The sequence below is a fragment of the Sus scrofa genome, chromosome 6 (genome assembly GCF_054392235.1).
Source record: "Sus scrofa isolate SSC_HxYL_T2T_F1_AM1 chromosome 6, Sscrofa_HxYL_maternal_Yorkshire_Landrace_v2.0, whole genome shotgun sequence".
Taxonomy (NCBI): Eukaryota; Metazoa; Chordata; class Mammalia; order Artiodactyla; family Suidae; genus Sus; species Sus scrofa.
Genome location: NC_139388.1, coordinates 70,213,627 through 70,357,502, shown reverse-complemented (window position 1 = coordinate 70,357,502; position 143,876 = coordinate 70,213,627).

The window sequence follows — 143,876 nt, the reverse complement described above, 5'->3', positions numbered from 1 at the left end:
TACTATGTGTCAAGTGCTTGATAAATTTGGGCCATTTACCCCCAACAGCAGCCCTTAACATGAGACTATTAGTAGCCCAGGCAGCTGCCCCAGGAGGATGCTCAGGGGCAGGTCTGCTGAGCAAGGGCTAGAGCCTGGTCCAGGCTTTTGCTGGCAGGAGCCCTGAATAAGAGGCAGCGCCCTCCTGCCTTAGGGGCTAACACAGCTCCCCCTATGGGGTGGGGTGAAGTGGGCGGGTACACTGCTGCCATGTCCTTAGCAGGATGTGGAATTCTCTGTCATCACTGGGGGAGGGGGTGGCATAAGCCCCACCCTCATGCTCCCAGATGGAACTTCCAGTGCTGGGATTTAGTTCTCAGGACAGAGTTATAAAAATCACAACCCGATGGCTCTTGGTTCCCATCTGCCTGCTCCCTGGCTGGCTAGCCTCATGGTTGTAGGGAGTTGTTATTTGTGTCCCCCCAAAATTCAGGTGTTAAAGCCCTAACCCCCAGTCAGGTGGTATTCTGGGAGATGAGCCTGAGGGTGGGGATGCAGAGGTGGGCTTAGTGCCCTGATGAGAAGCTGCTGGGAAGGAACAGAGTTCTCTTTCTCTTTGCCACGTGAGGATGGAGAGAAGGCAGCTGCCTGCTGCCCCAGAAGGGAGCCCTCACCAGGGACAGAACTGTAGGTTTCCAGCCCCCAGAACTGTGGGGGAGAAATGCCTGTTCTTTAAGCTGCCTGATGTCTAGTGTTTGCCATGGCAGCCCGAACTGACCAAGGCAGCATCACGTGGGGTCTCCCCACCAGCTCCGGGCAGGTGCAAACTGCTCCTCTCCCGGTCTTTCTTTGGCTCAGAACCCCAGTGGATGGTCAGGGGGATCCAGGAGCCCCAAGACAAAAACCTCTGTTTCTGCTAAAAAATGAGTAGGGGTTGGCCAAATTGAAGAGGGTGGGCATGAGAATAGTATTTCAGGTTGAGAGGGAGGTGACAGGAAGTCCCCAGTGGAGGAGGATCACAACCGCGCATGGGATTAGGGGGTGTATCTCAGGGTGGAGCATGAGGCCGAGGGCGGTGATACTCCAACCAAGGGGGCCAAGCCCAGGTGTGGGCGGTAACACAGCTGGATGCCTTGCAGTGCTGATGCATCAAGCATTCATTCATCATGCATTCATCCATTCATCCATTCATCCTGTGATAAGCATCAAGGGCCCCCATGGGCCAGAAAGAAGCTTTTTGTGACAGTGGGGAAGCAAGTCCCCAGAATGTGCTACCTGGACCCAGGGGAGGGGGCCCTCTGGGCCCCCAGGCTGAGGTGCAGAGCCCTGAAGGGCACCCAGGCAGCCTCCAGCTGTGATGATCTATCTGGGAATCAGAACAGGAGCCGGAGAGAAGGAAGCTGGGGAAGGGCCGTGTCTGAGTGGCCGCAGCCCCTCGCCTCCAATTCTGTGGGACAGACGTCCTTCACTCTGGGCTGACTGAGTCCCATCAGGGGGACTCCTGGGCGTGTATCCGTTTAGGAAGAAGCTACATCCAGGTGTCCTTGTCCCCATACAGTTTCTCCCCAACAGTGTTCAAGAGGACGTGGTCGATGTGGACTTGATCGAGAGAGAGGGATCAGGGGTCAGCCCCTCCCCACCACCTGGCTGCATGTGTGTCCTGGATCCCATCCATACCCCCAGTCTTGCTTTCCTGGGGTCTTTCTGTTTCAAGAAGCGGAGAGTTGAGACACCAGATAGGATTACAATTCGAAAAAGGTAAAGACAGAATTCAGATGAAAATCGATAATGTGGGTTGGCTGTGGCTGGTCACGTGGGAAACTTGTACATCCACAGGGACAGCCTCCTGAAGCGTTTGGAGAGGCCATGGATGCTGAGAGCAGGTCACTGCTCTGGGGCATCTCTGACGCAGGGACCCAGGACCCCCTCCAGTCGGGCCCTTGAGAATGAACCTTTAACTGTTTCACCCGTCCCAGCTCCCATCCAGAGGCTGAAGACAGAAAAGAAAAGATCAGGTCCAGTGTGCTTGGGGGATGATGAAAGGAGAGGCTGGTCACTAATGGAAGCTGGAAAAATTATGATCAGAGGGGAACAAGAGAAATCAAATCCCTGCCTCCCCCTGGACAAAAGCTTATCTCCACCTGGCTGAAGACTTAACCTCCAAAGGCAAACACTGCAGCATTTAAAAAACGGTACTCCAATCTAGGAGTTTTCTTCCTCCCTCCCTCTTCCTTCCTTCCTTTCTCTTTCTTTCTTTTCCTGCACTGGACATGGGTGGGGGTGTGACCGCCAAGGGCACTGGATGTTGAAACACAAAAAGGGAAGCACCTTCCTGCCTGTTCTTTGCGGCAAGACTGGGTGCATTTCCTGGATGGAGGTCACATCCCTGTTCCGAAGGCTTCGTCTTTTCACCAGTGTGTCTCTTGTTTTCCTGCAGTTCACTGGGGATGGTCCACGTATGCGAGCATGTCATGGCTCCTCTCGCCACACAGCCTGCGGGGACTTTGTGTGTCCCCTGCGAGTGACAGAGGAAGCCCTTCAAAGGGCGGAGGCAGGCGGTGCTGGCAGAAGGACATCCTCGGTGCTTGGCCTGACTGTTCCCTGCTCCCCTGCCCCACCCCGCCTACGGGTCGCTTCCAGAGTCTGTCCACACACCACCGTCTGAGGCTCTTACGGCCCTGGTCCAAGGAGAGGGGTCACCTGTATTTGGGGCAGACCAGACATTGACGCATCCGAGGCCAGCAGTGCAGGATGGACACATGGCCTGAGCTGCTGAGAGATATTTGTCCTGGATTCTCACAACTTTGAGTCCCTGGTGGTCCCAGGGGCTCCCACTGTGACACCAGAGTGTTACTGTCGGGTCCTCAAAAGACCCGGGCAGGGAGAAGAAGGACCAGGGTGGGTGTGTCTCCTTCCCACAGCCCCTTTTGTGCAGGAGCCCATCCTTGGCTGGTAGGGATCCTGCTGTAGGAAGTGCAGGGCTCAGGTTTGGAGCACGGAGGCAGGGAGCACCGATTTGCCCTCCCCTGACTTCAGAGCCTGAATCCCTGGACCACTGGATGGTGGTGATTCTAGTGACTGTTATTACCGGAGCTCCAATTGCTGGAGCTCCAGCCTTTTCATCCCAGCATTTCAAAGCAGAATACTTTATAAGGAGATGGCTATTCATTTGTACAATGAGAAGCGCCCTTTGAAACTGGAGCTTTCAGACTCTTGATGGAAAAAAACTCTGATTTCTACTTGGCATGATAAATGGGCGGAGGAGGGCAGCGAGGGGGGATGAGTCTGAAAAATGGGGCCCCAGGCACTGATGTCAGAGGCAAAAGGTCCCCCCATGCCACAGAAAGCCACTCCTTGACGATCTCAAGATAGCTTCCGAAACACTTTGCAGCCAACTCCGGGCCCCTTGTGCCCACCCTCTCCCCAGGAGCCCTGGCATCGACCACAGGTGTCAAGGGCAAACCAGATCTGTGTGAAAGAGAGAAGCATGGCCAGGGCACAGGCTCTGGCCAGATTCCTCGGGCTCAAACCCTGGCTTTGTATTGGAAATTTCTGCTGTTTGTCCTTGAGCAAGTCACTCAACCTCTCTGCACTTCCCTACAATGAGCGGAAATAGTAGCTTCTGCCTCTTGGGGTTCTAAGTGTTATCTGAGTCGTCATAGATCCAGCCCTTGAAACAGTGTTTGGGACATAATAAGGACTCAGGAAACTGTGGTGACAGGGATGACGGCCTTGGTGACATCACTTCCTGGCTTAAAATTCCTCAGTGAGTCTCAGCTTCTTCCGTACAAGGAAGACCTTGACACACATCAGAGGCTCTTCAGGGCCTGGCCCTTCTTTCCCCTCCAGGAACTTGCCGCTACCCCTGCAGTCCCCCCCCCCCCGCCACTGCCCAGTACTGCCAGTCCCTGAACACCCAAAGCTCTCTGCACCATCTCACTGGCCCTTAGGCCTCTCATTGGCCAGTGGACCCTCTTGGAAAATTCCTCCCCTTTTGCTCTCATGCTCTTTGGCCAGCTTGCCTTGGTCTTTTAGGACTCAGTTCTGTGTCAGCTCCCAGCCTCCCTGTGGATTAGGGGTCCCAGCTCTGTGAGCCCACAGGCCCCACCTGCTGCCACGATCTGTGGCCAGTCTCCTGGTCCCATGCCCCTTCCTGGTCTTCTTTTATCCTCATCCTCATCCTCATCATCTTCCACTCCTTCCTCCAGGCAGAACTTGAACCAGCTGTTTAGGTAACTGGTCCTCGTCCATCCCCAGATCCCGCCCGGCTCTGCCAGGGACACAGGGGCCTCAACGTGTAGTTTGGTGTTTGTGAACAAAGGTGACAACCACGCTTCTGAGGAAGCATCTTCCCTTCTTCTGGGCGTCCAGTGACCGCATAGAGGGGCCACTCCCTTCCTGGCTTGCAAAGATGCTGAGTAGCTGTGTGTTGAGTGGGTGGTGAATAGGGGGTGGGCGGGTAAGTGTGCAGGTGGCAATGCTGGACATCCTAGCCAAGGTCAGAGCAGGGTCCTCCCACCCTCTGGCCTGAAGGAAGGCCCCCTGGGTAGCCTGGCAAACTTACTCATGTGTCCCCATAGAACCCTCTGACAAATGAAAGGACATCATTTCCACAGAGGCTCCAATGAGTAGACAGTTCCTTTCATCGTGGTTAAACATCATATGCTTCGGATTCATTCTGGAAGCATATTACACACAAGGATTTGGCTGACTGCCAGGCTCCTGCCGGCACCTGGGGATACCTGAGAGCAGGCAGTTGGTTTAACCAAGAGGGTGTGTTGTATATGGGCTGTTTGCAGGATCTCCACACAGTTCCACCTCCTGCCATCGGTGCTGTAGGGACAAGCAGATGCTCACAAATTGTCTTTATGTGCCCAAAGAAGATTATGCTGTTTGGGGAGACATCTAAAAACAAACAGAGACACATGTACTCCAATGTTCATTGCAGCACTATTTACAATAGCCAAGACATTGAAACAACCTAAATGTCCATCGACAGAGGAGTGGGTCCAGAAGATGTGGTACATATACACAATGGAATATTACCCAGCCATCAAAAAGAACAAAATACCAGCATTTCTAGCAACATGAATGGACCTAGAAACTCTCATGCTAAGTGAAGTCAGCCATACAATGAGACACCAACATCCAATGCTTTCAGTGACATGTGGAATCTGAAAAAAGGACAGACGGAACTTTGCAGAACAGATGCTGACTCACAGACATTGAAAAACTTATGGTCTCCGGAGGAGACAGTTTGGGGTGGGGGGATGTTCTTGGGCTGTGGGATGGAAATCCTGTGAAATCAGATTGTTATGATCATTATACAACTACAGATGTGATAAATTCATTTGAGTAATAAAAAAAAATAAAAATAAAATAAAAACAAACAGAAAGCAGAACACAATAGCTCAGGAAGGCTGACTCACTTGGAAGTGAAACAAGCCCCTCTTCCAGGAGAGAGGAGACCAGGGGGTGCAGAGAGACAGGACCTGGTGGAGGTGGAAACCACTGTTTATCTCACCATAAACACCATCCCACCCACAGCCATCCACACTTCCCTCCAGCTCAGGGTCACTCCTGTGACCTGAGAAGAGTGAGGTTGTACCTTCTGGAACCTAAGAGGAGGCTGATGGGACGGAAAGGGTGGGCACCCACAAACTCTCTGATACAGACTGAAAACTTGCTCTGCTCGCTCCCTGATGCAAGGCTGTAAGAGGGGGGCGGTCACCCCCAAACCCTAGAGTCCAGGTCCCCAGTCTGATCTTGGTGTTGCAACCCATGGCTAGGTTCCCAACTTGAAAAGCACTCCAGGGCAGAGGATGGCCAGAGGGGGAGGAGAGGCAGGGGGATCCCCTGTGTTCCCTGTCCTGTGGCCAATGGTGGCAGCACCAGCTTCTATGGTGGATTGGTGACCTCCTGCAGCCCCCACCTCCCTGGGACCACTTGCCCACACTTCTCAGCCATAGGGTGGTCACCTGCAGACCCCAGGAAGTGATCTGCAAGCCCCCAGGACAGGTGTGCCAGGTCAAAACTCTGAATTTCCTGGCAGGTGCATGGAGCAAGGTCTCACAGCATCCCCCCACCCACAAACACCCCCATCCCAGGTTCTGGGCCCACCATCTCTGTGAACCTTCCAAGATGCTCCATGAAAGGCAGGAAACAAGCACCCCACTGCCTCTCATGGCTCTTCCTTCACTTCCTGCATCTGGATGGACCCCAACCGCATGCTGGGCATTTAGTAGAAGTGGGAGGGGTAGCAATGAACACATCCCTGCCTTCAGGAGTGTCTGGTCTGGTGGGGTGTGGGGGGCAGGCAGCTAATGAGGGGAGACAGTGTATAGACACCACAGAGATATAAATAACATGTAGCTAATCTCCCCCTGTAGCTGAACAATAGCCACATCCTGACCCCCAGAACCTGTGCATGTATGACCTTACATCACAGATTAATGAGAGTCTCCTTCCAGGGGAAGCAGAAAGAGCTGGGGCAGATTGGTGGGTTGGGCAGAGCCGGAGGACATGGCAGGGGTCCCAGTCTCTACCCCCTGCCCTGGCTCAGGTGTGTTCTTCCTTCTTGTTGGCCCCAGGCAACCCTACAACACCTGCCCATAGCCTGGACTACACGGGTTCATTCTCTGACTGTCCTGAACCACCTCTCCTTGCCTTGGGGTCCTTCAGAAAGAGCTGTAGGGGTATGGTCTGGCCTTGGTGGGTGGGGAGCTGTGTCCAGTGGAGTCCTGTCTGTAGTAAAAAGTTTTGCCTTGCCCAAAGAGCAGTCTGCGTGGTCTTTGCCCTCAGCTTCAGGAAGGTGACCTTCATCCTGATAGGAGAGATTTTGTTGGGGGTGGGTTGGCCAGGCCAGAAAGAGCAACCCATATGACTAGGTGGGGGTGCTCAGGGTCATGCCATCCCAGCCGGCCTGGTGAGTGAGACAGACCCTGTGGCCAATCAATCCATCACCAATCAATCAATTACTAATCAATCGCTAATCAATCATGCCTACCCAATGGAACCCTGATAAAGCTCTGGACCTAAGCTCAGGAGCATTTGCCTGGTGGGTGATAATTGGTGTGTATTGTCCCACTTTGATGCTGAAGGAGGGTGTGACCTGACCCACAGGGAGAGGACAATGAAAGGTTTGTATTTGGAGCCCACCTGGACTCTGTGCCACATGCCTTGGTTGGTTCTGATCCATATCCCTGCCTGTAATAAACCATAACTGTGAGCAAACAGCCTTAGTGGGTTCTGGGAGTCTTCCTAGCAAATTACCAAGCCTAGGAGTGGTTTGGGGAGTGCTGGTGTCAGAAGTGAGGGTGGTCTTGAGTGAATGCTAGAGTTCTCTAACCTTGGCAGTCTGGCCAACTCTGGGTGCCCCCACAAAGCATAGAAAGTCCTGGAGGGGCATCCAGTGTTTACCCCAGGCCTCAAGCATTGGCTCCTGGCCTAGGGCTGAGTGCTAGGAGCCCCAGTACCCCCGCCCCCACCTGGAGGAGGGCTCCAGCTATTTCTTCCTTATTCCAGGTCCTCTACTGCTCATTACTATGGCTTATGGCTCCATTTTCTCTCTAAGAAATGTGCATTAGAAAAACAGCTCCAGTGGCTGACCACCTCGCAAATGCAAATCAGTGTAATTTCAATCAATACATGCAGCACTGAGCATTAAAAATGCAAATTTCCTGCTGTGCAGAGAGCCAGGAAGAGCAGTGCCTTGTTTAGAATGAAAGCTCAGATGGCAGGAGGACCATTCTGGACCCCCTGTGGAAACTCAGTTCTTAATTGGGACAGAGGAAGAAGCAGACCTGGGTGATGTTAGTCACTCTGGCTGCACAGCGGGGTCCTGAGGTTATAGAAACAGGCTGGTGGCCAAAGCCTGTACCTAAGTGTCCCTTTAAGTTAGGCTCTTCTGTGGCTGCTGCTCCTTCTTCTTCATCTTTTTAGGGCCACACCTGTGGCATATGGAAGTTCCCAGGCTAGGAGTTGAATCAGAGCTGCAGCTGCTGGCCTACACCACAGCCACAAAAGCTCCACAGATCTGAGCTGTTCCTGCAACTTATCCAACAGCTCATGGCAATGCTGAATCCTTAACCCAGTGAGCGAGGCCAGAGATCAAACCTGCACCCTCATGGATACTAGTCAGGTTCGTTACCGATGAGCCATGACAGGAACACCTTGTCTTCTCTATTTTATTCTTCACCTTTCACTTTCCCATCCTTCCCTGTGTCTATTCCTCTGAGTCTGAAGTGAGAACTTGGTGGTTGGAGGGCCTCCCAGGTTGAAGTAGAAGTGGGAAGAGACCTGAGCAAAAGCCCTAGAAGGTCACACTCAGAGGAGTACCTGGCCCAGGTGAGGGGAGACCTAGGGGCCTGACTCTGACACAGCCTGCACCCTTTGTGGCTCTGAAATAAGGATCCCCTCCCTTCTCTCTCTGTCAATACCCCAAACCTGTGACTGATCACGCCAAGTCGTGCCTTCCTCCAGGAAGCTCCCAGGGCCCTCAACAGAGTCAACCTCTTCCCAACACTCTCCCTGCCATATAGGCCTTTGCCCCTGTCGTCCAGTTGATGAAGGTCTGCATGTTGACATCAGATCTTCTCCACCCGTGTCTAAGCCCCTTGAATGCCATGCCACCTGGTCTTTGCTCTAACACATGCTTTGCACAAAATGTGTTGAAATGAATGCATGAATGATGCCCATGTCCTGGTCTGTCCAGACACCTGGAATAATGGATCCTAGATTCCAGAGTGAGAGGTCTGGTGCACCCTCTCACTCAGACAGGAAGTCCCAATACCCACACCTGTCAGGTGGTCATCTGGCCACTCCTTGAGCTCATGCAGGGACAGGAAACACACAGCCTCTACAGTGCAAGATGACCACCACAAGTTCAATGGCTCAGACACCTATTATTACCTCACAGTCTCCAGGGCCAGAGGCTGGGTCAGAGGCCAGGTCCCAGTTATGTGTTTCACAAGGCCACCATCACAGTATTGGCAGGGGTCAGGGTCTCATCTGAACTTCCAGGGGTTTTGGCAGAATTTAGTTCCTTGCAGCTGTAGAATTAATGGTGTCTTCCTTCCTCCAAGCCAGCGGGAGAGAGGCCCTAACTCAGGAAGGGCCCCAGTCACTCCTGCCAGGCCCTTCCCCTGATTGGGCCAAGCCCACCCAGGATAATCTCTCCTTTAATGAGCTCAAGGTCAACTGATTAGGGATCTCAATGACATCTACATGGGCCCTATGGGCTATGGTGAGAAGCGAGTCACCCTTCTGACTGTGCCTAGGGGGAGTGGGGATTGTGGGCTATCCTAGAATTCTGCCCACATGTCTCACCAGGCAGCTACACCATTACTGCTGACACTTGGAGGTTCCCTTCCCACGTTGGGTCCTGCATCATGGATGGGAACCCCAGAGGTGGTAGCCTGACTTCTCCTCTGCCCGCTTCATTCCCCAACCCAGGAAGCTCCCCAGACACAGCTGTCTGCACTCAGCCCAGTTCAGCCCAAGGCCCAACACCCTACCCTCAGGACAACCACCCAGCCTGCCCAGGCACCCCCGATCCTGGCTGCTTTCATGGTGCTCCCCCCACCCCAGTCCCCAGGGCCTCGCTCTCCTCTTCTTCCCTGAGCAGCATCCCACAGCAAAGTCATGTTCCCTTGGCTCCCTCCTCCATCCGCATCTTGGGCACGCTCTTCTCCCACCTCAGACTCTGGCTGCTTCCTTGATTCCAGAGCCTGTATCTGTGAGGGTTGCTTGGATCCATGTCCCCTGCCGCCAGCCTTCCCCAGGAAGGGACATAGCACCCCAGCCCTGTGGCATTAGCTGGTGGACACCTTCCACCACAGGCTTGCACCTGACCCTGTCTGGTCACCTCGCTTGGCCATCTGGTTTTCTCCTGCACATCCTGGACACTGGAAGGACAGCTGAAACTCGCTCGGTGCCAGGTGGAAAAGAAGCTGCTCTGGGCTCTGAGCCCCCGTCTTCTGGAATCACCCTCCCCAGCAGCTGGACATCATCTGGAGAGGAGGAAGCTGTGGTTCAGAGGTTCTGAGGCCAGCCTGGGTCTAGGGCTGCAGGAGAGAAGGCAGGACGCCATTAAATGTGAATTTCAGATCAACAGGTGCATTTTTATAAACACGTGGCAGATGTGGGCCAGGCTGTCTGTCCACCAGAAGGCACAAGTAATTCACCTGAAATCCACCTTTCACCATACGTCCTGCATGATATCGCTGGTGGCAGGCAAGGGGGCAGGACAGGACCTGGAACCTGCCTCCAGAGACCAAGCTCACCCTCAGCCTGAGGACGGGACATGTAGGCATCTGCCACCTGCTTTCCTCTCCCTGCAAGCAGGGCCTGTGGCCACAGCCCTGGGTGGCCTGGAGGCACAGCCAAATGCAAGCAGTGAATTGGATGAAATAGCAGGTTCCTGCCCTTGGGGGTTACGGGATGGTAGTCCTGCAAGTGTTGTCCTGGTGACCACCTGCTGCCAACTGTGTGACACCCCCCAGGTTCATAGGTTACAGGCCTAACTCTCAATGGGATGGGTAGGAGGCGGGGCCTCTGGGAGATCCTGAATCAGTGGGGTGATCTCGGCCACATAAAGACAAGGAGCTGAGGGCTATCTCTGCAGGAGAGAGCCAGACCCCAAGTCCGCTGGTGCCTCAATCCTGCACGTCCGCCCCCAGAACCATGAGCAACACACGTCTGCTGTCCAAGCCCTGGGGCTGCCGAGTTTGCTGTGGCAGCTGGAGCTCACAAAGCCTCCCTGCAGAGGCCACCCCCTCCCGGAAGCCTCGCCCCCATGCCGCCTGCTTCTCTGCCTGAGCGATTTCTCAACGCAGAGCAGGCCTGTGCCATTCAACCCTCAAAGGGCAAGTGAGGGCTGCCCCCGTTTCCGTGACCAGTCTCTGCTGAGACGGGCAAACGTTTCCTTCTCTGCACATCACCGCCCATCCTGAAATGTCGTATTGACAGGATTAAGCCAATGAAGAGTTTTATTCCTCCAGCAGCTGATGGATCCACAAAATGGGGAGATTTTAAAGTGGCACCGCTTCCTCGAGACTCAGCGAAGAGGCTGGGAGGGGACCCCTGGGCACTGATGCTCAGTAGATGGGGGGGTCTCGGTGAGGGGAGGGGGCAGGCCAGGCCCATCTGGACCCATCCCTCTGGCCTGACGTGTCTCCAGTAACCAGTGTCACCCACCACCCCACCCCGCCCGCCCAGAATTTCTCACACAGGAACGTCTCAGATCCAGGCTAACTGTGTGGTGATGCAGAGCGGAGTTTTGGAGGGTTTGCGATGTCCGCGCGGTGGCAGGAAGGTCTGGCCTTGTCACGTGCAGTCTGCTCAGCTTCCCAGCTCAGCGTGACGGCTCTGGCTCCTCTGACATCTGTTCATCCCTGTCCTCACAGGAAGCCCCGGCAGGGGACCTGCCACCGCGTCCTCCCGGAGGTCAGCCCTGTGGCCTCTCCTTGCCATCCATGCCCCAAACCCGCCCCTGAGCACTTTCTGAGGGTGTCTACCCCCCTCTTCCTGCCCCTCCTCCTCTGGGGTCTGCCCACCACCACCCTCCTTGCCAGCAAACAGGCTGGAAAAAGAAGAGAAAAGAAAAAGGTTTGCTTTGCTGTCTGCCATTTCCCATGGTGTCAATACTCCCGCAGGGGCTCGTTTACACTACGAGCTGCAGAACGACCCACTCCCAACACTCCTGAAATAGCCAAGACCGGCTCCCACGAGCCCCTCTGAGCAGGGCCGGTGAGCATCCTGGCAGAAGCCACTGTGTTTGTTCCCTCTCCGCCTCTGCAAGGCCAGGCCCAAGCCTCCCCTGCCCTTCTTGGCGTCCACAGTGCCAGCTTTCCGGTGCTCAGCAAACACAGCCCTCCTTGGAGACACATGCGGGGCCATTCTCCCCTCCCCAGGCTTCATCTGGCCCACGTCCCACCATGGCCTTTGAGCTCCAGCAGCACAAAACCTGTTCTATCCCCTCCGATCCTTCCATTATCGGCCCGTCCCATCCTGCCCCAACCAGCCACCTCTTGGCCGGATCTGGGCCCCCAGCCCTGCACAGACCCCATTGCATGCTCTGGGCCTCACCGGTTAAGTGTCTCTTGTGTTTCTGCCACACGAGTGGCCACAGCCCAGGCCTTGGTCCGTGCTAAACACGCACCAGGCTGCATGGCATTGGGCGTGGAAGAGGGTAACGAACCTCCGCCCGATGAAAGGCCACGGTCGCTTCCCATGGGGTCAGGTTCCCCATCATCTTCCTGCCCTAGATCTGCTTGGACAGGCCCCCAAACACTGTGAGCTTCTTCACTCTGTGGGGCACAAAGTAGGGGCTCTATAAAAGCCAAATCCATGGCTGAACGAGGGGCAGGCTCCCATGAGAGCCATGGGTCTCTTAGCTCCTCTGCAGCCCTGGAATCGGGGGCGGGGGGGGGAGCACCAGGCTCCCTCCACATCTGTCAGTCTTCCTGTCACACGAGTGCCTGGGATTAAAGCATCACCATTAATTGCGTTGGATCTGTCTGGGAAGGCTTCCTGTTTGCAATTTAAACAAATTGCCCTGTATCCTCTCAATGCATGTTGCGTGCAAAGTGGCTCCGGGAGGCACGGATTTATTTTCTGCTGGAAGAGAGGAGAACACCCGTGGGGGCTGCTCCAGGCCGGTGCCAGCCGTGACCTCCCAGGGGACAGCCGGGGTGCTCCAGACACAGCCCATTTCCAGGAGGGACTCCCATGCTCTGCGAACAGTCTGCTCTCACTTGGACGTGTGGGAGGAGCCTGGAGGGAGCCACACCTGGAGGTGCGCTTCCTCAGCTTCCCTGCGGGCTGTGCTGGGGGTGGGGGATGGGGGGTGAGAGGAGTGAGCAGAGTTGGGCTGTGAGCAGAGGCAGAAGCTGCCCCAGGCTTTGCTTTGACCTCTGAGCGAGCCAGTAAGGGAGAGCAGGTGGCCACATGGCCACAGGTTCAGGAGCCAGACACGCCTGGGTTCAGACCTCCACCCTGAGCCAAGCAGCTGTATGACCTGAACAGGGACAGAGAAGGACACCAGGTTTCAGTTTGCACATCTGCAGAAACAGGGGGCAGGGGTGTTACCTGCCCCACGGTGGGTGATCTTGCATGGAATCCTTCCTTGGGGACCATGCACCCCCCTCCACCCAGATGCATCCCTACTGCCTCCGCAGTCTCTCTGGGCTGTGAAGAGTCCAGGAAGGGCGGGATCCGAACCTGCCCCTCATTCAGCCACTGATTTTCCTTTTTTTTTTTTTTTTTTTGGTCTTTTTTAGGGCCACACCCAAGGAATATGAAAGATATGGAAGTTCCCAGGCTAGAGGGTGAATTGGAGCTGCAGCTTCTGGCCTACACCTCAGTCACAGCAGCTCGGGATCCAAGACATACCTGTGACCTATACCACGGAGCATGGTAACACCAGATCCTTAACCCATTGAGCGAGCTCGGGGATTGAACTTGCATCCTCATGAGTACTAATCAAGTTCCTTACCCCTGAGCCCTGACTGGAAGTCCCAGATTTTGTTTTTACTGAGCACCTACTATGTGCCCTGCAGAGCCAAACACACAGTCAGTGTTTGGGGGCCTGTCCAAGCAGATCTGGGTATCCACCTCGTTCCCAGGGCCTCTTCGTCTTCCTTCCACGGGTGCAACCAGTCAGCGTCCCCACCTTCCCTTCTGCAGACCAGGCAGGTGTCTGCTGCCTCAGCAGAGACACAGACCCCAGGGCTAGGCCTGGACCATCCGACCTGGTCCAACCCCTCCTCAGGCTCTCCCATTTGGAGGACTGTGATGGAGAAATTCCTGCCTGGGGACAACGCATTGAAGAGGGAAAAACTGCACCGGGAAAAGTTTGGCTTCTATGGAAAAACCTTCAGAAAGCCCCGGAGCAGCAACTCCTGGATAAGACAGGACCCCTTTCCAGACCAGGTACGTCTCTCCTACCTCCGAGCGGGGACAACCGTGGGGCACCGCTTGGACACGAGTGGCAGCCAGAATGAACTCCTGGCCTCCCTCTGGCGAGGGAACACGTGTCCCACCTTCCTGCCTATGCCGGCCATTCTGGTGGGCATCCAGTTGTGCTGTGGGTGGTGCCACCTCCAGAAAGCCCTCAAAGCCCCCTGCTGGCAGCCGGTGGGGACGGTGTGACATGGCACACCTGCATCTGTGAAATTTGCCGAAAATTAGAGACAAGAAAGCCGGCTTAGAACCGGCAGACAGGACCAGCCTTAGGCTTGGCTCCAAATAAGGCTTTCTTTATCGCCGGGGCACACACACAGCCAAGAATTTATTTTATTGTTTGCTAAGGCTTTTACCATTTTGTAATGAACTCTTTGGGCAGCAATTAGCTAAATTAATGAAAGTACCCATTTAATGAAAACGCAAGTACTGAACTTCATTGGTCATTAAAAGTCTGCTGAAGCCGCCCCTGCCCGTGCACCCATCCACATAGCCCCCCTACCTGTGGGCAGTGGGCAGCACCCTGACCACACCGCAGCCTTGTTGACTGAAAAAAAAAAATACACAACCTAAAAGTTGAGAGTTATGTTTTATTCGGTGGACAGTCTGAGGACTTAAGCCGGGATGCAGCCCCTTGGTAGCTCTGAGGGGCAACTCTGAAGAGGGAGGAGGAGCCAGGGGATATAGGGGTTATTGCAGCAAAACCAGGCAGTCGAACAGCAGAAGGTTACGGCCTCTCAAGCTAAGGAATTTAGGGTTTTCTATGTATGGGAAGATGCAAGAGTCTGGGCTCCCTGAAATCATTCCTCTGATGTGTGTCTTGGCTCTCCCGGGCCAGCATCCTGTTCCTTCACACCTCAAGTCTCCTGGGGCGGATGCTGTAGGGGTCAGGGCAGGGGTGGTACATGTAATTCAAAATCATGTTTGAACAAAGGTAAAATTCAAAAAAATACACACACCCCAAAGTTCATAGCAGCACTATTCACAACAGCCAGGACATGGAAACACCACAAATGTCCACTGACAAAGGAGTGGATAAAGAGGACATGGTGTGAACGCCCAATGGACTATTACTCAGCCGTAAAAAAGAATGAACCAATGCCATCTGCAGCGACATGGATGGACCTAGACAGTCTCATACTAAGTGAAGTAAGTCAGACAGGGAAAGACACACCTTATGATATCATTTATACATAGAATCTCAAATAGGACATAAATAAACTTATCAACAAAACAAACAGACTCACAGACATAGAGAACAGAATTATGTTTGCCAGGAGTGGTGTGTGGGGGGGATATGGATGTGAGAAGGAAGGGAGTTTGGGGTTAGCAGATGCCAACTGCTGTGTGTAGGATGGATAAACAACCAGGTCCTACTGCCTAGCAGAGGGCGCTATGTTCAGGATCCTGTAATAAACCATAGTGGAAAAGAACACAAAAAATAGTAAGTGTATCACTGAATCACTTCGCCGTAGAGCAGAAATTTATACACCACTGTAAATCAACTATACTTTAATAAAGTAAATTTTAACAGTTGAGTCTGGGACGTTCCTGTTGAGGCTCAGCAGTAACGAATCTGATGAGTATCCATGAGGATGTGGGTTCTATCCCTGGCCTTCTTCAGTGGGCTAAGGACCCAGCATTGCCGTAAGCTGTGGTGTAGGTCGAAGATGTGGCTCTAGTCCTGTGTTGCTGTGGCTGTGGCGTAGGCTGGCAGCGACAGCTCCCATCCAATCTCTAGCATGGGAACTTCCATATACTACAGGTACGGGCCCCCACCCACCAAAAAAAAAAAAAAATGTGTCTGAAAAGGTAAGATGATCCAACAATCAATGATAGAAGTTGCGGTTATCAAAGTTTACATCTGTATACATGCATACGCTGAAGGGTAACTGAAGTGTAACATTCTGTGACAAGCGGATATTGACATTTAAAAAGCCCTTCAATGTGGCGATCCAGGCTTCCCCCTGCTGTTCACCATGCACGAGATTCTAGAAAGGTTTGAGCCATCGAAGAGCTTTGTAAATCAATCTAAAGTGTCCTATAATGGCACTGAACATTTTATAAACAAATCCTCTGTATGTTGCTTGCAGCCAATAATTCAATGTCTAGAGCAAAAACAATAACAAAAACTTCAGCTTTTGAGGCTTTTAAAAAATTATAATTATTGCAAACAAAGCTGACAAACAGGAAGACATACATTTATCCCCATACAAGCGAGGGAAGGGGGGAGGAGGGGAGCAAGTGAAACCATGTGGGGCCCGACAGCCTAAGATTTAATTTAGAAATTATATAATTGTACTTTGGAATATCTCAACTAGTAGAAAGCTTCTTTTAATGAAACCCTATTTTTAATTAAACAAATTTATATTCCGTACCAGAATGGAACCAGATTAAAAGACCTACAAGTTGGCTGCATCTAAATTTGGAGAAACAGTCAAGAGAATCATATATAGAAATGACTTCAAAACAGAAAACTCACTTGATGAGCTTTATCTTGGAAAAGAATTTGTTGAAGAAGGATTCCCAGCCTCTGCAAATGCATTTGGGTGAAATGTGTACACATGTCAGCGTGGAAAAACAAAACCCGTGAATGGATCCTCTGTAGAGCAAAACTTGTTCTGAGCTTCCCAGGTCTCCCTGCACCTGCCAAGAGATAATTGCCTCGACTAAGTATGTTATGCTCTAACAGAGAGGAGTCGGTTTAAGGCGTCAACAATTTCAAATGTATTAGCCAAAAAAAAAAGAGGCAACTTTGAGGAAGGGCCCAAGAATTTTATGGAAATTTTTTTTCTTTTTTTTTTTTTTTAGGGCTGCACCCGTGGCATATGGAGGTTCCCAGGCTAGGGGTCGAATCAGAGCTGCAGCTGCCAACCTACCCCACAGCCACAGCAACACCAGATCCGAGCTTCATCTACAACCTACACCACAGCTGCTGGCAAAGCCAGATCCTTAACCCACTGAATGAGGCCGGGGGTCTGAGCTTCATCCTCATGGATGCTAGATGGGACCTTCATCCGCTGAGCCATGATGGGAGCTCCATGGAAAATTTTTAAATGTTAAGATTCGAAATGTTGACATTTAAAATGCATCACAGCTCCCTTTCAGGGTATCCCACTTTGGAAGGCAGGTTAAAGATCGGTCCTCATATCATCAACCTCCTCCAGCAGAGAGGTTTTCAAAATCTAGGCTATCCTGGCAGCTTATTCTGTTCTGATGCCGGCAATCTCAGGCCTGCGCAGCTGTGGTTGTTAAAGTATAATTTACAACACCGTGAACTGCGGGCACTTCAGCATAGGTGAGCACCTCCGGGGTGAACACCTGAAGACAGGGGACGTCTCCATCACTCTACAAAGTTCTTTGGGTCCACTGTGGCTTATGCCCTGCTCCATAGGTAACCACACTTCTTGTCTGAACTCAGAAGGATCTGGGGCCCCGCCCTGGCTCAGCCGTGGACTTGGAAAGTGGCTCCAGCTCTGTGAATGTTGGCCCTCCAGCCCTGGAGTGGAGCTAGGGGCTGCTAACAGACGTGAGTCAATAAGGCAGAGGGTGGGCACTCAGTTGGCACTCAATCAGCTAGAACATGGGCAGGGGTGACTGAAGATGCAGGAGAAGGTTTCACCTGGGTGGGGTTCCATCACCATGATGGTCTGAAAGGACTCGGTTCCAGAATCAATTTTGTCAAGATGTCCTACCTGTGCACCAGGTGTCCTATCTCTCCACCAGGTGTCTTGCTTGTATACCAGGTATCCTACCTGTCTACCAACCTGTCTGCCCCCATCTTCCCAAGCTCCCTATAACCTTCCTTCTTCAGAAAAACACTTGTGACCTGCCTCAGTGCCAGCAGTTCTATCTTATCCCCAAAAGCTCTTCTCCCAGGACCCTCCAAGAGGGATCCCTACCCCAGCCCTTGGCACACGCAGCTCTAGTCGCCATATAGAGATAAGCCCCTGCGACTCGTCTTAGCACATGACGCAAACCCCAAAGCAAGCCTTGCAGAGATGAACCGATCTGCTGTCAGTCACATGGCTCAAGGGACGGAAGTGGGCACGCCCGCCTTCTGGGACCAGCTCCTAACAGCACAGCGTTAGGAGCACCTGTGAAGGGCTATTTCATAAGCTGATGCCAAACAATCCTACGTGGTAAAAGCCTTATTATACCCATTTTATAAATGACAAAACTGACGCACGGGAAGTCTTGACCACCCATGGTACCCAGTGAGAATGGGCCAGAGCCAGCTTTGAGGCAGACTCTTCCTGCTCTGCCTCCCGGTTCTGTGCTTCCTGGCCCATTGGAAACATGGCCTCATCCTTTACTGGGCTTCAAAACCACCTGTGCATTCCTGGCCCCGTTCCTGGAGGTGCCAGCTCAGCAGGTCTGCCTTAAGGGTTCCCTTGTCAAGAAGTTCCCAAGAGAGTCTAAAGTAAAGGGTGCAGGTGGCACCACCCTGTGGGTCCCCTGTGTTCTTGGCATCATCAGAGCCCCACCCAGCTCAGCAGTTCACATCACAAACGCTCAGTGCCTACCTGAGCCTCCACCACGAAGGGGACTGAGAAAAAGGCTCGGACGTTGTCCTGGTTTCTAAGCCCCGTGCCCCGGACCCCGGCCCTTCAGGCCCTGCAGCTGACCGCCACTGACCCCAACCCCCAGGGAGAGAGAACTCAGAGCAGCAAATGTCCCGCCCAAATCACCTCACGCCTGGGCCCCGTGATGCAAATGCCAAGGGGTAATTTTTTCCTGCAAGTGCTTGTTGAACTTGCCTGATAATGAATTTATAATGGCCTAAGAAACTCAGCCAGGAGCCACCGCCCTGAGTGACAAGGAAAATTGTTAGAAATTGTTCCCTGTGAAAATAATGAGCCTCGCTGAAATGAGCCAATCAAAACAGCCTCCTAAATGGCTTCCTGCACAGCCAGGTGTAGCAGGATGCAGGGAGAGGGTGTTGGGGTGGGGAGAGGCTTTCTGGTGGAATGAGGGCCTTGCCTTCTGAGCCGGAATCTGCAGTGGGGGGTGGGTGGGGGCTGCTCTGCTTCTTGACACAGCCATTCCTCACCTGGCAGTCCCCTGGGCTCACCCTGGGATGGCAGGAAAGACAGGTAGCCCAGAAGAAGCTGATTTAGTTCATCCCATTTCCCAGAAAATGCCCCAAGTCCAAGTCCACACCTGAGGGCAGCCCCCTGGGAGGGTCTCTCCCCATCCCCCCAGGATGCTCGGTCCCCCCACCCAGTGCAGCCCAACCTGACACCCTCCCACCTTGCTGCGCCACAGACACCAGGGACGTTGGCTCTTCCAGCTCCATCCCTGCCCCTCCTCCACGCAGATTTGGCTTAAATGTCATCGGCTCCTTCAGGCAGGAACCCTCCCTGCCCTGGCTTTGGGGGGCAGGGAGGGTTCCCACAGAGCCCGCCTGAGTGGGACCAGAGCTCAGTACATGCTCCATGGACCCCTGTCTGTTTGCCTGTTTCTTTTGCTAGAACAGGGACTAGCTGGGCCCGTGCGCCAGGGCTTCGTTGTGAAGTTGAGAATTGAGGTTGAGAACCAGAGCAGGGAAGGGAGGCAGGCCGGCGGGGGCGAAAGCAGTGGGGCTGGGGTTTGCAGACTCCCACAACGAATGTGTGTGACCCATCGCGTCCCGACTACGTCAGGCTTTCTACAGGACATGTGTTTCACCTCTTTCTCTTCTGCACCCTCATCTTCAGTGGTCAGTTCTGCAGCTTCTGCCCCGTAACTCAGTCCTTAATCTCTCTATCCCTAATCCCCACTTCTACGCCTTTGGGCTGGATTCAGCGCTCATCAGCGCTGCCTGCCCCACTGCCCCTCAAAGCTCCCGTCCTCGGGGTCCAGTCTGAGCTGGCGGCTGCTCTCTCCAGCTCTGCCGTGGCTCCCCAGTGCCTGGGCAACGGGTCCAAGCTCTTCCAGAGCACGCAGAGCCCTCCACGCCATGCCCGCCCCTCCCCTCCAACTCGGGTTCCTCCCTACCAGCTTTGGACTTGATGCTCCACCATGAAGAATTCTTGGCACATTGTCACATGTCCTGAGGTGTCTTACTTGGGGGAGGGTGCCTTGGGGCACACTGCTCTCTTGGGTCCAATCGCTCCAGCGTTGGCACCTTGTGGATTCTCACCACACTTGGAGACCCGGCTCTGGGGCCGCTTCCTGGGGACACCCCTACCCTGTGCCCCACATCCCACTCCCTCCCCTCAAGCCTCCAACGCTGGTGCCTCCTGGCGCGCGGGGCTCCAAAGGCGCCTCTCTTCCAGGGATGTGGCCCACGTGCTCCTGGAGTGAGCAGGAGGCCCTGTGGTGTCACCTTGAACCCCTGGGGTTGGCCTACGTGTGTGTTAGGTCTGTAGCAGGGCCTCCACAAGCCAGCCCCAAGCTCCCACAGGTAGCACGCCAGCCACCAGCCGCGTCCTGGTCCCAGACCAGGTCCTACTCAGACCCAGCTAAAGCAGGAATTGCACCCTCGGAGACACTTTGTCCAACCGCGTCCCCATGGTCGGTGGGCCGGCTGTCACATCTCTTTCCACAGATGGGGAACGTGACCTTGAGGTGTTGGGACCCCACGCCCCCGTTCTCACAGGCTCCGGGGTACCCGCTGGCTCAGCAGCGCCCTGACACCCCGTAAGATCCCAAATGTAGAACTGCCAAGGAAGGGGATGTGGCTGGCAGGCCCTGGGGGCCACCCCTCCCGGAGGCCAGGTGACGGGTGTTCCAAGGAGTCCTGGCTGTACCCTCTTAGGGCTGGGGCTTTTCCTCTGGGTCCAGATAACTTGTTTCCATGAGGGTCCAATCAAGAAACCATCCCGTAGGTGAGCAGGACCTCCCGTAGGGTTAGGGTTAGGGAATGCTCAGCACAAAGAATGGCTAATTAAGGGACCAGAGTCAGGAGGGCGGGGCCTGAGCAGGTGCAGAGCGTCTTCGGGCAGGGACTCTTCAGGAAGGCAGGCGGAATAGCTCAGGGCCCAGGACAGAGCGGAGCCGGAGCCGCACGCAGCGCCTTGGTGACTTTGGGATTTAACTCCCTCCCTAGGTAGATCCTGAACCCGAACTCATTGGAAAGGAAGGCTTTTCTGCACCAAGTGTAAGAGGGGCAGCATCTACCTCGGCTCCCGTTTCACCCCGCTCTGGGGAGGAGGGAAAAGGGATCCTTCTTCGTTTTATCAGCTATTTACTTTTAGAGCAAGCTAACACTTACAAGTGAGGTGCAAACCGTACATCCGACCCCCACCTGCCCGCTGCAGGGTTTAACATCGTCTTTCTGCTCTTTGCCAGGAGAACCCTCTAGAGGGTGGAGCCATCCCATCACACTGACACATCAGATGGTCCACGTCCTCTCACGCTGCTGTTCATGTCCGGGGACTGTGCGGGCACCTGGGAGCCACAGCGGGACTAGATGAGGCCCGCCGGGAGGGCGGGGGGCGCAGTGGGAGGCCAGTGGGAGACCCTCATGAGAGTGGGCCCACCATTGTCCCTGCAGAGGCCCCATCACCTGGACCCGCAGGTCCCCATGGGGTGCTTTCACACCCGGGGGATGGGCTCCCTACACAAGTGGAGAAACCTCAGTACGGCCTTATCTGCTCTGCCCAGGAGCTCCCCCACCCCAACATTTTCAGGAGGGTCTTCGGTGTGAGCGACCCAGGCTCTGAGCAGGATTTGTTCCCCTTCCCAGACTGTCACTCTGCAAAGCACACCCTCCTGAGGGCTGGAGACCACCCAGGGACCCAGCCCTGCATAGCCTAGAGAAGATTTTGACCTTGGTTGTCAAAGCAGCTGCTGCTATAGACAGATTCAGAGCAGGGACAGAGAAAGGCTGGGGAGAATGGGGGCGGGCAGGGGGAAGAAGGGCAGAGGAAGGCAGGCAGCCCACCAACTAATGGGGCCAGAGGAACTGCAGACCCGCCAGGACCACCGGGATGCCTGTCTGTGTCTGCTTATTGACCCTAATGGGCGGTGCAGCTGGCCTTGGGGGCTGCTCTCTTTCCAAGCCACCCCATCCTGGTCACAGGGAACTAGCACGGGGACACGGAGACCGCTTCTGCCAGATCTGGGCTCAGTTTCCCATCTTCTCACCATCGAATTTTCTCTTCTAATTGAAGGCTAGCGAAATGACAGTTCCTCATGGCTGTCTCATTTATATGAAAACAAGGAAAGCACTTCAGAGGTAATAGGGGAACCAAGCAGAGTTGGTAATAAAAGCACTTTAGGTCCCTAGAATGACAAAGCCAGGGCCCTGATTCGCCCCTGGGAGCAAAGGGAGAGACTGATGGGGCCTCAGTGTCATTTTGTCATCTCTGCTCGCAGGGCCCCTCCAGTTGTCATTTAAATAATTTGGGTGTCTCAGCACCGCTTGGTTCTGGATATTGTCAGGCAGAAGCATTTCAGCCAGGGGAGGGGGCCTCCTCAGGGCAGCTGGATACACTCTCGTGATGGGCACAGACCTGGGGGCGTTGGCTTGGCCTTCATTTTGCAATGACCAGGGGAAAATCACCTTGGAATGAAAGCTGGAAGCAGGGAGGAGAGACAGAGAGAAATCAGTCATGGGAGGGTGTTGTGGGTTGAATTTTGCTCCCAAATCCATGCCCACCTGGAACCTCAGCACATCTTTGCAGGCGGGACTAGTAAGTGCATTCATACTGGAGTAGAGGAGGCCCTAAATCCAACATAACCGGTGTCTTCCAAGAAGAGGAGACGCACAGAGAGGGAAGAAAGCTGTGTGATGTGTCTGCAAGCCCAGGCTCACCAGGAGAGGCTGCAGAAGGACCTTCCCCCAGAGCCTCCAGACAGAACCCAGACCTGCTGGATTTCAGACCCCAGCAGCCACAGTGAGACCACAAGTATGCGTTATTTCAAGTCTCTCTGTTTGAGGTGCTTTGTTACAGCAGCCCTCAGGGACTAGGGAGAAAATCTGGGGGAGCCGTTAGATGTTAAGGCTCTTCTGCCTCTGGCCATGGGGTCAGGAGACCTCGTAAATGCCCTGCCTGGCTTCCGCAAGTTTGAAGTGGGGTTTTGACAGTCAGTGACCAGAGGATTCCTACCTGACACGATCTCCAAACTCAGCAAAGGGGCACGTCTGGCTGGGCAGAAACAGAAATGTGCGTGTTTTCCCAGAGCGATGTGTTTCAACCATGCAGTCAACACATCTCGGCACCTTCCCAGGAGGCTTCATGGCCCTTGTGATGGTCAAACAAGATCCTACCTTCCAAACACTCAGTGTTGTGAGAGAAGGAGAAATACACAAACCATGCAACTAGAACATAGGTCAGGACAGAAAATCCAGAGCAGGAATCCACAGATGGTGTGACCCCTCTGGGCTGGTTTGATCATCAAAGGCTGAACATAGACAGTAACATTTTAAAAAAGAAGTTCCCATTGTGGCTCAGCAGTAATGAATCCAGCTGGTATCCATGAGTACTTAGGTTCGATCCCTGGCCTCACTCAGTGTGTTAAGGATCCAGCATTGAGTCTGTGGTCACAGACTCAGCTCATATCCCAAGTTGCTGTGGCTGTGGCATAGAGTGGCAACTGCAGCTCCAATTTGACACCTAGCCTGGGAACTTCCATATGTAGCTGGTATAGCCCTCAAAATAAAGTATAAAATAAAATAAGACATTTCAAAGCCCCCTCTTACCTTATGGGGAAAAATATATTTGAGCAACATTTTAATGTACTTTCATATTCCTTCAAGTTAAATTATTAAGTCCATAAAAATTGAGTTTCTATTGATGGAGAAGAAAATACTTGGCCTCCTACTACAAGGACAATGAAAAACAGCTCAGTCCTCAAGGGGTGTGGCTGCACCTGGCTACTCAGTTTTGTCACTAAATTCTTGTTTTCACCTAGGAAGGCGGGGGGCGGTGACCGCTGCTTTGAGTGCTTGGGTGCAAATCTGGTCCTTGCATTTACATAGTCAATTTTTGAAACAATCTGATGAGGACCCTACTACTTTTTCTTTTTTTAATTTCAGCCCAGGAAACAGAAATTAAATAACTTGCCCAAGATCACACTGCAGAATAATGTTTGAATGCAGTTCTGTCTGGTTTGAAAACTCACATTTTGGTTTTTTTGTTTGGTTTGTTTTGGTTTTCCTTTCCTACCAGACCATGCTTATCTCTAATGCAAAGGGAAAGCGGTGCAGCTACAGCCTGACCTCCGTTTGTGATGAAGGTCAGGGACAGGACTGAAGGGAGGGTCAGGGACTCTCCTGAATTCCCGCTTACCATCTGCTTGTCCCTCCAGCTACCCTGTGTGTTCTAAACTGTTACACAAAAATCCTATACGTGGAAGCGACGTTCAGAAGACTTATTTGCATTTTGCTTTTCTAGCAAGAGAAGAGCAGCGAGCATCCACTCTCTTCCTCCTTTGGAAGAGCAAAGCTCCAAGAAGGGCTGGGATGGACATGCGTCTGCATCGCTGTCTGTCCTCACTCCCCGCAGGATAAACAGACTGTCATTTCTCACTGTCTCTGCTCTGAGCTTTTTCCCTATAGACATTCCATGCACCACAGTTGGACCTGGTGGGGGGGCCCTAGGGCAGGGAAAGAGGGGCTTCTGGGGCCCAAGAAAGCAGACAGCTGGGCCCCATGCCGGCACATATGCCAGGGAGCCGACCCAGGAGGACCCCAACAGCGCAACCACCCCCTGCCTCTGTCCCCGGTGGCCCCACACAAAGGGGAGTTGGAAGCTTTTGTCATTGGTGAGGCTGGGTAACCATTAGGTCCCTGCAGCCCACCTTACATGAAGGGAGAGGAGGACCCCCTGCTGTATTTCCTTGCAGGGAAGGGCCTCGTGGTCTCTGTCCAGGGGCTGCTTGCTGGCCCCTGAGGTCCTCTCTGTCAAACTCCATCTCTCAGCTTCCAGCTCACCCTGCCCATCCAGCAGCTGCTCCCCCACAGGGCCCACCCCCTCCCCTGCTGCTCTGAAGGACAGAGTGTTATTTTCTAGGCAAACACTGAGGACTTATCTTTTCATATTGAGAACATCCCTGCAACAGGCAGAAAAGCTACCGCAAATGTCACGCTGCTGAGATGAAGGACTGGACCCTCCTGTAAGACGCATGCAGCCTGTTGGAACCCAGGGCAGGCCACCCCACAGAACCCAGAGCAGGCCACTCCAAAATGGGCCTCCAGGGCATAGGGTTAGTTAAAATGACTTAAGAGGAGTTCCCATTGTGGCTCAGCAGGTTAGGAACCCAACTAGTATCCATGAGGACATGGGTTCGCTCCTTGGCCTCATTCAGTGGGTTAAGGATCTGGTGTTGCCGTGAGCTGTGGTGTAGATCACAGGCATGGCTCAGATCCTGCATTGCTGTGGCTGTGGTGTAGGCCAGTGGCTACAGCTCTGATTCAACCCCTAGCCTGGGAACTTCCACAGGCCCTGTCTGTGGCCTTGAAAAAGGAAAAAAAAAAAGTGACTTAAGAAACGGCCAATGTGACAGGGACATTCTGACCTCCTTTCTGTCTCCCTGGAAGCAGGAAACCCATTTCCCGAGGGAAAGGCGTGCTGCCTGAGTCTTATCACCAGAGATCCAGAAACTGCATTAAGAAACAAACCTTAGGACTTCTTTCACTGACTAAAGCTCTGTTTGCATTCTTCACAATTGAGCACCGAAATCTAAGTTTCTCTGTCCTGTCATTCTGTTGCCAAAACTTGGCCTTTGTCTACTGGTGCCAAATAGAAATGCAGAGACAGAGTTTTGGGAAAAGGAGAAAAATATAGCTTTACTGCTTTGCCCTGCAAAGGGGGTCACAGCAGGCAAATGACTTAAGGAAGATGCCCTCCCTTTGGGGAAGAAGAGGAAGTAGTTTTATGGTTTGGGGTGTGGAAAATAGGGCTGCAGATAAAGTACCAGGGCAGAGGCAAGCTTGAATTGTCTTTCAGGGGTGCTGTTTAGTGACCCTGGACTGGTTCTGGAGCTCCTCCTTTCTGGAGTGAAGAATGCTCCATCAAGTAGTTAACATCTTCCATTTGTTGGGGGTTTTAGTTCTGCAGAAGGGCTCAAAGAGGGACCAAGACCTGCCCCAAGGCTGCACTGTTGTCCCCTGCCTGCTCCTCCCTGGTCTCTGCATCCTCTCCCTTCCCTGATCAGCACCTGTTTGAATATGCCCTTTGGAACTCGGGAAGGTCACGGAGGCTGAATGAGGACATGGAAGCCCCACAGGGACCTGCTCAGTTACAACCTGGGGGCTCTGACCTTTATAGATGGGGCCAAGGAATAAGAGACAGCAAAGTGGATTGGAAAGGAGTGGGTTGGGGGGGTGGGAAGGAGCCCAGGAGAGGGTGGAGCAGGGGCAAGACAGGTCAGGAGGAGGGAGGGCCCGCTCTGCTCAAGGTTGCTGAAAGCTCTAATAAGATAAAGACCGAGTCCCTTAAATGCTGCGATGGGGAGTCCTTGGCAACCTTGGGAAGGTTAGTTATTAATGGTGAGGATGGACTTGACCACGTGCCAGACAGGTTGTTGCTGACGAGAAGCAGAAACTGTTCCTGGAATCCACTTAACCCGCAGTTGGCAAAGCATCCGTCACATCAGCCACCCTTCCAGAGAGTAAGTTATTCTGAAGTCAGGCTTGAGGTTCTTCTGGCCTTGAGGTCTCCTGTGAGGGCTGCGTGAGCACAAGGACCTCCCCTGAAGGGCACGTGTCCCCAGTTCTCCCCAGCAGTGGCAGGGTCCTCGCTCAGTAACTTTGCTGCTTCACGCGGGAACCACAGAATGATTGGCATATTTCTTCCTTCCCAGCGCCCTGCTCAGCACCTGCGCCCAGGGAGGAGGCCCCTTAAGAGCTCTGATAGCCACGGTCACTGTTGTCCAATCACGAGTTCCCATCATGTTATGAAGATGCCCTAAATGACACAGCTGAGAATGGACCACCATCTAAAACATGCAAAGAACTCTTAAAACTCAACAATAAAAAAACGATTATTAATTAGTTATTAATTAATTTTAAAAATGGGCAAAGATCTGGGAGTTCTCATCAATGAACCCGACTAGTGTCCATGAAGATGCCTGTTTGATCCCTGGCCTTGCTTAGTGGGTTAAGGATCTGATGTTGCTGTGAGATGTGGTGTAGGTGGCAGAGGCAGCTCCGATCCTGCATTGCTGTGACTGTGGTATAGGCCAGCAGCTACAGCTCCAATTCCACCCCTAGCCTGGGAACTTCCATATGTCACAGGTGTGGCCCTTAAAAAAAAAAAAAAAAAAAAAAAAAGACAAAAAAATAAATAAATAAAATGGGCAAAGATCTGAACAGACCCTCACAACAGGAAATGTACAGATGTGGGAATTCCTGCCGTGGTGCAAGGAATTGGCAGTGTCACTGCAGCACCAGGACACAGGTTCGATCCCTGGCCCATCATAGTGGGTTAAAGGACCCAGTGTCGCTGTAGTTTTGGTGTGGGTCACAACTGCGGCTCAGGTTTGATCCCTGGGCTGGGAGCTCCATATGCATATAAAAGGATGCTCCACATCATAGGTCATGAGGGAAATGTCAGTTAAAGAAACAAGGAGGCACCGCTATGCAGCTGTTGTGGCCGAATGCAGGCCCCTGACAACGTCAAAGGCTGGTGAGGATGTGGAGCGGCAGAAACTCCCACTCGGGGCGGATAGGAATGCAAAAGGGGGCAGCCGCCTTGGAAGACCACTGGGCAGTTTCTTACAAAACCCAGCACGCTCTTACCAGACAAGGGCATGAATCCTGGATATGCAAGAGTACACACCTAGGATTACACAAACGAGTTGAAGACATGTCCATATAAAATCCTGCACATAAATGTTTATATCAGATACATTCGAAGGTGCTAAAGCTTAGAAGCAACCAAGACGCCCCTCGGTACGTGAACGGATAGATGAACTGCAGTGCATCCAGACCACGGAGAATTATTCAGGGCTGAAAAGCAACGAGCTATCAGGAAAACAAACTTTTGGTGACCAAAGGGGACAGGTTGGAGGGAGGGATGGACTAGGGGTTGGGACGGGCACATGTGCATTGAGGTCTATGGAATGCAAAGGGGACCTGCTGTACAGCACAGAGAACTCTACCCAATATTCTGTGACCATCTGTGTGGGAAAAGGATCTGAAGAGGATGGATGTGTGTCCATGTGTAACTGAATCCCTTTGTTGTACAGCAGAAATTATCACAACATTGTGAATCACCTGTGCGCCAATAAAACTTTCAAAAATGAAAAAAACAAAATAATTATAAATAAAATGAAAAAGAAGTGAGCTATCAAGCCGTGCAAAGACATGGAGGAATCTGAAATGAATATTACTACGTGAAAGAGGACAAAAAAAAAGGGGCTACATACAGTATGAGGCCAATCCTATGACCTTCTGAAAAAAGCAAAATTATGGAACCAGTAAAAAGATCAGTAGCTGCCAAGGGTATAGGGGCGAGAAAGTGCTGAATATGTGGGCAGAGAGGATTTTTAGGGCAGTGAAACTTCTCTATACAATGCAATGATGCCTACATGTCATTATAAACGTATCTGAATGCACAGAACATACAACGCTGAGAGTGAACCCCAGGGTAAGCTATGGACTTTGGGTGATAATGGATGTGTCAGCATAGGTCCGTGGTTGTAACAGAGGCCTTCCTCTGGCGGGGACGTTGATGGCAGGGGAAGCTGTGTGTGGGTGGGGCAGGGGAGTCTTTGTGCCTCCTGCTAATTTTTTCTAAGACCCTAAAACTGGTCTGAAAAATAAAGACTCTGTCTGTAAAAAGACACCCTCAATGCATCTTGCACAGAATGGCCGGGGTTGCCTCTGCACCCCCATTCACTGCATTAGAAGACTGGAGATCAGATGCGTGCCAACTACTGGGAAGCAGGAACCCAAAGTTGCTAAGTTGCTTCACAAGACATTCCTGGGGCCATTAAACGAAGGTTGGAAGGCCCACCTGGCTCAATGGATGCCTCACTCCTTGCTTGAACATGGCAATTAAATATCACACATGCACGTATTATGTTAACAGAGGTAGATGCACATGAATTTGCAGATTCCTGATTCTGCCCGTGTGCAGCAACTCACCTCAGAACCAAAGCTCCTCTGAGCCTGAAGAGACCAAACTCAGTTGGACAGGATATGCCCCCAAATTCAGCTGGAGGGAGCAATAAATTCTGACACTCCTTTCAAGGGCGGATGAGAGGACCTTCACAAACATGAAAGGAAACCCCTCCAGAGGGTGCTGTCCACTCCCCACCCCCACAGGTGCTTGGATCTGGGGAGCTGCCCTTGGTGAAACCCAAGCACCCCCTCCCTGCAGCCAAATTCCAATCACCCAGGGACACGGTTAGGTGTGCCCCTGCCAACCCCAATGTCCTTTGTCCCTTGAGAGCAGAAGGGGCCTCCAACCTGTTATTAACTGCCTTCTTTCTCATAACTCACTCCAACACGCCAGTCCTACCGGTAACAAAGTCGGGTGCTGCTCGCCACCTTGTCCCAGGCCTCCGCATTCTAAGCCAGGCAGTCCTCCAGCTCACCCCTGGTTCCCAACCCTGCACCACCCTACCTCTCACTCCCTAGATACCTCCCGCTTTGCCATACTCCATCTTAAGGATGCCTTCTTCCCGCTCCCTTTATACCCAGACTCTCAGGACTTCTTCACCGTCCCCTGAACGAGGGAGGAACACGCAAGGCCAAGTTGGTGAAGCAAGAGAGATTTATGAAGGCATCAGAGGGGCACCAGCTGAGCTCAGGATGGCACCAGCCCCAACTCTGAGGACTGCTGGGCTTATAAAGGACCTGGGGCAGGAATCTGTGGCTGGATGATGTTCGTGGCAGGAACTTGTGGCAGGAATGACAAAGAAGAAAGAGGGGAAGGTCCAGGGAAGGGAAGGGGGTAGAGGCCCAGGACAAAGGGCAGTGAAGCCTTGTAGGAGGTTAGTCTCTGCAGGCAGGTGTTTTTCTTGGGCCATTGTTTCTTGCTGCCCAGCCTGAGTCTCCATGTTCTGGGAGAGGATGTCCACAGCCAGTCTCCAAGGTCAGCAGCCACATTTGGGAGGTGGGGAGGACTCTGTCTCCATCTTCCTGGGAACCTATCCGACACATCCGATACCAAGCAGACTGGGCTTGATCCCACATCACAATAGTCACTGTAGCTGTGGGGCTGAGGTTACACTTTGACTTCCATCCAGAAAGGAGCTTCCTAAGGACCTAACAATTAGGACATGAAGCCTCTGGGCTCCTGCTTCCCTGGAACAGAAGACAGACGAATCTGAAGTCAGGGGTGGAACCTCTTACATGAAACCCTCCAGGCCCTGGCATGGCCTGACCCTCCCTGGCCACTGCCTCTGCAGACATGCACCCCTGTTACCCTGTGGGCTTAAAGAATAAGGCAAACATGGGGATCCGAGCTTCCCGACCACACCTCCCTGGGGAGACAAGTCCAACCCTATTTCCCCCTTTTCGGGTTGGAGGAGGGCAGGGCTTCTCCCTCTGGTGGGTTCCTGGCTCCTGCCAGCTGCGCTCCATGAAGGAGGGTCACCCCACCACCCCCGGGAGTGCCCAGGACTTACATAGAAACTCACACATGACAAGCCTCAATCATCACCACTGGACTCCATTATTTAAAATAAAATTTGCTAAGTGAACCTGCCCGGCCTGCTCGCTACTCAGCCATGAGTCAGAGCACAGGTGCAATGAAAAACCAGACGCCCTTTGCTTATTTGCGAAGGCACCAGAGATCAGCTCCAACCGCCCCTCCTCTGCCCACGACCACAGCCACCGTCTCTTTCACGGCACCAATCTCTCCCTCGCTACCTGCGTCTGCTTGCTTGCCTCTGTGAAGATTCTGCCATGAGCCACCTAGAAAAACTCCTTTCTCAGGCTTTAAAAGAAATTGCATTTCTGCCAGCCAATGTGCCGGGTTTTATGACACCACCGGGTACCGTCCCTTTTCCTCCAAACAGAAGTCGGTGGAAAACAAATGGAAACCTACCAGGCTGATCAGTGTGGAAACAACCAAAGCAGAGGCTGTGCCGGCAGAACTCAATTAAAGGGTCCCCTGAGACAGGACGGGTCTAGGGTGCCAGATAGGAGTCGACATGCCCAGCCTGGCCCTCTGTCCTTGTCCGGGGCCTCAGCTCAGATGTCTGCCCCAGTGAAGGAAAGCCAGTCTCAGGGGAGCTCTGTCCCCAAGCCTGGGCTTATCCACAACAAAGCCTAGTTACCGCACAAAGTGTGTGTGTGGGGGGGGGGGAGGAGGGAGACTGTGTACTGCCTGGTTCCTTTGCTGAGAAAGAAGACAGAGGATGGGAGGGCACGGGGCTGGCAGGGAAGAAGCTGCCCCTTTGTGACCGCTCTTTATGGCTTCCTTGTCCCAGAGAAATTCTGTTGCTGGGGAATTAAGATTATGATGGAAATCCACTTCGATGAAAGTCACTCCTGTGGTTATCTGGGAGCCCTTGTTTACAGGGAGGGCATGAGAGGGGTCTGTCATTCTAGAACTCTCTGGGGGAGAACACCATGGGGCCATCAAGTCTGGGGAGGCCCGAGGTGGGACCAGGTCAGGCTGCCACACTGGGCCCCTCTTGCATTGAGGCTGGATGCATTGCTGGGGCTGCCAGGACAAAGCAGGCCCCCATGGGGACAGTATCCCCACAGCAGGGGACACAGGGAGGGGCTCACACCACCCTGAGCTGGACAGCTTCCCCAGAGACCCTTGCACTGCCAGGTTGAACTGGGGGTGGGCTCTTTACAAGCACACCTCCCCCCACACACACACCCCTTGCTCCTGGTCACAAACAAAACCGTGTTGACCTTTACTCTGGCTTTCTGTGTTGATGGTGACACCCACGCGAGGCTGCTTCCATCAGCAGCCAACTCCCCGGATGGCAGGGGGCTGCTGGGAACAGAGTAGGAAGCACCCCATTAGCGCTGGGAGAGCAGGTGGATCAGAACGCGGAGGGTGCGATTTCCTCCGCGGGTTTCAAGACAAAAAGGAATTGACAGAAAGGGATGAACGGTTGCATCTGGAAGAAGCCGATAGAGAGAGCGCGAGGCTCGGGTCTCATTTGTTTTCCTTAACCGTCTGGAGCGGAGGGAGACGGAAAGGACGGGACATCTGCCTTGAGGTCCGCACCCCCCACCCCGCCCTGCCCCGCTTTTCATGGTTCAGAAGTGACTTGGAGACCTCGTGGCTGTCTGTCGCTGCACGGAAGACATAGTTTGGGGAACAGAATAGCCAAAGAAAAGTGTTTGTTTTTTCTCTTTGCCTTTCTGCAGTGTGTTTTGATTCAGGCCACACCCGCGTTTGCTCTGAGAAAGGCTGGAAAGGATCACAGTCCCCTGTTTCCAAGAGGTCACGGACTCCTCGGCTCAGGACTGTGAGTGTCCAGGGCAGCAGAGGCTGAAAACCTGCAGAGCCCAGCTGGAGAAAGGGGTGGGGGTGGAGAGAGCAGGGCTGCAGAGAAAGCTCTCCCTGGGGAAGAGGGCTTGGAGGGGCGGACTCCCCGCTCCATCTCTCCTGGGTAGAGCCATCAAGTAGGGTGCAAGGGGTTTGGGGCGGTGGAATTAGGAAGACCTGGATTTGATATTTGCTGTGTGTTCTGGGCACATGCTTAACCTCTCTGAGCCTCAGTTAATGTGTATACAGGACCCGGGAGTCTTGGCACCAAACACGGCCTCAGTAACCATTCCATGTGCTCTCCAGGCCCCGTGCGGGCTCCAGGCGAGCCCATGTCACCAGGCAGAGCCTGACCTGCCAAGGTCAGGCCCACAGGGTGGGATGTTTTGGTTTTTTTCCCCCGTAAGCCAATCTCTGAGGAGTCAAAGATGTGTGAGCGAGAGTCGCTTCATCATGGAAATTCCTTTTGTCTCGATGCTTCACAGGTGGTGCCTGTTCTGAGCCAGGTACTATGATGGATTCTGGGTGGAATGAGATTGTTCCAGACCCTCGCTGGGCGCATGGTGACTGAGTACCCCAAGCCTGACCACAGCCCCCCATTCCCCCCCCCCCAGTCTCCCTTTCATCATCCCTGTGTCTGGGAGCCGGGCTCGGCTCCTGGAGATGCTTCCAGACGTGACCATTTCCGATCTGGCTCTGGAAAGGCAGGGCGGGTGGGAAAGTTTCTGCGGCGTCACCAGCTCCCAGGTCTGAGCTCTGGCAGCGGGATCTGCCTCACACCTTCTCCCGGCTGCTCCTGAGGCCCGCGGAGGACAGACCGGCCAAGCTTTCTGTGACAGTGCCGTCTCCCTTGCCAGTAGGCTCAACCGACAGGCAGTTAGGGGGCTGCAAATGCTCGCATAAAGGACGCCCTTAGTGAGAGTTCCAATTGCTGTGCAACAGAAACAAATCCTACTAGTATCCATGAGGATGCTGGTTAGATCCCTGGCTTTGCTTGGTGAGTGAGGGATCCGGGGGTTGCCATGAGCTGTGGTGTGGGTCTCAGAGACAGCTTGAATCCCGAATTGCTGTGGCTGTGGCATAGGTGGGCAGCTGCAGCTCCAATTCCACCCCTAGCCTGGGAACTTCCATATGCCCAAGGTGTGGCCCTAAAAAGAAAAAAGAAAAGAAAAGAAAAGGAAAGGAAAGGAAAGGAAAGAAAAGAAAAGAAAAGAAAAGAAAAGAAAAGAAAAGAAAAGAAAAGAAAAGAAAAGGACATCCTTAGGGTGTTCCCTGGTGGCCTAGCGGTTAAACCATTGTCATCGCTGTGGGTTCCATCCCTGGCCTGGGAACTTCCGCATATGCCAAGGGCGAAGCCAAAAATAGGTAAGTACAGGAGGCCTCCGAGGGTAGCTGGGGAGCTGACGGCATTCACCCCCCGAGCCCTGAGGCTGGTGTCTGAGTCTTGCTCCAGGCCAGTGCCTGACGAAGAAGCCTAGACTCACCCGTCAGGTCCAAACAACACCAATGAAGCCCTGGCCAGCTTCCCCCTCTGCTCCTGAGTAATCTGTGCTCCGTGGAGAAGAGCATGAAACGTGCTGGGTTGAAATTCACAGCTCACTCTGTACACCCAACTTCCGCAGCCATGCCAGGGTGGTCGTGACACCTGCTGGTGACCTTCCCAGGGCGCTTGGAGACGCAGGTGAGAGGGTAACGGACTCTGCACACATCGCCATCACGTGTCACACGTGAGTTGCCACAAGTAAGCTCGTCTCTCTGCCCTGGGGCCCCACTCGTTCAGGCCCTTTCTAGAAGATCATGAAAGCACCTTAATGATTGGGGTGGGGTCACTGGCGGCAAACTTGCTCTCTCCTTTTATGGTCTGTATTACAGATGGGAAAAGAGGTTCAGAGAAGTTAAGCCATTCAGCACATGGCTGGCTCTCAGTGACATTCAGGGCAGCCTCCCTGTCTGTCCAGCCCCAGAGCCACCCTGCGGCCCCAGCCCAGCTGCACTTTAGCCAACTTCATCCAGCTCTACCAAGCTCAGTATGTTGGGGAGTCTCCTGTGTTGCCCCTTCTGAAGCTGCTTGGGGTGAAGGATGAAGCCTTCTCCTTGGCTCCCAGGCTTTCCCAGTAGCTCGCAGCCCTGCCCCCACCTCCTCACTCTCTCCTTCCCCACCTCCCAGGCCCCCCCCTCCACCAGCATCCTCTCCATCCTCCTCTGAGCTCCTGCCTGTCTGGCGACACCCAGCCACATCTCCAGTCCCCAAGCTGCCTGTGGCAGCCCCTGCCCCCACGAAGTAACCCTCCATCCCCCGTACTTGGCACAGGTATAGGTGGAAACAAACCAACAAACAGCACAGATGACTCAGTGCTACCGCAATCACTGGCGCTTGTTAGGCTTTGGCTTTAAGGTGCGGGCAGTGAGGTGGGCACGGGAAAGTGGGTACTCAGCTGAAAAGCGAACCTAGCAGGTCACCTAGCACCCATTTGTGTTCAGCTTTTCAAGGTTACCTGGCAGTGTGACACCTGCCAGGTGACATGTTCTTCACTGGGGGAGAGGGAGGTAGACACCCGGGAGGCACGATGTGAACACTAGGAGGGCGACCTGCCGGTGCCATTGGAAATAATAACTACAGCTTCTGTGGGGGTGGGGGATCGAGGATACACTGGGCAGTAGCCTGAAGACTGTCCCCCAAAGGTTCCATGCCCAATCCCCCAGCCCCTGGATGTGCTGCTTTATAGGAGAAAGGTCTCTGCACACATGATTAAGTAAAGGAATTTTGGCCTATCTGGATGGAAGGGATAGGCCGAGGGGGTGTGAGACACATGGGGGGGTGGGGGGGGGCGAGTGAGGGGAGGCAGCTTGAATAATGAGGATGAAGCTGGTGCATTTAAGAAGGAAGAAGGGTCTCCCCCGCCCCCAGTTTCCCCTAAACCCTCAAGCCAAGGAATGAGAGGAAAGCAGCTCTGGAGGGGGGAGAGGCCAGAAACAGACACTCTCCCAGCCCTGGATGGCCCCTGTCCACACCTGGATTCAGATTCCCAACCCCCAGGACTCCCAGAGTGTTAAGCGTGTAGCTTTAAGCCATCCTATGTATGGGGACTGTCATAGCAGCCGTGGGAACCTGCGTGGCGCCAGCTCCCTCCTGCTGTTTCTAGCTCAGCGAGGCCTCACCTCTTCCAGGAAGCCCTCCCTGCCCAGCTATCTCTCTGGCTCTGTGCTCAGCACTCTCCACCTTGCTGTGTCACTGGTCGGATGGGGTGTGAGCTCCTGACAGATGCCGAGCGCTCAGAAATTGCACTTGTATAAAAGAAGAACAACCCAGAAGTCTTACTTGCTCCATAATTACCTCTGGGGATTCTAGCTTCTAAACTTGACTGCTGTAACAGCGACAGTGCCCCGAGCAGGGGATGGAGCCCTGGGGGGCGAGGGTCCCATCTTTCCTGGAATCCCCGTGAGACGTTCACTCCCACCCAGCAGTGCCCCCAGACAGCCAGGTACTGACCCCTGAGAGGGAACTCGGACCTTCTCTCCCATCCTGAGGGTGGCCCCGGCCTGCACTCCTGGGGGGAGGTGATAAGGGGTGAATTTGGGGGTCCCCCACACTTCTGGCAGTGCCCAGCTTCCAGGTAGGGGAGGGAGGGCTGGGGTCCCTGATGGCCTCAGAGCATAGCCCTCCAGTCCCCAGCTTTCTCCAGTTCGGGAAGCTGGCTATGACCTGCTAACCCGGTGGCTCTTCCAGGACAGCTGGGCCATGACGGGGTGGCCGGGCTCTGCAGACCTTCTCCTGGTCATCTCTGGAGTCTGGACGGAGAGCTGGTGGGCCCATGGGGGTGGGAGCTGACTCCAAGCTGGCTGGCCCACCCTACCTGTGCGTGTAGACTCTTGGACTCAGAGAGAAGGGGGAAGGAAGCAGGGAGGACCAGCAAAGGGATGGTGGCCCGAGAAGCCAGAGACTGGTTCATTCCACCAACTGACGCCAACTGGGAGACGCCAGGTGCAGGCACTGTTCTGGGTGTGGAGAAACAGCCGGGACCGAGACAGTCAGACTCTGGTCTCCCAGAGCTCACATTCCAGTGAAGCGGGGAAGCCAGACAAGAAACAACCATAGAGCCTGTGAGCACAAGTGTGTTGCTGGGAAGAACAGCACAGGTGGGGCAAGAAACCAGGGGCCAGTGCAGAAGGTGTATGGGTGGCGGGGATGGGGAGCAGGGCTGGAGAAGCTTCCAGCCAAGTAGGCTGATGGGGAGCCCTCCTTTTAGCAGAGACCAGAGAGGGAGCAGCTGAGGTGGGAGCCACAGAGCTGTCGGGGGGTGGGGAGGGATGGGGGGCAGGCAGCACAAAGGCCCTGAGGTGGAAGAGAGAACAGGAATACCCAGGAGCAAAGTGAAGAGAAAACAATTCCTTGATGACGTAGGGCTGGGAGCCCTGCAGCTGCCCGGCCAGGAGCACTGGAGAGGTGAGCTTCCATTAAAACCAGGTAACTGGCTTTGTTTAGCTTTCATGGCCCAACAGAATGGGGAGGGGCTCAGGGTGGCTGTTCCAGAACAGCCCCTCCCCGGGATGGCAGATCACTCAGTCCCAGCAGTCTGCCCGCCTGGGACCTGACAGCTTCCTGGTGCTGCTCCAGGGTCCAACATCTTAATGACCGTTCCAGGGTTTCTCCCCCACCGCCCTTCCCTTCATCTCCCGCTGGCCCCTTGCAAACTCCTTGATCAGCATCTGCTGGTGCTTGTGTCCCACCCCCTCTGGTACCCAGACCTCATATTACTCCCCTGTAAAGCCTCCCTCAGAACCTTCCCATAGATGTGCCCCCACCCTCCGTTTACTACGACCTATTTTTCCTTTTCCTTTACTTTACAAATGACAGCAAAACAAGTATCTAGGTTCTTTGCAAAACCTTGTTCTCCATGAAAAGAGGGACATGATTTATCCTCCCATGGCTGTTACCTACATCATGCCTGATTCACAGTGGGTCCTTGGGACTCTCGTTAGTTTAATTGAGTACTTAGGCTTCCTGGATCAAAAACACCCCCAAAGACCAAGCAGAATGGACCCAAGAGAGGGGAGGGAACGAGGATGCAGGCGGGGAGGTGCCCACAGATGCTGATTCCTCTTGCAGAAGCATTTTGCCATAGATTCCCTTGGTCCCAAGGGGCAGCAATCTGCTCTCTTGCATCATCTGTACATGTAATTTTCCCTTTAAAAAAATCTGCTCATGTATTTCTGTGATAATAGGAAAACCTGTCTCAGTTTTTTTTTCCCCCAAGTAAAATAGTCCTAATAACCTTACAACATCTGTAAGCAGCTGCCACAACCAATCCTTGCCTTGGTCCAGTGTTCCAAAGGACCAGCCTTGGGGCTGTCTCTGCTGCTGCCCGTGATCTGCCCAGGGCCTTCCTCTGGAAATTTCTCGGAGGAATCCCAGACTGCAGAGAAAGGAGGAGCGTTTGACTCTTGCAGTGAAATACTTTGACTTTCGTGGTGAACCATTTTTCAGGGCTGATGGCTCGGAGGCAGCCGCAGTTCCGAGTTGTGCCACCAGGGGCAGGAGACCAGACTAGTCAGGAAGATACAAACTAGAAGCTCAGTGTGAGGCCACCTGTGCGTGAGTCTTCAGATTCTGTTCCCCTTCATGCCTTTACTTCAGATCCCAGCATGGTGTGGGCACAGCCTGTCTGCCCTCCGCCACCCCCCGCTGGGTCTCCTTCCCTCCTGGCCAGCTCCAAGCACCCCCATAGGAAGGTGAGAGTGTCTTTGCTCCAAAGGTTCCTATGAATAACTGAGAACTCCCTCTTTCTCCCTGAAATGAAGAGCTGCATCTTCAACTTAGAGTTGTTCAAAGCTAGTAAATTACTTGTTAAACCCATTTCCATCATCAGATCATCACACTGCTTTTCAAAGATGTATTGGGGGAGGGGAGAGGCCAGAGAGGGACCAGGGGAGACATTTGTTTCAGCCCAGACTGGAGAATTGGTGAAAGGAAAATATTTATGTTCATTGTACCCAGCTTGTTTTTCCCATCTTCCTTCAAAACAAGAGGTCAGAGCCCCTGCGAGTGAACAGACTGTTGACTTCTATGTCTGAAAATACCCAAAATATCTCCCATTAAGGCCCCCGTTCCACTGTCTTTGTTCTGCCTGGGCGGAAAACGCTGTCTGTGTTCCAGAAACAGAATTTCAAATTAGATTATTTGAATGAAACCAGCAGCTGTTGATCCAGAAGAAATGAAGGGCCGGTGTCATCAAGCCCTTGATCAAGAAGACATCTCGAGAGAACATCTGGCCCCATCTCCCCGCAAGCCTGTGGGTGCCCAGGCAGAGCCCAGCAGGACAGATGGTTTGCAGCCTCTCATGAAGGTCCCTGGGGATAGATGTCACATCTTCCCCAGCCACCTATTGCTGGCTGGCCATTTATAGAAACATTTGTTTGAGTGGAGCTCTTGCTTGCAGGGAGTAAGAGCTTTCAGGGTGTATTGTTTGAGCAGAGAGAGAGACGAAGGGAGAGAGGGAGGGAGGGAGGGAGAGAAGAGAGGGAGAGAGAGGTTCTGCTCAATTCCTGGAAGTGGTTCATGAGAAAGAGCAGAGCTCTGGCACAGGGACACAGGAGTGATCCAGGGACCCTCAGGTCCCCTTTCAGAGGTGTCTGCACTTAGGGTCTCAGATGCAGCCCCATGAAGGCTCGCTTTGTGTGTCAATATGCTTGGGCCATAGTGTCCAGGTATGTGGTCAAACATTATTCTGGATGCTTCTGTGGGGGTGTTTGGGCATAAGAGCAACTTGAGGAAATCAAAGGATGTGAGCAAAGCACATTATCCTCTATAATGTGGGCCTCCTCCAACCCGAAGCCCTGACTAGAACCAAAAGGCTGACTTTCCTCCAAGCAAGAGGGAATTCTGCAGCCACTGCCTCAGGCTTTGTCCGCAACATCGGCTGCTCCAGGTGCACCAGCAGATGACCTACAGACTTGAACTCCAACTCCTTCCTGAGTCTCCAGCCTGTCAGCCTCCCCCATCAGCCTCCATTCTCAGGTGCCTCCGTGTCTTTCCATCTTTTTCTCTCTCTGTACACCTCCTAAAGGTTCTATTTCTCTGGAGGATCCTGACTAGTACAAGTTCCAAGAAGCAGATCTGAAAAAAGTGTGCTGGGGGGGTGAGGGGGGATGGTTCAAGAAACCCAAACTGGAGTATTTCATATGTCCCAGAAAAGAATACTTTGGTTTGACAGATGATTCCTTTTCCATTTCAGCCTCAGCGTTTTCCTGCTCTCCCGATGTTTGAGACTGCATCACGGTCTCTGCCTTCAAGGTCTCCCGCCACCGCCTTCACTCTGCTGCCTGCAGGTCAGCTCCACACCCATGTCTCCCCCTGAGGGCTGTACTTGGGTTCCCCACCATTTTCTCTCCAGGTGGCAGCCAAGAATTTTTTGTTTCCTAAAGTGTAAGCAGGCCCGAGCTAGGACCGATTGTGGGATCTGGAGAGAGTACCTTGGGTTCAGTTCAGGTTTCCCCCAATGCTGCCAAGAAACCATGCAAAGACCACATGCTCCTGGCTCCTTCCTTGTTTTGTCCCTGAGAGGCACTTCAACAGCCTGGTTCTAGCACACATTTCTCTCCACCTTGCTTGCCGAACACTCGTCTTATTTTTCCGTGTTCTTATCAGACTTCTTGCCTTAGATATAGAGTCACATTTTGTCCCCTGTGGGAACCATCACCCTCCCCCGCCCTCCATCACAAGTCCTTCCAGGAGGCTCATGATTATTTCCTCCAAGAGCAGAGGACAAGGGAGGGGAGGGGCCCAAATCAAGTCCATGCTTCTGTTAATAATCCTATAACACTGTGATTTTTCGTCATCGTTCCTATGATATCTTCAATCATTTGGTTATTCATGTTATTTATTTGTTGTATGTCTTTCTAACTAGAGAGTAATCTAGTGGTCCTGGGACCCCTTCTGGGTTAATTATTACTATATTCCTGGACCCAGCAGGATACCTGCCTTGGAGGCAGTGCTCCACAGGTAAGTGCTTGAAGGGATGAACGCTCATGAACCACTGCCAGTTCTCTAAAGGCCTCATCACCGTCCCAGTCAAATACATTAGGATTTTCCCACAAAATTTCAATTTTTTCACTCTTTAAAATTTGAAAGCTAATTTTCACTAGCAAAGGAAGGAAACACAGGTCTCAATTTTGCCAGCCTTCCTTTGATTGCTGTAGCGGAAGGCTTCCAAGAGAAGGGGCCTAGGATACCAGCGTGACTTCCTCACCCCCCCGCCCCCCACATTTTAACGACATCCTGCAAGAGGGCTCAGAGCACCCCGTTCACCAACACAGTAAGAAAGACGTTGTTGGTGGAAGTACTTGAAACTATAAAAAACTGTACTGGCCGTCTTCTTTAGGCAAGAGAAGCAGAGATGCTACAGTGAAGTGGGTGTCCCATTTTTTTTTCTTCTTTTTTTAAGGGCTTCACCTGCCCATATGAAAGTTCTGGGCTAGGGGTCAAATCAGAGCTGCAGCTGCAGGTCTACGCCACAACCACAGCAACGCCGGCTCCAAGCCACATCTGTGACCTACTCGGCAGCTTGTGGCAATGCCCGGTCTTTAACCGAATGAGCGAAACCAGAGATTGAACCTGCATCCTCATGGATGCTATGTCCAGTTCTTTTCCTGAGGAGCCACAATGGCTCAGCTTCCTGATTTAAATGGGAATCCCAGGATCCTAATGGGCAAAGGACATGGTGACACTTTATTATCCAGGCGAAGTAGATGTGGTTACACCCTAGGCACCAAAAATATTGTGCTTAGAAGGGTCTGCTATTCATAAATTATTAGTGGTAGTGCACACATGTTGAGGCCCATAGGAATGAAAGACTGAGATCCTATTTGGTTTGAGTAGGCCTGATGAATGAGCTGAAATAAAGCCGTCTTGATGTAGAGTGTGGGGCCTTCACCTAATCCCCTGACCTGAGTCAGTTCACAGCCCCAGGACCTCTTGAATGATGTGCTGGCTACCCACCCTCAAGGACAGTTCTGGGAATAATCTTACACAAAAGAATTATGAAATTTTTCCCCCTAATCCTCTCCAAAAAAAGGCCAGCAGCCTTTTAACTGCTCGATCATGCACTGGAAAAAGGGAACTGCCCAGACCTTTCAGAGATGGTCTGAAATGGACTGAGCTCACCCTAGCCATGGGTAGAATGTTCAGAACACTGGGTGACACCCTGGAGGTTACCCTAATCCCCATTCTGGCGTGCCCAGGGGAACCCTGAACCAATCCAGTGTCTCAGTGTGTAATTGCAAGAAATACATCAGTAAGAGAAAAAGCCTCCATGTTTATGGATCCAGGAAAGAAGAGCTATAGGCTTAAGGCTGAGTGGTAGCAAAAGAACCATTCCTGAAGACAGTTTGTAATCTTCGAGTCATTAGGTGAAAAATTTTGTTAAAAACCCTGACATGATGTTGGTTCAAGTGACGGATCTTGAACCAGAGGTGGGATGGAGGGAAGTTAGTAGGCTGTTGGTAAGCAGGGCAGGGAGGAGGGGATGGAATTCTGCGGGGCCCCCACGTGCCCTCCTAGGATAGCCAAGCCCAGTGGGAAGGGTTGATAAAACACTAGAGCTACTGGCTCAAGGTACTTCCTCCAAGATCTCCGATCCCTCAGGAAGGGAGGATTGAAATAAAGAACACAACTGGCAGAAATGCCGGCTGGAGGCAAGGGGGTTGGGTGGCGGGGAGGGAGTCCTAATTAGAAGTTATTGTCTCTGCCAGTTACAGCCAGGACAGCTCTAGCTTCTACCCACATTTCCCTACTTCCTGAGTCGTGTACACGTTTTTTAAAAGGGCAAGGGCTCTCCCCTTCCTTTCTCCTCGCGGACTCTCGGATTTTGCCCTGTTACCCTCAAGGTATGTTCTCAGCGGTTATTTCTGCGGTTCACACCACGGGCTACAGACTCTCAAGATCAGATCCTGATGGAACACAGGTGCAGTGGTGAGTGGACCTGGGCGTCATCCTCTTATTTTCAATTACAAGTTTTCTGTGATGTCGGTGACAGAGACATTAGGTGGTATCCCCACAAGTGGGGTCTGGCTGCTCGCTGCTCTAAAGCCAATAAGGAGGCAAGAAAGGTAGGGGGGAGGAAAGTTTGCTTTATTTCCGATGCCAGCGACTGGGGGCTTCGGTAACTAGAGCCAACACCAGGGGCCGTGGTGCTCCTGGGCTGCTCTCTTCTGTCCTTGGCTGTCAAGCACCTAGGCTGACCCTCCGTTTCTCAACCATTTCATGAGCTGGTCTGCCTCTTTTGAGCAAACTCCTTTTCTGCTTAAACAGTCATGATGTTGATTTCTGTTGCTTGCAACTAAGAGCCTGGGCTAATACCAGGAATGGGAAGCCGGGGACTTCCCTTTCTGCAAACTACGTAACAGCAGGCCAAAGACACCTATACCATTCATAATAACAGGAGTCCCCGCTGTGGTGCAACAGGATCCATGGCATGGCATCTCTGCAGCACCTGGACACAGATTTGATCCCTGGCCTGGCACAGAGGGTTAAAAGGATCTGGCATTACCGAAGCTGCAGCGCAGGTCACAAGCGTGGCTCAGATCTGATTCTTGGCTGAAGAACTCCAAATGCCACTGGGTGGCCAAAAAGTAATAAAATAAAATAAAATTGTAAAATGAAATAAAATAAAATCAGCATTGAAGATTTTGAGGTCACTATGATTTTTTTTTTTTCCTGCTCAAAAGTTAATATTGCTTCCCAGGAATTAGACGCAGATTTGGAGTTGATGTTCAAATGCTTTTTCTTTGTCTTCCCAAACTTGTCCTTTGCAGTAGATATCTGCCCATATGCAGAACCGGGTGATGGTGGAAACGAACGAGATGGTGGAAGCTGAAAAGCACTTGCTGTGTTGGGGAATTGACCAGGGCTGCCTCTTTCCGGGGGAAGCAGGTCAGGTAGAAGGGGCTCTTACAGCAACGATCCACTTGATCAGCCCCCGAATCAAACCCATCAGTTGTCCAGGGGTGTGATATTCGACCTCTCCATCGCTACATGGAGTGAGAAAAGCATTGTTCCTTCCCAGGACATCCTGCTGGAAGGTACACACAGACCCTAAGGAAATTGGCAGCAGCCCCCTAGCAGGAATCAATGGATTCATTCCTCAGGCAGCATCCACAGATGGAGCGCAGAGGATGCTGGAAAGCAGTGTCGACTGTGTTTGTTTGTGTGATTGATACACTGATTATTAGAAAAAAAAAATACCAACTGAGCTTTGGGTCCTTAAACCAGAATTTCCCAAAATGGTTTTCTCAGAACACCACATCAGGGAAATATTCATAATGATTCCAAGAATAATGGCTCTGTGATCAAACATGTTCAAACATCTCCTCTGTAGGAAAAAACAGTTCCTAGATTCCACCTGTCGCTCTGGCTCCAGGCTGTTCATAGGGAGGCGTCTCGAAGAATTGTCTACTGATTCTTTTTTGCATCTCTGATTAATTTTACGTGTCAACTTGGCCAGGCCATGGCACACAGATATTTGGCCAAACACTTCTAGGTGTTGCTGTGAAGGCAGTTTTTGGAGGGGATTAACCTTTAAATCAGCAGACACTGAGATTACCCTCCTTAGTGTGGGTGGGCCTTGTTCAATCAGTTGAAGGCCTTAAGCGAGAAACTGAGCTTCCCCTGAGGGAGAGAGAGAAAATTGTCTCCAGACTGCCTTGGACTTGAACTGGCACATCAGCTCTTCCCTGAGTCTCCAATCAGCTGGCTTGCCTTGCAAATTTTGGACTTGGCAGCCCCCACAATTGTGTGAGCCAACCCCTTAAAATAAATATAGCTCTCTCTCTCTCCCTCCCTCTCAGACAGAGACACGCATATGCACACACACACTAACACACATCCTTTTGGTTCTGTGTCTCTGGATACCCCTGTCTAATGCAATTCCTCACACTCTCTCCTTAACCCTGTGCCTTGGGAACCCATCCCTACCGTTCTATGAGCCTGCTCTTGTGAAGGTCACCAGTCTTTGATGCACTTGACCCTGCCTCCCTCTTGAAACACATCTTGTCCTGACTTTTGGGACACTACTAGTTCTTCTCCTATTTCATGGGAAGTTCTTACTTCTCATTGTCAGTGCCTCACTCTTTGATTGACCTGAGATGGCCAGAGGACCCCCCAAATCATTCTTCCCGTCTGATGCCATCTTTGTCAAGACTAATGAGGACTCCTTCTTCATTGGTGGTTCTCTTTTCTTGGCTTCCAACACAGCACGTGCTCTTGGTGGTTCTCCTGTATTGGTGGTGGTTCCTGTTCACTTCCTCTTCTCCGCAGCTTTGTAGAGTGGTACCAAAGTGTGCAGTTTCTCTCCTCACAAGTATTCATTTCCTAGGTGATCAATTCTGTGGCTTAAAATAGCATCGATGTCTATGCCAATGACTCCATGGTTCCTTCTTCCAAAAGTCCAAGTTCATTATCCATTTCCTGCTCAAAGGCTGTGTTTGCTCATTCAGCCTGAATCTTGCCCCCAAACTCTGCTTTTTTGAATCCAAATGCTCAATCAGCCTCTCTGCATGGATATCTAATATCTTATCTTCAGCACGTCAGGCATAGTTTCTCTTTTCTCTCCAACTTCCTCCAAAGGACTCCAGTTCCATCCTTCGGTTTCTCTGGCCATGAACCTTCAAGCCACCCTAGAGGAAGATTCTTTTTCTCTCACACCCAGACAATCTCTAAGGCCACCTTGATGGCTCTCCCTTCAAGATACATCCAGAGTCCCACCTCTGACTATGACAGGCAAGCTTGTCTTTGATGATCTTTCTGGGACAGAACCCCTTCTGTATCAAAAATTGTATAGGAGAATTTCCTGTGTGTAGAGAATTCAGGAAAAAAATCTTTCCAGATAACATCTGTTTGAAGGCCTCCAAGGGCAAATCAAGGTGACAGGTATGCCATGTGGGACCACGATTGCAGAGAGAAGGCCAGCTCGGGCAGGAGGGCCAAGAACTTGGCGTGACTTTTCTCCTTGAGGCACCTGCTAATTTGATGAGAGGAGGCTGAGAGGCTAAGAAACTGAGAAAAGCTTTTTCCAGCCCCTCAGACCTGGGAGGCTCAGAGCTGTCAGGAAAGATGTGGTCCAGTAAACATGTGGGCACCAAGGTGGGACTCGGCAAGGGCTGTACCCGGGATTGAGAGCAGACCAGAAATAAACTAGTCTGTCTGCATCTGAAAAAAAAAAGAAAAGAGAGAGAGAGAGAAGGAAGCACCTCCTACAACAAAATCATAAACGTGAGCTTCAAACACCCTGAGTATCACCTGGATGAAGTGATCACCACACACTCCAGAGGGAAGAGGAACAATAGAGGGCTCGATCCACTGCAGCTTTTCCTGTGAAGGCATTTGCTGATCCATTAGCCGAAGTCTCAAGGCTGAGAAACCAGAAAACAGTGGTGAAAATGCTAAGCATAACTTTTGTTCGTTTCACAGCTCTCAGGAGATAAAATTAAAGTTCAGGACTCTCCAACCCCCTCTTAAACACATCTGGCTTTCCATGTCCTAGTGCTTTAAAAAAAATGCAAGAATTAAGTGAGAACTGAGAGAAAATCAGACAGAAGAAACAAACCCACAGTGTTCACAGATGCTGAGATTCCACGGACCTTGAAGTAACTGTGATTACTATGTTCAGGAAATGTAAGAACAAGATACAGAATTTGGGCAGAGAACTGGAAATGACCAAATAAATCAAGGGGGATTGGGGAGGACGGATTGTGAGTTTGGGACGGATTTGTGAGTGGATGCAAAGTATTATGTATGGAATGGATAAACACAAGGTCCTCCTGTACAACACAGGAACTATATTCAATATCCTGTGATAAACCATAATGGAAAAGAATATGAAAGAGAATGTACATAAGTATAACTGAGTCATTGTGCTTATAGCAGAATTAACACAACACTGTAAATCAACTATACTTCAATAAAATAAATTTAAAAAATAATCATTCTACACACGAAAAAAGAGAAAATGTGAAAGAATGTCTTTCCCCCTCAGAATAAGAGTAACATGGGGGGAGTTCCCATTGTGGCTCAGCAGTTAAGAACCTGACCAGTATCCATGAGGATGTGAATTTGATCCCTGGCCTCGTTTAGTGGGTTAAGGATCTGGAATTGCTGTGAGCTGGGGTATAGGCCAGTGGCTCTAGCTCTGATTTGACCTCTAGCCTGGGAATTTCCATATGCTGCAGGTGCAGCCCTGAAAAGAAAAAAAAAGTAACATGCAAATACAATAGTGTCACCATTAAAAAAAATTTTTTTAAATAAAAAGGCAATTCTAGAACTGAAAAGTAAACATCCACACATTCAACACTTAGACACATGCAACAGAAAGGGGGAAATGTTTAAAAAGGTACTTTACAAAGGAGAATCTCCAAATTGGCCATTAAATAGGAGAAAATGCTCAAACTCATTAATCATGAAGGAAGTGAACATTAAAGTTACTGGGGGTACAAGTACAGATTCACCAGAGTGGCTAAAATTAGAAAGCCTGGTGATACTCAGCAGGGAGACCCTGAGACCCACTTACCCTGATGGGGGGAGAAAAACAGTACAACCTGGCTGAAAACGTATTAGAAAACAATCTACTGACAATAACGTGACCGTGTGTGTATATATCTCAGAAATGCCCCTTCTGGGTGCACACACAAAAGGCACACGTGGAGTGTTTTAACAGCGTTATTCGTGGTAGTTAACTAGGAATCTGTCCAAAGCACCATCCAAGGCAGAAGGCACTTGCATCCTCGTGCAGGGTGTCGGTGTGATTCGTAGGGCTGTTGGTCAAAGAACGCTTGCTGGGGTCAACACTGGGTGAAACTTTCCTGATGCTGAACAACAGAGGCCACCCAGTGGAGACGACCTGGTGTCTGATCCACCATGTTCTATCAAACCCAGGCCAGCCCTCTCGATAGCTTGAGACCTCAGGATATTTTTCCCTTTGGGAAGTGGGTGTGGGGTTGGGAATGGAAGGAGCCCTCCAGAGATGGTCCAGACTCAGTGAAGAGGGGGGCAACTCCATGGACATGTTCAGTTTGCAGTGGCGCATCAAGCTTTGCTGTGGCTTCTGGCATAGGCATCTCATAGGAATAAACCTTTAGTACAAAAGTATGAAAGGTTTTTTCCAAGGAACAGTAAGATGGATCAGGACAGACCCACTCCTCATCAGCCCCACTGCTGGCCTATCTCAGCCCCTGTCACCTTCCTGGTTTTTGCAACAGCCTCTGACTTCCCTCCACTTCTCACCTTGCCTCCTGCTGTGTTGGTCACAGTGGCATAGCCAGAGCAGCCTTTAAGACATAAATCCAATGCTAAGTAGCAGGGTCCTTCTGCCTTTCTGACCCCACTTCCCATCGCAATGACCTCCACATCACATTCATTCTTGCAGCAGGACATGTGCACTTTCTGTTCCCTCTATGTGGAATATTCTTGGCCCCGACAGTCCCTCGCTTGTATCTCTGTCGCTGAGCCCTCAACTTAATCTGGGAGTCCTGCCTGGCCTCCCGGTCTGAAGCAGCCTGCCGTCTCTCAGCCATCTTATTTCTCTGTGTTGCATTTTTCACTCACGGATGTTTTCTCTGCCCTTCCTTCACGTCTGCTCCCCAAGATGTAGCCTACAGGAACCCACGCTGTCTTATTCCCGCCCTGTCCTGAATACCTCAGTGTTCTGCATATATATGAACATCATAATTAGGTGTGAAATGAATAAAGTAAGTTTGGAAAATGCTGCCTACTATTTATTTCTCTTGGAGAGCCCTAATTTGCATATTAATGTTTCTGAGTTTACTCCAACAGCAAAAAAAAAAAAGAAAGAAAGAAACCTACTTAACTTTCACCACATTTCCCAGCCTTTTTCAGACACAAGACACCATTTTTCATTTCACCCCATTAACGCCCAGGGCAGGAAGTGCTACCTCCGAGGGTTCACAGCCATCCTTCCTGAGAGCTTCCTCGTGGCAAACACTGGGCTGAGCATTGAAGATACATCACCTACATCTCCATGACAACTTGAGAGGCTGGGCATCATTATCCCAGTTTTATATATGAGGAAACTGGGGTATACCACATTGAAGTGGCTCCCCACAAAAGCATGGACCACAAGGCAAGGCTGGGGTAGGCCTTCCAGTCTCCTTAGGTCTGAACCCTGCTCTTGACCACTAAGTTGGGTGAACCCAATGGAAAAGCCAACCCAGTAAGGGCCTGGCTTCCCTCCACAGGCTCTACCTGCCTGGAGGTGGGGGGAGTGGATAAGTAAGATCAGAGCTTCCTGGAGAAGAAGAAACCCCAGCTCCATGTGGTGCTTCAGCATCCTTGGGATGCCCTCAAGGTCACGGCCATGGGACACATTCTCTTCCACATTTTCATAGCCTCAAATTGCATTTTGTGAAACTCTTGTCCAAACACACAGGAAAAGATGGTGAGACAACAAATTCCCAATCAATTCAAGGGGATAGTTTGTTAACTTGGCAGGTAGTTACAGGAGTCTGCTCCAGGCCATCAACGAGAGGGCGTTCCAGAAACTTCTCTCACATGGGTGCCAATCCTGCATCATACCAGCTCTGGCTGAGCATCCTCAGGCTTTGTCCAGAGTGGGAGGCAACACCCTCTGTTCCTGGGTGCCATTCCCCGGGGAAGCTCTCCCAGTGGCACGAATGAGATTCCTCACTAGACACGCAGATTCACTCGGGGTGAAAGCTTGTTCTTTCCTGTCCCTTTCAATCCTGTTCATCTATAAAATAATTGAGATGAATAAGCTTCCACAGGTTTTGCTATCTAGGGAGTGCTCTTGAGTCCGAGAGGACCAACAGGGAGCAATGTCCAAATCCTTCGAGAAGCATGGAGAAAACCACAGACATCTTTACACAGAGCCTCAGAGTCAAGCTCCGTTAACCAGAAGAGCTGAGAACAAGGCCCTCTGGGTCAAGGTCAGCACACTGCTGACACTGAGGGAGCAAACAACACCTTTCTGTGGAGGGCTGGGCAGGCACACAGGCCTACCTCTCCCAATTTACAAGAGGCAGAAATAGCTCCAGATATTGCCAAATGTCTTCTGGGGAAGAAAATTGCTCCCCATTGAAGCCACTGGTCTAAACGAGGGAAAATTCTGAAACAGAGTATGTTTTCAAGGAAGCAGAGGTAAGAAGTTCCCTTGTGGCTCAGCAGGTTAAGGATCCAGCGTTGCGGTGAGGGTTCAATCCCTGGCCTAGAACTTCCACATGCCGAGGTGAGGTCTAAATAAATGAATACATAAATAAAGGAAATGGAGGAAAATTAGTCAAATAATGTAGCATCACCAAAACAAAGTGCTTTTTCCTTCCTTTGATTGAAAAAAAAAAAATACCTATTTCTCTCATCAGCAAATAACTTTGCATATGAAGCATCACGCTCACTCTGGCTGACATGGGGGCCTTGCCTCCCTGTCTAGCAGAAAACCAGCCAATGCTTTTGCCCTTCAGGGCTGGCAAAGAGGAGGCCAACTAGGGGAAGGAGGTACCCCCCATCCCCCCCCATCCCATCTGCATCATAAATTTGTTTGGGTGAACGTCTTATTTGTCATAGGGCCCCCCCAACGCCCCATCTAAATTGTCATCAATTTCAGGTAAGTCTTTCCCTTGCTTCCAGTTTCCTGGCAAAACCATCTGGGACTGACCTCCGAGGAGCTGGGGCTCAGGTCACACCCAGGTGGCCTCCGAGGGTCTGCTCCCCACCTCCTCCGAGTGCCTCACCAGGGCGCTGAGGTCTGAAATATGATGGTGGCGGGTCTGACACCAGCATTGCTCCCCTCCCCCAGTCATCCACAAGGTGGTTTGTCCTACTTCTGAAAACCAATTTCAAAAGAAGTTCAACGGCTCGTCTTTTAGGAAGGGGTGTGTAAGGCAGTGGGAGTCGTTGTGGTTTTCCAATAAAATCATTTGCAGAAGAAAATAGAGGTGATTTCGTTGTGTGCACTTAAAGGGGAGAAAAACGAGAAGGCACGAAAGTGAAGTCCAGCAAATCTGAGAAGTTGTTTCAAATACCGCCCCCAAATGGAAACGGGGTCACATCCATTATGAGAGGGACTGTTTCTCGCCCACACTTCTTGCCATGGGTTTCTGGTCCAGAGGCGTCAGCCCTAGACAGAGTGCATCTCTGAGGCCTCGCTGTCAGCAGTCACTCCTCCGCTGACGGTGATCACCGCCGGGCCTGCCTCCTGGTCCCCACTCCAACGTTCTCCAGCGCCAGGTCAGATCTAAAAGCACCACAGAGCAGCCCAGGCAAAACTGATGCTGTCAGTCAAATGTGAAAAGTGACCCATGTGCACAGACGCTGTTTCTTTCTCGTACCTTTGGCTACTTCTTATGAAAAGTCCTTGGGATGCCCTTGGCATTTAGACGTAAAGGATCTGAAAAGGTAGGAGGGGAGAAACATTCTGGAATTCTTGCGCGCCCGCCACGGTGAGGGGGTCCCTCCCGGATCTCATCCAGCAGAAGTTCACAAGGTCAAGGCCCCACAGGAGAGAGAGGGGGAGGGACCAAGGTTTATGTCATGGTCCTTCCAATGGTTCCACTGTACGTTTACCAGGCAGAGCTGGGGCCGGATGGACCCAGATCTTCAAGAGGTGATGGGATGAGGGAATATTCTTCACAACCATCCCGCCTTCTCCATCACCTATGTGAGAATCACGGCTGGATCAGGAGGATTCTTGGAGGCCAAAGGGAGCCGTGCAGACAGCTGGGAGGGGGACAGAGGGAGGGTGAGAAATGCCCTTACAGTTTTCCTCTCCCGAAAGGCCCCCCCACTGCCCTCCAAGTCCTGCCATCTCCCTACCCCTGCCTTCTTTGTCCTTTTCAGCTGTCCACTCAGTGTTCTTTCTGAGCATGCGCTGGACATAAAGGGTGTAAAATGAATGTTTTTCTGCACCAACATTATCTTCCCAATGGAGACTAATTAAGGCGACTAACTCCTCCCTGGCCCATAAATCACCGAGCACCAGTGCTTCTTAGATGTCGTAAGTGCATGACACTCAGCTCATCCTATTACCTGCCATTTTCCCCAAAGAGGAATCCTGTGGATCCAGCAGAGTCGAGCGGATTCTTCAGGATCGTAAGGGCAAAGGCACCTCAGCAGAAACGCAAGGGAGGTGACAGAGGAAAGTTTATAAGGTTTGGGGTCTGGGTTTGAGTGTGGTGAGGTAGGATTTTCAATGCAGAGACCTGACTGGTGTTGACTGAAAAATATGCACAACTTAAAAGCTGAGAGTTAAGTTTTCTCTGGGCAAAATGAGTGCTAGAGCCCAGGAAGCCGCATGGCAGAGAGCTCCGAGAAACCGCTTCGAAGAGGTAGAAGGAAGGGCAGCACAGTGTGGTTTTGGTGAAGGGGGAGGGCCGTGCAGCCAAGCACACAGTTTACAGAAGGTCATCACTGGTCTTGAAGGTCACCGACAGTCACAAGGAGCAGACGTCACCATGAAGGATTTTAGTGATTTTCTAGAGACGAGGAGATGCAAGCATTGGGCTCATAGAATCTTCTCCTGAAAATATCTGTCTAAAGGCCTGTTCGGGCCATTTTCCCAGAGCACAGAGCGCCCCACTCCTGGTCTCTACCCCGAGTGCCTTTCCGAGGGTGTCGAGGGTCGGCAGCTGCAGCGGCTCGTGAGTCAGTCTGTGCAGAGGCAGGTGGCAGGTGTCCGTCTCCCGTTCACACCAGGCATTTCATGGTACAGTAATGTTGGATGGGCAGGCATGGCCAGGCCAGGATCTGGGACTAAATTTTGATAAATAGATCATCGTTTGAGGAATAAGTATGTTTGCTCAGTTGAGCAACTTACTGTTCAGCTAAACAGATTGTCAGGATGTGGCTGAAGTCTTATCTTCCTGGGCAGGAGTTTCTTGGGACAAAGAGTAAACTTATATTGGAGCAAGTGCCTTAGTTTGGGGCCTGCTAATTAAACTATGAAGCTGCGAGCGTCTCACTTCTCAGCTCCTTCAACAACCGCTTGTGGTAGGAGTTTATTTATATTTATTTATTTATTTATTCATCTATTTATGTATTTCTATGTTTTATTTTTACAGCTGCCTTTTTAGGGCCTCACCTGTGGCATATGGATGTTCCCAGGCTAATGACTGAATCAGAGCTGCAGCTGTCAGCCTACATCACAGCCACAGCAACGTCAGATCCAAGCCACATCTGCAACCTACCCTGCAGCTTGTGGCAACGCCAGATCGTTAACCCACTGAGTGAGGCCAGGGATCGATCCCATATCCTCATGGATACTAGTCGGGTTCTTAACCCACTGAGCCACAACGGGAACTCCGTGTAGTAGGAGCTATACTAGGTGCTATAATTATCCCCCGTTTTACTGTTGAAGAAAGTAAAGCACAGAGGTGTTGTCACTTTCCCAAAGCCACCCAGCAAATGAGTGGCAGAACCAGGATTTGAACCTGGGTTGCTTGGCTCCAAATCCACTCCATGATATATATATATATTTTTTTTTAATTGGTCATACCCGGGACATGGGAAAGTTCCCAGGCTAGGGATTCAACGGCGCCACAGCAGTAACCAGAGCCTCAAAAGTGATGACACTGGATCCTTAACTCACTGAGCCACCAGGGAACTCCTCTGAATCCTTACTCTTGAGCCCCATGTTATTCTGCCATTTGCAAAAACAAGTCTAGAAAATGTACAGAAGAAACAGAAGCCAGACAGATCTATAGAGAAAGGTGAGTTTTCCACCGTTTAATTAGAAATGACGGGGACATCACTCTGCAAGCTGGGGCTCTGTCCTTTCCGCACCTGTGCAAGCAGACGCCCTGCCCTGGGGGCTACGGCAGAAGGCAGTGATGGCTTCTGTGCACTTTTGTCTAAGGGAGCTGCAGTGAGTCACACGGAGGTAAAAGCCTGCGGATTCAAATATTTGGGGCATTCCAATAAATAAATAATGCCTTTATTTCAACACCACGATGGCTAAAGTAGCAAACAACGCCATGGCCTGAAAACACATTCTCTCTGTCTAAAGCCCAACCCTTCGTAATCGCTCAGGAGGGTTAAAGAGGTCTCTTCACTCTTCTCTGCCTTCTGCAACCTCAGAGACGCAAGGCGCACACACGGGAAACACACACACTCCAGATAATGTTTCTGGTGCTCTGAACTCCCTGGTCAGGCTGCAAAAGCCCCAGGATCTTGGAGAGGCAGGGGTCTGGCGCACACTTAGCTGCTGGGAGGGTGGCTGGTGTGTTCCGAGAAAGCTCTGGTTGGCAAAGAGGAGAGAGACTCTGGGTGCTCGGAGGGGCCATGGAGGACCACTGAAGGTTCTGGAGCAAGGAGGGTGTTTGGCCGGGAAGACGGAGACTTTCAACCCCAGAAAGCAGTGAAGCACGTGAGTCTGGAGCTGCTGATAGGCTTCACTTATGTGACTTGCAAGATTGCGTTTCCCGGAGAGTCGGCAGATCCTTCATAAAGGACCAGGGAAATAAAATTTTAACGCAGACCCATCGGGGCAAGAGCTAAGCATCCTCCCTGCACTGGGCTCACCTCCATATGGAAGCATGTTCATATCCGATCTCCTGGGAGGGGACCTCGCTGAGCGAGCAGATTTGCCATCACACACAAACAACCTAACACGGGCCACGCGAGGAAGCCTGCCTCTCCTGTCTCTGAAATCAATTCCGTTCTATATTCAAAGGCTGACACAGGACAGGATGCATCCGTCTTTGTTCGTGGCTCTGGCTGGTGAAAAGGAAAGCTACCGTATGAAACAACCGGTGCTGGGAGGCCAAGGTCATTATTGGAAGATGCACAACCACCATGAACCGGGTCAGCCGCTGCCAGAGCTGCAGCAAGGACAGAAAAGACAGCTGGTCACGGGAAGGAGGGGCCTTTCTGCAGCGCCCCCCACCCCCACCCCTACCCTCTCAACCAGGGCCGGATGCTTGGCTGGCTTGGGGGGTGGTATGGGCTGCATCCTGTTCCCTGCCCCCAAACTCCTATGTTGAAACTCCATCCCCTGGTGCCTCAGACTGTGGCTGCCTTTGGAGATGGGGTCTTTAAAGGGCTCGTTAAGTTGCACGAGGTTGTTGGGGTCGGCCCTCCTCCCATGGGACTGGTGTCCCGATGGCCGTGTGTACCCCTGTCGCTGAACCACTTTGCCGTACAGGAGAAAAGGTCACAGCACTGCACACCCGCTCTGCTTCAATGAAACTTCAAAAGAATAAGATGAAAACTGCAACCCTAAAAAGAAGGAGGAGGAGGAGGAGAAGGAGGGGAGGCGTTCAGGACCCGACACACTCAGAGGTGACCCCCTGCAGACTCGGGGTGGGGGGACGAGGAGGGGGGTCCCCAAGCCCAGGGGAGAAGCCTCCGGAGAAACCCACCTCGCCAACACCTCCATCTCCGATTCCAGCCTCCAGGACTGGGACAAAATAGATGTTGTTTAAGCCGCCCCATCTGCGGGGCTCTTACGAGGATGTCCCAGGTAACTAATCCCGACAGCGGCTTGCACACAGGTCCACCTTCCAAGGCCAAGGCCAAGGCCAGTGGCAGGTCACACAGCTGGTTACGAATTAGCTGCTCACAGCAGGGGCAGCCAAAATTAATAAAACCTTGTATTTTCAAAAGTTAATTTTTTAAAAAGGGGGAAAACGCTTTAAGAGATTGTGTACATCAGAGTCCTTTGTGCACCCCGCCAGAGCCTTCAGGAGCTGTGAGGTCTTCCCCAGGCATCTTGTGGTGCCTCTTCTCGTTACATCTTCTTCCTCGTGGTCCTTATCCCCCTCCCCATGGATCCAGGTGGGTACCCGGAGGCTGTGGGCACGAGGACCACGCAGGACTGTTTCATTCATGAGGAGGATGAAGGCGGACAAAGCAACAGAGACCAGGAGGAGAGCCCTGGATGGGGAAGAGGAGCCCTGACTCCTGCCTCATTTCTTCCTAATAAATCAACTGCTCAGTCATACCGGGAGATCAAGGCGCTCAGAGACAACTGGGTCACTTTGTTTGGGTGAACTGGCCCCCCACGCCCCACTCCCCCGAGAGGTGAGTGGGTTGGTGAGTCAGAAGGTTCAGGCCAGCTAAGCACCTTCAGAAACGTATCACAGCACCCCCCCAACGCCTCTCTGCTTCCCAGCCCTGCACCCTAACAAGTCCACCTCCACCCAGAGCTCCTGTCCAGCACCTCTCCCCACCCCCAGATGGCTGCAGTGGACAGGCAGGGCGGGTATGTGGGGGCGGGGGAGCTGGGGAGATTGGAGATGTTCTCCTTGCCGGGGCAGAGGAAGATTTAATTGGCTGGCGTGCCTTATGAAGGGGGTGCCCATTTGCCCGGAGGCACAGGCTTCAGAACAGAAACTCTGACCGATAAGAGAGAGAGCAACTGGCCATCACCCCAATTACCCAAGAATAATAAGACTCAGCAGATACCTTCAAGGTGTGTGTAATATTTGAACCTGCTCAGCACTTTCCTCATAAAAGCCAGCTATTTTTATCCATCGCCGCCATCCCGGACTTGATGGAAACCAAATGTCGGTGTTCTCTTTAGCGGGGGTCTCGGCAACTCTTTTATTTTTATGAATATAGCTGTTAAATCTTGAGGGACGGCAAGTTCCCTCAAGCACTGGCTGAAGGGGACGGGTGTGGGGAGACACCCACCTTGGGACGACTTTGTCAACGCCTTCCACCTGTTTGGGGCCCCAGGGAGCCCGGGCAGGGCATCAGGGGGTGATCACAAACACTGGCCCCTTGGGATCTGGTTTTGCACATTTCACATCCTCTCTGCACCCCTTCAGTGCCGTCTACGAGGGGTCTGCTCCCTCCCTCTCCTGCTCCTCCTCCCTGTGCCTGGAGGCATGGAAATGGGCACCTACCCCTCGTCAGAGGCATCCTGCCAAGTCCCGACCTCCCAGATCCCTGTTCGGGCTCCCTGGGGCTGACCCAGACACCCAAGCCATGCAGGTTTCATGGCAGGTCCACCTGTCACCTTCCCTGGTCACCTGTTTGCCCGGGCACACAGGTGTCTCAGAACCTCGGCACTTCCCTTCTCATTGCAGACATGAAAATGGCCGGGGCAGGGAGGGGGCTTAGGCACCTAAGGGGGCTCCATGTCCTATAACCGACATAGAAACTCCAGGCTGAGGACAAGAACAGGTGTTCCAGAAAGTGTCCCATGAGTTTCTGATGTACATTATCTTAACCTAAAACCTAGATGGTCAGAATGGTACCCAGGTGGTTCAGCCGGGTAAGGATCCAGTGTTGTCACTGCTGTGGTTCAGGTCACAGCAGGGCACAGCTATGGCCTGGGTTCCATCCCTGGCTTGGGATCTTCAGCATGCTGTGGGCACAACCAAAAAATAAGTAAAATAAAAAATAAAATCTAGATGGTCAGCTTTTCCCATAACTTGCCCGGCTAGAAATGGTCCTGGGGCCCCACTGCTGGGGAAACACAGGAGGGGTGAGAAAGAAGGGACAGGGGTTTACTGGATGTCTGCGTGTGTCGGGCACTCAGAAAGATGCTTTATGTATTTCCCTCTGTTAGTTCTTTCAGCGGTGCTTGGGATGGATACAATTTTCTTTGTGTGTAGGGGGATTAAAAACAGCCACAAAGATTCTCGGCCACTTCTCCAATGAGGAAGTGGCATCCTCTGCCTCTGAGTGAATCTGAGTGGACGCAGTGATGGCTCGTCCATTGCGCTACAGCAGAATTGGTCCTGGGCCCCTGCCTGGCCCAGGGCCTTTGGAGACCGGCAGCTCCTGTTTCCCTATCTCAGAAGGCTCAGACTTTGGAAAGCCAGCTTCCGTGTGAGCATCTGATTCGGGCATGCTACGGAGGGTGCCCACGCCAGTCGGGTGGGGCAGAGATGACCCACCCACCCCCCATCCTCCAGCCATCACCATCCTACCAGCTTAAGGGCCGAGGCATAGGCGAAGGGGCCTGTGTTGACCTTCCAGCTCAGCCAAATCTTTGGCTGACTCTAGACACAGCCACAGTCGGAATACAACCATGACTACTGCCAAATGAACACATCCCGCTGAGCCCCCTCAAACCACAAACCGTAAGAGATTCGATCAATTCGTCTGAGCGCGGCTCGTTAGGCAGCAAGAGATAGAAGAAAACCCAACAGTCCTGGTTGTACTAACAAAGACAGGGAGGGCTCCAGAGTGGAGGCGACTTATTTAAGACCACAAGATTATTAAAAAGATAAATTGAGAAGGAAACCAGAATTTTCCTGACTTCAGAAACCACTGTTCTTCCCAAACCTTAATCCTGCCAAATCTGGTAGCCAGGCTGGAATCAGAAATTACTGCTTGATTGGAGGGAAAGGGTTTAAATCCCCTCCTCGCCCATCCCCCCACTTCCATTGTCTGACCCCAATCAGGCCGCCTCACCCCTTTCCCCCCCATCTCTGCACACCCGGACACTGTCCCCAGTCCCCTCTCCTGGAGAACAGGCTCTCAGCACCATCTCAGCCTCCAGAGCCGACTGCAGAGTTCAGGCTCTGACGGCCCGTACATCAGCCAGAACCCCGTTGATGGGAAATATACATCAAGCTGCTGCTGTGCGAGGCTTCTGCCTGCTCCTCCCAGGAACAGCCACTCTCAGAAATGCCATTACACCCTAATGAGCTGCTTTTCAGCCTGCCCAGCTGCTGCAAGGGCCGTTATGGCTTCACCGCAAAGATAAAAAACACCCAGAAAATTCCTGAAACTGATCTTAAACGAGGCTTTACCAGGAGGCAATCTGGCTCCCTGCTACCGACTGAGGAAACTGCGAAGGTCACTTTCACTAGGAGAGCAGAGCAGAGGGGGCGCTGGGCCACCATTCGGCCCAGCCTCTTCCTTCCTCTGACCAGGGATGGATGGGCTATGCTGACGGTTCTCAGGGGTCTGGTCAGCTGCGGAGGCATAGGCTTTCCCCCTGAACTGCCCATCCCCCAGGCCATCACAAACGCCCTGATCCCTTAGACTGATTAGTTTATTGCCTTCTCTGCTGTCAGGGTCACAGACCCAGGGGAATTTGAAATGTCACCAGGTAAGAAAGAGCATCACCTGCAGGGCGACGCCAGCCTCCAAGCCAGCAGGCTCAGAATGGAGGTGAAGTGGCCCGTTTGCTGCTTGTTTTGGCCAGAGAAAAAGCATCAAGTTCAGTGGGTCAGATGGAGCTTAGATGTGGCGGTGCCACCTCCGGACCCTGGTGATAAAAATGACGGGGATGGTGGTGAAGATGGTATCCGTGAGGAGGGCAATGAGGGTGATGACCATGGTGGCACAGTCATAACAAGGAGGGCAATTTTTTTAGGGCCACACCCATGGCACACGGAGGTTCCCAGGCTAGGGGTCGAATCAGAGTTACAGCTGCCGGCCTGCACCACAGCCACAGCCACACAGGACTGGAGCCGTGTCTGGGACCTACAGTCCAGCGCAGGCCAGGGATTGAGCCCACATCCTCAGGGATACTCGTCGCTTTCGTGACTGCTGAGCCACAACGGGAACTCCTCAAACTCCCTTTTTAAACGCATTTTATTTCAGTATGGTTGACTTCCAATGTGGTGTTAGTTCCAGAAGTTCAAACGCCTCATGTACTCCTCCTCCTCCTCCCCCCATTCCCCTTGGGTAACCATACGTTTGTTTTCTGTGACCGGAAGTCTACTTCTGTTCAGTAAACAAGTTCATGCGTATCATTTTTATTAGATTCCTCATATAGGTGATGTCTTACGGTATTTGTCTTTCTCTGACTTACTTCACTCTGTGGATCATCTCCAGTTCCATCCAAGTTGCTGAAAGGAGGAGAAGGAGCAGTGTCTGTGTGTGTGTGTGTGTGTGTGTGTGTGTGTGTGTGTGTGTGTGTGTGTGTGTGTGCCTTTGTTTTTAGGGCGGCACTCACAGCACATGGAGGTTCCCAGGCTAGGGGTCGAATCAGAGCTACAGCTGTCAGCCGACACCACAGCCACAGCCACAAAGGATCTGAGCCACATCTGCAACTGACACCGCAGCTCACAGCAATGCTGGATCCTTAACCCACTGAGTGGATCCAGGGATCAAACCCACGTCTTCATGAATACTAGTCAGATTCATTTCCACTGTACCAGGAGGAGCAATGTCTGTTGAAGGCATTTCCCTGCACCAGTGCTTATTTATGAATTCCTTCATTCAGCCCTCAAGCTCCTGAACTGGGAAGTGCCAAGACTTCACCAGAATGAATGACTTTCCTTTTGCATGCAGCCAGGAGAGATGATTCTGTGTGCTGGCTGTGATCTATCCCAACACTCAATCAGCAGAAGCCTTCTCTGAGTTCCCGCATGCCCCACTCCCCTTCTCTGGGTTCCCGCGTGCCCCACTCCCCTTCTCTGGGTTCCCGCGTACCCCACTCAGAGCCTTCCTTCAAGGTTTACAAGAGTTGAGAGGAACCAAGGTAAAAATCAGCTTGGTAAAAAAACAAAAACAAAAACAAAACCCTGTCCTCTTTAAAATAGAGGATTCATATTCTGTTTTTTCTCAAGGTTGGCATCAGAACTTTCTTCGAAGTTTTGAAGGTTGTTATGTATCATGGAACAATCGTACGACTCCAGCAGAAAGACTCGCCTTGGCCCTGGGACAGCTGAAGGTCTGGGAACCAGGCTCGCTCCTCAACTGAATTCCATTCCTTTTTTCTTAAGCACCTACTATGTGTCAAGACCAGTAGGCTGCCTGTGGGGGGGAGCACACAGGACAATTCAATGTCACCCTATGAGTACAACCCGAAAAAATTTTCCCCACAATTATGGCAGGATGCATTATTAACATATTGTTAAATACTCTTGTGTGATTGAAGAAAAGTGAGCTCTATCCACATATAAAATCATTTTATTATTATGTGCATATATTAGAAGATTAAGTAGTCAAATAACCAAATACAGGAACAATAACTTGCTATGCTTTCCCACATAATTTTGCTTATGATATGTTGATTAAACTCAAGTTCATTATTCCAGACAATATTGACCTACTTGCTCTGTTAATATCATCCAAACAGCACTTTCATACATTCTCATAACCATCAAAGCTGTCTTGCCCTTGATATATGGGTCTCGCGCATGAAACGGCAACTTTCGGCCAACGGCTGGTGGAGCAAGGCACGGGAATGCCACCTTGCCAGACTGGAAGAGACTCCCTTCCTTAGCGACAGAGAGTCACAAGGTCAAATCTCCATCTCAGCCGTGCCTGCGCCCGGATCTTTTCTTGCTCCGCAATTTTCCCTCGTGTGGGGAAGACAGGAGGAGACGCGACGGAAATTGTCTTGCTCTGGGGAGGTGGGGTCAGGGCCATCCGTGGAGGTGAGAGGATTCTAATGCACCCCTTCCCACCCTAGTCCCTCCCACGTCGCATCATTGCAGAAACCAGACAAGTGCCAGCAGGCTGCTGAGGTGGCCGACGGCCAACTGGACAGAAAGCGCTAGGCTCCAGCCGCACGGTGCCCTTGAACATGGGCCTTGCTTGCCTCTTGGCCTTACACAAGCAAGAACCCCTCCTGGGCCACTCGCCCTCCCTCTCAACCGGCCTTCCTCCCAGTTCACCTGGACCCATCCTTCAGGTCTCTGCCAGAGCCTCTGCCTGTAGGACACCCCCACCCCCCGCTGGCTGGGTGAGCCCTCCTCTTTGTGGTTCCATCCACCCCCCACACACTCCCCTGTTAAATTGTCACCGCCGGTCCCTTCTCCAGCAAGACGTGAGCTCAGGACCCTACTGTTTGTCATGTTTCCACATCGGGTAGAGGGCCTGGCCTACTGTGGGTACCCAAGAAAACACGTTAAATAAAATGGATTCAGGGCACAAAATCCTGAGACTTAGAACCCAAATATGGTGAATCCCATTCCTCCTGCCTCCAAGCTGTGAAAATCTACCAGCTCCAAGGTCAATCTATCCTGTTCTATAGGTTATTTCAAGAGTGGACACGATGGTGGCATAGGCATCCACTACGAAGGGAGCACGTTTCCGGGATAAGGTTCAGGAGGGGTTTTGCATTCATTAGGAGGGCCAGATACCTCACTGTCCTGCTAAATGAAAAACAGCCCTCCCGCCATGGGGTTTATGTGGTCATACGTTCTCTCTTTCATTCAGTGAACATATGTGAAGGGCCAGCTGTGTGCTAAGAACTCCCACACCAGAGACTGGAAAACAATGGTTACGAAAGACACAGACGAAGGGTCTCTCAGACCAGTAAGAGAACTTGGGATTAAGTGGGTAAATCTGAGGTAGGGTCCATGGGCTGGGATGGAAGGCGAACCAGGCAGAGGGCACCTGCTACAACTGCCGAGAATTGGCCGTTCTGACCCTCCATCCCAGTGTCATATACCTCTCTGGTCTCTGGACACTTGCCCCTGCAGGCTCGAACCCCAAGACATTCTGAGAACCTACCACTTCTATGGTGTTTGCAGGCCCCCATGAGCAACAGCGATGTGTGTTGACCCTGGAGGGGGGTGCTGCACTCCTGTGGGTCCTGTTTATTCCCCAGCAAAGTGAGGGGGTTGGACCAAGCTAATATCCATGAGCCCTGCAGGCACTAATCCCCTGTTGACACTGAAATGCTTCAAAAGGCAACAGATAAGAGCTGTGTTTTTTTCTGTTTTGTTTTGAGCTACTTGAAGTCTCACTGCCCATACAATTGCAGCACTTCCCGCAGCGCCCGAGAGGTGAGGGAGTGGCTGCCAATGAGGGTCCACCTGGCCGTGTCTTTGCCAAGGTCGAACCACCACCCAGGCGCCTCCATAGTTTTGTGGGACCCTTGGCCTTTGCCCTCAACCGTAAGCTCACAAGTTGATGACTTTTTCAGGCCAGAATGAACAGAGAAAATGCGGAGTCCTGACTACTGAATGGACCGACGGTGGAGGAAACAAAACCATTCAAGTGCGGGTTTCCATGCTACCCTTGGATTTCTGCTCTTGGGCGGGTCTTCATAAGAGCTCACAGACATTTTTTTGGAGGAAAAAGAGGGGTGGGTACTTGTTAAGATTTTCCTGAATTCTGAGATATGGGATCCACATAAAAAACGAGCTTCATCTCCTCACTTCCCTATGACCCCAGGCTCCAAAGTTGCTATCAGTTGATTGGCGGCCTCACTAGTCCTTTGGGCTGAACAGAACCGGAAGCCCCAAAGGGGCCACACATTTTATCTGGTTAAATGCGGGTTTATACCAGCGGTTCTCCAACTTCTTGGTCTCTGAAACCCTTTATATTCTTAAAAACGTGGAGGACCACAAAGAGCTTTTATTTATACCTGTTCAGATTTATTGCATTAGACATTAAAACTGAGGAAAAAAATTAAATATTATTTCATTAAAATAATCTTACCACACATGAACACAAATGTTTTTATAAAGTGAAATATGTTTCAGGAAACAAAAGCATTAGTGAGAAGAGTGGCATTGTGTCACAGTTTTGCGAAGCTTTTTAATCTCTGGGTAACAGCTGACATCCCATAGCTGGTCCATGTCACCTAGTTTCTGGAAAAAGCCAACATTCACCCATGAGAGAATGAGAGTGAGGGGGGCAACTGACGTCTTTGTGTCCTGATGGAAACAGTGTTGACCCTGAAGCCTCCCCATCCCCACACCCAGGAGGGGTCTAAGGAGTTCCCAGGAGTTCTGGCACCTCTTTCTGAGGAATCGAGGCTCTACGCAGTCTTCAGGTATAAACACTCAAGCTTTGGAAGGCTTAAGGCTTTAAAACCCAGAGTTTAACTCCCTGTCCTGTCCCTAACTAGCTCACCGTGGATGAGTCATCTAACTTTCCGAGCACATCCATCTCTTCATCTTTGAGATGGGACCAGTAATGCCTACCCGAGGTTTCAGTGAAGATTGGACTTAGTGTAAGTACCTGGCCCATGACTGCCTTCCCTAAACTCTTTGCCAGAGTGCTTCCTCCTTCACGCAGGGGTCTTCCTTACCCACCCCTTTATCCCTGCCCTGCCAGGAAGATGGATGACCTCTCCAATGGGTAAATCTGGGAAGGGGAAGCGGATGATGCTCCTGAAAGAGTACCTGTTGGCTTCCGCTCCTCCTGGTCCAGCACAGGGTGTCCTGAGCTGTGCAGGCAGGTCTGCCAACATGCTCAACTCGCAACACTGACAGCTCGAGCTGCATCATCCAACCAGAGCTCTGCTGATAAGCTTCATGTATGAACGCCATCAGCTACTTTTTCTTTGTTTTATTCTCAATTTGGTTAGAACGAGGGAGGTGAGGGGGTAAAGGGAGTCACAGCGGGGAATGTGAAGAGCCCAACAGCTGTCGTCATCTTCACCCTCCTCATTCACACCGCTGCAGCCGTTTAGCTCTGTAGAAAGAGTCGTCGTGGTCACCGGAAAACGTGCACACGCACACCACCCTCGAATGTCAGCACCGCAGGCTTCTGAGTCTGTTTCAACCGCACAAAAATAAAATACTTTTAAAAGCATCCACGATCTAGGGCTCGTCAGCTGGACTCAGGATTAAGAATACATTGAAATTTAGGATTTTCATCACTAAGGACAAAACAGAACAATTGATGGCCGTTTCTTATTCAGTGGGCAACATGGCTGCCATACCTAGAAAGATACGAATTCTTCTCTGTGTGTGAGACATTGGAGAACAGCTGCTTGTTTCTCAGCCCTTCTCTCATCCAGGTTGTGTGGTCATTGTGTTTGTTTAAAGGTTCTTCAACAGCAGAGCTGAGAGGAAAATAATCGCCAAGCTCAGCCAAGTACCCCCCACTGGAGCACAGCCAACCTCGCAAACACCCGGAAAGCTTGGTTCTGGACCAAAATCCCAGGACGGCCATCCATTCGCTGCCAGTGTTTTATGGTCTCATTTCTCGAGCCGTGGCCCTTTGCCGTTCCCTGTCTCCAAGAACACTTTATGTTGGTTTATGCAGTTGGATAAAAGTCCAAACACATTTCCAATTCGAGCATGTGGGCATTTGAAGTTCTTAATCTAGGCAGTGGGCTCCCAAGGCCCCGGTTCTGTGGAACCTTGTCCTCCCTGGCCCCCAGAGCCCGTTAGTCATTGCTACATTAACTAGTCCGGGCCACCAGGGTGCTGGCCCGGTCCCCGAGGCAGGGGGTGGTGAGAGCACTCTCATTAGTAACGATCAACAGAACCTTTGCTGGGGCTTAAATAATTAGATTCCCTTAATGAAATGGAGCCAGTTAACTTCCAGTTTATGACCAAGAAATGATTTCACCGTGTGGTCAGACTCTGCGTTCAGAGACGCACATCACATGGATCCCAGGGACGGGGCCGTTACCCTGGTGTACACTCACAGGTTCTTCCTGAGAAGGGATGCCTTGGGTCCCCTCTTCAACAGCATTGACCTAAACCAGATGCCCGACAGCCCCAACCCCACAAAGCATCCACTGCTCACATATGGTTCCAGAAACCATTTCTAGCACAGGACGGCCTTCCCAAGCTCACCTTGCAGGAGGGGCTATTGGAAATGCCCATTGGGGGTGACAAAGGGACCCTATGGTTTTATTCCATGTGGACAATTTGGGCTGCAGATTTCTGAAGTGCCAAGAGGCAGGAGGGCAGCCCTAATGACCTGGCTCTGCCTCGTGGTTCCAGTACTCCCAGGTGCAGCCTCTCCCTCCTTCAGTACCAGCACAATCCCCAGGGCCACCTGCCTGAGGGCTCATCCCAAGAGTCTCACTCTCACGTGGCCCCTGACCCCAGAGTTAATGCATTTGCCTTGGTAGGGGCTTTGGCAAATTATAGAAAAATCCCTGGTGACATCAAACCCAGCCAGGCTGCAAGGCAATCTCTCCCTGTTGGTAGACTCTCCTGGGGTTAAGATACACTGGGGAGATTGGGGACCCAAGGCCTTGGCTCTTCTTATGTCCTCTAATCCTGGTTTATAGGGTTGCTTATAGCAGCAAAAGGACCTCCACAGAAATACCTCATTCCCCACCTCAGTCTCTGTTCAGAACAATGGAGCAGCTGGCCCAGCTGCCCTCCTCCAAACTGACTTCAAATCCTCATCTCAGCCGAGTGTTGCTTTTTGTTCAGGTAACAGTCATGGGCCAGGAATCACTCTAGGTCAGGTGATGAAAAGCCCTGGTCCTTCTCAGGAAAATGGTAGGTAACCCGATATAAGTCAGCCAAGGATATGAGCGACAAGACAGAGCCGACAACAGGTTTGGAGGAAGAAATGAGTGTGGGTGGAGGGAGGGCTTGGGGAGACTCCTGGAAAGCTTCATGGAGGAGGCACCATCCGTGAAGGGTGTTGAGCGACTTGGGGGAGGTAAGCAGTGTGACAACCACAGGGGGCAGAGAGTAATAGTAGTCCCAGGGGAGTAAGAGGCATGGAAGGAACCACATGCCAGTCCCAGGGCACAACTGTGGTCAACTTTGTGCTGACAAGGTCTGCAGGATGGGCGCGAGGAAGACAACGCGGCTGACACCAGGTTTCTGGTAGGGACACCTGGGTAAGCGGCGGCCGTGTGTTCATCAAGTTGTGAGGTTGAGGTGGGCATGTTCCGACTGTGAAGGGAGCAGGACGTGCAGGCAGAGATCTCTATTAAAAGTTTCAGACACATGCATGAAGGTGGGGAGAATGGCTGGACCAGGGCCATAGATCTGGGAATCAAGGGTCTGGAATTGATGGTGGAAAGAAAAAGATGCACTTCAGAGGTGAAGGAGATTGATCCCCAAGGCCGTGCTTGGAGAAAGTTTGGAGATCCGGATTGTCCTCTTCCCCCCAGGGCCATGGCTCAGCGCTGCGAGGGGAGACTCGGAGAGTTCAGTCCTCGTCACACGGAGCGGACGGTCCCCGAGGACCAAGGCGCCCTTGGGGTTCTCAGCCTTCGGTAACCTCTAATATTCCAATTGCCCACATTTTCTTCTCTTTATTATCAGATGACATGTCCTTTTAAAAATACAAATTTCCACATGAAAAGTTCACCTTTTTTTTCCCTTTTTACTTCTTATCCATCATTCACACGTTAATGTGCACACAGAGCCTAAGTAAATAATGGTAATAATAATAATAAGACCAGAGGGAAACCTAGAAGGACATTAAGCTTCTTACAAAAAGCAGAAGGCATCAGGTAAGAAAAAAAAAATTGAAACAAACGACACCAAAGCTAAAGCACAGATACACAAATTCCCACTCAGCTCTTGCCTAAAGATTTTGGTGGAAAAACCTATTTCCAGAATTTATAGACGTTAGATAGCGTTTCTGTTACGTGGTGTCTTCCCGTTGAGTCTGGATTCAGCGGTTTCTCTTTTGGGCACCATGGAAAAAGCAGTCTGACACAATCTAGGATCCTGTTTGGATTTTTCTGAGCTCTAAACAATAATTGAATCTCCAGATACTTAGCAGAATCTGACCACACATGGTGAAATTATTTCTTGGTCATAAACTGAAAAGTTAATTGGCTTCATTTCTTTAAATAGATTCCATTATTTAAGGAACGATGACTCTTCCAGAGGTACTTATAAATCGGGGATGACTATACGAGACGAAGGTCGGAAGCATGCTACCCAAAGGCCTTTGCAAATGGCCACCAAGGAGCTTGCAGATTGAGAAGGGATTTATTTGTGCTTATAAAATATAAAAACTGCCCTCCGTGGCATGATTAAATTTGATGCAACCAGCTTATTAAAAATTAACGCAGCCAAGAAATGATGCCCATATCTGTCTATAATGGAGTTCAGTATTTTTGAGAACCATAGGGAGTTTGGGTCTAGGGCCCTCCTCCTCCCCAGCCCCTCAGAGGAAGCATCTGAACCGCATACCCGGGCCATGTTTGCCTCTACTTACTGCTCAGGGACATTCTTCCCCTTCAACAGGGCTCTCTTTGGGGCTCTAAGTGAAAAGGTAAATTACTAAAGTCACAGAGGAAACAGCGGCAGGGCTAGATTCATCCCACATATAATAAGGCTTCCTTCTACGCAATAGGAATTTGCGGGTTTAGTTCAAGCCCTTCTTCCTTCCATATCCCCTCCAGCTTTGGTCCTGACTCTGAATGTAAGTCAGCCTCAGAATAAAGTGCGTGTAATTAGCTGAAAATCTGACCCAACCTCCAACCCTCTTCCTGTTGCTTTAATAAAAGTTGCTTCAAACTGCCCTGACCCAGAGCACAGGCATGGTATGTCCTGACATGCTTCCTCTAGGATGCCTGAATTACCTTTGGAAAGAACATGCTCAGAAGCAGAGTGGAATCATTAACCTTAACCCAGAATTTCACCAACGCATAGATATTTGAAACTACAGGGTTCAGTGGGTTAATTAGGAGCCAATATCTGTCTTTTTTACTTCAAGCAAATGAAGACGGGAGATGCGATCAGTGAGCTGGTGGTCACAAGAGTACTTTGCCAAATGGAGGGGGTGTGTGTCCATCACGCAGGTGGAATTTTTCTCTGATGAAACCAGGAAAAGAAAGACCCAGACTCTAAAACCACATCCCTGCAGGTGCTCACCCTGATGATAAGGAGGGAGAAGGCGGAATCAGCTTCTGGGGATGGATGTTATTATCTATGCCCAGAGAAGAGCATTTGTGCAGTGAGGGAGCTGTCCAGAGGTCCTGGTGCTGAAACATTTCCGTGACAAACTACCAGGTACATTTTGAAATAGCAGCCTCATTACGTGTGTTCCTTCTTCAGGGTCCAGAGTCGGCCATGTTCAAGAGAAGGTAGTTTGAGACTATGTATTGAATGCCTTTCTGAGAAAAGGACTAAGGATTCGTTTAACTTTTTACCACAACTACCATGAGTCACCCTTTGGCCACCAGCTTCATCGTCTAGCACATGACGCATCTAGGATATGGGCATATGCTAGAAACATCAGGAGACAGCCCAAAGGGTGATGCATTCCCAACATTTTTAAATGAACTAAGGGGGTAGGAGAACCATCAAAATGAAATTTTCCCATCCTAGGCTCCCTCCTTTGCCCAAGTGGGACACTCCATTGCCAGAATCATAGGCAGAGAGCTTTATCTTCCTTCAGCCTCATCCCTTAACACAGAGCTCCTCTTCCAAACAATTTCACCATTTATACAATGTGTCTATACACTCCTTGACTTTTCAAAAAACCATTTGAAGTTAAAAGCGCCGAAGCTAGTGTAAATATGGAATTAATTAAATCTATCTATGCTTAAGTCCTTTCAGAATTAACGTATGAAATGTTTGCCAGTAAAATTATTAACATGTAACTCTGAAGATAATGAGTCAGTTTAAGGTTATTTAATTACTGGCAGAATTACAGTATTTACCCTGAAGTCTTTTCTGAAGCTCTATTCTCCTGTGTAATACATCGCTGAAGTGTTTTCAAGTCTAGCCCCTTCTGATATTTCTTTTGGATAATATTTTTGCCTGAACTAATGAAACAAGTGCTGTCTTTGGCTCTTGAGTGATGGGCATCTTTGCAACCTATAACTGTGGTAATAGAGAGTCACTAATAAGGGCTAATTTATCACCATTCCTTCGTGCTGTGATATTATTTTTGCAATCACTTTTTTTAATTTTATTAAAGTATAGTTGATTTACAATGTTGTGCTAATTTCTGCTCTACAGCATAGTGACCCAGTCATACATATATATCCATTTCTGCTCTGATATCATCTTCTATCATGTTCTATCCCAAGAGACTGAGTATAGTTCCCTGTGCTCTTCAGTAGAACCTCATTGCTTTTCCAGTGTCAATACAGTAGTTTTCATCTACTAACCCCAAACTCCCCATCCATCTCCCTCCCCACCTGCCTTGGCAACCTCAGGTCTATAAGTCTCTTTCTGTTCTGTAAATAAGTTCATTGTGTCATACATTGGAGTCCATGTTTAGGTGATATCATATGGTATTTGTCTTTCTCTTTCTGACTTACTTCACTTAGTATGAGACTCTCTAGTTGCATCCAAGGCTGTGAAGTTGAAAGGGGCCAGAGCAAGTCTTGAACACTTAGCTCTGTTGCTGTGGAGAGTAATCTAGGGTGTGGCTCCTTTAACACCAAACCCCCAGTTCTTTGTGGATCCCAGTGATATCTGCATTAGGAGCTGGACCTCCATAGCAGAGGCCCCTATCACCTTTGAGCTCTCGCTGGAAAGGACCGCATGGTCTGGTTGAGTGGCCTGTGTGCTATTTTCACTCCATCCTTCAGCCCTGATGTAGGCTGAGATGGCTCCCCTGTCTGGGCCACTCCTGAGCAGCAGACATCTCTCCAAACTTCTTCCAAACAAGCTCCCCTTTCCTGCAGAACACCCAGAGCATTTAGAGCAGCTTGCCTGGAGCAAAGGCCTTCATGTTGCGATCTATCAAAGAGACTGTATACATCAAACATGGCAGCCCCCCATCCACAGGGCTCTTTGATAATGCTTCTTCTCCAGCCAGGTTGTCAATAGCTGACCTTTATCTAAAGATAGAGCAAGTCAGAAGGCTGCCATGAGCAGCAGAGGTGACAGTGAGGAGAGACAGAGAGACAGGTGCTCTTAGGAGATGTTGGGTTTGCTCTCTTCTTGAATGGAGCAGCTTATGGGAGGCAGAGCTTGACTGGTCTAAAGAGAGTTCAATGCCACAGAATAAAATAGGTGTTGAGTTAATGACAAGCATCCTTGAGCCCCTGTAGTATGTCCAGCCAGTACTAGCATGGTAGTGGTGGTGGTGGTGGTGGTGGTGTGTGTGTGTGTGTGTGTGTTTGAAAGTATAGGGTACAGTTCCTGAATCCCTGAAACCTTTTATGTAGGGAAACAAAATGTGCATACATTGTCAACTACAGAAGAATACGAGACAGAGTATAAGCAAGGACAAAGCTAAGTGGTCCACACTCAGGACTTCATGGTCCAGAGAATGGCCTTATCCTATGCCCTCCTTTTGAAGTAACATGGAAAGGAATCTGGGAGCCCCTAGGGAGGGACTTGATCTAGTTAGAGACAACAGGAGAAGGAAGCCTGGAATACTGGGGCGGGGGGGTGCATTTCCACTGGGAGTCTAAGGATCCAGCTCCAGTACATTGTGTGGGAAGAAAAAATGCTTATAACCATGGAACAGTCCTTCTCAGACATCTGGGCAGTGTGGCCTGTGTAGGTTTAAACTTTGGTGAGACAAAATGTCCTTCAGTTCTCTCTGGATGCAGCCATTAGAAAGAGGATGCTGTGTGCACAGAGCCCTCCCAGTTCTGACCTTTCAGGTTGTTCTCAGGAGGTCTCTGTAGTCCTGGGGGCCAAGTTGGAGCTGTACCATGACAGTTACCCACCAAAGCAGCCTTCTTATCTGTCAGTAGAGCAGCTTGAGCAGCCTTAGAAGGAAACCCTTGAGATGTGGGGTCTTGCAGTGAATTCCCTGGTTCTCACAAAGTGAGGTGACCTGGTGACCCCTCAGTACATGTGAGACATTTACAGGAGGAGACACAGGTGAAGATGACACCAGCATCACCACAATGCCTGGATGTCCTCAACAAAGGTGGACAAAGGTCCTTTTTCTACTCTCCTGTCTCAGCTACAGCCAACCTTGGGTCTAACAAGACACATGGCTCTCCTGCACTTTCTCTATCACAGCAGAGCCATGGAGGCACAGCAACAGCCAGCTCGTTCACCTGCCCAGGTCTCCACCTGTTGGAAGAATCTGGCTGTGGCACTCCCTCTGTCTCCATTTCCACTAGGCTCCCTGGGAAGCTCCAAGCTCTCCAAAACAAGGAGCAAGTGAGGCAAAGCTATGGAATAGGAGGACTGTCGCTTTTCTTTAAAAAAAAAAAAAAAAGAAGAGAACTACAGTTCCATGCCCCTGAGAGCATGGAGAGTGTGGGCTGTAGGGTTCCTGAATCTAACACAAAATGCTGAGATTTGCAGCGCAGCTAATTTTTCCCAGGCAAGTCTATAGCTTTTCATGTTTAGAAACAAGGAAGCCAATTTCATGCTTCAGGGAATTGGTGGATGGTCCGTGGGGTCAGAAAAGGATGCCTTCACTTGGGTGGGCATAGCCATTCTGCAGGTGATAAACATGAGAAGCTGCAAATTTAGCATCTCTGGAGACCTGCAGCGTGGCCAGAAGCAGACGCTGGAAAGATAGGGACAATGGGGAAATGCAATGATTAAAACAAAATCCAGTGAAGCATGGGGGAGGGGGAGATTGATGGTTTTAATACAACACCCTCTCTCTCATTTTTAATAACAATGTTGCCTTTGCAATATTAGTTCCGTTAATTCTCACCCCCATTGCATTCGCTTTTGTTTTCACACACTTGTGCTGTAATTTTCGATTTAATTAGTTGCAGTTCTGTTGGATGGCAACAGGTCTTGGTTTATCTTCGCAGCTAATACAGCTAATTGTTTATCCAGCCTTCAGTAATATCTCATTAACTTTATAGGCTATCGTTTCCACATCATCTACAGAATTAATTTTCTGCAAATCTAGAGATGTGGGTGCTTGTGAATGTCTTCTTTCAGAAACACAACAAAACCAAACAGGAAAAAAAAAGCAGCTGGCAAAGTTGGAGAAGCCAGTTCTCATTTTCTGCTGTGATGTCCCTCAAGGAAATAATGTCTGAAAATGATCTTTCCTTTATTTTTTTTTAAAGAAACTCACCTAAGCAATTCATCATTTTTATAACAGTCATTATCCATAAGGCATTTATGGGTACACAGATAAAAGATGAGATACGCATGCAAAATATTTGGAGGCAACACAATGTGAGCCCTCCAATTACTTGTTTTAATATAATGAAGTTGTTATCCAGATGATTTTTATGGCATCCGTCCTGATTTTTCAGAACATTTAATAACCGCTCCCACCCACCTCCTCCTTTAGAGGGTGGGAAATTGAGACAGTGGTGCATGACTTAGCGCTAAGCCACCAAGACCCCGTCTAAGAGTTTGACACCCAGTTCTGCCCTCCTTCCTCATCCTTCATCTGCCATGTTTGAACTAAGGTGCAAAATGCACAGGGTTTGCACTTTGCTCCAGAGCTGGCCTCTTTGTAGCCTATTTCGTCCCAAGATTAAAAGGATACATTCTGCCCTCTCTCAATTCCCCCTCCCATCCCTGGACCGCAGGGTTTCGCTATCCCCCTTTTCTGGGTTGCAGGCAATAAGAAATGACTTCCGTTCTCTGTCACAAGCACAAGTGAGCTTTGCTAATAGAATGTCCCTGCAGACCAAGCCTGCCTGGTGACAGCAGCTGTGGCTTCCTTTGCCTAGCCTCTGCGCATAGCAGCTCATGGTTCTGGGTGTGTCTGTTCTCCAAGTGGCCAGAGGATCCATCTTTCCTGTTTGGGGTAATGCATGGACCTTCTCCACAGCCTGGATCCTCACCTGGAATGTGGTTTTCAATGGCTGTGGTTTGTTCCTACGGAACAGGGAGCTGCTACTCATGCATGGACTGAACTGGGCAGGATGTAATCACAAGCCAGCAAAAGGGTGAGGACACCGAATCAACTGGGCTGCGGTCAGCAGGAGGGTCTGGGTCTGGCTGCTTAACCGTGGCCATGGTAGAAATAAGGGCAACAACGGAAGAGGCATCTGAGGATGGGCACCTGGTGGTCCTGCTTTGATTGATGGGAAAATCCAAGTGGCAAAGAGATGAGGTTACACGTCAGTTGGAAAGAAGAGAGGATTCCAGGATCAATAATAGGTTGGAACCTTCCTTGACTGACTGCTCACATCCAGCTTGGGCGAAAGGCTGGTCTCCACGCCCAGAGAGCATCAGGGAGGACCCGGATGTCCACGGACAAGCCCTGCCCCACCCACCCTTGCTCACGCTTTCCCAACCAGAACCTTCTCCCTAGACCCTACTCGCCCACAGCGTCCTGGGCTCACTTGCTTGTTGTGCATTTTGCCAAGTTACAACCCCCTGGGGAGTATAAGGAGAGCTATGAGGGAGAAGTACATCGATTCCCAAATGTCCCACTCGCTTCAATGTCAGAGTATGTATGGGACCATAAAGAATTTTGCAGCATAACTGTTCCACATGTGAGAATCCCCAAATGACCAGCAAACCAGCAAGTCTTTAGATTCTTTGGAGGCAATGATAAGGCAAGCCGCTCAGGATGTCGCATTTCAGCTTTTAAGCATGTAATAGCTTAAGAAATGAGCATTTGGTCCTGCATTTTTATTGTCACTGCAAGCAGCAATTCTACAAACAGAAATTCTACAATTTCTCCAACAAAACTACATACAGGGAGCTTTCAGATAAAAGTGGCAGAAACCCAACTCAAAGGAATTTAAGCTAAAATGAGATACATCGGCTCCTCACGCATCATTTGAGAAGCCAAGGGTGCATCTGGCTTCAAGGACTCCCACACTGTGGTCAGGTGTCCAGGTTTTCACATCCTCTCATTCTCTCTCTCCCTCCCTCCCCCTCTCTTTCTTTCTCTCCCCAACCACCCCCGTCCCCGTCCTTCCCTCCCTTTCTCCCCCCTCCCTCTCTTTCTCTGTCTCTGTCTCTTTCTCTCTCCTTCCCTCTCTCTCTCCCCTCCCTCCCTCTGCCTCTCTCTCCTCCTCTCTCTCTCCCTCTCTTCCTGTCTCTGTCTCCCTTTCTCCCCCACCCCGTTCTCCTCTCTTTCTGCCTCCCTCTCCTTCTTTCTTTCCTTGTGTATCAAGGTTTCTTTTCTCTGTGGAGGTAGGTGGAGAATTAAGAAGAGGTCCAGAAAGCAGGACCAGACAGCTCTGGGTTTCCATCCTATCAATTCACTGCCTCAAACAAGGAGACTGTGTATCTTTTTCCTCTTGGACCAGAACTGAAGGGGTATGAACCTAGTTTTAACAAAATCACTCTGGCTTCTGTTTTAATAAAACACAGAAGACGACAAGCTTGAAACATGAATCCCAGTAAACATTCATGCCAGAGGTGATGGTGCCCTGGACTTGGCTGGTTAGCAGCTGGAGGTGGTGAGGGTAGCCAAAGACCATGTGTTCTCAAGGTAGAGATGATGGGATGTCCTTATAAGACAGATGCAGAACATATAAGAAATAGAAGGGCTGAAAATTGCAGCATGTTCTTTGAGCCCAAGGACCCAGAAGCATGATGTTTCTATCAACTTTAAGGAACTATTAACTTTAGATAGCAGAGCTCAAGCTGCAACTGCCTTTTATCACTCAACAATTTGTCCTGAGACACTTCCATCAATAGAAAATAGACAAGTGGATAGATACACAGATGATGCAGATTTAGGTAAATGTGTATTACAAGTGTGCAGAGATGCTGATGGCAATGCAAGTAGATATAGGATTTAGATACAGGAATAGTGTATTCATTTCCTGGGGCTGCCACAGCCAAAATACTACAAACTGGGTGGCTTACACAATAGAAGTTTATTTTCTCAGAGGTCTGGGAAGTCAGAAGTTGAAGATCAAGGTGTCAGTAGGGCTGGTTCCTTATGAATCTGTGCCAGGACTCTCTCCAAGCGTCTTGCAGTATGCTAGCCTCTCTAACACCCCTTGGCTGGTTGAAGCATCAGCCCAGTCTCTGCCTTCAGGTTCACATGGCGTTTATCCTGGGTGAGTCCCTGTTTCCATAGGATTATCTGATTAGGAGCCCCCTCCCATCTCAGTAGGACCTCATCTTAACTACTTACATCTGCAAAGATCCTATTTCCAAATAAGGTCATGTTCTGAGGTCCTGGAGGTTAAGACTTCCACATGTGAACTTGGGGTGGGGAGCACAATTCAACCCCTCACACATAGGTATAGTTAAGGTGCAGGTGCAGGTATAGGTAGACGTAGGAAGGTAGACCTAGGTCTGAGCATAGACAGATGCAGCTGTAAACTCAGACACTGTTCCTGCACTTGAATACACTAAAGTCTTTCCATTTCCGCCTGGAAGTTCATTGGGGTGTTTCCAGTGTCACTGCAGAAAGAAAGCCTTGATGCACCCCCACACCCCACCCCAGGCCCGTGTGCAAGCATTTCCCTGGGATCTAACCTAAAGCAGATATGTGAGCTTATAACATACCTGCATCTCTAACCCTGGCAGATCCAGCCACCTGACCCTCCAAAGCCAGAGCTAGAGCTTCCTCTCCCACCAACCTCACATCCCTGTCCTGATGGTGACTGTCCCTCCTCTGTGCTTTGAGTGTTCTCAGTTCCCTCTGGTTGCAGCCTGGGCAGGGGAAGAAGTCACGCAGGAGGCTGCATCTTTCCTAGGAGCCCCTCTACGACGCACCTGGAGTGTGAGTACCTGGCGTTGCTGGATCCCTGTGGTCTGGAATTCCCTCCAAGCAGCAGACCCTCGACACCAGGCAAGAACACAGGAATGGATAACCACCTGCTTCATAAGGTGTCCTCACTCACCACCAGGGGAGGGAAAGGGCAAAGGTCAACATTGCCGGGGGTGCCTCTGAGTGAAGCTCAAGGAAGCCCTCTTATGTGGACGAGTATCCCGCCCTATCCTACATCACTCTTTGCCTGCAGTCCACGTTCCCTCAGAATCCCCCAAGAACCCCCCCACAACCACCACCACCTCAAGAAACAGTCACCACGTTATGCATAGCCCTGCCTTAAAATACAGTTTCCATGGCTCACATACTCTCTTCTCATGGAGTCCCCAGGGTAAGGCGGGGCTCCTATAGCCAGGCCACTGGGGGTCTGCCCATCAGATCCCCACCTTGCAGGTGGGTCCCTGGGTCTGACTTGCCTCTATTTTATCTCTCCGTCCATGGCATCCCTTTTCCTTCTCTCTGGCTGAAGTGGCTAGTTTTTCCTCAATTTTCTGATTTGTCATAACTTCTCCTTCTCCCTTGCTTTTTCTCCTCTGATGTTTCTCATTTGAATTCCCCCAAAACCAGCAATGTCGAATATCTTTTTATTTTGTTTTGTTTTATTTTATTTTATTTTAATGGCCCCATCCATAGCATATGGAAGTTCCCGGCCACAGCTGCAGCAACACCAGATCCTTTAACCCACTGTGCCAGGCTGGGAATCGAACCCACACCTCCAAAGTTACCTGAGCTGCTGCAGTAGGATTCTTAACCCACTGCACCAGAGGGGAAACTCCAACATCAAACATCTTTACACAGATTTTTTGACCTGATAAGATCCTCAACATGTGCTGCTTTTGTGGTTATTTAAGAAATCCCTCCCCATCCTCATGTGATAAAGACTTCTCATTTGCAATTCATTTTGTGTGTGTAGTGTGACACAAATTCAATTTTCCTACCATTAATTTAATGTCACCTCCATCACATGCACAGGTATGTGTGTTTGCCCATCTTTTCTGATGTCTGGTCCATTGCTTGCATGTGTTCTCTCTCTGCCAGTGGCATTGTTTTTATTACTATAATTATACAATGTACTTGGATAGATGATAGATCCAGTTCCCATTTTGGTTCCGCTTTTTCAAAAATGTTCTTGGCTATTTTTGCGGGCTGAGGCGCCCATATCATTTCAACAACCAGTTCTTAACTTTTGTGAAAATATCCTGCTGGTCTTTTGGAATCTGTAGAGGAGCGCTTGCACCTATTTTATTTCATATTTGTACCTAGATGTCTTGTAAATGTGATATTCTGAATGAGAGGTTTTTCAAAAGTATATTTTCTAACTGCGTAATTCTTAGAAATTCTTCCACAATATGCCAGACATGCAATAAGATGTGAAGAATGCCAAATACATGGTCCTGTAGCCATCGCCTGGGTTAAGAAACAAAATGTTGTCAATGTAACTCAAGGCCGCTGGGACCCCCTCCCCATCACCTAGAGATGACTGTCTCTAAAGGGGTCACTCTAAATTTAGTTTACAACATAATATCCAACTCATGTCTTTCTATTTCACATATGCACATCCAGGTGTATTTCCATGTATGCCCTTGACCTTTAAGCCATGCATAGTGAGTACATTTCTGCAATTTGTTTTTTTTTTTTTTAATTTTTAAATTTTTTTAAAAAGTGTTTTCCTAACATACTGATGAGCTCCACCTCTCATGAAAAATGTAGCTTTAGTTCATTTATGTTCATGGGTGTATAGTCTCCTGTGGTAAGGAATGTATCTGTTCTACTGTGGTTGGATACTTTAGCTATTTCTCTATTTTTTCTACTATAAGCAAAACTGCTATGAACTCTTTTACATGTCATTTTTGTACCATGTAGTTCCTCTGGCTGGCATTATTAGGGGTAGAATTGCCAGGCCTTAAGGAAGGCATATTTCCAAGCTCCTTGGGTTTTGACACGTCATTCTGGTGGTTAGAACGTTTTATGTCCAACTTCCACTCTTTGATGTTATGTATTTATTGGTCCCTTGTGTTTCTATTTTACTGAATTGTTCGTTCATGTTTCTCATTCTGTTGGTGCATCAAAGTTACATAAATGTCTTCAATTCTAGTCTTTGTTACCTGTGTTAAAAATACTTTTCTCAGCGGGGTATATACATGCGCACCTCACTCAGACTTTGCTCTTTTGAAATGCATGGTTCAGCAATTTTTAATATGCTCATGAATTTGTGGAGTCCTCGCCACTATCTAAGACCAGAATATTTTCATCACTCCAGAATGAAACCCCATACCCTCTACCAGCCTCTGGCAACCATTAACCTACTTTCTGTCTCTATAGAGTTGTTGATTTGGGAACTTTTGCCTAAATGGAATCACAGAATACATGGTTTTCTGACTTGCTTCCTTCATGTAGTAAAATGTTCATAAGACTCATCTATGTCATAACATGTGTTAGGACTTCCTTCCTCTTACGGCCAAATAATATTCCATTATATGGATATATGCCACATTTTGCTTATCCATTTATCAGTTAATGGACTTTGGGGTTATTTCCACTCTTCGGCTATTGAAAGTAATGTGTACCTGTTTTCAGTGATCTTAGGTATATACTTAAGATGGAATGTATGGGTATTTTAGCTACCCATTACTATTATAACAAATTCACACAAACTTAGTGGCATAAAACAACACAAATTTATTATCTTGCAGTTCTGAAGGTCAGAAGCCCAGAATCCGTCTCCAGGAGCAGGAAGAGGTAAGGAACTGATCCTCCTCCGGGAGCCTCCAGCAGGAACAAAGCCTTCTGTAACTGTGACTGATCCATTATCATGGCCCCACCCACTGCTCTGTTCAAAAGAGCACATTATGTAAGTCAGTGTTCTGGAGGCCACCTATGAATCTTGGATCATGGCTGCGTCTTCCATCTTTTTTTTTTTTTTCTTCTTTTTAGGGTCGCACCTGCAGCATATGGAAGTTCCCAGGCCAGGGGTCAAATTGGAGCTACAACTGCCCCTTATGCCACAGCCACAGCAACACCAGATCCAAACCACACCTGGAACCTATGATGCAGCTCTTGGCAACACAAGATCCTTAACCCACTGAGCAAGGCCAGGGATTGAACCTGCATCCTCACGGACACTGTGTTGGGAACTGGACACTGGTGTGTGGGTGGACACTGCTGAGCCACCATGGGAACACCTGCTTCTTCCATCCTCAAAACTATGAATGCAGCATCTTCTGCTCTTGTTGTCCTTTGCTTTGTTTTCACATCTTCCTCCTTCCTGCCTCTTACAAGCACCCTTGTGCTTACACTGAGCCTGCAGGTAATAGGGAATAATTTCCCCATATCAAGATTCTTAATGACCCCTGCAGAGTCTCTTTTGCCCCAGAAGGTAACATATTTACAGCTTCTGGAGACTAGGATGTGGACATTTTGAGGGGCAGACATTATTCAGCCTACAACACTGAATCATATGCCAGTTCTCTATAAAATTTTTTGAGAAACAGCTAGACCCATTTCCAAAGTGCTTGCCCCACCCACCATTCCCACCAGCAGGTATGAGGCTCCATCTCTCCAGATCCTCACCGTTACTTATTACGACATCTGTCTTTCAGATTTGGTTGGTTGGATGACAGTCCTCCTCGGGGGTATGAAGTGGTATCTCATTGTGTTCTTGATTTTTATTTCCTGAGAAACTAATAAATAATATTGATTTTTTTGTGTGTATTTTTGATCACTTATATATCTTAGGAGAAATATCTATTTAAATCCTTTGCCTAATTTTAAATTGGATTATTTGCCTTTTTATTGTTGAGCCATAGATTTCTTTATATATTCTGGATACTAGAACCTTAACAGATATGTGAGTTTAAAAGTTTTTCTCACATTCTGTCGTTCATATTTTCACGTACATTTTTTTTTCTTTAAGGCCACATTTGCATCAAATGGAAGTCCCTGGGCTAGGGGTTGAATTGGAGCTGCAGCTGATGCCACAGTCATGGTAATGCCCGATCTGAGCCACATCTCTACTTCCACTTATGGCAATGCAGGATCCTTAACCTACTGAGTGAGGCCAGGGATTGAACCCACATCCCCACAGAGACAATGTCAGGTCCTTAGCTTGCTAAGCCAAAAGGGAAACTTCTCTTTTCACTTACTTTTGGTGAGGTCCAATTCATTTATTTTTCATTTGATTGCTGTGTTTTAAGTTTCACATCCAAGATTTTTATAGTCTTAGCACCTATCTGTTTGTTTGTTTATTTATTTATTTATTTTGCTTTCTTTTTTAGGGCCACACCTGTAGCATGTGGAAGTTCTCAGGCTAGGGGTCGAATTGGAGCTGCAGCCACCAGCGTACGCCACAGCCACAGCAGTGTCAGATCCAAGCCACGTCTGCAACCTATACCACAGCTCACGGCAATGCCATATCCTTAACCCATCAAGCAAGGCCAGGATTGAACCTGCATCCTCATGGATACCAGTTTGGTTCATTACCACTGAGCCACAACTGGAAATCCTTTGATCCATTTTAATTATTGCATATGCTGTGCAACTTTATTCTTTTGTATATAGATGTTCAATTTTATGATCACCGTTGGTTAAAAAGACTATCATATTCCCACTGAGTTATCTTGATGCTCAAAAGTCAAATCACTCCAAAAGTATGGGTTTATTTTTAGACTTTCAATACTATTCCATTGATCCATGTGTGTGTTCTTATGCTAGCACACACGTAGTTTAATCACTGCCGCTTTGTACTATGTTTTGAAATAGGTAAATATTGTAGAAATTTTGGTTATTTTCTAGATTGTTTTGGCTATTCTAGGTTCCTTGCATTTCCATACAAATTGTAGGATGAGGCTTGTCCATCTTTGCAAAAATAAAGGCACCTAGCATTTTGGTAGGGATGGCACGGTATCTGTAGATCAATTTAGGAAGTATACGATCCTAACTACATTAAGTCTTCCCGTCTATGGACGTGGGACTTTTCTATCCTTTCAGATTTTTTTTTCCCCCAGTGGTGTTTTCCAGTTTTCATTGCACAGGACCTACACTTCTGTTGTTAATTTATGCCTCTGTCTTTTGCTCTTCTGTATTGGGATTGCATATCAAGTTGTTTTCTTATTTTTAATTTTGGATTGTTCATTGCTATTGTATACGAATGCAATGGCTCTACAATGTTGTTGTGTCATGGAACGCGCAGAATTCATTTATTAGCTCTAATAGTTGGGGGGGATTCCTTAGGAGGGTGTTATGTATAGGATCATGCCATCTGCAAACAGAGATAGTTTAGCTTCTTCCCATCCAAGTTGGATATCTTTTTTCTTTTCATTTCTTTTCTTTTCTGTCCTTCCTCTATTTCTTTCCTTCCCTTCCTTTTCCCTTCTTTCTTCCCCCTGTCCTCCCTCCCTCTTTCTTTCTCTCTTTCCTTCCTTCCTTCCTTCTTTCTTTCTTTCCTTTCTTTTTCTTTCCTTTCTCTCTCTTTCTCTCTTTCTTTCTCTTTTTTTCTTTTCTAATTGCCATGACCTGAGGGTTATTCTTGCATTTCTAAAATATTATCTCCTCAATGCAGTTGAATTTGGCAATTATTTTTACTATTAGCTAAAATCACAAGCAACAGTTGTATATGTTAATCTTGCTTAAGAATATATCCCTTGTCTGAAATTTTCAAGATATTATTATAATTTTTTCCTAAATTTAAAATCATCTTGCTTTTCTAATTTGACCTTTATGCAGCTGGAATTGAATATTTGATGTAGCATGAGATAATGAGCTAGGGAGCTAATTTTATTTTATTTCCCATGTGGATAGTGAATTGTCCCAGCGGTGTTTATTGAATAGTGTATTGCTTTGCCACTGGTCTCCGAGAACATCTTTCTCGTATTTTAATTTTGCTTCAGGCTCTGGACTTCACCCTGTTGCACTTTTACTGCTGTCCTCTGTTTATCCACCATAACGTTATGACATGGTCTGGGCTCCGAGAGAGGTCTCCTCCATCGCATTCTCTAGCACCTGACTCAATTTCTTCAAAAAATGATTCCATAACACCATCAAACATCCAGTCGTTGATCAAATTACCCAGTCGTCTCATTTTTTTTCTTTTTACAATTTGTTTCTCTGAATCAGCACCCCATTTTTCACAATTTTCATTTTATTCTTTAGGTTATAATATAATATTATTACTATTTTGTTGCTCGATGCTACCAGCTTTGCCGTCTTTCAGCTTGGCTCTGCCACTTTTGACAAGCGTATATGTGTATTTTTTTTTTCTTTAGGGCTGCATTTGTGGCATATGGAGGTTCACAGGCTAGGGGTCGAATCGGAGCTCCGGCTGCCAGCCTACGCCACAGCCGCAGTAACAAGGGATCTGGGCCCCATCTGTGACCTACACCACAGATGTAGCAATGCTGGATCCTTGACCCACTGAGCAGGGCCAGGGATCTAAGCCACATCCTCATGGATACTAGTCGGGTTTGTTAACTGCTGAGCCACGAAGGGAACTCTCAAATATATTTTTTAAAACAAGAAAAATACACTGTTTTATTTTCACTTACCATCTTGCTGTTGTCACTTATCTCTTGAAGTGACAATCTTAGAATTGCTTCAAACTTGCCCAAAGGAATATTCCTCATTCCTTTTTTCAGCCGCAAAATAATCCGTTGGGTGGATGTGCCTGGATTCCTTGGCCTCTTGATGGGTGTTTGCGCTGTGACTGCCTTCTGCTCTCTTGAGTGGTGCTGTCACAAAAAGGACTGAGCAGGCATTGCTCCATGGGTTTCCCAGCGCATCTGCAGAAATAGATCCTAGAAGTGGGTTCCTTGGACAATAGGTACAAGAATGTCAGATTTTGCCAAATTTTGCCAAATTCTCCCTCCTAGAGACTCTACTATTTTTTTTTTTTTTTGATCTTTTTATCCTTTTTAGGGCCACACTCGTGGCCTATGGAGATTCCCAGGCTAGGGGTCTAATCGGAGCTGTTGCTGCCAGCCTACACCACAGCCACAGCAACGCCAAATCCAAGCCGCATCTGCTACCTACGCCACAGCCACATCAAGGCCGGATCCTTAAGCCACTGAGCGAGGCCAGGGATCGAACCCTCAACCTCATGGTTCTTAGATTCGTTTCTGCTGCGCCACAACGGGAACTCCCCGAGACTCTATTATTTTGAATTCCCACCAGTAATGTTTCTCCACAGCCAGACCAACCAAGAGTTCTGCTACTGTTTTCTATTTCTGCCAATATTCTGGGTGAGGGTGGGCATGTCTTACATGTGGAGTTTAAAATGTGATACAAATGAATGTATCTACAGAATGGAAATGATCTCAGCAATATAGAGACCAGACTTGTGGTTGGCAAGGGTGGTGTGGGAGGGGTGGATTGAGAGTTTGGAGTCAGCAGCTGTAAACTCTTACATATAGGATGTACAAACAAGGTCCTACTGTATAGCACAGGGAATATATTTAATATTCTATAATAAACCATAACAAAAAAGAAAAAAAAAGATGGCGACACCTGTGTGAGCAAAGAGGCTGCCAAGTAGGCACAAGAGGTTCCCTGAACCAAAACCATACATGAAAGATAGAAGACAGATAGTGAGTTCCTGTTGTAGCTCAGGGGAAAGGAACCGGACTAGTATCCATGAGGATGTGGGCTCGATCCTTGGCCTTGCTCAAATGGGTTAAGGATCCCTCATTGCTGTGGCTATGGCATAGGCTGGCAGCTATAGCTCAGAGTCAACCCCTAGCCTGGGAACTTCCATATGCTGCAGATGTGGCTATTCAAAAAAAAAAAAAAAAAATTCCTGGAGATCTAATTTATGGTGGGGTGTTTAAACACCCCTGTCCCTCTGGAAACCCCAGAATAGACCTCGGGACAACACAGAGCAGGGCTCAGACCCACCAGATTTAACCATTAGATCATCAGTCCTATAGGCATTAACTCACAAGGGTCTTTTCTACACAGCACGGAGCACACATCTGGCAGGGAAGTGGTGCCAGGCATTTCCCACAGGCTCCCGCTGACTCTGCTCAGCAGCCTGTCACAGAAGGAACTATCTGCTGATTTTTTCCAGAAGAAACAGGCTCCAAGAAACTGAGCGATGTCCTTACATCTGTGTCTGGGGGCTCCGAGGTTTGGCCTCAAGGTCTGCTGATTCCGAAACCTTTGTTCTGGAGCCGGTAGATGAAACCAGTATCGGAAGCATCTGCTTTTGTGTCTCAGTCATCTAGGGCTGCTCTAATAGTAATAATAATAATAATAATACCATGGGCCAGGCAGTGCATGAACCACAGGCAGGGACCTCGCGGAAGTCCGAGGTTAACACACTGGTAGATTCAGCGTCTGGGGACGACCCGCTTCCTGGCTCCTAGACGGTCATCTTCTCACTGTGCTCTCACACAGCTCAGGGACTAGAGGGCTCCCTGGTGTCCCTTGTATAAGGGCACCAATCCCGTCCATGAGGCTCCGCCCTCCTGACCTCATCACCTCCCAGGAGCCCCACCTCCTAACACCCTCCCGCTGGGTTGGGATTCGGAATTCCGGAGACAGACCTTCCGTCCCTCACACCCTGCCTGGGACGTTGCCTTTTGGACCCGAATCCGCGTAGGTGTCCTTCCAACATAGTCCTTGTACCTGGTCCCTGATTCTGGGCAGCCTCTGGCTGAGATGCACACACCATCCCCGAGAGGCTCCCCGCAGCACCCCATTCCCTGCCGGTGTTTTCTAGTCCCTTCCCTCTCTCCGTGGCCCGTTGAGCAGAAGGGAGGAGGCACTCTGTTCTGCCGTCTGTCTCCTGCTTTGGTCCAGGACGCTGAGGTAAATTTAGCTCTCGCACACCCTGCCTTGCAAGCCCTGCTCCTCACTCTGCTAATGAGTTTGTGTTCACAGATGAGACTCTTCTGGCTAAAGAAAGAAGGAACACAATTTGCAACAACTTCCACGCGTTTCTTTCCACAGCCCCTCACGTGATTGCTCTGGCTGTGGCATGCTGGAGTTGAAAGCTGTGGGTTTGATTTGCACTTAAAGATTGGACTGCTCGCAGCGTCTCCACGCCTGTCCTCCGTCTTTTCACAGATTCTCCTTCCCCGGATTGGAGTCTTCATGACAGAGACTGGGAGGCCTCAGAGAAGGAGGTTTTTATTTTTTATTTTTGTTTTTTATTTTATTTTATTTTTTATTTTTGCTGGTTTGAGTTGGCCTTGTTTTTTTTTCACTGTGTTTCATGACAGGGCAGACCAGCAAAGCATCCTGGTACATGTGCAAAGCTCAGTGGCCAGCCCCACCCGACCTTATTTTATTTTATTTTTTCAGGAGGATGTTTTTAAATGAGCATCTTCGTCAGGAGCCAGGCTTCTAAGCACCCACAATTGGGGCCTAAACTCCCAGCCACTCTGGCACCTTGATAGCCAGATCCACCTCGTACAGGAGTTATCCAAAAGGGACTTCAGTTTTTTTTTTTAAACAAGAAAACTCTGAAATGATACCTGGCAATCACCTTGATCAGACATGGGAGGTAACCTGAAAACATCCAACGTCACCAACATCCTGTGTTACCCCGGACCCTTGCTGTGCTTGGCGTCTTGGCTGAACATCACAGGAGCCCCTGAAGGAAGCCTCCCTATCTCCATCCTACAGCTGAGGGGACTGAGGCCATGTGAGTTTCACACCCTGACCCTGTAGACAAGAAGACCCAGGCCATGTGAGGTTCAACATCTCATCCCTACAGACGAGGAGACCTGGACACGTGCGCGTTACATCTTGTCCAAGAACGTCTAGCCAGTGGGAGAGCTGCGGCCATAGGAAAGTTCCCACGCAGGTCCTGGAGTCCGTGCCCAGAGATGAAGCTGGCTGAGGGACTGACTCCTCATGCCCCACGTGGAAGTCATGGAAGCGGCCGTGAGCATAGCCGTTGATGTGACCGCTTGTATGTGAGTCACAGGAAGTGCGACACCAAAACCGGGGTTATCGCAAGTGGTTTGTTTTTATAGCTCAGACCCCTAAAATCCTTAGGGATAGTGTTGATCAGGAATCTCCAGAAAAGCAAATCCGATAGGATGTGATAGAATGTGTGTATGTGTGTATGCATGTATCTATCAGCTATAGATCGATCGATCTATCTATCTATCTATCTATCTATCTATCTATCTATCTATCTATCTATCTAGTCTTACTCTAAGGAATTGGCTCACAGCATTGTGCAGTCTGGCAAGGCCAAAATTTACAGAGCAGGCCATCTGCTGGAGACCCAGGGAAGAGTTGCCCTTCAAGTCCAAAATCTACCTGGAGGTGGAATTCCCTCTCCCTCAGGGGATTTCAGTCTTTTTCCTGAAAGCCTTCAACTGATTAGATGAGGCCCACCCACACCATGGGGAGTAATCTGCTTTACTTAATCGCTGCCATTTAAGGTTAATCTCATCCCAAAAATTCCTTCACAAAACATCTAGAATAGTGTTTGACCAAGTAGCTGGGTACTGTGGTCCAGCCAGGTTGACATATGAAATTAACCATCGCAAGACTTTCTCCACTGCTGCTGTGACCCTCGGCCTATGGAGACACGTGATTCCAGGGGGCATGGACACTGCAGCATCCTTAAGGATCTTTGTGCAAGACTACAGGGCTGCCTCATGCTCGGTCCATGCAATGTTGTTCTAACCTTTATCCATCTCATCAATAACATATGATCAGCTTGAAAATGAGCTCTCCCAGTGACAGGTGGCCACACCAGACCCCTTGCAACTTCTTGGAGCTGAGACCTACAACCAGCTTCTGCTGAGGTTTTTCCAGGGGACCTCATGAATGGCTCTGGTTTCTTCCATCCTATGGAGATGCCATCAGTGGGCTGGCTAGATGTTTACAGGTTTGCCCCAAGTACGGCTTTACATGTCACCTTGTTTCCTAGCACACTTCTGTTTTTAGTGAGCAGATCCAGTTGTAAGACATGCAAGATTCCTTTCAAGTCATCAGATAACCTTTCCCCTTGACCTAGCCAGTCAAGATGAAATATCGACTCCATCAAGAGGGGAGTTTACAAACTTCCCGCTGAATGTCAGATTGATCATAACCTTTGGACCCAAGACGGGCTTCTTCTAGCCAACAAACTTACAAGCTCTAAGTTATTTTTAAAAATCGCTTCCAGATATGCAGTGTGCTAATAAAAGACTTAGAATGTCTAGTGGAGCTGGGTCATTTATATGCAGTGTTACCCCACAGACCTCGTCTGAAAAACACTTACAGATGCCTGTTTTCAACCATTGCTTACCAATTTCACAGCAATTGCTTGGGAGCTGCCTTCCATGTTCTACTTGGGATTTAAATCCTCAACCTTCTCACCTGCTTTTATGGCTCTCGCTGTGTGCACGCAGCTCTCCCAAGCAGTCCTGGGGGGAGAACTGAATAGCAGAAGCAATTGCCTGCTGATCTCTAAACCACCAGGAGCACAGGCACTTGTGCGGGTCTCAACACGGCTGTGCACCTCACGGAGATCCCCCACGCCTAAGAATGGGATTTTCCCTCTCTGGAGGAGTTATGTGCTTCGTCCTTAAAACCCAACAAGGGCAAGCCTAACAAGACTGAGCCCCAGCTAGAAGTTTCACAGACATTCCTTCTGATTTCTCGGGAGTGCTTGACCATGGCCTTGGGGATAGACCGAGAGCCCAGAGCTTCACGTCCAACATTGCTGGGTGACAGGTGTGCCGTCCCGGCCGGGGTGGGGTGGGGGGAAGGCCCATCTGTGCCCTGGATGCTCAGACCCTCCTGGATGCCGTGTGGCCTGCATGGTCCCTGGCTCTCTCCTGAGGATGCTTCTCTGCCACTGGGAAAACCCGCTTCCTTCCTCCCCATCATGCCTTCGACCATGACCTTGGCCTGGCCCACATCTCTGGCTTCACTGCCTGCCTGAGGCTGGCTGGGGCTGGCAACAATTTAATCATATCGCACAGGCTCTCCTCAACCTTGCTCTTGCCCAATCAAGGAAGAGGGAGCTTATTCTGAGTCTGGCTTCCTCAGGTTCCCCCAGCACCCCATTCCCCACCCTCCACCCCCCAAAAAGGCTTATTTCATCCCATTTGAGACAACTTTAGAACAAGGAAGAAAAAAGCAGGAAAGAAAAAAGAAAAGCAGGAAGAAAAAAGCAGGAACAGCCTTCCAGCTGCCAGGCCCCCTCTGCCTTCCAGCTGTTTCTGATCAATGCACGAGGTGGAGCTGGCTGCAGAGACCAGATCCTGAGCCTGGACACTCCCAGAAAGCAAGGCAGCCAAGCAGAGAGCAAGGGGCAGGAGAAGCAGAGACCCCTCTGGCTGGGGGGCTGGGAGGCTGCCCCCACCTTTAAAGGGCCCTCTGGGGTGGGAGGGGCTCGGGGGAGAGGGGTCTGCCCCCGCCTTTCATGTCAGTCAGGGGAGAGCTAGTTCCTGGCCTGGGAAACAATAAGAGGCGAGTTTGCACAGGGCTGGCCGAAGGCAGTAAACCCAGCGCCTGCTTATTAAACGAGAGAAACGAGGCTGTCTGTGCTCTCAGTGACAGCAGCGAAAGGGCACAGGAGTTTTAATTAATTTCTCAACTTTGCTGTAAGCCGGTTTCAGAGTCTAAGCCACAGAGCCCTGCACCCCAGCCTGAAGCTCGCCTTTCACACCCCCTGGAGTCAGACGAGCAGAGCATCTCAGGTGTGGCAGGAAATCCGGCCACAGAGGTCTGCTTTGTGGGGGTGGCGGGACCCCGCCCTGCTTTAATCACCTGAAGCCTGGACTCCCTTCCTGGAGTTCACAGACCCCAGGGACCAGCCAATCCTCACAGAGTCCACCCTCTGGGGGAGGTGGGCCAGGCCCTGGCAGGGCAGCCCCGTGGGGACACCTGGACACAGCTTTACTAAATTCTGTTAAATCCCCTCCTTTAACTGACCCCAGGATGAGGAGAGAATAATACACTCTGGCTCAAACATTGGTTCTTTTACGCTAAGTGAAACATCCCAGAAACCCCCCAACATTCGTTCCCAGCTCCTCCGTGTCCTCTTTTCAGCTGCCTGTCCCTGTCCTGGGGTGCCCACAGTTCATCCGACCCACCCTGCAGGTGAGATTACAGGTTGTTTTGAACCCTTGGAGTCTTGGCCAGGACCATCACGGAGGACTCTGCCAAGCCTATTGGACATTGTTTGATGCATCTTCAAGGTAAGTTTCCAGAACAGAGTCTCCTGGTCCGAAGGGAAGCTGCCTGGGTGGTTTTGTTGGGAAGCGCTAGGGTCCCTAGCAGAGAGGATGGGCCACTCTGGCTTTGTTGGGTTTTGTTTTTGTTTTTGCTGATGCTGGAGCTGGTCCCCAGTGGCAGAGCTGGAGCTAGAATCTGGGCAAAAAGCAAAAAAACAAATCCTATGAAAACCTCAGTGCCAGAACGAGGACTCGGCGGCTGCTCTCCTGAAATGCAGGCTTTGGCGACCTTCCAAGCTCTTGGGACAGTGAAGCTGACCACACAGGCTGGATGCCCTGCGACCTTTGCTTTGCAAGAACTTGCCATCATTGCTTTTAAATGCATTGTTTCTAAAAACCGTCACCGGTAAGGAAGCTGCAGGGATCAGTAACCCTGCATCACCCCCATTTTATAGGACGAGAAGTGCTTGAAACGGGAAGCCTGGAAATCTCCGCCCAAGACGCTGGAAAAACATTTTTTGAAATGCATTTTTATACAATTTTTAAAGGTTACTTTCCGTGTACAGTTATTAGAAAATATTGGCTGTATTCCTCATGTTGTGCACTGCGTCCTGGAGCCTGTCTGACACCCAGTAGTCTGTACCCACCCCCTCCACCCCCTCTAATCCCCCCCCTGCCCCCGCCTCCGCACTGGTCACCATTAGTTAGTTCTTTATATCGGTGAGTCTGCTTCTTTTTTATCTTCACTAGTTCGTTATATTATTTAGATGCCACGTGTAAGGATATCATACAGTAGTTGCCCTTGTCTGACTTATTTCGCTAAGCCTGACACCCGCCAAGTCCATCCGTGTTGTGACAAATGGTGAACTTTTGTTCTTTTCTATGGCTGAGTAGTATTCCATTGTGTATATGTGTCCTGAATCTTCCTTTCCCATTCCTCTGTGGATGGACACAGGTTGTTTCCGTGTCGAGGCAAACGCTTTTGAAACAAGATGCACTCATGTGTCTGGCCAATATGGGACAGGCAGGCTCTGGCTTCTCGCTTCAGCTCTCAGACTCTAAGTAAGGACCCCTTTTGCGATCATTTCAGGGTCTGTTTTTTTTGCATTTTTCAACTTTTTGTTGGTGGTTTTGCTGTTTAAAACCGACCCTGGAGTTCTCGTGGTGGCTCGGTGGTAATGAACCCAGCTAGTAACCATGAGGATGTGGGTTCGATCCCTGGCCTTGCTCAGGGGATTAAGGATTTGGCATTGCTGTGAGCTGTGGTGTAGGCCAGCAGCTGCAGCTCCAATTTGACCCCCAGCCTGAGAACTTTCATATGCCCTGGGTGTGGCCCTAAAAAGGAAAAAAACAAAAAAACAAAAAGCATGAGCCAGCCATGCTCCCTGTTCCATGGCGCACAGACCCTCACGGGGGAGACAGAAAGCGGGGTCAGGAGTCACAATAGCTGGCTCAGGTCATGTGTCCTGTGTGCTGGGGGTGGGGTTGTCTAAGATGGGGCAGCACACGTTCTCTGTAAAGGGCCACATAGCTCCGATTTGCATCCCCATCAGCCAGAATGTCTCCGCCACCGTCACTATCACTCAGCTCTGTTTTAACCTGAAAGCTGCACAGGGGCTACGTCTGTGAACTGATGTGGCTGTGTTCCAATAAAGCTTTATTTACAAACCCAGACAGCTGGCCTGTGGTTGGCGGACCCCCTGGTCAAAACAGCTCTCAACTGGAGAGCTCCTGGGGCCATCTGTCTCAGAGACTTCCTGAGGCGGGGGTAGGGGGGGTGTCTGAGCCAGTTTGTGGAGGATGCGTGTTCTCCCGCAGGCCTGGGTGAGGACAGAAGGCACTGCAGGCAGATGCCAGCTGTGCCTGAGAGCAGGAGAGGATGGGGCTGCAGGGCTTACCGGGCAGTGAGACACAGGAGCAGGGAGGGTCAACCTTGACTTGCCCCTAGTCCCGCCCTGTCCCAGCCCCTCCAAGCTTCTCTCCACATCGACACTTCTCAGACTCTGAACTTGGCGCACAGATGGGCCTGCTCACGCTTTGCTGCAAACCCCAGAGCGCAGGCTCCCTGCTTCTGGCACCTCGACTTGGGCTGGCACCGCCACGCCGGAGCAGTCCTTGACCCCAAGCAACATGCAACTAGAGGCTGATGGAGTGGCCACCAGCCCATCCGTCCAACCCCTTCAGCCACCCACTGAGAGCTTTGCAAACTTCCGGGTGCCTGGGACTCACAGGAATCTGGCTAAAATGCTGATTCTGGGTCTGGAGCCCTGGGATGGCCTTGATCTCCTGATGGGCTTTTCTAACCAGCCTCCAGGTGAAGTGATGCTGCCGACCGAGGCCCAAACAAACCCAGAGCCCAGGGGAGAGTAGCCTCAGGGCCCAGGCTCAGCGGGACCCGCCCATTCCCCAGCCTTCTGCTTTGTCTTCCTCTCCAGCTCTGGGTAGATTTACCCTGCACTCCTGTCTGAACTGAATTTTCTTTTTTCCCCGTGTTCTTGTGGTGGGAGGGCCGGACAAAGGGTGGGCAGCACAAAGCCTCTCCCACGTCGGGGATGATGCCACAGTGGCCCCCGAAACAAGCTTCAGCCCCGAGGTGAGCAGAGAGGTCATGATTGAACAGCGAGAGTGTCCTTGGCATGCTGCCCCCTCTCCGCGCCTCTGCAGAGACCCACAGAGGGCAGGCAGCCCCTAGAACCACACCCACCCGAAGCCCACCTTCCTTCTGGCTCCACAGACAGTGCTCCTTTGCTTTCACAGCACATCCAGGTCGTCCCTCATGTGACCCAGAGCCAGATAGAGATGGGGGCTCATTTTGAGAGTGATCATTTTCTCTCTGTGAGAACATTTGGCGACACACTGCCCTTTGGGTTCAGGAGCAGTCGGAATAAACATTTTAACCCCGTCGTCAGAGCCCCCGGGTGCCTGTGCCGATCTGTTTTAATTTGTGCGGTCATTATCACCACCATCAGCATTATCGTCATCATCAACATCAACCTAAATGTCTAGCCACAGTGGGCAGCATTTGGCGCTCCGTCCCCTGCCCACCGTGAAAGTGCTCCCTGCCCCCCCTTTAGGGTCCCTGAGACCCCTGTGGCCCTGACAGCTGCTCCTTGAGCTGCTTTCTATTCCAGAATGTTCACGGTGGCTGCAGGAGGGCTGGAAGCCAAGGAGAAATGGAAAGGGGTTGAAGGGTAAATATCGTGTTGATTTCACCAATTCTGCGTTTCCATCTTCACGCAGGACCAGAGCCAAAGGACCCACTGATCAGCTTCTCTGAACACGCCAGGAGGTGGAAGAGGAAGACGTGGCACAAGAGCACATTGCAAAGCTCAGCGTGATTTCCTAAATGTTCTTGCACCTGTGCGGGGTAAAGCAGGGACAGACCTCAGTCAACCACTGGGATGGGAACAGACCCACTCAGGGGGTGGTGTTTCACCGGTTCCTCTTGGAAGAATCTTCCAGTTCCAGACCAGGGGTCTCAGAATGGGATCTAGAGCCAGCAGCTTCCGGATCCCCTGGGAACTTGTCAGAAAGGCCAACTGTCATGGGCTCCACCCCGACTGCTAACTCAGATGCTCAGCACAGGCACTGGCAAGCTGTCGGAACAAACCTCAGGGTGTTCTGCTTTAGGCTAATGTTGGGGACCTCTGCTCCGGACGCAAGAGTTGAGCCCCTTTCCCTGACGACTGCTTCGGGTGCACCCATGAGCTTTTCTGCGTCAGGAGGATGGCCACACGGGGAAGCTTCAGGTGCCGAAATGTTGTCAGTTCCTCCTAGATGGGCTGAAATTCACCTTTTCATTATCTGCAAACAAAGGACTGAGTAAGGAAATGAATTAGATGAACCAAATTACAAGGGAGCCATTCAAAGGGGGGAAAATTGTTTTTGGATACCTTATTACCTGAAGTGTCTATATGCAAGCCATGGCTTCCAATTACAAATGAGTCTTTATTACAAAGCAGATACACTGGGACACAGTCCGAATGCTCAAGTTGGCTCACTACTCAGGCTTAAATGTGATCCAGTCAAACACTCTCCAATTTGGACTCCACTTATCCCATCCATTTCACCCTCAAACTAGCAAGTAATCTCTTACAATGAGCACCTGAGGAAAGAAATCTTCCTTTTTATTGATAAATTGCTAATGAAATTCCCACAGCATTCCTCGTTCCAACCTCAGAGGTACAGTTGCAACAACACTCAAAAGATAACAAATGAAAGAGGACTTGGCCATCCAATCACCCGGCTGATTTTCTCAGCTCACAAAGCCATGTAAAGTCTCAGGAGACAGGGACATGCAAATAGGCGAAGGTTTCCCTAACCTCATATTGATTTTGGCTTCTAAAGTCGATGTTCTTTATTAGCTGATGTATCTTTGCAAAAGACTTTCTGTGTGGAATCTGGAAAAATTATTTAAGCAGTAAATTGTTTCCATTCAAACCGGTAATAGCTGCAGGACTTAATAGGATATAGCACAAGCTAAGGGCTTTGGGCAAGCCCACCCTAGAAGGGCGGATGATGTCTTATGAACCCACAAAATGTGTCTTTGATGTCAGAACCAGAGGAGGTGTTTACACTGCCCAGCTCCAGGAGTGCTGCTCATGTAGTAATCTCAGTGTGCTGTCCCCTGAGTGGCCTGACGGTGGCTCTGCAATGAGTGTGTGTCCAGTCAGAGGCCAGAATGTGTGAGACATGGCACGTACATGCTCCATGACACTTGTAGGGGTGTCGGAGTTCTCCAGAAAATAGCGCCAATAGGATGTGTGTAGGTAAGGATGGATAGATGGAGGCAGAGCTCCACCTACCACCTACCTAGCTATCCATCTATCTCTCTATCATTTATTACTCACTTATCTATCATCTATCAATCATTTATTTATCATTATCTGTCATCTATTTTCTATTGATCTATTATCTATCTATCTATCACAGAGAGAGACAGTTAAGGAATTGATTCACAGGACTGTGGGGGCTGGCAAGTCTGGGAGGTTTGAGACTCAGGGAAAAGTTGATGTTGAGGACTTGAGTCCCGAGGTAGCACATTTGCAGAATCCCTTCCACTATGTGGGGAAATCTCCCTTTTCCTCTTAAGGTCTTCAACTGTTTGGGTGAGGCCCACCCTGTGGCAAAAATCTCTTTACTCAAAGTCTGCTGATTTAAATGTTGATTTCATCTAAAAGACATCTTCATAGCAATACCCAGACTGTTTTTAAATTGAAATTACAAAGATATGTGTGTGTGTGTGTGTGTGTGTGTGTGTGTGTGTGTGTATTCTTTTTCAGATTCTTTTCGAAGTTATTACAAAATATTGAGTACAGTTTCCTGGGCTACACATTAGGTCCTTGCTAGCTATCTATTGTATATACAATGGTGTATATGTATTAACCCCAACCTACTTTATCCCTCACCTCCCCACCTGACCCCTTCAGTAACCATAAGTTTATTTTCTATGTGTGTGAGTCTCTTTCTCTTTCGCAGATAAGTTCATTTGTATCTTTTTTATACACAATGGGAAGGTACTCAGCCATGAAAGGTGAAATGTGCCATTTGGAACAATGTGGATGAGCCTGGAGATGATCATACGAAGTGAGGTCAGCCAAAGACAATGTCACATCACTGCATGTGGAATCCAGACGTATTCTGCGGACACAGGGCGCCATGTCCTAGCCAAGTTGAGACATGAAAGTAAGCCCTACGGGGGGCGTCTGCTGATCTGGTCTACAGGCATCTTATCCTCTTGTGCTGGTAACTCACCCACATTTTTCTTGGGAAAGCCACTCTCCTCCACCCAATCCCTGGATCCGTGGGTTTGAGTAAATAGAGACAACTTTGCATTTCAGTGATTACATGTTGAATGAATGAATGAACGAACGAATGAGCCAATGATGCCCCTTGCTTGCATCAGCCAGGCGGGTCTCTGTTCTTGTAGATTAAAAAAATCCCTATTAGCACAGCTATAGTAGCTGCAGTTCAGCCCAGGACAGTGGGCGGAGCTCTCCACCAGACTCGTGGCATCTTTAAACCCAAAGACAACTCTGATTTTTGATCCAGGTCATAGCTTGTTCACTCAAAAGAAAGCTGATTAGCAAAAAACAAGCCTAAAGCTTTTTTTCTCCCTCCATAAGTGACACTGATATACTCCTGAAACTTGTCCTTCCAAAAAACTGCCAATTTTTCAATGCAAATCAGTTGCTAACAAAAGAGGCTGGCCTGAATACTGATGCTCCAGAATAAGCTAGCCTCTGCTTGGGCTTCCAGGAGCTCATCAATACAAAGTCACCTGACGTTTCGGTTTGATCAAAAGATTCACAAATGAATTTCAAACGCTTGTGACAAATGGGTTTCAGAATTCTTTTGTGTTGTGTTGGCACAAAGAAGCAGAGTTCCCTCACGTCCGATGCGCTATAGAATTCATTGGCAGGGGATGGCTTCAGGGCTGAGTCACCAAAGCTTGAGAATGATGGGTGAGCAAGAGCTCATGTGCCTGGTGGGACCTGGAGCGGGCAGGGGGTGGGGACGGAGCGGGCAGGGTGGTGGGGGACGGAGGGGGCAGGGTGGTGGGACCTGGAGGGGGCTGGCTGGGGGGGGATGGAGGAGGCCATGTGGGGGTGGTACAGAGGGGCTTGTGGTGGAGATGGGAAGGGCCGTGTGCTGGGAGATGGAGAGCTCCATGCATTCTGGGGATGCATGGGGCCATGTAGAAGGGACAGGAGGAAGGTGGAGGGTCCAGGACTGATGGGGAGAAGGAGGAGGCTGTGTGGTGGGAGGACGTGGAGATCCTCAGGGACCAGTGGTCCCCACGTGCTGTGTCTGAGGGTTACCTGGGAGGCGGGGCTCTCAGCACTAGAACTGAGACAGTCCCAGGCCACTTTGGGCTCCCAGCTGACGACGCCTCCACCCCAGCCACACACACCCTTCTGCTCCCCTCTCCCCATGGGATGGGAGCTGACCTCCCCCCCCATGTGAAGCTGACCTGCTCCCGCGGGGGGAACACGCCCGGCATCAGCTGATGAAGGTGGCCTTAATGGGAAATGACGCCTGTTTTCAGAAAGACCTGTCCCAAGTCATCTGACAGAGCTCGCTTCTCGGGAGGCTTACAGGGTAGGAGCAGCAGCAGGCGGGGAGAGGGTGGAATGTGCCAGATTTAAATTTAATACTTGTTGGTGATTTCATGTTTCACTGTGACTTAAGCAAAGTCAGCCTCCGATTTGTTCACCCTTTAGGGTGTTGTTGAGACCCACAGAGAGTTAGAACCACAGGCTCTGTGGCCATTCGAGGCCTCGGGGAAGGTTATTTAGGACAAGCACCCTGTGACCCCCAGGTGTTGGTCCCGGTGCAGGTGCCCACCCCATGCTCTGCCCGCTCTGGAGCAGCCCCGGGGGCACAGCAGAAGGCTGCTCCACACATTGATTTCAGCGCTGGGGTTCATCCTCTGAGCCGTCCGCTCCCCCCACCCTCCTCAGAGACCCTCGCTGCTAGGTTCTCTGGATTTTCACCCCCTGTGTTGGGACCAGAGCCTGATCCATCCCTGTGACCTAGCCTGTATTAGTTTCCTGAAGCTGCAGTAACAAAATACCACAGTGGTTTCAGATTTAAATTTAATACTGAGTGATTTCAAACAATAGGAGTTGATTCTCTCAGGGTTCTGTGGCAGGACCCCTCCCTTGGAGGCCCCTATGGGAGGACCCCTCCCGACTCCTCCTGGTGACCATGCACGTACCCTGGCTTGTCGCCACATCACTCGAGTCACCTGGCCAACGTCTCCCTGTGCCCTCTCACCTCCTCCCCTCTGCACAGGTGTCCCTGTTCCCACAGACAGTATCATATTGGGTCAGGTCCATCCTTGGGACCCATTGAACATGATGACCTCTCTACAGACTTTGTCTTCATGGAGGGCGCCTTGCAAGGCATCTCGGACCTTGGGGGGGACAGAGTTCAACCCATACCCTGCCTCCGGTTCCACAAAGACCTGTTCTGCTCAGTAAACCTCAGGCAGCAGGAGAACAATCAGAAGCCCAGCCAGACGTCCTGCAGCTGCCCCTCCCCCCAATTCCTTTGCGAATGGACCCCTGTGATGGGAAGCGTGGGGCTGTCTGTCCACATGTCCACCACTCTCACCCTCCACTCTAACCCATGGCCTTTCTCGGTGGCCCAGGGTGGGAAGGCTCTGAGTGGTCACCTGGACAGCCTGTCTGTGCACCTAACCCAGCCTGAGCTGATGCCCACAGCGCCAGGCTTCCCACCCTCAGGGCTGCCCGGGCTGATCCTCAAGGGGTCCCCGACCAGAGAAGGTGGGGTGTGGTGGGGAACCATGCCAACTGTCCCCCCGAACAACCTGGCCCTTGGCCCGTGGTGCCTGGTCTGTGTGCCCCTGATTAGAACTGCCCTCCATGGCGGTTTCCTGTTCCTATTTGTAAACTTTCTTTTCTCTAAAAGGGAAACATTGAAACAGTGCTTTCTGGGATCTTCTATTTCTCCGTTTCTCCAAAGACTTCACTTTCTTTAAGCACAAAGTAGAATGTTCACATCACAAACTGATGACCCAGGAGAGAAGCTATAAGCTGGCTGTTACAGCAAAGGTTTTAAATAATTAGAAGGGGCCACCCCCACTCCCCCAGAGCCTGGAGGGTGACACCGTTCGCCTCGTGGGATCCAACTGCCTCCGTGACCCCGTGCCATCCGCGGTGGGCCTGAGGCTGATCACACCTTTGCTGGAGGGTCGGAAAGCCTTCCTGGAAGACGCACAGGCAGAATGAACCCGAAGAAAGCCCTGAAGGTGGAGAGAGCTCCGGGCAGAGAGCAGCACAAACCCTGGTTCCCTGGGGGAGAGAATTCAGACGCAAAGCTGGACAGCTGGACAGCTAGGCTGAAGGCGCTTCTGAAGCTCTACAGAGCTGGGCTGAGGAGGAAAGTCAGAATTTGCAGAACAGGCTTGGGACCACGGCTAGGCGACTCCAGGCAGAGATGGGGGGCAGGTCCAGGCCAGGAAGACAGCGCCCCTTGTGGCTGATGGTGGAAATTGTCACCTTCCCTCCCACCCCCGACCCCCAACCTGTCTCCTGGGATGTCAAGGAGCCTTGCAAACTGCTGTCCTCCCAGAGGGCTCACCTGGGAGGACAGGTGAGCATTTGCAGAGCTGCAGGGACTGTGGGTGGTGCTGTCCATCAGCATCCTGTCCTTCCAGCCCAGCTCCAGCTGGCACGGATCAGCCTCGTGTTTCCCAGGGGACTCGGGCGGGGCAGCCAGGGTCCCCAGGAGCCCCTGGGGCAGCCGTCCCCGACCCAGCACTGGCTCCGGCAGACAGAGGCTATGGCAGTGTCAGTGTCTGGGTTAAACACTGCAAAGCGATGATAATTTCAGGCAACCACAGTGGGCAGCCTGCATGAATTACCTCTGTGCTCCATGCATGCCTGATCAGCCATCTACTCTGAGTGGAGGAAACATGCAAACATCTGGCACCGTCCACAACAGGGCTGCCCGTGGCCTGTCCTTGGTAGGAGTCAGGGGTCTGATGCCTTCGTGCTTCTCAGCCAGACACACACTTGGCCTTGACAGAATCGCTGTTTATCTCTGGTGAATGATGAATGCCTTGTTGACTAAAGGGTTTAGAATATTTCCCCTCATCCTTCTTGCTCTCCAGAGTCGCCCGTCTTTATCAGCATCTGCCCTCCTTGTAAATCAGAGATGTTTCTGCTGTTTCTAACCACCTCGCTCGGAGCAGGTAAACAAACAGCAGACCTCAGAGCTCGCCTGGGAAGGGTGGCAGAAGCCTCATAGTCTGCAATTTAGTTACACTATTGAAGCTGACTTTTTGCAAATGAAAAGCCTTAGTAGACACAGATCTCTGCATCAGATGGGCAGGTGATTTGCTGGAGAAACAGCGTGTTTGCTGAGGGCTCTTCCGTGGAATTTTCTCCTCTCTGATCATCAACCCTGGGCGCCCAGCTGCACTGCGCCAGCACCTGGAACACCCACGGGCACCACCGCCCCAGCGTCCTGCCCTCTGCCCTCACTTGGTTCAGGGGCCGCAGACAGCTTGCTGCATCCCAGCTCACCCGTTAAACCAGTGCCCTTGCCATTGTCCCAGATGTGTCCCCTGCAGCCCAAACGTGCCTGGGGCAGGTACTGCAGGAGCCCCAGGGCGTCGTGAGCAACCAGCATGTACTTGACTCCCAGCCATCAGACTGGGCACCAGGGAAGCTACCCACAGCCTTCAGTGGGAAAAACACTCAACATTTCCAGACAGCAAGGCTTTTGACTGTGAATGGAGAGAAAAAAGGCAGTTCACCGGAGGTGGCAATTAATATGCCCAATTTTTCCATCTAAAGCTATTTCAAATCTGTCTCAAGCTGTTTCTTATTAAGCTCTTTTATGGTAAAAATGGTCTGTATTTAAAGTTGAGGCGCGTGTGCGCACGGGTGGGGCCGAGGCTCAGTGATGCTCTCCCAGCAGAAACAGCCGAGTTTTCTCAGAAGGGGCAGGTGGCTTCAGCCACCAGGGCCCAGTGCTGCAGCCGAGATGGGGACAGGTGGCCTCACACCTGAGCTCTACCCAAGGTCACGCTGCCACCTCCTCCTCTGTGGTCACAGCCTCTTCTGATTGCTGCGGCTCAGGGTCTGAAAATTACCGCTGCCGCCGTTCCTCCTGTGCCTGTACAGCTCATGAGTTAAGATCAGCTTTTCCATTTTCAAATGCTTTGAAAAAATGTTAAAGGAAGGACACTGCTTAGTGACATGTGAAAATGACATGAGGTAAATTCCAGCATCCCTAAAACAGTTTCCTGGCACACGCCCTTGACCCCACATGGACCGGTGGTCTCCAGACAGACGCCATAGCCCACACAGCCTGAAATGCTGTATTCACTAATAAATACGTACTGTATTTCATTATTAGTAATAAAATATTACTACCTATTTACTCTCTGGCTGTATACAGAAAAAGTGTGTCAACTTCTGCTTTAGGAAAATAGTGATCGTGGAAGGAAGAGTGTGGGGTGTTTAGCAGACTTCAGCCAAGGTTTTATTGGCTGTGGGTTTGGGAATGTTTTCACACCCCTCAAATTTGTATGGTGAAGCCTAAACCCTAATGTGATGGTGTTCAGAGGTGGGGCTTTTGGCAGGTGCCTAGGTCACAGGGGTGGGGGCCTTCATGAATGGGATTTGTACCCTTTTAAAAGGGACCCCAGAGAGTTTCCATCATGGCTCAGTGGAACTGAATATGACTAGTATCCATGAGGGTGCAGGTGTGATCCTTGGCCTCCCTCGGTGGGTCGGGAATCTGGATCCAGCATGACCGTGAGCTGTGGTGTAGGTCACAGACATGGCTCAGATCCTGAGGTGCTGTGGTTGTGGTGTAGGCCAGTGGCTACAGCTCCAATTGGACCCCTAGCCTGGGAACTTCCATATGCTGCAGGTGCGGCCCTAAAAAAAAGCAAAAAACAAAAAAAAAAACAAAACAAAAAAGAGGCATGGGGGACCCAGAAAACTCCCTCCTCCACAAGAGAACTCAGTCAGAAGACACATCTAGGAACCAGGAAGCCGGACCTCACCAGGCACAGAACCTGCTGGTGACTTGACCTTGGACTTCCAGCCTCCAGAGTGGCCAGCAATAAATGAGGCTGGGGCTTTGGTAGCAGCCCCCAAAGGATGTAGACAGGGATGAGCGGGTAGAAGGGGAGACATCCACAGAAGATCGGGAAATCTCTGGCTGGTGTCCTTTGAGGCTCCAGGAAGAAATGGCGGCTCTGAGGGCTGAGGGAAGAGGTTCCGTCCTGGGGAGGAAGGTCGCTCTGTCGACCAGACTAATGACAGCGGCAGGTTCAGGCACCTGTCCCTTGGGTGCCAGTCTGTATATACCATCCGTATGAGTGTCCTGTGGTTGCTACAACAAAGCACCACAAACAGGGCAGGGCAGGGGTGGGGGGGGGTTGCTTAAAACATCACATATGCTCACAGACTGGAGGCCAGAATCCAAAATCAAGGTGTCTGCAGGGCTGGTTTTCTGGGAGGCTCGGAGGGAATACCTTCCCTCCTTCAGCTTCTGGGGGCTCCAGGGATCCCTAGGTTTGAGGCTGCCTCCCTCCAACCTCCATCCCCCTCATCGTGTGGCTGCCTCTCCACTCATGGGGACACTTGCCATTGGACTCAGGACCCACCCTCCATCCAGGATGGTCTTGGGTCAAGGTCCTGACGCTGGGGACATCTAAGTCCCTTTTTCCAGACAGAGTTGCCTTCGCAGGTTCCGGGTTAGGTGGTGGACAGAGCTTTCAGAGGCCACGTGTCTGAGGGTGGAAAGCCTGGTTCCGCACTGGGCCCATGGAGGACACTCTGTCCATTAACCCTCTGGTCCAGTCCCTGCTCTCTTCCCAGGACTCTGCAGGTGGGCTTCTCAGGGACCCTCTCTGTCATTTCTGATCCTGGGGCCCGTTCCCCACGCTGGGGTCACCTGCTAAGGCTGGCACCCTCGGTCCACACTCCCTGTAAGATCCAGGCACCTCTAACGTGATAGAACCAGCAACAATGGGCCATGTCTGGAGATCTTCTGAGGCAGCATATGCACAGACAGACAACTTGCTCACAGTGTCCCCTGCGCTGGCATCAACTCGCCGTGTGTGACATGGGAAGGCCTGCCTCTCTGGGGTTTACACGGCTGTGCTAAGTCCAGCATTGGCCCCAGAGAATGTCACCTGCAGCTGAGCCCAGGCTGCTGAGGCCCCTGGAGGGGCGGGTAGACCTGGGGCTGGTCCTGGAGGAAGTGGGGAAGATGCTACTCCAGAGAGTCGAGGCAGTAGAGCCCTACAGAGAGCTGTGCTGCCTCCCAGGCCTGGAACTTCCCCCACGCAACCTTGGCAGCCCCGTTAACCCCTTGTCTGGAGAGCAGAAGGCTTCATCCGTGCCATCGTGGAGCTCCTGGCTTCAGACCCATTCCCAGAGGCCCAACCTTCAGGGATGGACATTTGTGACCTTCAGCTCTGGATGCTGACAGGGAGGCAACTGGCTTCAGGACAGTACCCAGGGGGCGGCAGGGAGGGGGCCCTGCTCTGTCACCTCTGGCAGAATGTCCACCTTCCCTACCCCTCTGGGCCCTCAGCTCCTAATACAGGCAGCAGCGCCGGCGTGGAGAGATCCTCCTGAAGGCCCCGGTGCCCAGCCTGCCCCCTCCTCACACGGACTATTGCCCCCCGCCCCTACCCGCGGCAAAGCCACTTTGCTGGGGCCAAGTTCATTTACCGACTGGGTAATAGAAACGCCGCCTGCTCCACTTTCCAGCTTTATATGCAAATTGCCTTTAGACAGTTAATCCCGCTTCCCTCTTAGTCAAGCATGAATAGAAATCAGTTCAATTAACAGGACCAAATAACACAGGAGATGGGGGGAGGGGCCCTCCTGCCAGTTCCTGGGTCCTCGTGCTTGGATTCTGAGGGAGGAAGCCCTGAGTCTGGGGAGGGGCTGCTTGTTAGACGCCCCCTCCCCAAGGCTGAGGGGACGAGGGGAGGGCTGTGCGGGCGGAAGGGCGGGGCCTGGGGAGGAGCCTTGCGTATGAGGCCGGGGCGAGAGGCTGGTGGGCGGTTAATCTCACGTGTCGAGTGGACTGTGCTGAGGGTGGTAGCTCAGGTGTGATTTCTGGGCGTGATGGAGGATGGGTCCAGAAGGGAGAGCGTTTGAATGGGCAGGAGATGAGATCACCATGGGAGGGCCTGGTTCGAACCTTCAGGGCCTGAGCAGAACACCACGGTGGAGACGGGCAGGCTTCATGCTCTGGCTCCAGCGGGACGCCCGTCCTCTCCTGCCCTTGGATGTCTGCACTCCTGCCCTTAGGCCTTCAGACCTGGGCGGGACCCACAGCCCGCTTTCCTGGGCCTCCTGCCTGCGAGTGGCCGACTGTAGCGCTTCGCAGCCTCCCTCGTCACATGGCCCTGTTGCACGTAATAAATCTCTCTAAGCCTAACTCACATATCCTCTTGGTTCTGTTTCTCTCGAGAAGTCGACAAATGCCAGGAGCAGCCGGGAGCCAGACGTCCGCAGTGTGGAGGGAACGTGTCCAGGAGCCAGATGCCAGGTCAGGCACAACTTGGCCATGCCCCTGGCTAGCTGGTGCCCCTCTAGCCTCACTTTTCTCGTCTTTAAAGGAAGGGTACAGGCTAGTGGAGGTCTATGCTCCTGGCCACCTCTAGGGCCCGGGAACCTCTGTCTGCCTGTCAGTTGGTTCCTTCATCCCACGTCTTCCTGGCAGCAGTCCACCTGGATGAGACTGAAGGTGAGTCTGCAGAGGTGGGTGGAGCCGAAGGTAGGAATCTCTGGGGTGCCAGGGGGGATACTGGGGGCTCCTGCTCTTCCCTCTCCCTCCTCTAGACTGTGCACCTGGCCGCCCCTCCCTGTGTGGGGCTGGAAATGACAGCAGGAGCCCAGCGTGCTCCCCAATCTCCCTCCAGGCATCAGCTTTTGGCTATTTCTTCTTCTTTTTTGCTTCTTAGGGCTACACCTACAGCATAAGGAGGTTCCCAGGCTAGGGGTCAAATCAGAGCTATAGCTGCCGGCCTACACCACAGCCACAGCAACACCAAATCCAAGCCACATCTGTGACCTATACCACAGCTCATGGCAACGTCGGATCCCTGACCCAGTGAGTGAGGCCAGGGATCAAACCCGCATCCCCATGGACACCGGTTGGATTCATTTCCACTGTGCCATGACGGGAACTCCTTGGCTACTTCTTCTTGGAGGCAGCCAGGCCCCCAGGGGAGGGACAAAGGGATGGAGGCGGGGCGGGCGGAGACTTTCACGAGGGCTCATGAACCAGCCAAGGGGTGTGGGCAGGTGCCAGGTGCTGGGAGGCTGAGCTAGCCGTGCCCAGTGGCACCTGGCCAATATACTCCTGGGGGCCGGCAGTGAGCTGGACACACAGAAGGGGGGTCGGTCCTTCTATACAATTTCCCATCACCTGTCTCTCAGGTCCGGTCGGACCTCTGTTGACTCCAAACACCTCATCCCTTCCCAGCCCCGACTCTGGTTCCAGGCTGGAGTCCAAGATCAAGGTGGCAGCAGATGCGGTGTCTGATGAGAACCTGCTTCCTGGTTCACAGATGGCTGTGTTCTTAAGGTGGGGAGGATGTGTGTGAAGGGGCTTTTTTTCTGGGGTCACTTTTATGAAGGGCACAAATGCCACCCTGAAAGCCCCACCCTCATGACCTAACCCCCTCCCAAAGTCCCCTCCGGATACCGTCAATGGGGCATTAGAATCCCCCCAGGAATTCTGGGGGGACAGAGATAGTCAGTAGCACCACACAGGTGGCCCCAGCGAGCAGCCAGTGATCAGTGCGGTTGCCTCTCAAAGTCCCAGTTCAGGGGTACAGAGGCGGCAGCTGAAATGAAAAGCTGGTTTCGCTGGCACAAAGCTTCAGGCCGGGCAGCGCACAGGGAGTGGAGGGGAGAAGGCAGCAGCATGCGGGGATGCAGAGTGGGGCTTGGAGGAGACCCGGGCCGACATGGGCAAGCCAGCGCCCCGCACCTCTGATGCTCCTGGTCCCCAGTTCCCGCCCTCTCCTCTCCAGGCTGCACAGACCATCCCTGACCCTGACCTCCTTGGTGTGAGCCAGTTCTGGTGAGTTTCTTTTCCTGGCAAATGATAGAAGTTTGAAGAAACAGTGTCCTGTCTGGAGCCAAGTCACCAGGCCCAGCACACAGACAGAGGGACAGCTTCCTTCACCGTGAGCACAGGCGAACCCGGCTTGCAACGTCCAGCCAAGCACAGCTAGAAGTGGAGAGTCCTGCAGAACTGGATCCAGGCCAGCCCTGCTCCCCTGTGCTGTGTGACCCTAGGGCAGTACCTGCACCTCTCTGAGCCTTCGTGCCGTTCCTCATCGTGCTCGGTGAGATCCTGAGCACAGTGTCTGAGGTGCAGAGGAGTTTGCACCGGGTTTCACACGCTTGCTTCCTCGAGGGAATCAAGAAAGGAGCTTGTCCCTGCATTTGAGGGGCACAGACAGGGGACAATGAAACTTGGGCGTGCAGAGAGGAAGAGGAGCCAAGCAGGAGACCCAGGGAGGGGGTCCTGGGGGTGTGGGGTCCCACCCCCGTGCCTCTGGTCCCCTCAGCCCACCTCACTCCAGCATGCGCCCAGCAAGCACCCTTTCAGGACCTGAGCTAGTTTGGGTTGGTTTTCTGCCGCCCGCAGCCCCGACTCACGGAGGATGTTGTGTGCACGGCTGAGCTCAAAGCCCCAACCTTTAACCCCAGGGTGGGGGGACCCCACGGTAGTTTTAAGACTTGGAAGAAGCCGACTATGGTCCTGGGGTGCTCTCCATCACGCTCTCTCTTCCTGCGCTGGGGGGGCTCCGAGCATCAAGGCCTGTGAACACACACGCGTTTTCTAAAAGGAAGCCTGCTCTTATCGCCCGGAGCCCAGTCCCCGAGTCTCCATTGACGAGTCACCTCAAATCAATTCGCCACCATTGCCCGTTGTATGAGCATCAGCATAAAGAGCAGGAAGCAGAAAGTTTGCTGAATGCTGGTTTTCTCCTTTTCTCTTTTTTTGGTCTGGGGCAGGGGGGTGGGGGGGTGTCCTGACAAGGCAGGTTTACACAGTACCTGTGATTTTGATTTCAGCCGCGTCACCAAAATGAGAACAGGGCCCCCGTGTCACCTTCCCAGGCTGCTCCCCACCTGAAAGGTAAATATTTCTCAACATCTCTGCCACCTCCTGCCGAGGTGATGATGCTGGCGTCCTGCATCCTGCCCCTTTCTGTCCTCAGCCCCAGAAGGTGCCAAGGAAATAAAGCAAGAGTCAAAATAGCCTCTTCCTGCTCCAGCTCCAAAGCCTCCTGCAACCCATGCCCCGCAGCGAGGCTGGTGTCCTCTGGCCCTGAGCAGGGTGGCCCGGCCACCGTGGACTCGGGCTGAGCAGAGGCCAGTGAGAACACATGGGGGGAGGCTCACAGCCACATTCAAGGGCACCACCCCTAGAGCCACATCTGCGAAGAGTCTCCTGGAGGCTTTGGTGAACGGTCCCCAACTCTGTGTCCTAGACAGTGACCCCCTGAGATCCTTATGGGAATCCTTATCCCTAAGCTAAGACTGCCTCTCCCGCACCAGCAGGGAGATGAAGCCGATCTGCCTTGCAAAAGCCTCCGTGCAGGACCGAGCTGGCTACGGGCAGCACTCGAGGGAACTCTCCGCTGACGCCAGAGGTGTGGGTTTCCCTACCCAGCAATTCTGCCACACGAGCTGGGTGTCCCACACCCCAGCGCAGCTCGGACACCACTTGGGGTCAGTGTCGGACCCGCAGCCCGAGGGCTCAGTCCCAGGAGGCTGCCCTCACTTCAGATGCCTATCCCAGGTCCCAGGTCCTCGCCTGGACTTCGGACCCACCAGCTACAAATCAGAGGCTTCCACCACCCCCTCCTTGGGTTCGGTCACATACAAGAGCAGCTCAGAACTCGGGAGAATACTTCCATTTCCTGTTTATTATAAAGGATATGATAAGGACACAGAAGAGCCGCCAGATGAAGACATACAGAAGGCGAGTTCCGGGAGGGTCCCCAGCACAGCTGCATCTGTCCCCATGGAATTGGGGTGCCACCCTTCAGGCACCCTTTGGGCACAAATCTCCCCCCAACTCCATACTTTACGGCTTTTTGTAGAGGCCTCATCACCCAGGCAGGACCTCTCAGTAACCTATAACTCTGTGGGTCCTCTCCTCTCTCTGGAGGATGGGGGCTGGGCTAGAAGTCCAAGCTGCCAATAATTATGGCTTGGTCTTCCTGGTGACCAGCCCCCCTCCCGGAGCCCCATCCCAGAGCCACCTTATTAGAATAAAAGATGCTCCTGTCTCCAGAATATCCCAAGGGATCTAGAGGAGCTACACCAGAAACTGGCAGCAGAGAAGTAGATGATAGATTAGGTAGGTAGGTAGATAGATAGATAGATAGATAGATAGATATTGACCTAAAAGTATACACAACCTAAAAGTTGAGAGTTAAGTTTTATTTGGGGCAAAGCGAGCGCTATAGCCCCGGAGGCAGCATTGCGGAGAGCTCTGAGAAGCCACTCCAATGAGGCAGGTGGGAAAGTTGGTGCAGACGTGGTTTTGGTGAAGGGGGGGAGGTCCATGCAGCCAACACGCATTTTACAGAAGGTCATCACTGGCCTCCTGAGGGTCACTGCCAGTCATGAGGAGCAGATGTCACCATGAAGGATTTTAGTGATTTTCTAGAGACGAGGAGATGCAACAGTTGGGCTCCTTCTTCTCCTGAAAATCTCTAACTCTCTGAACACCTGTCCTGCCTGTTTTCCCAGAGCACAGAGCGCCCCACTCCTGAGCTCCACCCTGAGCGCCTTTCAGGGGGTGTCAAGGGCCGGCAGCGGCAGCGGCTCATGAGTCAATCCGTGTAGAGGCAGCTGGCAGGGGCCAGTTTCCAGTTAACACACACACACACACACACACACACACACACATTATTTTTTCTATCTTTTAATTTTATCTCATAATCAGAGACTGGAGCTGCAGGTTCCTCGACCATATTTGTCCCTGGGCGGCGGGTTTATTTTATTAGCACGCGGTCCCCAAGACTCACCAACACTGTGGCCTGTGGCAGGGTCTCCTCCTTTTTATTTTCAGGCTGAATAACATTCCACCGTACGGATAGACCACTTTTGGAAATCTGTTCTTCTGTGGATGGACCACATCTTGGGTTGGGTCCACATCTTGGCTATTGTGGCAGGAAGTAGCTAAAAGAGTCCAATTTATTGAAATGAAGAAAGGAACGGGGCGGGGGGTGTTTTAGGACCTGGGGAGTAGGGATGTGGGGAACTACAGTTCGAGGGGTGTGAAATTTCAGTTACACAGGAGGAAGAAGTTCTAGAGCTCTCCGGAACCCTAGAGGCAGCAGGGCGCCTGTGGTTACTGTATTGGTTCCTCCACGCCCAGCAGGAAAGCCTTGGGGACTCCCTTCCAGACAGGGATCCACTGCCTTGAGCCTGGAGCCTGTGTGTTAACATCTGACTGGCACTGAAAGCTCAGACCCTCTTTAATCCCAACCCGGATCCTTTTGCCCCGTCCCCTTGACTCACTGTCCAAGACACTGAGTGGATCTGTTGAGAAAGAGACGCCTCGCCCTCGGGGCCCACGTCCACCTGTAGCCCCTATCCGACCCCGGACCTGCAGGCTCCTCCAGGTCACTTAAGACAACGCGCCTTTACTGAAACATTTCCTCACCTGTCAGGGATGGCTAGGTCTCTGTCATCAGGTGGCACATGTCCCAGCTCCGAGCACCTGTGCAGGACACCATGCTGTTGACCTCAGCACACCTGCAGGAGCTCTGAGCGCTGGGGGCAGGGCGGGCCCGGCCCTTCCTCTGGTCCAGGACAGTCAGGCTGGGGAGGTGGGGAGAGGGCTCTGAATATTCATGACATGCAAATCATGGAGATGAACGTGCCAGCTCCTCACCTGTGCTCCCTCTGTTGGGACCACCCTTGGCAGCAAGCCCTCTGCCCATGTGATGTGCCTTCTCCACAGCTGAAGCAGTCCCGAGACAAGTTCTAGATGTGACAAGATGCTCAAGGGAAGCAGCCTTCAGGGTGTCACTTAACTCCCTGGGGGCACCGTGGCTAACACCCCACTTAGGGGGAGGACGTTAGCTCACACTTCCTACTGAGATTCTGAGGGTCCCCAGACAGCAACTGTTAGGGCATGAGTGGCTTTTCTCTCTCTTGCCGTCTGTCACTCAGGGTCTGCCTCTCACTTCAAGTTCTGAAAGTCGGGAGGGTGGAAGGACCCTGGAGCCAGCACCTCTGCCCCCATCCAACTACCTGATATGCGTCTCGTGGCAATTTGGGGAAATAACAAGAGCCCCGGGCCAGGGAACAGGGATGAGGCATCCGTCAGAGGCCAGGTAGACAGGATGGATGTCCAGCCTCTGTGGTCAGTCGGGCCCTGTGCTCGGAAGGGCCGAACCAAGCTGGGTTTCACCCTCGGCTGTCACTCTCTTGACATTCTTTGTAATTGTTTGCACTGGGCCCTGGAAATGAGGGAGCTGGTCCTGGTGAGAGGCCCTGGGCTCCACTGTGGGTGTGAACGGATGCGAAATCTTGCCCTTCGGGAAGGACACAGAGGGCCCTCTCCAGGCGAGGAGGGGTGGCCAGTGATGACCTTCAGCAGGATGGCCTTTCGCTCTGGAAGACCCGAGGGGGACACTGAGGGACTCATAGCAAGAGGGTTCCATCACCCTCCTGGCCATCTGGCCGGGCTCCCATCCGCAAGGAGGAAATTCACAGAGGCAAGTCTCACCTTCGCAGCCACAGGCGGACAGGACTTAAACAGTCAAGTCACTAACACATATGCAATGCCACCTGCTCAGAATGTGACAGGTAGGTTTCTGTCCTGAATACCTGGGTCCACTCCAGACAGCAGTATTTTTATTTGTTATGCTTGTTTTTTTTTTCATGAATATAAAAACATAATCTTATATACAGGTCTATTTTAAGTTTTCTCAGTGGTTCCCAAATACCTTTTATAACATACCCTTCAAATCCAGGGTTGGATCAAATATCATGCATTGCCTTTAATGGACATGATTATTTTTTTGCATTTAGTCTAGAACAGCCCCCTTGCTATATGATCTGTTTATTTCTTTTCATTGTAGCAGCACACACATAGCATAAAATTTACCGTCTACATTAAATACAATCACATCATCATGCAGCCACCATCACCACCTATAGAATTCTGTCCATCTTCCCAAACTAAATCTTTGTCCCCATTAAACACTATTTCCCCTCCGTGTCCCCCAGCCCCTGGCATCCACCGTCCTATTTTCCATATTTGTAAATCTGATGACTCTAGGTACCCCATATAAATGGGATCAGGTAATATATATATATATATATATTTTGTCTTTTTGTCTTTTTAGGCCCGCACCCACAGCACATAGAGCTTCTCAGGCTAGGGGTCTAATTGGAGCTGTAGCTGCCAGCCTACACCAGAGCCACAGCAACACCAGATCCAAGCCATGCCTGTGACCTATACCACAGCTCATGGCTATGCCACATCCTTAACCTGTTGAGCGAGGCTAGGAATCAGACCCGAAACCTCATGGTTCCTAGTCAGATTCATTTCCACTGCACCACAATGGGGACTCCAGTGGGATCAGGCAATATTTACCTTTTTTATTTTTCCACTTAGCATGATGTCCTCAAGCTTCAGCCATGTTGCAGCTTATGTCAGAGGTTCCTTTTTCAAGGTTGAGTAATATTCCATTATGTCTGTGGACAAGGCTTTGCTTATCTATCCACCCACCTGTCAATGGACAATTGTGTTTCTTCCACCTTTTGGTGATTGCGACAAATACTGTGAACGCGGATGTGCAAACATCTGGTCAAGTCCCTGCCTTTAATTCTTTTGGGTGCATGCACAGAAGTGGAATTATTGGGTCACATGATAATCCCATGTTTAATTTTTTTGAGGAACCACCACACAGTTTTTGCAACAGCCGCGCATTTTACTTCCCCACCAGCTGTTCCCATGTCACCGCCTCCTTGCCAAGACTTATTTTCTATTTTTTAAAAAACAGCTCTCCTAAGGAGTGTGAGGTTCTATCTCGCTGCGATATTTATTTTTTTGTGATTGACATTTTTGAAGCATCCAAGGCAGTTGGTTTTGTAGAATGTCCCACAAGTGGGATTTTTCTGGCTCTTTCCTCTGGTTCAACTCAGGATAAGCACGGGCAGTCCAGATACTGAGTACATCTCAGCACACAGAGTGTTAGCTTGTCTCATTAGTGGGTAAAATGGTGCCACCAGATTGCTCCATCATAAAGGGCCTCTTCCATCAGTGATTTATGGTCACCCCTCGAGGGAACACTTTGGGGGGGTGCCAACATCCTGTTCACCAGCTCCATCTACCCAAGGCTTTAGCTCTCAGCAATGATTACAATGATGGTTGGGAAACAGTAATTTTCCAATCTTATCATTCCTCTAACACCTACTAGCTATCTTCTTCTGATAATTAAAAAAAAAAAAACCTGTTTTTCCCTCACCTCTTTCCCCAACCCTCCTTTTTAATTTTATTTATTAAATTTTATTGGCATAGAGTTGACTGACAATGTTGTATTAGTTTCAGGTATAAAATAAATTGATTCAGTTCTCTCTCTCTCAATATACCTATATCTCTACCTATATCTATCCATTCTATATCAGATTCTTTTCCCATACAGGTTATTGCAGAATATTGACTGGAGTTCCCTGTGCTAGGCAGCAGGTCCTTGTTACTGTCTATTTTATATATGGTACTGAGTATATGTGGACCCCAAACTCCTAATTTGCACCCTCCCCAATTTCCCCTTCGGTAACCATAAGCTTGATTTTGAGATCTGTGAGTCTGCTTCTGCGTTGTGAATAAGGCCATTTGCATCACTTTTTATTAGAGTCCACATATGATACCGAGAATGACCGTGGACTCAGATTTCTTCAACAAAGCTCAGTGTCTTGTTCTCCATTGTCATTCTTGCCAAGGCTCACACTGTCCTCCCGCTGGCCAGAAGGGACCTCTGCAAGCTGGTCCCCACGTCCTTTTGCTTTGTTTTGTTTTGTTTTGCTTTTTAGGGCCACATCTGCCACCTGTGGAAGGTCCCAGGCTAAGGGTCAAATCGGAGCTGTAGCTGCCGGCCTACACCACAGCCACAGCAACACGGGAACCGAGCTGCCTCTGCAGCCTACACCACAGTTCACGGCAACACCAATCCTTAACCCACTGAGCGAGGCCAGGGATCGGACCTGCCTCCTCATGGATGCTGGTCGAGTTCGTTAACCGCTGAGCCACAAAGGGAACTTCCCTTTGTCCTTTTAACACCCACCCCCCTTACCCTCTGGCGCAGCAAGATGCCTCCTTGCCCCAGGCTTGCAATCCACCATTTCTCAAGAAGCCCTGGCTCCTTTTAGTGGGGAACAGAATTTAGAAGCCAAGATCTGGGCAGGTGGCTGTTCTTTGCTTTTTAGACCTTTCAGGTCCACATGTTTTTTAAGAAATCAGTGGACAGCAATGGGATGACTCAGAGTATTCTCAGCCGAGTTTGATAACAAAGCTGTTACAAAAGATTTCAAGTATCCTTGAGGCAAAATCTCACCCCACGTGCATGACCATGTTCAAAGGAAAAGAAAGAGGACCCTGGTGGGGCCACCCAGGAATCAGAGCCGAGACCGAACTCCTTCGAAATAGTCACGACTTTTCTGAAAGAGTCACTGCACCAGGCTCTCCTCACGTTTGGAAGTGATGCTGAACTCAGGCTCAGGTGGCAACTCCAAGTCCACAGGGCGGGGTGGGGAGTGGGCTCACAAGGTGACGGCAGAGCAGGAGTAGGGTACGGGAACTTTCGTACAAGCTAGAACAAAGCGACACTTTGGGGGGGAAACAACAGACCACCTTTTAAACTGACAGGTCCTGAGCCATTGGTTATGGTCCCATGATGAGGTGCTACCATCAGTAAAAATGATGGAGTCATCCTCAGGTGGGCTTCCCAGAAGCCCCCAGGTAGGGTGGTCCACACCCTCTGGATTCCCCTGCCGCCAACCACAGCCTCGCGGTCAGGCTGTGTAGGCATCGGTTTTGCTCACTGGACTATGCTCTTTATTGGGCACTTGCTCTGTGCCAGCCTGGAGATACGAGAAGAGAAACATTAGCATAAGCCAGCAAGGGAGTCCCCATTGCAGCTTAGTGGTAATGAACCCAACTTGTATCCATGAGGATGCGGGTTCGATTCCTGGCCTCGCTCAGGGGGTTAAGGATCTGGCATTGCTGTGGCTGTGGTGTAGGTCGCAGATGCAGTTCCGATTCGACCCCTACCCTGGGAACCTCCATATGCCACAGGTGTGGCCCTAAACAGACAAATAAATAAATAAGCCGGCAAACCCAACCCAGCCCTGTCTCCATGGTGCTTAGATAGAGTCCCCTGACAGCCACAGCAAATAAAGGGCTCCTGGCTGAGGACGCAGGGGCCCCTGGAGGAGGGACTTCACAGTGTAGCACGAGCTGGCGGTCACCATGTCCAAGGGGTGGGTGCGGGAGGAGGTCAGTGATGCTGAGATCTGAGGGGTGAACAGAGGGGGCCCCAGCCAGGACCACAGCAAATGCAAAGGCCCTGGCCCTGAGGCGGGGTGAGGAGCAGAGGGCACCTGAGAGGCAATGGGGAGGGACACAGAGGGGGACCGGAAGGAGATGACGCTCAGGAGGGAGCAGGGACGGGTGTTGCTGGGTGGCGTTAAGAGGGGGCTGGACAGTGCTCCCACACTTCCTCTGTCTGCTCCATTTCTCAAAACACCCTGGCCTCCTGCTGTGGGCTGGAGCTCATCATGCCAGCATTTGTCTAGTGAAGCCCTGAACCCCAAAGTGATGGCAGTATTAGGAGGTGGGGCCTTGGGGAGGTGATGAGGGCTCCATGAGGTCATGGAGGTGGGGTCCTAAGGTGGGGTTCGCATCCTTAGAAGAAGAACAGAGCTCTCCCTCTGCCATGTAAGGACAGGTGAGCCATGGGGGAGCCAGGAAGGGGGCTCGCCAGGAGCCAATGCTACTTCCCCTTGACTTTGCTGCTCTAACCTCCAGAAAGGTGAGAGGTCAAAGCCTCCTGTTTAAGCCGTCAGGTCTGCAGCGTTTGTTATAATAGCCTGAGCTGACCACGACGCCTGACCCCTATCACGGACTCACCCTCCTGAGTCTGACCTGCTTCTCCAGCCATCAGCTGGGAGCCGTCAGCCCCCAGGTAGGCAGGCCCCGTGACAGGTGAGAGAGCGTGTGGTTCTGGGGCTACGAGCAGGAAGGCCGTCGTCGTCTTCCGCCTGTACTGTGGTCTCCATCGTGTCCGTGGCCGATGAAGCGGGCATTTTGGTCTCCCTCGACCTGACCCTCTGCGTATCTCACAACAGCTCCTAAATCCTGGAGAAAGGAGTGTAATCTGTGGCTCCCCTCTCCTCCCAAAGTGGGAGGCAGACAGGTGACTGGATTTGGGAAAAGATCACCTTGGCTGTGTTGTGGAGGAGGCAGCGCGGCTGCTGGGGAAGCCATTCAGGGGTCCTGGAGTCATCCGGATAGCGGAGCCGTTGGGGGTTGAGCAACATTGGGAATGGAATGGTGTTTGGGTGGATCAGAGGGGTACGTACGAGGGAGGCCAGCAGAAAGGGTTTGGCACTTTTTGGTGGCCAGTTGGGGAGAAGTCTCCCTATAACTGCAGGCTTCTAGATGCAGTTAGGAGGGGCTGGAGGAAGGGGCCGGTCCAGGTTCCAGCTGCAGAGTCTGGGCTCTCACCTTGGCACCGCCTCCCTTCTCTAAAAAGCACATAGCCGGCCTCAGGGACGGAGTGCATGCAGGCAGTTACAGGGCCTCCCGTGGTCCCTCCCCTGCCTTCACCTCACTGCCTGGGGGTAGCTCAAGATTCTTCCTCATCTCGGAGGCTGAGACGGTGATGCTCTCCTCCAGGTCCGCCATAAAGGTGGGAAATAACCCCTGCCTCGGCATCCGCATGTGGGGAAGCTGCCTGGGCGTGTTCTCCATCCTGAACTGCGCCCCAGACACGGAATCTTTTCTAAGTCTTTCTCCTTGTCTCAGCGGGTCACATCTTTGACTTTCCGCAGTCTGGGTATGCGTTTCAAAGACTCCAATAAAGTGATCCAACATGTATTTTAGGGTCCCAGCCCCCACCCGCGGGACTCCCAGAGATGTTAAAATTAAGGTCCAGGCTCTCAGTGTGGACTCTCAGCCCCTCCGGGACAGAAGGGCGCTCACACACAGGTTTCCTGAGGTGGATCTGATTTAAGAATTTCTTCCAGAATATCCTGTCTCTGCAGGTGGCCTGACCCAGAGAAAACCTCAGGGCATATTTGTCTAACGACAATAGACAAATGTTTTCTGAGCAACACTGCTATGCTGTGGCTTATGAGACATGTATATTTGGTCTTTGTCCCTGTTTCTGGAATGGAGCTCCTGAAACTCTTGGAAGCCATGAACCTCACAAAGGTGTTTTTTTGTCACGTTAATGAAGTGACTTCGGGACCAAACCGAAGGGTGGAGGGCAGCCAGCCCTGCGATGGGAGGGTTGCAACTTTCAGTCCCATCCTGAACCTCCAGTGGCAGGAAGGGAGCTGGAGGTCAAATCAATCGCCAATGGCCAACGAGTTTATCAATCATGCCTATGTAACAACTCCTCTATAATCACCCCAAAGGACCAGGTTCTGAGGGCTTCCAGGTGGGAAAACACATCTACTCCAAGGAGACAAACACCCCCACTCTAAGAGGACAGAATCTCTTGTGCTCAGGCCCCTTCCAGACCTCACCCTGTGTGTCTTTTCTTTTTTTTTTTTTTTTTTTTTTTTTTTGCGTTTTAGGGCCCCACCCATGGCATATGGAGGTTCCCAGGCTAGGGGTCTAATCGGAGCTGTAGCTGCCGGGCTGCAACCCAGATCCGAACTGTTTCTGCGACCTACACCACAGCTCACAGCAACCCCAGATCCTTAACCCACTGAGCAAGGCCAAGGATCAAACCAGCATCCTCATGGTTGCTAGTCAGATTTGTTACTGGCTGAGCCACAATGGGCTCCACCCTATGTGTCTCTTTATCTGGCTGTTCATCTGGATTCTTTATCATGTCTTTGGATTAACTGGAAAATGTCAATGTTTCTGATTGCAGGAGCCACTCTCAAACCCAAGGAGGGGTCTTTGGAGTCTCCAATCTATAGCTGGTTGTTCAAAAGCACCGGTGACAACCTAGACTTGTAACTGGAGGTGATGGGGACAGACCTGTAGGACAGAGCCCTGAAACTGTGGGATTTGACACTCTTTCCAGGTAGATAGTCTCTGAATTGAGTTAAATGGTGAGACACCCAGCTGGTATCACAGGGAATTGCTTAGTGTAGGAAAAAAACCTCCACAGGTGGAATGCCAGAAATGAAGAGTTGTACACGAGAGCGAAAAAGAGGAAAGAAACTCATAGCAAGGAAGAATTTTTTTTTTCTTTCCTACATAAGAAAGGAAAAAAACTGAGTGGGTTTCTTTTTCTTCCTTTCCCTTAACATGCCATATCTACATCATCTGCAAGAGACCCGAGGATAAATAAAACCAGCAGAGCCAAGCTCGTGTGACCTTATGCCTTCAGGAGGGGGTGCTGGCAATACACAAAAGATAGATGCCGAGTGGTGATGAGGGCCCCGAAGCAGAATAAATTGAAGCAAGGGCAGCAGAGTCTGGTCCATGGTGGTGTGTGTGCAGGGCCTTTCAACAGGAGATCTGATGAGAAGGCGTCTGAACAGAGAAAAAGGGTGAACACACACAGGTCTCTGGGGACGGAGGGGCTATTCCCGGGAACAGTGAGGCTTCACTTTAAATGAATTCTGACTGTTGAATATGCTCATTGTATTCATCCCTATTTTGTGGAGGATTTTCACCGGCTTCTAAATTCCCAGAAGGTTGTGGCTTTTTCTGAGGTCTGCTTTTTGCAGTCGTTCTGGTTAACGCTTTGAGCAAAGCCACCACGGATCTGCAGAAAAGCCAAAAAGAGCATCAACAACAATAGAGAAGGGATGAGAGGGCTTCCCCAGGAAGGTGTAAATATTTAAAGAGGGGCCTGAGCAAGCTTTTTTCTTGGTGTCTTTGCCGCTGCCCTGGCAACTATAGTCCTTTACAGCAAATCTGGCAGGTAGTCTCCAAACCGGAAGAGACTGTCTTGGGAAAATACCCCCCCCCCCCCGTTAACCTCAGACCATTAACTAATAGAAGAAGCAGCACTAAAAATAAATGGCCCAAAAGGAGGTTTGATCAATGAATGGGCCCCAGAATCCTGGCAGGATCTTAAAGGGAGGCTGGGTGGAGTTCAACCTCTCGGGGTTGACTTCGGGAGAGTAAGCAGATGTCTGGCAAAGTATGTTTGGTTCTGCTCTTTACAGACACAGGAGATTAAGTCAAGATCTATGTTCCAATGCATTTCCAAACACCACATCCATATTCAATAATTTCATCCTACTATCACGTTTCTGACAAAGCGGTGTGTGATAAAGAATTTGATCGGTCACTGTCCCTGGATCCTGGGAAGGGTCTCAATTCTTGGGATTTCCTCAGTAATTAGACTATCTGTTATTTTACGAGCTCCCAGGATCACATCTGAATTTATGCTAAGAAACGAGATGATTCAGAATAGGAGCTGGTCGTAGGAAGACCACCCATGAGCCTAGAAGATTGGGGCTCTAGGTGGGGGTGATACTAGCCTCACCCCTGAGGAGGGGGCGGGAACTGGAGGCTGAGATTAGTTACATGGTCCATGATTCCATCAACTGTCCCCTGTAATGAAACCCCAGGAAAAGCTCTTGCCCCCAAAGCCTGGTGGAGCTTCACGTTAGCCAGTAACATGGACATTCCCGGAGGGGTGACACGTTCTGATGCCGATGCCGTGGGGGGGACGCACAGAAACTCTGTGTGTGGACCTCCCCTATCGCCCTCTGTGTTTCTTCCTTAGCTGATCCTGAGTTGCAGGCTTATGGTGAAACTATTATCATACATGCATGTGATTCGGAGGGATGGGTGGAAACCTACAGTCTGATGGGGGGAAGACGCTTCCACGTTTTGAGTTACGTGAGTCGTCGGAGTAAATCATCAGCATGAGAGAACCTCGAGGACCTCCGCATTTAGAGTCAGTCAGTCAGAAGTGTGGGCAGCCTGGGGAGCCCCAAAGGGCAGCTGGTCTGACGTAGGGCCGGTCTGCAGGGGGCACGTGCTTATGCAGGAATGAGCCCCTCCAAGGGGTTTGTGCCAGGCAGACCCGCAGCACACCAGCCTGGGTGGAAACAGAATGGAGGTGGCTTGGACATTCATGCTGTCCATGGGGCGTGGGTTGTGACGCATTTCTCAAACTTCGTCACGGTGGCTGGACAGGTTCCAAACCCACGATGGAGGGATGATGTGGGACTGGGTGCACGAATGAGAGCAATTACTTCCAAATCAGAGTCAATCCAGCTTGTAATCACAAAGCCTGAGATGGAAAAGGGCACTTATGGCACGCTGGCAACTTGCCAGGATGAAAATGGGACACGCGCAGTGAGGCACGTTCCCTGGCTGTGGAAGGGAATCCAGGCTGAGCTGTGGGAGTGGGATCCCCACGTCTCTTGGGTTTTAGGACGCTTCGCGGAGGCTGAGGTCACGTTCCCCTGGCATGAGAGTGTCTGGCTGTGCTTTTGGAGCTTGGGGAGTCACTTTGGTGAGGGATCAACCCCTCAGCTGGCAATAGAGTTTCTTTCCTGGCCCCTTTTTATTCATTAAGTCTTGTCTGTTGAGCACTTAGTACCTTCCACCTGTCACCACGTCTCCAGCGGGTGTGCGTGGGGGGGGGCGGTTGCACGTGCTCTGGCTTCCCTCACACCAGGACGGCCCCACCTTTGCTCATCCCTAGGATGCCACATGCCCTAAGGGACACTCAGGACATACAGGGGATGTCTGCTCTGTGGTACCTTTTGGAGCAATGGTTCCAAATGACTGATGGGGAAAGTGGGTCTGAGTGAGGGGGGGACGCCAGCCGTCTGATGGCAGGGAAATTCTTCCACATCCAAGAAGACTTTGCCTTCAGCTTTTCAATGTCATCGGTGAAGGGGGCGGATAGGCAGCAGCCCCCTCCTTAGGGGTGAGGGGAGCCTTAGGACGCACCTCCCCTGCTCAGGTGTCAAGATGACTCTGCGAGCTTTGACATTCTCCTGGTGCAGGTGAGTGACAGGCCCCAGCAATTTATCATGAGTTCTGCAGCCTCCGCAGCAATCCATCAGTGAGAGAGGAAGTCAGCAGAGCAAGGGCAATCTCGCTGTTGGCCCACAGTGTATGTTTTATCAAATTCCCACCATCTGGTCCCACTATCAATATCCATATGCATTCACTGGTTCCATTCAAAAGGTCCCTACGGAGTCTACCACATATAAACACTGTAATTGTATACACTTCTTATGATGTGTAAATACTCCTCTATTCTGTTCTCGATCTTATAATAGACACTCCATAGAATACATTTTTATAGATCTGTACGTTCACACACACACACACACACACACACACACACACACACACACTAGGCCTGATTCAGCTGGTTTTGTGCATGTCTGTCAACCACTGCATTGCCAGGCTTTTGGTTTGTTTTCATTTAATGCATTGCTTGCTGTCTTGTTTCTCCAATACCCACACTCACAAGGCCTTCTCCCCTATCCATGCCCACAAAACAGTGGCCAACAGCTGGACAAGGACAAAGGTGATCAAGGTCCAGTGTCCCCCTCCCTTTGAGAGGACCTCACGTCTGTGGGAATGTGTACATTCTGTTCCATGTGTTCAAGGATAGTTGCCTGTTCTTGAAAAGCTGCAGAAACCTGGGGAAAGGGAGTGTCCATTCTCCCTGGAGGAGTCAGGGAAGGCTTGTTTCAGCCTCGCCCGGAAGACTGAGGCCAATCAAGATGGGCAAAGAGGAGGCTGCCCAGAGTAGGGGCCACCAGAGGGAAATTCCAGATGGGGAAAGACACAGCTGGCCCCCCACCCCCACCCCCCGCCCCTGCCCCCCTCCTTGGAGCTGAAACAATCTTACTTGCTGGAAGCGATGGAGGGAAAAGAAACATGGAGCCATTGGTCTTGGTGTCATATTGGTCACCTTCCCAAGCTCCAAAGGCAGCGAGCTGGGGTGCTGGCGGTGGCGGTGCAGATCAGGTGCTCTGGGGCTCCGCCCAGCTTCTGGGACAGGCCAGCAAAGAGAAGTCCAGGGACTGCCTCCCTGGCTTTGGCAAAGATGGGACTTGCTGGGGCATAAAAGAGAAAGGCAGACACGAGCTAAGGCCTCCAAAACCAGACCCTAGATCCTGGGTTACAGGTCGAGCAGAAGAATGAAGGGAGGAGTTCTCATTGTGGCTCAGAGGGTTAAGAACCTGACGAGTATCCAAGAGGATGCAGGTTCAATCCCTGGCCTTGCTCAGTGGGTTTCCATGAGCTGCGGTGTAGGTCGCAGCTGTGGCTCAGATCTGGCGTTGCTGTGGCTGTGGTGGAGGCCGACAGCTGTATTCAACCCCCAGCTCCAGATCTTCCATATGCCACAGGGGTGGCCCTAAAAAGAAAAGAAAAAAGAAGGGTGAAGGGAGCAACCAAGGGACGTGAAGCCTTTAAGCAGGGCGGGCGAGACAAGATGGTGCATGGTTGTGCTGCGGAAGCCACTGTCCCGGCCGAGGGGAATGGGCAGAAGGGGGCAGCACTCGCGTGGACGGGTAGGGGCAGGGGATGCAGGCAGACCTGGACTGTGTGGAGGTTGTGGTCAGCGGACCCCTCAAGGCCACTCTCAGTTTCAGCGAGGCACTAGGACTCACAAAACTCACTAAAATGCGTTACCCTCATGGCTCCAGTTTACTACAGTGAAAGGACAGAGGCAGACTGAAACCAGCAGTGTCAGGCACGAGGGTCCAGTCAGCCTCCCCAGTAGTGGGTCCATTTGAACCGAACTCCCTCTCCCCACGAAGGGGGGTGACAACTCCCAGGTTCGGCCAACCAGGGAAGCTCCCCTGAGCCTCGCTGGTCTGGGTGACATCACATGGAGTGCCCAGGGCATGAATGCACCTCCCCGTTAGAGGCCAAACTGATGGCACAGACCCAAGGTGCTGTCATCACCACTCAGTTTGCACAGACCAACCAGGGGGTGAGGTCTTGGTAAACAGACACTTATAGGCCGCGTGTTCCCAGGGCTTGGAGGCCACCCGGAGGAGCTGGTCAGAAGCCAGGCTTGTCTTTGTAAGGTGTGGGGTGTGGGCGAACCAGGCCTGCCGTGTCAGTTCTTGTGCACAGAGTGGGAAGGATCAATGCTGGGGCGGGGAGAAGGAGGAGGCACAACTCAGCTGTGACCTGAGTCCTGGGGACACTTGTGTCACTACCGTGATGGGATTCCATTCAGCTGCAAATGTTTAGTTCTGAATCTGGTACATTTCAGGGGTCTGGGAGACTTTCGGTGGGGGGGGTCCTGTAGACCGCTGGCGGGACTAATCTGGACATTTGGTGCAAATCTAGGCTAGCATTTAATCCATGGAAATGGGCAATGTCCCCCGAGTTAAGAACAGGCAGAGAGGAGGCCCCAGGACCAGCCTTGACTGTTCTGCATTTAGGATCAGGGTAGAATCAGAGATGGCAGGGAACTGGCCAGAGGGGGTGGGGAGAGCAGGGGCCCGAGGCAGCCACAGCGTGAGTGCTGCCCTGCTGCCCTGTAAGGTGAGGATGGAAGCAGGACCGTTGGCCGTTGGCTGGGCTGTAGGGGATCCCGCCCCCCATCACCCCCTGGCGAAGTGATGCTGGGGAAAGCGGGGGAGGGGGTGAGGACCCCTCTGTGGATGAGGCTGTCTGTGCTCAGAAGCAGAGGGAAGGGGAGACCCTGAAAGGAACGTGGGGCCGAGGGGCACTGGGGGCCCCCAAACATGGTGGAGGCCTGATGGACACATCAGAGAAAGAGAGGATGTGGGGTGCAGAGGAGGAGCCACAACAGCAGGGGTGGGGCCATCCCAGAACTCAGGGAGCCCTGTTAAGTTTGAATTTTACATAAATCACAAATTACTCTTCAGCATAAGTATATCCCATGTAACATTTGGCATATACTTATGCTGGAATATGATTCCCTGGGCCCAGGGCCCTCCCCCCCCACCCCAGGCCCCAGCTCCCTTCCCTCTGCCTTTTGTGCCCCCCTCCTGCTGCTGGGCTGGTACAGCTCTCTGCCCTGGCACCCCAGTCCCCCGCTGGTAGATGGCCAGGAACACGCCCCCAGAGGCCTCTGTGACAACCCCCCCAAGGATCTGGGCTTGGGGAGGGGTTGGAGGCAGCCAAGGTCCCAGAACTCCAGGCTGGGACACTGACCCAGTCTGAGCCTTTTGGAGAAGGACCGGGTAGAGCCATAGGGGCACGTCCAAGGCGTCTGGAGTGGGCTTCAGACCCCAGCCCTCCCCCCCGCACCCCCCCCAACTTTCCTCAAGCCCCGTCTCTCAGGAATGACCTAATTTTGCAGCGGGTGCCCGCGAAGGGAAGTGGACCAGGATTCATTTGCAGCCACTACACTCTGGTTATTGGATTTTTCTAACTGGCTGCTGTGTTTCTTTTGATCGATGAGCCTGCACAGATCTTTGCAGGGAGACAAAAGGGAAAGCACTCGGGCCATGGGCACAGGGACGGCTTTCTTGGTTTGTTGAAGGGTGTGAAGTCCTCCTAGGAGATGGGAGGCTACCCCCGCCCCCATCCTGGGTGTGCGAGCGCTGGTTTCTGTGCTCTGGCCCTCTGGGTACCAATTGACTGAATGCCAATTGACTGAATGCCGGTGACGGTGGGATGGATCCAAGAGGCTGGAAGCATGAGCTGGAGCGTTTACTTCGAATCCAGAAGAGGGTCCTCATGGCCCTGACATCAGGCTGCTGACCCCTTACAGTTCCCGTCCCCCTCGTGTCTCGGGGGAGCTGGGGACTGCTGGTGCTCTGGTAAACCCAGGAGCGAGTATGCCTTAGGGCTGACAGCTGGGCAGCCAGAGCATCCAGAAGGCCAAGTGGGGCATGCAGTAGCTGCAGCCCAGAGGAAGCAGACCCGGGTTTCATCATGGGCCTGACCCGGAGCATCCCGGAGCTGGCCCTTCATGACGTCTCCCGGGTCAACCCTCCATGGGCCGCAACCTCTCTCTCTGAATCTGTGGACTCACCAGTCCAGGCTCCCACCATGGATGCTCACATCCCACATCTGCAACCAGGGAGGAGGCTCCACCTCTTCCCCCGCCCATCTTGTCTGAGCCCCTCCCAGGGGGCTCTCCTGGGGGGGACACATCAAGCCAGAATCCGGGTCTATGACCTCCCCTCGGTCCCTACCCGGCTCCCCCCACCCCCTCCTGGACCAGGCGAGCATCCTCTCTCACGGCACAACGGCAGTGACCTCTCAGACCTGCTCCCAGCATCCATTCCTGGGCCCATCCTCAACCCAGATCCTTCTCTCCAAACATCCCACAACGGTGGCTGAGCTCCAAGCCGGATGGAGCCTGGGTCTGGGGGTGGTCCTTTGGAGCGCAAGGGGTCTCCACCCCCAGGGCAAGCTTGCCCGAACCATCGCAGAAGAGACTGCGACCTTCTCTTGGGTTTAAACCATGGCTTTTAGGACCCTATTAAGGCAGCTGAGCCAATAGGACACACATCTTCCCGTTTTTCTCAAGATCAGAGCCCAAACCCCAGCCCTGCTTGGCCAGGCCCAGCCCCCGCTGCAGCCCCGACCTCCCTGGCACCCCGCTCACCCCTTCCCCCAGAACGTCCTCAGGTGCATCGCGTCAGCTTTGCCTCTGCCGCAGGGCCTTTGCACGTGTCCTGGAGCTGGCTTCCACCATCCTTCAGGTCCCTCTGATATCACACGCCCCTTACCTGGGGATGACCCTTCAGATGGGATCAGGCCCCCTGTCTGAAGTTGACATTCAGGAAAAAATCATAATAAATGCCCTTTCTAGCCCAAGAGGCACATCCTCATCTAGGATAGAATGGCATTCATTATTATTATTATTTTTGATTACATAAGACCTAGACTGTGGGTGGACAATGTCCCCTAATATATACCTTCAGGTCCTAACCCCAGAGCCTGTGGAGGGGGCCTTATTTGCAAAGAGGGTCTTTGCAGATGTAATCAAATTATGGTAAAGTTGCGGGGGTGGGTCCTAACCCAGTGACGGGTAAGAAGAGGGGGAGGGGTCTCGTGTGAGGGGACAGATAGACACAGGGACCAGGCCACGTGACAGCGGGCGAGCCAGAGGTCGGGTGCTGTGTTGATGAGCCCGAACCACCCAGGACAGCCAGCAGCACCAAAAGCTGGGAGGGAGGCCTGGCGCAGACCCTCCCCCGAGCTCCTAGAAGGAGCTTTTCTTCACCTTGATCCCAGCCTCCAGCCACCAGCTTCCAAGACAGTGAGCATCCATTTCCATGGCTTTAAGCCCCCATCAGAAGGATGTCTGACAGCAGCCTCAGGACACTGTGTGGTCTGTCTTCTCCACCCAAGGGCCGGGGCTGGGCTGTCCAGCTCACTCTCAGGTCCCCAGAGCCAGGCACAAGAGCGAATGGTTCAGGCCGCTGACTGCTATCACAGGGGGGCCGTGGAATGGACTAGAGCAGTGAGAGGTGGAGGGGCTGGCTGGGTGAGCCTCACACAGGGACCTTCCTCTGTTCCAGGGCCTGACGCTCCAGGTAACTGACCGTCACCTGTGGTTACCCTGCTGGCCCAGCCTGGCCCTGCCCCCTGCCCCCTCCACCCAGCAAGGCCAGAGCCAAGGCCAGACCAGGCAGGGAAGCAGAGTCCCTACCCAGAGGGTGCTGACTGCTCGGCCAGGGAGGATGGTGTGGTGGACAGGCCAGCCCTTCAGTGCACCATCACAGAGACCCTGCTGCACCGGTTCTGTGCATGAGACATTCTGGAGCTCACTTGCTTCCCACATGGAGCTCATGATGTCACCTAACCCACTGGGCCCACGGGATGAGGAGGCGGTAGGAACCCTGAGTGTGTCCATCACAGCGCCTGGCACACTGAGGCCGGCCCTGAGGAAGTGCCACTTAAGATCCAGGGCCCGGAGTTCCTGTTGTAGCTCGGGGGTTAATGAGCCCGACTAGCATCCATGAGGACATGGGTTTGATCTCTGGCCTCACTCAGTGGGTTAAGGACCTGGCGTTGCTGTGAGCTGTGGCTCTGGCATAGGCCAGCAGCTACAGCTCCAATTCAACCCCCAGCCCAGGAACAGGTGTGGCACTAAAAGACAAACAGACAAAAAAAAAATTTTAAATTAAAAAAAAAGATCCAGGGCCTGCTTCTCAGGAGAATTGGGGGTGTGACCAGATGTGAACCCAGGGCAGTGGGGTGGAAAGGCAGGGGGGCAGGTCCTGGATGCCCCACCACCTAGCCTGGCAGCATCATCGGGACTCTGAGCTTTCATTTTCACAGGGGGCTGCAACTCACAGAATGGGAGATGGACCATTTTTAAAATGCACAAACCCAGCGGCTTTTAGCACCTTTGCAATGTTGTGCAGCCACCACCCCCATTGAGTTCCAAGCGTCTTCATCACCTGAAGGCAGCCCTCTGCCAAGCAACCTGCAGGACCTGGCATTCACTCCACGCTCGGGCTCAGGACACATCGGGATCTCCCTGCCCTCTTCTTTGTCACTGTCTTTGTGCCAGGCAGCTGGGAAGACACAGAGATGCAAGAGTCCAAGGGGAAGCTGAGCCCCGGCTCTACCCACTGCCCCACATTGCCTCCTGCATCCCCTGTCTGGGAGCTTGCAGGGCACAGCGCTGTCCAGGAAGGCGGAGTGTACCAGGTTAAAATGCGTGAGACTCAGGGGTCCCCCAGCGCCCTGAGAGGTGCACTCTAAATACCAACACCCTTCTTTCTAGACCTGTCAGACATTCCAGCCCAAATGCAAGTATGCGATTCCTGTCTCTTTAGAGCTTTTCTGAAATATTATCCTCTGCATCTCCCCCCCACCCCCCGCACCTTGTTTCCACCAGGGCTGAGCCTCTTTAGGGAGTCAAAGCAATTTGTTGCCATAACAACCCTCTCCCACTCCAGAATGTTTAAATACCAGCCTTCTTCAGCCTGGCTCTTCTCTAGGGACTCTGGAAAGTGGCTTTAGCAAGCCAGAAGGGGTGACAAGCCTTGTCCTCTTATTCACGGGATGTCAAGTGCCTAATAAGATCCCCAGGGAAGCTCCAGTATCGCCCTCCTAGACGGGCACAGGGGCCGCTCTGCAGACTCGCTCAGCCTTCTCCCCGCCAGGGCTTGAGGTTTCCACATTCAGTTTGGCATCATTTCATCGTAAAGATAGGAAAGAATTTCCAGAAGATGGACTTTCTGTTGTGGCTCAATGGTAATGAACCCGACTAGGATCCATGAGGATGCCGGTTCCATCCCTGGCCTTGCTCAGTGGGTTAAGGATCTGTCATTGTCATGAGCCGTGGTGCAGTTTGCGGGTGCAGCTCAGATCCCGCGTTGCTATGGCTGTGGCGTAGGCTGGCAGCTGAAGCTCCGATTTGACCCCTAGCCTGGGAACTTCCATGTGCCATGGGTATGGCCCTAAAAGCAAAAAAAAAAAAAAAAAGAAATTATGGAAGAGCAGGTAGGTCACTCAAGGCCATTTTCCCTTTGGGAAAACAGGCCCCAAGGGAGTGTAACATTTCTAAGTTTTTAGGTCTGTGCAAGTGTGCTGTCCCATCCAGGCCCGCCCGCGATGCCGCCTCTTCACACCACCAGTGTAGACCTCCAGGAGCCGTGGCAGCACCTGATCCACTTCCAAATCAGAGGCAATGCCCACAGATCCATGGGTCGGGCTCACCCAGGCGAGGCCTGTCTTTTCCCATATTGCACCATCCCTGGGCTTGGTGGGGGCGGAGGAGACCCAGGAGAAGAGGCAACTCGGGTTCTGAGAAAACCCACCCTGCCAGCCCTGACAGCGTCAGCGAGCCAAGCTGAGGGGCTTCCCTTCGAGTCACTCAAACAGGGTGGTGAATTCCGGAAAATCCACCAGTAAGAACCCCCACCCCCCAGCTTCTGTTAGAGACACACTTTTCCCTCTCTCTGCAGATGGTACATTGGCCTGCAGAAATCCTGCCACCCCAGGCTGGGGTCTTATTTATAGGCCAACCCTGACTTTTAAACAGAGGTTGTTAAATGCCAACAGCTTAGATTTTGTGTTTAAATTAGGCTGAAAATCTTCCCAAGCTCAGAAGAGGAAACCTTTGCCCGAGGACGTGCCTTTTCCACCGGCTTCTTTCAGGAACTTGGTCTTAAATCAGAACTGCCACTTATAAATTATCAATTCTGTCCCTGGCCTCTCATGTTCAGCTGTATAACCTTGTTATGTTAACATAAAAATTAAACATGAGATGAATCGGCTAAATTGGATTCACTTATAGGGATCAACCGGGGGCAGCCCAACCAGTGGGGAGCGGCCCTGCCGAAGCCACAGAAGGATGGCTTCTTCCGAGGAGCGTGGTTGGAAGCCTTGAAGATAGGCAGGAAAAGGGGCCTGAGAAATCAAAGCCCCGTATCAGAGGTCGGTGTGGTTTCTGATGCACCTGTTACCTGTTCCTGATGGTCGGGAAAGGAGCTGATGGACTGTGACACAATGAGGAGGGGTCGGCTCAGGGGACACGCAGGGGGACACACCCACCTTGCTCCTCTGGCTTTGCCTTTTCCTGCTGGATCTGGTCTCAGCCTCCTGAGGACACAGGGGGTGGGCAGGTGCAGCAGCGAGGCTGACCCAGGCCTGCAGAGACCGGGAGGGCTCCTCGAGCCTCCAGGGACATGGGCTCCATCAAACAGGACAGGATGACCGTCACCACCAAGACATGGACACAACCTCGATGCCCTTCGACAGAGGAATGGATGAAGATGATGTGGTGCATATTTGCAATGGATTATACCTGCCAGTGGGTGCTGCCAGGCTATCACATGGCAGCAGCTCCGTGTGCATCACTGACAAAGCCATAACCGGATGAATCTTGGTGGCACCGGCCAGCATGGGTGTGAAGATTTGGTGGATCCCGGATCACACCCCACATGGTCACAACAGCTGCATCCTGCCCCTCTCCTCCTGCCAGGGTGATTCCATCCCTTGGAAAGAGGTGACAAGGTGATAGCTTCTACCCCGCTGTGCCTTGTCCTACAGTGAGGTGGGCACAAACCTTTTCCAGAAGAGATGGGCATCTGTGCTGACTCTAGAATCGTCCAGCTGAATGGAGGTTGCACCCCTGGGCCTCTGCAGCCAAGTATCTGGGGGGGGGTGAGTCTGGGAGCAGTCCCAGGGGAGTGTGACACGCCCACGGCCAGAGAATAACTCTCTCAAGTGGGAGGGGCCTGTGACCCAGAGGTGGCATGTGGGGTGTGACCAAGAAGACGGCCACCCATGCCTCCTGGAGGTGGCACGTGAGGGGCAGCAGCACCTCTGCCCTCAGCAAGGGCGAGCATCTTCCCCTGGTCTCTAGGGAACTTTGGGAGCTGGCTTCTTGGGACACTGCCCCTGTGGTAGAAAGGACCCTACCGTTTGGCAGATTAAGGATGGCTGCACATGTCCTGGAAAGCTGGCTCTAGCTCCTGCCCTCTAGTCTGGGCCAGCGCTCATGACTGCCTGACCAGTCGGATGCAGGACAAGGCCGGGAGGGTCTGGCTTCTGAGGCGGGGCCTGAAACAGCTGCCCGGCCAAGTGGAAACTCACTCTGGGACTTGGCTTGGAGGGAAACCAGCCGCCCTGATATCAAGCCGACTACCCTGGCCCTGCTACACAATGAGGAGGCCCAGCCGCACAGAGGGTGCAGGGCAGGGGTGGGAGAGGGAGCCTCAGTAAGGCTGGGGCCCTGCGAGTAGGTTGAACTCCCCCAGCAATTCCTCATCCACCAGAGACAAGCTGTAGCCGAGCCCTTCCCGAATGGGTGAGCAACAAAATCATAGCAAAAGAGCCTGGCTGTTTGGAGCCTCCAGCTTCTGTGGGCTTGTCCCACAGCACATGACACCAGAAGGGAGCTTGGACTCCAAGTGCACAAGGGGGCTCAGAAGAATTAAAGCAGAGGTCCTGAATACAAAGCAGATGAACAATGCAGTCCGGGTCACTCCCGCCTTCTCTTCTTTTTTCCCGTAAATGTCACGCTTCCAGAGAGCACCACTAAGTTCAAAGTAATAATATCAGAAATCAGCTTATTTTCCTTTGACATTTTATTGTGCTACGAAATGGGAACAAGATGAAGGCTCTAATGGGGTTATTTAGTTCCTTTTGTGGGTGTGTGTCCACGGTAGGTTCCTGTGGCTCACCTTAGGGTCCAGTGTGCAAATAATTAAATTGCTCCTTTACTAAACTGAGTCATGCTATAGACATGGGATGTGCCTGTTTCCTGGGCTGGAGATCTCATCCATGGGTCTCATGTTGTGAACCCCAGAACTTGACCAAATCAGACACACACCCTATGGTTGGTGCTCATGCAGGGCAGCCCTACTTCTGCCCTTTGACACGAGGGCCATTTTCATTACAATCTCTAGAACTCACAGTCACCTGCCACCTCTGGGAACCAAGGGGAGCTATATACTCAGTCCACCTCTGGGAACCAATAGGAACTGTCTATTTGATGACATGCCACCTCTGGGAACCAATGAGAGCTGTCTATTCAGTCACATGCCACCTCTGGGAGCCAGAGGGAACTGTCTACTCAGATCACCTCTGGGAACCAATGGGAAGTGTCTACCCAGTCACATGCCATCTCCAGGAACCAATAGGCACTGATTTACCAGTCACATGCCACCTTGGGAGCCACAGATAGGCTTTATTCTAGAGCATCCTTGTGCAAGAGAAGCTGCTCTTTCTGTTCTCCAGGGTTGGCTGAGGAGTGAACCTTGTCCAGAGGTACACAGCTAGAGATGGTGATGGACTCCAAGGCTGGTGCCTTAACTCCCTGACCAGCTCAAATTCGTATCAGCATGGACACCTGTGTTTTGATGGACTGGTTGTCTCTTACCTGGTTGCATTCATATCATGTCCACAGTCACGTTTTGGAACTCAACTCTCAGACAGTTTTAGTGATTAAGTCTCCCCGGTTTGTTTGCCTGGTACTGAAGAGGCTGGTGATGGGTTGGTTGACAGTGTGGTCTTCCCAGAGCCAGTCTGCCTGGGCTCTCCCTGCTCAGACCTCAGTTACCTTGGGCAAGTGATTGAACTTCTCTGTGCCTCAGTTTCTCCACCTGTAAAATGGGAGTAATAGGAACCTCGACCTCAGAGATTTGTGTAGAGGGTTGAAATTATTCACCTTTGAAAAGGTGTGCTTTAGAGCAGGAGGGAGAAAGCAGGAAGAGCTGGATAGTGTGATAAAACCATAGCCTTTCTTGAGCTCATGAGAAAGTTGTGAGCTCTCCTTTCATCCAAGGGAACTGAGTCACAAAGGGTGACAAGCTGTTTCAAGGAGAGAGGGAAACCATGAGCAGTTTTATTTTGGCAATGTATAGAAAGGCAAAATAGGTACCATATAAGTGAGTGGGGGGAAATATCCGAAATTTGAATACATTCTTAGAACTGCTTATGAGCTGACATGACCATGTAAAATGCCTAGGAGCCAAGATACAGGGCCTCCACCCTCCCTCACAAGCTCTTTCCCATAGTTTTCCACTGGGGAAGTCACACACACACACAAAATTACCCATCTGGGTCAAGGTGAGAAACCAGGAGAGCCACCTCCCCTTGGTGGTACCCAGGGACCTACTTCACTTTTAAGCAACAAAGCCCTGATATCCCAGGGGAGGGGCAGAAACCCTCCACCCCAGGCCCTGGAGAAAGTAGACCAGGGCAGAAGGTAGAGGAAAAACAAAAGCCATCCATCCATCCATGGGGGAGAGGCAGGAGAGATACCGGACTGGACCTGGGACACAGAATTAGTAGAAAGCAGAGGTCTGCTATCTCTGGAGGAGAGATGGGAGCCCCTCTTCCACCCAAGAGTTCCCATAGACACAAGGGAGGGGATATGCTATGGAGTCAGGAGGGATAGGACCTATGGGAACCCCCACCCCAGGTTCATAGTGCCTGCCTAAGACTGAGGTGGAGCTAGAGAAGAAGGAACCCCATGCCCACACCATCGCCTTGCACAAGGAACAAGCAAGAGCAGTGAACCAAGGGAGCAGAGCCAGCACAGGGGAAGGGACAGCTCCTCTATAATGCAGGAAGGCAGGGGCTGCTCATGCCTGGGATGCAGCACAAGGTAATAGGAGCCCATGATAGAGGAATTTGGGGGCTACTAGTTCACTGAAGGTAACCATAGCAACAACAAAACCCAAACCCAGCTCAACTCCTTATGAGGTTACTTCAATCCCTCACACTAATGGCCTGGAAGAAAAAAATCCAACTTCCAAGAATAAAATAATATTCACTTCAGTCTCCACTGTGCCTCTCTACAGTATGCCTGATATTTAACTTGAAGATTATGCAACACAAAAAAAGAGTCAAGGAGTCCCATTGTCAAGAGATAAAGGAGTCAACAGAACCAGACCCAAAGAAGACTTGTATTTTTGGAGAATCAGAAAGAGCCTTTAAAATAACTATAGTTAGTATGCTAAAAGAGCTAATGGAGAGAGAGACAACTTGCATGAACAGATGAGGATTTCAATAGAGAGGTGGAGACCATAAGAAAGACCCAAACTGAAATGCTGGAAATAAAAAAAATCATGATCTGAGAGATGAAAATCATTGATGTAAAGAACTCAGAATAGTGCCTAGCATGCAGTAAGTACTCAGCCTTTGTAACTGCAATTATTCTGGAGGGCAGGGAAGGGTGTCTTTTACCTCCTCTTTCCTGGGTCCAGCATTCAGCACTAGACTGGGCTCCTAGGGAGTCCACAGCCAGGAATGTGAAAATGAACATAACAGGAGCAGTAGGGCCAGTTTCTTTCAGTCACATCAAAGCTGTATGTATAAAAGCTTGCCAGTCACTATGAATAATACCGTTGAACTCTTGTCATAGACAAGGTTCTCTTCTAAACTTTTCATATTTGGCAACTTGTCAAATCTTCTGTCTCCTAACAGAGTAGGTATGATTTTTTTTCATTTGACAGAGGGAGACACTGAGGCAAGAGCAGACATGAGCCACTCTGGTGGCAGACAGCCTGCCTCGGGACTCACACTCCTAGCCCTTCCAGTCTGAGGATGTACATTCTGGGCCAAGTCAGTGCTGAGCTTCACCATTGATCCCTGTCAACTCTTCTTGGCCAGTGGACTTCTAGTTCTGATGCATCAGCCAATGGCATCGGCAGTGATAACAATAGCTGACCATAACCAAGTACTCTCTAGATTAAGTGCTAACCACCACACTAAGTACTTAATGCACATAAATGGATTTAATCTTCTCAACCATGCAACCAGGAACATTCTCCCATCACCCCTGTCCTGATGAGGAAATTGAGGCACAGAGAGGTCAAAGGACTTTGTCCACAGACACAGTTCAGTTTGGGGCCAATTCCCTTGCTCTTCCCCTTTATACTAAAATGCCTCTGCAGAAGCTAGAAAGTTCTGGAGAACCAGCAGACATTGCACCACTACAAGGAAGAAGGTTGTCTGAGAGCAGAGCCAGGACAGAGGGAAGCCAGGCTGAGCTGGGCCAGCGTTCTGATGCCACCACCAAGCCTTGACGTTGGCACTGCCTGGACTTGTAAGACCCATGACTCAATGCACTGATTTTTTTTCTTAAGCCATTTCAAGTTAGGTTTTGCTTCCATGTGAGAATCCAGGTCCCTCTCAGAAGGTCTGGGGTCTGGAGGAGGATGTGGTATGGCTGGTCCTCGGGTAGAGGCAGCGTCTGCCTGGACAGCAGCTGCTGTGTCTACAGCTGCCACCTGACCCTTGGCTGTGTGGGGGATGCAGCTGTGCTCCTTATGAGACCACCCCCCCACAGAGAACCTGGGGTCTGAACCCTCAAAGCTGCCTGCCCCTCTCTCCATTTCAACATCACTGATAGTGTCACCACCTTGAATGGAGTGTCTAAATCATGATTGGAATTAGTGTGTGTGTTCTCCTGCCAGACAGCCCTTGGAGATCGGAGGTGGTTGTCGGCTAGCTTGTGCTTTATTTATTTTATTTTATTTTACTTTTTTGTCTTTTTGCCTTCTCTAGGGCTGCTCCCACAGCATATGGAGGTTCCCACACTAGGGGTCTAATCGGAGCTGTAGCCTCCAGCCTACGCCACAGCCACAGCAACGAGGGATCCAAGCCACATCTGTAACCTACACCACAGCTCACAGCAACACCAGATCCTTAACCCACTTAGCAAGACCAGGGATTGAACCCACAACCTCATGGTTCCTAGTCGGAGTCGTTAACCACTGAGCCACGACGGGAACTCCTAGCTTGTGCTTTAGATTTCCTGTAATAATTCAGACCCGAAATCCCTTTTATCCCCAAATCTCCTAAGCTCTGTTTGTTCCACCTGATTGCTTCAGTGTGCAGTTCACCTTGGACCAGGACCTATGCTTCTAGAACACATAATGAATTTTCCAGACCCAATTTCAAACTCCACTCAATTTCCTAACTCTCTCCAGAGACTTCCATGTGAGTTAGTCATTTCGCTTCTTGGTTTCCCATCTCCTCTTTGAAAGAGAGAAATGAATGACCCCCCCCCCCACTTCACAGGGGGATTGGGAGAATTAATTAACATTTGTAAAGGGTTCTGCTGTCCCGGGGTGCCTCTGATACGGAGGATGAAAGCGTGTGCGTGGTGGGGATGAACACCGGACTCAAGAGGGAAACGAGAAAACAATTCTCCATGTGTTAGCTTCGCGCTCAGCCAGGCCGTGCCGACACCTCGCAACGCACTTTTTAAGGTTTTCCAAGTGAAATGCATGCGGGTCAAAGCCATGCCTTTGATGAAGCTGGCCAAAATTAAAATTAAAAAAAAAAAAAAAGAACAACTTTTGTACAAACCCAACATTGCAGGGAGGAGTCTGTTGCTTGTCAACCCGTGATGTCACTGGTGTCATAGCCCCTACTCTGTCGTCCCTCGACGTGACACAAACCCACCTGCTCCCCGCCCCCAGGCCCACCCCTAACTGGGAGTATTCTTTCTGTTCCAAGGAGAGAAGCATGTCATGTTGACCCATTTATTCTTTTCCAGCAGAGGATACAGTGTCTATTGTGGGTTAAATGTTGTCCCATCCTTCCCCGCAAATTCACATGGTGAAGCCCTGATTCCCAGGACGTCACAATGTGACCGTATTTAGAGATGGATCTTTATGGAGATGATGAAGTTCCCCGTGAGGTCGTCTGACTCATGTCCTTACAGGAAGAGGAGATTAGGACATGGGTACACACAGGGGACGACCGTGGGAGGTCATACAGAGAAGACACTCACCTACACGCCAAGCGGGGGTGCCTCAGGAGGAGCAGCCAGCACACATCTGGGCCCAGGACTTCCATCCTCCGCACATGACGAGACATTAAGTTTCCACCGAAGAAGCCACCGTCTGTGGCTCTCTGTTGTGGCAAACGGAACATCGTCCTCGCTAAGACGGGTGGTCTTTGCATGGTGTACTCAGAGACTCGGGAAGGAACGTCAGAGAAGGGTCCTAAGTGTTTGGCTGAGAACAACATCACGGAACCTTCAGAGTGTATGTCCTCGGTGCTCCTTTGCTGCTCTCTGGGCGGGGAATTGGGGCTTAGAACTGACGGAGTCATTTCCTGGAGAAAGGCCTAATTGTTTTCCTTTCAATGGTTCCTTTCGAATCTTTGTTTCAGATCTCACGTCTGGCTGATCAGGGGAACTTATCCAAACTCTTGCCCCTGTGCTGCTCTAGAAGAGGCGCCTGGGAAGTTCTTTTGTATCCTTTCTTCCTTCGAGGAAAAGGAAACGGCCACATGAGTCTCTTACACAAACACCCCCAGAAATCAGCCGTCTTCAGCAGCATTTCCTAGTAGATGAAACAAGGCCACGCATTCCTTGCCACTCCCCCAAACCAGAGCCGGAGTCTGTTTCACGGTGAACAGACTTGTTGCCGAGGAGGAACGGGTGAGGGAGGGATGGACTCTGGGAGTCTGCGATTAGCAGGTACAAACTACTAGTTATAAAGTAGATAAACAAACGGGACCCACTGCAAAGCGTAGGGAACTCTACTCAATACCCTGTGATAGGCCGTAAGGAAAAGAATGTGAAAAAGAAAACGTGTGTGTGTGTGTGTGTGTGTGTGTCTGTGTGTGCGTGCATCTGAATCACTTTGCTGTACAGCAGAAATTAATACAACATTGTAAATCAGCTATACTTCCATAGGATAATTGTTTTAAAAATTGATAAACATCCAAAAAATAAAATATAATAATTTTGTTAATTTAAAAATTTTTAAAAACTGTTGGCATCTGTTTTCCTGCCCCTTGAGTCTGCGTGGGGCCAGTGGTGGTGGTGGGGGCTTGTGACTTACTGAACTCAGTGTAATATGCTGGGAATGACAGGTGTGGGTTTGGGAGCTGTAGTAGCCAGAATTCTCCAAAGAAGCAGAACCAGCAGGAGATAGGTAGATAGATAGATAGATCATAGATACTAGAGATGATAGGAAGAGAGACAGACAGACAGACAGACACAGAGAGATTTACCGTGAGGAAATGGCTGTCATGATGACAGAGGCTGAGAAGTCCCACCATCCATCTCCTACAAGCTGGAAACCCAGGAACCAGAGAGCTGACAGTGTCCCGTGCAGTCCATGTCTGAAGACCAGAGAATCCGGAGAAGCCACAGCGTAAGCTCCAGTCTGAGTCCGGAGGCCTGAGAAGCAGAAGCATCGATGGAGCGGCTCCAGTCCCAGGGCCAGAGACCCCGGTCTCAGCTCAGCCATCAGGCAGCGACAGAGTCAAACTCCCTCGGCTTTGTCCTCAGCGCGTGGGCCCAGGCGCCGCCCAGCGAGGGCCACTTGCTCACGTGCGGGTCTCCCCCGGCATCACTCCCAGACACCCCCAGACACAGTGTTCTGCCTGCTACCTGGACACCCCGTGACCTGGCCGAGTGGACACATGAGGGGAGCCTTGGCCTTCAGTGCCATGCAGCATCCTCATTCACCCTCTTGAAATGCTTGCTTCCTGAGACCCTCGTGCCAGGAGGAAGCCTGGATCGAAGGCCACGTGGGATCCGAGCCTGGCCCCAGGGGACCAGGAGTGAGCCCCTCTCGAGGAGCCCTGACGAACAGCCAGCAAACTGCTGGGGCAGCTCGGACAACCTGGAGGGTCCCACGTGCGTGTTGAAGGCATGGGTTCCATGGTGGTTTGGTGCCTGCAAGGAAAGCTGGGGGCTTCTCTGCCATTTAGTCCGTGAAGAAAGAAGGTCAATCTGGTTTAGGTGAAAACTAAATTTTCAAAAATTAAAAAAAAAAAAAAATAGGTGTTCCCTGGTGACTCAGTGAATTAAGGGTCTGGCGGCAAAACCGCGTTGGTTCAGGTCCTGCTGTGGCGTAGCTTCGATCCCTAGCCTGGGAACTTCCACATACTGTGGGTGCAGCCAAAAAAAAAAAAAAACCTGGTTACATAATTTTTTATAAACAAATGTAACAAAGATGTCATCCAGTAGCATCGTTATACGGGACGCAGTGCCCTGAAGCCACCTGTTAAAATAATTTGTAATATTATATTCACTGTAGGCAAACAATTCTTCGGCAACACTGGGAAACAATTGATTCTTTTAATAATTTAAACAATGCCCCTGAAATCCTTTGCACTATAATTTGCTTAGCAAAACAACCTCTCATGAATAGTTTCAGAAAAGGCTTTGATCACCCCGTAAATTATACCATCCCAGACGCTGCACGGCTGCCGCCTGAGTCAGGGGTGTTTTCCTGGACTTGACCCTGAGCCCAGCTCTCTTGCTCTCCTTATTATCTCCCGCTCGGGGGCCTTTGTGCTCCTAAGTAGTTTGTTACATTAGCACACTTCCCAGAATGAAGAGCTCACTTTGGACTTGTAAATTCATCACAGCAGACAAGCCCGAGAGGTTTCGAGAACTTTCCTAAAGATGCTCTTTGGGGCACTGAATCCTGCCGTGTGCGTGTGTGTGTGTGTGTGTGTGTGTGTGTGTGTGTGTGTGTGTGTCTTTCTATGTGTGTCTGTGTGCATAGGTGTATATAAGTCTACGTCTGTGTGCGTGAGTCTTGTGTTTGTGCATACGTGTGTGTCTGTACACACGTATCTGTGTGCAGGTGGGTATACGTGTGCACATGTGCTTGCATATATGGTTGTGTTTTTGTGTCCGTTTATTCTCTGTTGATTGTGCAAGTGTACATACATGGTTGAGCACGTGTGTGTTTCTGTACACACATGTATGTGAGTCCCTGTGGGTGTCTGCCTGTGTGCACGCGTGGTCTAACGTGGCCTAAGCGCCCTCTCGCTGGCAGTGTGGCTCAGTCCAGTGGTGTGGGGGCGGTGTGTATGGCCATGTTACTGTCCCTAACCAGACGATGAGGCTTCTGGGTCTCGTGTGACTTGTCATCGTTCTTTCTTTGGCGTCTTTCTCCCACATCAGGGATGCAAGGCCCTGGAGGGGGATAAAAGGAACTGGTTTAAAAGTTCCCCCCACAGGCCTGGACCCAAACTTTCAGTGTAACTCCTGGGCCCTTTGCACCCTAGAAGCCCGCAAGCTGGAAGGCCTCCCAGGAAAGGCTGAGGACACTTTATGGACGATGAAGCTGACAAAAGAGAAACGGCACCTGGAGTCTGCATGCGGGGCTCATCACAGCGGCCCATCTGAACCACAAACCTGGTCTGGGCTTGGGGAATTCATGTCTCTCCCTCCGAGGCCCGCCCTCCTCCCCATTAGCCTGCGAGGGCATCTTCTTTGCAGCTGGATGGCCCTGTGTTGGTTCTAGGGAGAGTGATCAAAGAGGGATGCAATTAAAGTTTCATATTTAATTTTCTTCTTTCATTTTTACTCTCTTTTTGCTCAAAACATGCTTTTCTCAGGGAGCTGAAAAGTTGCTCAAGAGAGCAGAACTCACTAGGATGGGAGAGAAACGGGGGCTTTATGGGTTTTCTTTAAAGGACCCAAATCTCTCCATCTCCACTCAGCTCAAAACGTGTGTGTAATTTAGGGCAGCAATGTCTGAATTATGAATTGGCTGCTCTAGCGGTAAATTTAACGCTCTGCAAATGGCTCCAGTCCCCAGCATTCCCGGCAACGTGTTCAGTAACCTGCATCCAACCTGTGTTGGGGGAGAGGAGAAGACGAAGGCCAGCGGGGAGCCGTCCTTCCCAATGCCCACGCCCTCCAGCCCGCCTGCCCGTGCACCCCAGTTTCACAAAAGGCAGTGACCCCTTCGATTCCTAAATGCAGAGGCTGTATCGACCATGCCGTCCTTAACGGTCCACGGTGAAGTTCAAGTAAAATGGGATCCTCTGTGAGGTTTGTTCTTATTTGGGGGCAGGTGGGGGGGGGGCTTCTTTTTCTCTGTCCTTGTGGGAGGCAGGGTGTGGTACCCAGCAGAGCCTTTAAGCTGGACCTGCAGCAGTGCAAACATCTGGGTCTCCCCGAGTCAGAAGGTCTGCTCACCTGCACGGGGCAGAGGCTGAGCGCTCCCCCCTCCCCGCACAGCCTATGCCAAGCTCCCCTCCGAGCAGTGAAAGCGCCAAACAAGATCTGAGTAGCTCCTCGTTAAGGGGGAGAAATCCCTGTCCCTCCAAAACATCACTTACCTGCTCAAGAGTCACGGGTTCATCACCCATCATTCTTCCCCACTCATTAGAGCAGATCCTCCCCAAGGCTGCCTTCCAGAAGGTGTGTGGTTGCCTAATTAGAACTGTATTCAAATACAGGCTGGTTCACGGCTGGCTGGCAAGGTAATAAAGACAGATTTCCCCAACGCCTGCCTTCCCGCCAGCCACCCACACTCCAGACGCCAGCGGTGTGACCTTCTGGCCAGCGTGTCTCAGCCGAGCCGAAATCTGGGTTATGGAACCAGGTGAGTTCTTACTCCAGAGGGCAGGAGAGGTCACCTGGCCGGTTTTATGGGTTGACCTGGTCTTCCCCCAAAGCTCCATTGATGTCCTGCTGCTGAATTCAGGACTGGCTGCTTACACCTCATAGGCCAATACTCAAGAGACAAGTGTTGGTTAGAAAAGGAAGGGGTGCCTTATTCAGGAGCCCAGCCACCTGGGGAGAAGGTGGACTCCCATCCCAGAACCAATCCCAAGGTCCTGTGAACTTTTAAAGGGAGAAAGGGGAAGTTGCCACTGTGGCACATGGATTAAGAATCCAACTTAATTCTGGGGTCCCTGTGAAGGTGCAGATTTGATCCCTGGCCCCGAGCAGTGAATTAAGAATCTGGCTTTGCCACAGTGCAGGTGATGATTGCGGCTTTGGATCCATTCCCTGGCCCTGGAATTTCCATAGGCCACGGGTGCAGCAAAATCAATTTTGTTTAAGGGAGAAACAGGAAGCAAGTGGCAGTTAATCACCGGGGGCCAGTCAGAGTCTGTCATCTTTCACTGTGTGCAGTCTTGCTAACTCTTGCAATCTGTCTTTTTTTTCTTTTTAAGGCCATACCTGCAGCATATGGAAATTCCTGGGCCCAGGGTGGCATCAGAGCTGCAGCGACAAGCCTACACCACAGGCATGGCAACACTGGATCCTTAACCCACTGAGCGAGGCCAGGGATTGAACCTGCATCCTCACAGACACTATGTCAGGTTCTTAACCCACTGAGCCACACCGGGAACTCCCTTGTGATCTTTATTTTTTTTTTTAATTCACAAATATTTATTGAATGCCTATTAGGTGCTGGATTTTGTTCTAGGTTCTTGGGACACAACCGAAAATAAGACAAAGGTCCCTGTGCTCATGGAGCTTACAGTCTGGCATTTATGGCCACTCCCCCTGGACACCATGACTATGGGCCACGTCACTGCACCTCTGTCTTCAGCCACTAGTTCCAGAATAAGGAGGCCCCGCTCAGATATGGGTAACTGGCCTCATGTGCTGGAGATGCCAAACAGGACACCACCCCCAGCCCAGCACCCAAAGAGGAGTTAGGGATTTGGGTACTGCTGCCAGAAGGCAGTGAACACGTGGTCCCAGGAACTATGAAGCATGTTCTGGCCCAGGAAATATTTCACCATCATCCCAGCCGGAGCAGGCTCAGCACCCACACAGCATCAGGGGTGTGGAGCCCCGGGGGGGAACGCGGAGGCGACGCTGGAGCTTGATGCCCCCCTGCCAGGCTAGCAGCTCCATCACCACTGTACCACACCCACCCAGCCACCGCCACCATCCTGAGGAATTGTCCGGCCATGCCTGATCTTTTTTTAGATGCTACTTCTTCACGCAGTTTGCTAGTGGGATTACTGAGGGGGAAGCTGGGGAAAGGATAGAGTTATTTACTTGTTCTCCAGTCCTACTTCTGTAAGAAAAGAATCCGCAGGTGCAGCACGGCATCCTGTGATGAAAAGATTTGAAAGGTGTGCCAGGGCCGGAGGTTAGGGAAGCACAGGGCATCTGGGTTAAAGGGGAGTTCAGTAGAGCTTGGTGAAGGCTTTACCTGATTGCTATTAGGGGCTGCTGATCCTCCTAAGCCCCCGTACCTGTGGATATGACCTGATCTGCAAAGATGGATCTTTGCAGAGGCGGTCAGCTTAAGATGGGGTCATTCTGGGTGACGGGGACTTAATTCAAAGTCTGCTCCCTGTAAGAAGAGACACACACACTCAGGGAAGGCAGCCCTGTGATGACAGAGGCAGAAATTGGAGCCACACCTCCACCAACCGAGGAGCACCGCGGGACATCTGCAGAAGCTGGAAGAGGCAGGAGGCATCATCTGACACGGGACAGCCCCGCCCACGGCTGGGTTCCCGTCTTCGGGCCTCCAGAGTGGGGGCAGAATAAACTCCTGGCCTCTACACACTCGGTTTCCGGTGCTTTGTAATGACCCTGGAAAACTCCTACCGAAGTTCGCCAGCCATGCGGTGCTCTGTCCCCTTCTCATGTGGTCAAGTCAGTGGCCAAGGGCAGGATGGCGGGAGGAGCTTCCTGCTGTGACGGGTGACACACTCAGGATGTCAATGCTTGATCCACTGTGGGGCCGTGGACACACTCGGTGCAGTGGAGGGTCACATGCTCTGTATTTGCTCCGGTGAATCAGGGACTTGGCAGTGCGAGGGCAGTCCTAGCACCTTCATCTCCCAGCCACCCCCACCCCTCTTTTTAATGTGTTACATCTTTAAAGGCTCTATCTCCAAATACAGCACATTCTAAGGTCCTGGGGTTAGGACATCAACATACAGGGGAAGAGATTCTTCCTCTTACGTGGTCAGAATATTGTAAATTTGAGCAAAGCATCAACACCCAAAGGCACCCCTCTCTCCTCTAGACCACATCCTGGGTATCACCTGGAACCACCAAGACCTGCCCAGCTGCAGAGATTCACACACAAGTGTGGCCAGGAGCTCCAAGGTGAGCTCCCGGCCACAGGGAGAGCGCCTGTCCCTCCCACTTGTGCGGAAGGCCACCCAAGGTCCTAGCTCAGGGGTGCAGCCTGAAGGGGCTGGGATCTAAGACTCCCCATTCCCAAACCTTCTTTCACTGTGATGAGACAGGTCCAGGAGCGATGCCAGGGTCACCAGCCCCCTCGAGGTCTCTGCAGCATCACCTCCTGGGATGGAGTTGGGAAGAAAGCCGAGGTGCCTCTCCCACCTCCCCAAAATGGGGATCCTGGTGGATGGGCCGGCAGGTGAGGGGAAGGGCCATTCCTAGAGGTGGAGCCAGGATGCACTGAAGGCAGCCTCTGATGGGCTCTTATCTCCCTCCCACGGGCATCCGGATGGTCTGTCCTTTCCTCCTCACCGCTGGCGGCCGAGGCAGGACGCAGGTCACAGCACTCACTCTCTTCCCGTAGCCGACTCTGTGGTTAGTTAACTGGCACCTCCTCTGCTGCCCACTTCTATTTGTATCACAGACTGAGCAGGTTGGGGGGTGTGGGGAGGAGAAAGGGGGGTCTATAAAGCCAGCCCAGCAGTGCAGAGTGGCAGACGGGACCCAGAAACAAGCCACTGTGCTGCTCTCTGCTATGGTTCTCACGAGTGTCCCCTGTGGGGAGGGGTGGAGGTGGCAGAGAACTAGAGTTCCTGGTTTCCAGAACACACCACCCCCATCTCACCAAAGGAACCCATCTCTGTGAGCACGGTGGACGGGTTAGAATTCGAATTATTTCAATCACGGGCCGTGAGAAGAAAGTCAGCATCGAGTCCATATTTGGCACAGAGAAAAAACAGCAGCAGAGAACACCAGGCTGACCAGCAGACAGGTGGTAAGACACTCAGCATCATAAACCATCAGGGAAAAGCCAATCAAAACCACAGTGAGATTGCACCTTATGCCTGTCAGGACAACTGTCATCAAGCAGATAAGAGACGACAGGTGCCAGGCAGGATGCAGAGACAAGGGAACCTTCTTACACTGCTGGTGGGAATGTAAATTGGCCCAACCGCTATGGAGAACAGTATGGAGGTTCCTCAGAAAACTAAAAATAGGAGTTCCTGCTGTGGCACCATGGGTTAAGAACACAACTGCAATGGCTCCGGTTGCTGCAGAGGCAAGGGTTCCGCCCCAGACAGGGAATTTCCATACACCACGTGTGCAGCTTTATTTTTTAAAGCAGGAGAGCCACATCCTTCTCCGTATGCAGGTCTTCGCACTTGAAAAGGGACCTGCACACCAACAGCTTCTTTCTGCCACTCATCAGCCTGATCGTGTCATTTGGACCACAGTCTGCCAGAGGGTCTTCAGCACAGGTGTACTTGTGCCTGGGTGTGTGACCACCCGGCCAGATCAGGGCTGTTAGTCAGCAAGAATGGGGAGCTGGACCTCGGGCAGGCGATGGGGTGGCGGGAGGCAGCCACGCACAGAGAAGCAGGAACCCCGTCCACCCCGGCACATGACTGGGAAGGCAGAGCCACCACAGGGATGTTGGGAAATCTTGATAGGCTTTCCTCCTTTTAAATTATAACCATCTTGGTTGAACTACCCCTCCCACACCACCCAATTGACCCTCGAAAGTGCACCATCAGTGGCTTTTCGGACATCCACAGAGCTGTGCAACCATCACCACAATCCATTTCAGAACATTTTCATCACCCCCCAAAGAAACCCTGAACCCGTTAACTCTCTCTCCCCGATCCCCACACCCCACCAGACAGGCAACCCCTCACCTCCCATCTGCACAGACATGCCTGTTGTCTGAGTCTCAAATAAGCCAAATCCTGCATCACGTGGTTTTTGTGTCTGCTCTCATGCCCTCTCGGCATGATGTCTTCCGGGCCCCTTCCTGTAGCAGCATGGACCAGCCTCGCTCTCTTTGCTCACTGCTGCACAGTATGTACAGACTGCACTTGGTCCAGCCAGACACCTGCCGATGGACGTTTGGGTTGTTTTCTCCTTTTGGTGGTTGCTGTGAATGTACAGGTTTTGCACGTCTTCGTCTCCCTTGGGCACGAGCAGAAATCCTGGTCGATTGTCCTCGGCGTGTACTCAGGGGCACGCAGTGTTTAGACTCTGTCCGAGATTCTATCGTTAAACAGTCCATGTTGGTAACGGTGCCTCATCAACAGCCAAGCAAAAGATTGGTCTGAAATCCCCAGGCCGCTTTCAGTCACGAACAGCCCAGAATCTTCCTTTTGGCCCAAATAGGAGAAAAATGAATGCCCAGGTAATTCTCCCATTTTCCTTCCCGTGCTCTCTGGTCCTACAAGGCAGGCGGCTGAGGGGCAGGAACCTACCCCTGCTGTCCTGAAAGACGCCTCCCCTGCCCGCCCCCCTTGGTTGGGGTTTTAGGAGGCCTGAGGGCCTGTACTCGAGGGCACGTGGAGGCCCAAAGCCCCTCGTCCCTGCCCACCCGACCGGCCATCTCCCAGCCCTGGGGCCAAGGGCACCTAAGGAACCAAGCCTGTCATCCATGCCCCTTCCTGCACCCAGACAGGGATCCCAGGTGCATAGAGCATATTCCATTATTTCACTCTGTGTGTGTGCAGAACATAGCGGTGAGTGCGGCGGGGCCAGGGGCACCTCATACGAACCCCTCGGGCCTTTTCTACTGCTGTTAATTCCTTTCCGGAGACCAGAGTCCTGGGTGTAATCAGCCAGCACTTGGACTGGGATCAGAAGACGATTCTCCATTCACACCCTCTGGCTCATTCCATCAGCAAACTGTCCCGTCCAGACTCCATGCTGGGAGTAAGGACACGAGACCAGTGCCGGCGCTCAAATCCTCTGGAAGAGAGAAGCAGTGACCAGAACTCAAGAGAAGCTGTGACCAGACCTCAACGATGCAGGGGGTGAGGTGCAAGCTCCTGGATTTGGGGCAGGGGGCGGTTCCCTCATCCTGTTCCCCATCCTTGGAGAAGGCAGGGCAGGGGAGCGAGCTCCCGGTCCACATGCTTGTGTGTCCCTCTGCCCTTGCTCTGATCACCTCCTGTTCACCCGTCATGGAGGGTGGGACTCCCCCTGCAATAGCAGGACGTGCCAGACGTGGGCCAGATGAGAAGGACAGCATCTGTTAGTCACCTGTCTTCAGGGCCTGGGACCAGAGACCCTGCCCCATGCAGAGCCACTCAGGGCTGCGCTCTGCAGCTGAGGGAACCAGCAGGGGAGCTGGCAACAGGCTTTATAGTGACCAGAGGATGGGGGACCCCTCGTGCCTGCAGGGGGATGCAAGTGGCTTATTTGAATAATTGGTTTTCATGTTTGGCCGCCCCATAACTCATGGAGTTCCCAGGCCAAGGATCACATCTGATCTGTAATTGCAACCTACACCACAGCTGCAGCAACACCAGATCCTTAACCCACTGTGTGGG